The sequence below is a fragment of the Suncus etruscus genome, chromosome X (genome assembly GCF_024139225.1).
Source record: "Suncus etruscus isolate mSunEtr1 chromosome X, mSunEtr1.pri.cur, whole genome shotgun sequence".
Lineage (NCBI taxonomy): Eukaryota > Metazoa > Chordata > Mammalia > Eulipotyphla > Soricidae > Suncus > Suncus etruscus.
The window spans coordinates 70,341,983-70,486,161 of record NC_064868.1 but is presented as its reverse complement, the minus strand read 5'-3'; the positions used below and the strand labels follow the sequence as shown (position 1 = coordinate 70,486,161).

Sequence of the window (144,179 nt, the reverse complement as noted above, 5' to 3'; positions counted from 1 at the left end):
CGGACCATATGGGATGCTGAGGATCAAACCCTGGTTGGCCATTTACAAGTCAAATGCCCTAACCTCTGTGCAATTGCTCCAGTCCCTGATATTGTTCTCCTCTGTGATTTGAGATACAGTGTGTATATCTTTGGGGAAAGGTGTTGGCAGAGGGTGTTTGAGCCCCACCCCTGGTAGTATTTAGAGGCTATTCCTGATTCTGCCCTCAGAGTGACTCCTGACAAGTTTCAGGGGACAATATGTGGTGCCAGGATGGAACTGAGGTCAGCTTCATGCAAGGCAAGGCCTTTATGCTATAGCCCCTAAAATTTCCCATTTAACTCAAATATCTTAAGTATAAATTTGACCATTATTTCATATGTTTATTATAGTAATTTGCATTTCTCCTCAAAGAAATACATGTTAATATTCTTAGTCTATTTTTCTATTCATCTGTATTTTCCTCACTGATTTGTAGTTCTTTTTGTATATCTATGTATCCTATTATCATGTTGCTTATTTATATATATATATATATATATATATATATATATATATATATATATATATTCTCTCAGTCAGTGACATCTTAATTTCATGATATTTTGTTGGTATTAAGAATGTTAACTTTGGGGGGAGGGAGAGAGCCATTCTTAGTGCTTAAGAATTATTCACGGCTCTGCACTCAGAGGTCAATCTTAACAGTGTTCAGTGCATGTTTGCGGTACTGGAGATTGAACCCCAATTATAGCATACAAGGCGAGTGCCTTATCTGTAGTACTATCTCTCCAGACCTATGTTTCTATATTTATGTAGCAAAATTCATGAACACTTTCTTTTGTGGCTTCTGAATATTGAGTATAATTTCTGGGTTAATATGCATATACTGGGGGCAGGGCGATGGCGCAGTGGTAGGGCGTTTGTCTTGCATGCAACTGACCCAGGAAGAACCGCTGTTCAATCCCTGGTGTCCCATATTGTTTTCCAAGCCAGGAGCAATTTCTGAGCACATAACCAGGAGTAGCCCCTGAGTGTCACTGGGTGTGGCCCAAAAATTAAAAAATATATGCATGTGCATGTATTTATACAAGGATATACGTAATGTGCATATATATACATATATAAGTCCAAATTCTATCACCATTCATTATAACAATCCATTATTTACCAACTAATTTTAAAAGCTGATTTACAGGATTTGAAAGATAGTTTCAAATGATGGACTCATGTTTTGCATGCAGTAGACTCAGATTTGATCTCCAACAACACATTGTCTCCTAAGCATTGCCAGTAATGTTCCCTGAACACAGAACCAGGAGTAGTCTTCCAAACGTTGCTAGGTGCAGCATCCAAACAAAACAAAAGCTGACTTACATATGCTAAATTCTCTTTTACACTCAGATGTCTCATGGATAGTCTTTGAAGCAAGTTGTCATCTCTGGAAGGAGGGCATATCATTTATGTTAAACTATTTTATTTAGCTATTAATTTATCTCATCCATAGTTTCTGTAGGATTGATTGTGGATGAACACAGGCATGCTTTGGTACTCATTTCTTGTAGTTATGTGCTTACCAGACATCACACAGCAGATTGTGGTACTCGCAACTCTCAGTCAGTGCACTTGCCAATTTTTACTCTCCTAATTGTGGTGCCTGCATATGTGCTCACTGTAGGTTGCATTCCTTGGTTATAGTGCTTGCCAGGGCTACATTTTCTGGCTGTGAAGCGCATACATTTTTTTATTGGGAGACACATAATTCAAATTGTGTTACACATACACATTGCCAGCAGTGCCAGGAATCAGACAGGCACACTTAATAGAGCTTCCAGGATCACAGCACTGGGGTCTTAACTTGAGATCTCAGGCATTCTAAGCACAGTGTTTAAACTATTTTTAGAGATGCTGGGATACTTCAAATAAAATTCAAGGTGTATTTTGTAAGAATCCTGTTGGACTTATTTTTAAAATTGTGCTAAAATTATAGGTTATTCTGCAATCCTAAATTACCACTAATCTGTTTTCTGATTATATACATTTGCTTATTATAGATTCCTTTCATATAAGTGTAATCATATAATCAATATCTTTTATGACAATCTTTTTCTTTTTTTTGTTTTTCTGTTTCTTTGTTGTTCTTGTTTTGTTGTTGTTGTTGTTTTGAGGCCACACCCGTTGACACTCCGGGGTACTCCTGGCTATGCGTTCAGAAATCGCTCCTGGCTTGGGGGACCACATGGGACACCGGGGGATTGAACCATGGTCTGTCCTAGGCCAGAGCTTGCAAGGCAGATGCCTTACCTCTAGCGCAACCACTCCGGCCTCACCTTTTTTATGTAAGCACCATAGTTACAAGGTTGTTCATACTACAGATCTTTTTTTACAGATAAAGTTGTTCATGATGAAGTTACAGTCATACAATGTATAACAACCTTCACCAGTGCACATTTCCCACCATCAATGTCAACAGTTTTCCTTTCACACTCTGTGGTTCACTCTTCTTCCCTACCACCTGACCTGCTTCGGGCACAGACATTTTACTTCACTGTCTCTCTTTTCTTTTTTGATATTGGGTTTGTACTACTGCTAATGAAGGGGTGCCATGAATGTTACTTTTATAATAGATAGTTCTCTATTCTTACTGCACTCTCCTCTTCCAACCATGGACTAGCCCTCATAATTCTAATCTCTATTGTCTTTGGATATGATTCTCATGTTGTCTTTTTATTTTCATTACATCCCACAGATAAGTGAGATTATTCTGTGTTTATCCTTCTCCCTCATTCTCACCAGTGAAAATTCCTTTTACTCCATATCCAAGTCAGCACTGGTTGTTCTTGTTCTTTGTAATGTGTGCCATTCTACATGGTGTGAGATGATACCTGATTGTTTTAATTTGCAACTCCCTGATGACTAGTGATGTGAAGCATTTTATATGCCTTTGGGCCATCTATATTTCTTCTTTGAGGAAATGTCAGACCTCTCTTTAACACCATGCACAAAGGTCAAATCAAAATGAATTAAAGATCTTGATAGCAGACCTGAAACCAGAAGGTACATAGAAGAAAACATAGGCAAAACACTTCATGACATTGAGAGTAAAGGCATCTTCAAGGAGGAAACACCACTGTTTAAACAAGAAGCATCAAATAAACGGGCCTACATTAAACTGAGAAGTTTCTGCACTTCAAATGAAAAAGTAAATAGGATACAAAGGCAACCCATGGAATGGGAAAAACTATTCACCCAATACCCATCTGATAAAGGGTTAATATATAATAAATTTGTAAATGAATTTGAAAAATAATTTGAGACAGTAATAAATTATTATTTTATATATGACATTTAATATTATCAAATGTATACATATATATCTTCTTTTCTGCCTTTTGGTAAAAAGCCATTTTTCTTCATATATCTTCATGCAAACTTTCTCCTGGCTGTTTATCCAGATGTGCCACAGTTTTTGTTAACATTGTAATTGAGAATGACTTAATGCATACTATTCCTTTTTATATTTTGGGGGATGTGGGGACCACAACCAGCAATGCTCAGGGCTTCTTCTTATCTCTGTGATTAGGGATTTTTGGCTTTGTTAGCAGAACCATACATGATGGCAAGTTTCAAACTGGGTTTTACTGTGTCTGAGTTAAGTACCTTCACCCTTGCACTGTTTGTGTCTGACTCTCATTTTTTATTTTATAAAAATCACACATGCTCCAGAAGTCTTCCATACACCACAAAAGCACCGAGGGGAGAGTAAATGATCATGCAAGGAGTCTATAGTTAATCCCATGACAGTATACTTCAGGGATAGAGAAACCCTGTATCTCCTCGGCCAAGGGAATTCCCTCTATAATATCCCCAATAGTTACTGTGCCTATGCAGGGGGAAAAAGAAAAAAAAAGGAAAAAAAGCACAAAATAATCATTTTTCCACATATATATTGATTGATTGATTGATTGATTTTTTGACGTCCTTATTTTGGTGTAGATATTGAAGTTGATGTCTCCTTTTTATTTTATATTATTTTATCTTATCTTTCTCTTTCTTTTTGCACTCCAGCATGATTTGATTTCAGAACCGAGACTATTGTGTGGTGCTTCTCTTTATTGCTGTAGGTCTCACTGGATATTTAATTTGACATTTATTTTTGTATTGTTATGGTATTTCAATTACCTTTTTCATATCATCTCTCAAACTGAGGTTGATAGCCACTAGAAGGACTCCGCCCATTTTCAGCATATTTTAATTTTTTTAACTTTTTTTTCTTATTCTTTACCCCATTCTATTGCTTTTCTTTCTCTCAAATATAGGGAGAAACAAGGGAGGGCACCAAACAGATGTAGGATCACTGACAGTAAGCTAGACAAAGAGGGGACCACCTACTCTAGCAGCCCGGGGGTGATGATGGGCGATATGGGCTGCAGAAAGGGAACGGGGAAAGGCGGAGGACAAATTTGGTGGTGTGTATTCCCCTGATTCAATGTTAATGTGTACCTAAAATACTAATGTGAAAGATATGTAAGCCACTATGTTCAAAATAAAAAAATAAAAAAAAGGTTTGATGTTGGGACTGGAGAAATAGGATGGAGGTAATGTGTATGCCTTGCATGCAGAAAGTCGGTGATTCGAATCCCGGCATCCCATATGGTCCCCCGAGCCTGCCAGGAGCGATTTCTGAGCATAGAGCCAGGAGTAACCCCTGAGCACTGCCGGGTGTGACCCCCCCCCAAAAAAAAGCAAAACAAAACAAAAAAGTTTGGTGTTAAATATTATGCAGTTGTCAGGAGGGATGAAGTCATGAAAATTTCCTATACATGGATGTACATGGAATCTATTATGTGGAGTGAAATAAGTCAAAAGGAGAGAGATGGACTCAGAATAGTCTCACTCATCTATGGGTTTTAAGAAAAATGAAGACATTTTTATTTATTTTTTTAAAGATATTTTTGCAGTAATTCTCAGAGACAAAAGAGAGGAGGGCTGGAAGGTCCAGCTCATGACGTGAAGCTCACCACAAAAAGTGATGAGTTAGTTTAGTTAGAGAAATAACTACATTGAGAACTATCCTAACGAGGTGAATGAATGAGGGAAGTAGAAAGCCTGTTGAGAGTACAGGCGGGAGTGGAGTGGGGAGGAGGGAGATTTGGAACATTGGTGACAGAAATGTTATACTGGTGAAGGGGGGTGTTCTTTACATGACTGAAAACCAATGACTGAAACTACAATCATATTTGTAATCACGGTGTTTAAATAAAGATATTAAAAATAGCACACATGCTCACTACTAAAAAGCAGTTCAATGTAGTGAAGTAAAGAAAAAATGTTCTTTATATGACTGAAACCTTATCACAATCATTTATGTAATCAAGATATTCAAATAAAGAGAAAAAAAATTTTAAAAAGAAGAAAGAAAGAAAGAAAGAAAGAAAGAAAGAAAGAAAGAAAGAAAGAAAGAAAGAAAGAAAGAAGGAAGGAAGGAAGGAAGGGAAGGAAGGAAGGAAGGAAGGGAAGGAAGGAAGGAAGAAAGAAAGAAAGAAAGAAAGAAAGAAAGAAAGAAAGAAAGAAAGAAAGAAAGAAAGAAAGAAAGAAAGAAAGAAAGAAAGAAAGAAGGAAGGAAGGAAGGAAGGACGTGAGCAAAGAAGGAAGGAAGGAAGGAAAGAAGGAAGGACGGAAGGAATGAAGAAAGAAAGAAAGAAAGAAAGAAAGAAAGAAAGAAAGAAAGAAAGAAAGAAAGAAAGAAAGAAAGAAAGAAAGAAAGAAAGAAAGAAGGAAGGAAGGAAGGAAGGAAGGAAGGAAGGAAGGAAGGAAGGAAGGAAGGAAGGAAGGAAGGAAGGAAGGAAGGAAGAGGAAGAGGAAGGAAGGAAGGAAGAAGGAAGAAAGAAAGAAAGAAAGAAAGAAAGAAAGAAAGAAAGAAAGAAAGAAGAAAGAAAGAAAGAAAGAAAGAAAGAAAGAAAGAAAGAAAGAAAGAAAGAAGAAAGAAAGAAAAAGAAAGAGAGAGAAAAGTAAATCACAACATAATTCTATTCATAAACATAGAAGCAAATATCCTAAAGAAAAGAGGGTATTTTCTATTTCTTGGAATCTCATATGAAATCAAACATCGGGTTTTCTGAGATTACTCCAGTGATCTCTGAGTATTTTTTGGTGGCCCAGGAAGAAACCACATATAATATAAAGGGATACATGATCACCTCTTACTTGCCTTTTAAAAAATCAAACTAGATATTTTATAATAAAATTATAATAAAACATGCTTGCAAAAAAAAAAGAAAGACAAAACTATCATGGTGCTTAAATAAAGATATTATTTTTTTTAAATGTCAGAAATTGTAATTTCTAATACTATTGCTGGTATATTAGGAATTCATATCTCATATGACTCAGAAATTCTCACGTCTTTGTAATGCGCCTCAAAAACACTAGTTAGAAAAGACATTTGCACTCCTATGTTCATTTTGTGCTGTTCATAGTAGCCAAAATTTGGAAACAATGCAATACTACCGACTGTAGTCTTTTACTGTACTGCAAAATAAACTATAATTACTTTCCAGCAGCCCTAAAATAACTGTACAGCTTTCAACAATAATCAAGATTCCTGGAACTTAAAGGATCTTTAAATCTAAACATTTTATTCTTGCATCAGTAAATACACGTATATACATAGTGTTATTTTAATATACTATTTCCTTTCATTTCCCTTGTCTTTCTCAACTCCAACCAAAATGATTGTCTCAAGCTTTTCCTCTTTCTGGAACTCAACTCTTAGACACATGTGTCTATTTTAGCTGGTGGTTATGTATTACATTTAACAATGATACAATGCTTTGGAGACCTAATTGGTTCCTTAATCTTAGTTTTAGCTAATTCTTTTGTTTTTCTGAGTTCTTGTTCATTTAAGTCTATTATTGGCTTAAAATATACAATGGAAATTTCCTTCAGGGTTGTGGCTATGATTTTTTCTCATCCTAAGTTCTTTGTCTTTCACATCCTGTGTGTTATACAGCCTCCAAAGAATGCGGACAGGGTGAAGAACTTAGTACACAAGAAAAATAGGTCTGAAACCTTCTGTGTATCTAGTTGTGATGATTTTTAAATTTAACTGTATGTGCCCCTTTATTGTTTTGTTGTTGCTAATGATGCACAATACATCTCTGCTAGGGTGCATTCTATGAGACCTTAGAAGAGATTCTGTGTGTTGGAGTCTTTCCTTTCTTCTAACACAGAAGCTTCCTCTTTTCCTCTTATTTATTGTCTAGTTGTTCATTGGTGATGCAAGTAAGGCTACAATTTTTGTATGTTCCTCTTATTAACAAACAACCTACAAGTATTAAACTTCTAAATGTTTTCCAGTTGATTCTCTTTGATTTTCTAGAGAGGTTGTTCATCAATGAATATTTAATACTTTTCCTTTCTGATATTTTATGCTGTTTACTTTTCTTTTTGTCTTATGGTTGAAACAAAAACTTCAGGGTACTATTGAATAGAAAAGGAGATAACAGACCTTTTTCTGGTCAGAGTACAATTTCTGAATGTAATAGAAATAATTATCATCAACTACAATGTTTCTATACATGTCTGATACAAATCCTTTGGCATGTTAAGGAATTGCTTTTACTTTTAGAATGTTAAGTGTTGCCAGCAGTGGATATTCAATTCCTACAAATGATTTGTGGTACCTATTGGTATAATGATATTTTTATTTTATTACTTTTTAAATTCCCTTTACCTTTCTCTTTTTGTTATAATTATTATTGATGTTGTTACAGAGCATATTCAGTTGTGGTACTTGCTAGGATACACCCACTATAATCTAATGCACAGTTGTAGAACACCAGAAATAATGCAAAGAATTTATTGTGATACCAGGGATCAAAAAAAAAACAGTGTTGCCAGAGTTGAGTTGAGTATGTGAGTGGTACCAGGGATCAAATCCACAATCTCATGCTTGCAAGGTAGGCACTCTACAACTGAGGTATCCTTGAACCCTAAAATAACATATCTGAATCTTTTTAACTTAGTGAATTACACTAAAATTCTTTAAATATCAGGTTATATTTGAATTTTTTGTTTGTTTTGGGGTCACACCCTATGGCGCTCATGGGTTACTTCTGGCTCTGTGCTCAGAAATTGCTCCTGGCAGACACGAGGAAGCATCTGGGATGCTGGAACTCGAACCAGCAGCTGACTTGGATTGGCTGCGTGCAAGGCAAACATCCTACCGCTGTGCTATCTCTTTGACCCCTAGAATTTTATTAGTCTTATAAAATGAGTCAGGAATTTTTCTAGGTTCTAAAAATATGTTATATAACAAGAGCACTTTCTGCTCTTTGAAGATTGCAAAAACCTATTGGAAAAGAATCTACAGAAGATGATGATCTTTCCGCTTTTTGTTTTATAAGAAGTAAAACGTTATTGTTTGACATGTTTTATTGACAAAATAATCTACTGACATTCTTTAACAGGCTATTTCCTCATGTTTTCTATTTCTTGAGCCAATTTTAATGGCATTTTCTCAAATGTTTTTTTAATTTTTCTGAATGTTTAAGTTAGTGATAAAATGACATATTCTGTGTTTTCCATATACTTAAAATAATCCTTTAAGGCTATTTATTTTCTTCTCTTTTTCTTGATCTGATTTGCCAATTTATTTCCTCAAGAAGCAAGCTTAGATTTGACATTGTAGGGGCAGGGTACATCTGTTAATGCTCAAGAACTGCTCTGTCCTCTAGACTCTCTTTCACCTATGCTCAGGAGATAATGCAGTGCTGGGGATTAAACCGAGGAATCCACATGCACAACATGTGCTCCAGCACTTTAAGCCATCTTCCTAGCTCCACAATTTTAGACTTTAACTATTAATTGTGCTGCAGAACTTTATTTTTGCTATTGTTTTCATTAACATTTTTGTTTATTTTTTTATTATTTGGATTCAATTTACCATTTCTTTTTCATATTCTTAAGTTGAGTGCTTAGTTTATTTATCATAAATATTTCTTGTTTTAATATCTATTGGAGTCTCTGCATGCCTTTTTCATTTTCTCTCACCATATCCCAAAGGTTTCATGCCTGGAATTTTCATTTCATTAGTATCGACAAGATTTGAAGTAATCATTTTATTTTGTCTTTAACCCAAGTCATTAAAAAAAGTTATTTTTCATTTTGAATTTGCTGTTCATTTTTAGTATTAATGTGCATATTTATTTTACCACATTGTGTCACCTCTTCAAGAGCTTCTGTAATTTTAAATATAAAATATCCTTCCAGCTACTATCACACCATCCTGTTTAACTTTTATTACAGTAGTTATCTCTTTATTTGTTTATGTATTACTTAATTATAGAAAATAATGTAAGATTCTTGAACACAGGGACATTGCCTCTTATTCACCACCACATTTTTAGTCCTGAAACAGGCCTGGACAATGGAAGACTTTCCATAAATATTTGCTGAATAAATTATATTAACTAGATGTAAACTCTATAATTATTATATATTCTTTTGCTTTATAAATTGGTACAATTTAACTGTTGAATGAACAAATTGTAATACAAGGACACATTTTGTAAATCAAACACATACTTTTTTAAATTTGAAAAAAGTGTTATTTTCTGTAAAGTGAACATTTGTTTATATTAAAGAGGTTACTCAAAGCTCATTGACTGTAATTCAAACCCTCTATATACTTGCCTCTATGTAGATAATTAAAAAGACATAATAATATTTTATTATGACTATGAATGTAAAATTATTTCATTTTTTTGCATTTTATTACATTTGGGGGGGGTGTTTGTTTTGTTTTAGGCCTATACCCGGTGCTACTCAGCATCTACTCCTGTATCAAGTCACTCTCAACAATGCTCCAAGAATCATGTGGTACCAAGTATCAAACCCAGGCCTCCTACATTCAAAGCTTTTGTTCAGTCCATTGAAGTATCTCTGGATCTCTTGCAAATTTTGAAACTATCTTGTTAATTACAATAAAAAGATCATAACTTTTATGTTTCTTAAGTAATACAGACATGCTTATTATTTGAAATTTTATTCTGCCTTCTGTGGATAACCATAAATTCGATTTCTTTTTATTACATTTCACATATCTCTGGTACATATACACAATGGAACATTATGCAGCTGTCAGGAGAGATGAAGTCATGAAATTTTCCTCTATGTGGATGTACATGGAATCTATTATGCTGAGTGAAGTAAGTCACAGGGAGAGAGATAAATACAGAATAGTCTCACTCATCTAGGGGTTTTAAGAAAAATTAAAGACATTATTGTAATAATGCCCAGAGACAATAGAAATGAGGGCCGGAAGGACCAGCTCATAATATGAAGCTCACCATAAAGAATAGTGAGTGCAGTTAGGAAAATAACTACACTAACAACTATCATGAAAATGTTAACGAGTGAGAGAAGTAGAATGCCTGTCTCAAATACAGTCAGGCATTGGGATGGAGGGTGTGGGGACTACTGACAGAGGGTGTCTGTTTATGACTGAAACCTAAATACAATCATGCTTGTAATCATGGTGCTTAAATAAAAATTTTATTAAAAAAAGAAATCTCTCGGGGCCGGAGAGTTAGCATGGACGTAAGGCGTTTGCCTTTCATGCAGAAGGTCGGTGGTTCGAATCCTGGTATCCCATATGGTCCCATGAGCCTGCTAGGAGCGATTTCTGAGCATAGAGCCAGGAGTAACCCCTGAGCGCAGCCAGGTGTGACCCCCCAAAAAAACAAAAAAAAAAGAAATCTATATGGACTATATGGGACTCTGGGGATCAAACCCAGGTTCGTCCTGGGTCATCCTTGTGCAAGGCAAATGCCTGACCACTGTGCTATCTCTCTGGCCCCAAAAAGAGATTGCTAAAGTGCCAAACTTGGCCATGGAGAACAGGATGGTGCCTACACCAAACACCTAGTTTCAATCCAATAATCCTATATATACTAAACTGGAATTAGATGTAAGGAAAAATAGGATATAACACAGAATGCAATCACCTGCATTGAGACACCACATTAATCTCTCTCCTGAATAACATATGTTGAGGGCCATTTCGTGAGGTGCACTCCACCCACCCTAAACTAATGGCTGAGCTAAATAGGAACAGGGAGTTGCTTGCTCAAGCTTAGCTGTCAAATAAACCCGACCCAAGTTTATTATCCAGGCCCTACATCTGATTGCTAGCAAGTAATTACCATAATCAAAAAGAACACTTTGTTCTTCACAAAGAGTAGCACAGTAGCAAGGAAGCCTTCATTGCCTGTTCTGCTCCCATTAGTTCCATTCATCAGACAGAGACATCACACACAAAATATAACTATAGCCCATTATTCCTGATAAGCAAGCTTTCAACAAAATATTAAAAAGAATCAGACATCATGACTAAGTAGTATTTAAGCCAGAGATTCAAAGATGGCTAATATACTCACATCAAATAATGTAAGATGCCACATCTCAAAAGGAAAGATGAAAAATTAGTAATTGTACCAAGATATAAAGAAAATTTCTGACATAATTAAATATTCATTTCTGATTTTTAAAATGTATAACAAAATGGAGATGAAGTCATGTATGTTGATACATAATAAAGGCCACATTAAATAAAATCACAAGTAACCCATACTGCATGGTGAAAAGTGAAAGCTTTTCCTCTAAGATTAGGCTGAAAGCAAGGATGTCCACTGTCATTGCAACTATCCAACTTACTATAAGAAGTCTAAGTCACAGAAAGTAGGTAAGAAAAAGAAGTAAGAGACCCAAATTTGAAACTGTAAGATGATGCTCAAGTACCAACCCCAAACATAGGTGTTACTCCAATTTCCTCCTTTATTTTTTTTGGGGGGGGGTCCCACCCAGCAGCACTCAGGGGCTACTCCTGGCTCTATGCTCAGAAATCACCACCGGCAGGCTCAGGGGACTATATGGGATGTTGGGATTCGAACCACCGGCCTTCTGCATGCAAGACAAAAGCTCTACCTCCATGCTATCTCTCTGGCCCGAATTTCCTCCTTTCTTAAACCTCTTCCTTTGATATGTAAAAACCCACTAGATAGGTACTTTTGTCTCACTCTTGACCTTCACTCTCCTGGTGAATGAGTATTGGTATAAAAAAAAAGTCAGTTTTGGCTTGGTGCTCAGTGATACTACCAGGTAAAGACTGGCTCCATGGCTCTCTTTTAACTGGTTTGGTTTATTATTTCTTCTCCACTACTCTGCTTCTTCAGACCCATCCACCTTAGCCTTAGGTGCCAAGGGGTTAGAAACAGGGCATGTGGGGTGATCTCACAACTTGTGAATTTTATTTTAAAAGCAACAAGATGTAAAAGTATCATTGTTTGCATAAAACATGATAATATACATAGATAACCCTAAAGACTCTATCCAACAATTAAGTCATATCCTCTGACATCAGTATCAATTCTGTATCTATAAATCTATAAATTTGTATCTATAAATATAATCTATAAATCTGTGTATATACACCAAAAATCTGTATCTATAAATCTATAAGTATACTCAAAACATAGACAGAGCTCTTCTTTATGTTGACATCAGAGGAATCTTCAATGATACAACCTCATAGGCAAGGAAAGCAAAAATAGAAATAAACCAAATGAATTGCATACACTATAAAAATTGCACTATAAATATATACTATAAAAAATACACTATACTATACTATACTATACTATAAAAAATTGCACTATAAATATATACTATTAAAAATACACTATAAAATTGCATACACTATAAAAGCTTATGCTTTTGTGGAAAAAAGAAATAAAGACACCCTACTGTTTAGTAGAAAATACATTGGGGGCCGGAGAGATAGCATAGCAGTAAGGTATTTGCCTTGCATGTGGCCAACATGTGACAGACCTGGTTCGATTCCTGGCATCCCATATGGTTCCCAGAGCTTGCTAGGAGTGATTTCTGAGTGCAGAGCCAGGAGTAATCCCTGAGCATCATTGCCAGGTGTGGCCCCAAAACAAACAAACAAATAAGAAAATATTTTCACATTGTATGTCAAAGGACGAACATACAAGATATACAAGACACATTCATAACTTAAAAAATGTGAACTATCCCATCAAAAAATAGACAAATTAAACAGACACTTCCTTAAGGACGACGTACAAATATGATCAATAGGAAAATGAAAAGGGAAATGCAAAACCAAACAACAATGAACTCTTACCTCATAACAGTTGGAATGAACTATATTAAAAACGTATAAACAATATGTTCTGGCAGATATGTGGCAAAAATTCTTATTCATTGTTGGTGGATTATTTTCTGGGTCAGCCTTTTTTGGAAAATAGTCTGGTGACGTCTCAAAAATTAAGAATAGAGTTTTGCTTTTCAAGTTCAGGTCCTTCCTTGAACATGTATCTCACTTGTCTCTATGATTCTTTGCATGCTTATTTAAGCCAGAATATTGTTAAAGTCACTCTCCTCTTAAATCTTTATAAACAAGTTTCATTAAATAAAAATTACCTTACTTCACTGAAAATAATTAAAAATAAAGCTTCCAGGGGCCGGGCGGTGGCGCTAAAGGTAAGATGCCTGCCTTGCCTGCGCTAGCCTTGGACGGACCGCGGTTCGATCCCCCCGGTGTCCCTTATGGTCCCCCAAGCCAGGAGCAACTTCTGAGCACATAGCCAGGAGTAACCCCTGAGCATTACCGGGTGTGGCCCAAAAATCAAAATAAATAAATAAATAAAATAAAATATTTTCATTTATTTCATATTTAAAAAAAATAAAGCTTCCATATGAGACTACAATTACACTTCTGAGCATCTACTTAAATTAGAAAAACACTAGGGCTGGAGATATAGCATAGAGGTAGGGTGTTTGCCTTGCATGCAGAAGGAGGGTGGTTTGAATCTTGGCATCTCATATGGTCCCCCGAGCCTGCCAGGAGTAATTTATGAGCCAGGAATAATTCCTGAGCGCTGCCGGTGTGACCCCCACCCCCCAAATATGAAAGAAAAACACTAATCTTAAGTAACATATGCACACCCATATCCACCGAGGCACCAAGCTCTGGGAATAAGCCTGGTACCTAAAAAACAGATGAATAGATAAAGAAATTATGGTGTTGGGTGCCAAAGAGATAGTACAGTTTGTTAGACACTTTCCTATCTATGGTCTATCTCTGACACCCCATATGGCACCTGTATTAAACCCAATCAATGCTGTGAGTGACCCTTGAATGTAGAGTCAGTAGTAAGTCCTGAAACAGCAAGATGTGATCCAAAGAAAACAGTATTAGTATGCATACACAATGAAATACTATGTGGCTCTGAGAAAAAGTGGAATTTTGCCAGTTTGTTGAAATTTGGATGGAATTAAAAGATGGCCTCCTAAGTGAAGTGAGTCAGAAAGAAAAAGACAAATACCAGATGTTCTCTCTCATGTGAGCAGTATGAAAAAAGAAAAAAACAAAAGCAAGGTATTAGACAATCACCTCAAATATGGTCAAAAGAATTGTGATATGAGGGCACTAAGGGTGGAAAGGGGGTGGACAAGATATCTTTGAATAATTGTGGAGGAGTCCTGGCTAAGAGGCATGTTGTAGCAGCAGTACAAATATAAAGCAGTAATATCAATATTATTGTAGGTTATCATATACTTTAAAATTAATTAATTTATTTATTGGTTTGGGGCCACACCTGGCAGTACTCAATGGTTACTACTCCTGGCTCTGCTCTCAGGAATCAATCCTGGTCACGCTTGAGGAACTTTGGGCTGTCAGTTCAGCTCTGTGTCGGAAAAGTGCCCTGCACACTTTACTATGGCTCGGGCCCCCCTGTAGACTATCAAATAATAATAATAAATATGTGCGATTAAAAAGACAAATGTCAGAAGATGCCAGTCATACACTGTATTTAAAGAAATAAAGTAAGGGAATATACAATGTTTAACAAAAACAGACTGACCACAGGACCAAGAAGGGGATTGGGTGAAAGTGAGTTGAAAAGGTCTAATAAAGGGATATTGTCACTTTGGTGATGGGTGTGGTTAAAGTTACAGTGCAACTCCTAAAGCAAGCATTTTTAGTATGAAACCAATGTTACCTAAAAGAAAATAAACGTTGTTTTTGGTTTTTGTTTTTTGTTTTTTTGTTTTTGTTTTTTTGTCTTTGTGCAGAAAAAATATAGAGACGGAGTGCCACCTAGCGGTCAGAATCAGTAGATATTTTAAAAGTTGAGCCTGGTGGCTTAACTGAGGGTCTTTTTTTTTTTCTTTTTCTTTAAACATCTTGATTACAAATATGATTGTGATTAGGTTTCAGTCATGTAAAGAACGCCCCCTTCACCAATGCAACATTCCCACCACCAATGTCCCAAATCTCCCTCCATCCCACCCCACCCCCACCTGTACTCTAGACAGGCTTTCCAGTTCCCTCCTTCATTCACATGGTTATGGTAGTTCTCAGTGTAGTTATTTCTATAACTGCACTCACCACTCCTTGTGGTGAGCTTCATGAAGTGAGCTGGAAGTTCCAGCCCTCCTCTCATCGTCTCTGAGGATTGTTGCAAAAATGACTTTTATTTTTCTTAAAATCCATAGATGAGTGAGACTATTCTGCGTCTCTCTCTCTCTCCCTCTGACTTATTTCACTCAGCATGATAGACTCCATGTACATCCATGTATAGGAAAATTTCATGAGGGTCTTGTACTTGGCCTTAGGCAAATTTTTATAAAGTTTATCTTTACAGTACTTAAATTTTGATGGCACCTATATGTATGAATGAAAGACTTTCTGTTGTTTCTGTGCCCTAAAACTCGACACCCTAAAATTGGGTTTTCTGAACAATTGTGAATGTCTGATTATTTCAAGTAGTTTAAGACAGAAAGAAATATTTACACAGATATACATTATTTTAGTCTAATCTTTTCCGAGCCAGAATATTTTTAAAGTATGTGTAAATCATAATAAACATACACATAATTTTGTGAGTTGTGGCTGTCTTATCTTTCACCAGGCCAACTCTGCTGGGTTTTATCCCTGGCACTATACATATGATTCCCTTAAGCCCTGCCAAGAATGATTCTGGATCACAGAACCAAGAGCAATTTCTGAGCACAATTGGGTGTGGCCCAACAAACAAAATTAATTTCGTGAACTAGGGTATGTATTTTTTCCTTGAGACCTTTTTTCCAAAGAAAGTTACCTAATTACAAATTCTAAACAAGAGAACATATATGTATATGCTGAAATTGTATTATATATTCTATCTGCCTGACCACACTCCTTGACCCAAAATACATTCATTATAAATAGACATGTACTTGTTCTTGAATGTATTTCTGTATGTAATTCATCAAAGTATGATTACATAAAAATAAAAATATCATGTGGGCCCAGGACATTAACACCCTGGTGTCAAAAACACCTTCTTTGCAAGGATGAGGCAAAAGAACAATCTTCACTGCCAGCCAACTGAGATAACCATGGTTCCAGTGATTTTGCTGTCTAGAATCCCCAATGCTGCAATAGAGTGTAATCGATGGTCCACAGTTGTGTGTTAGCATCACAACTAAAATGTATGACCCTTGGAGAGCACTGATAATAAAGATGTGCAAGCTCAGAGGACAGGAGTATTTTCCCCAGCAAGCAATATAAGAACACCACAGTGACCCCCAGTAAACACCACAACTAGAATGTGAGTTAATATTCCAGTAAAAGGGGCCAGAGAGATAGCACAGTGGTGGGGCATTTGCATTGTATGCTGCTGATCCAGGACAGACTGTGAGTTCGATTCCCTGCATCCCATATGGTCCCCTGAGCCTGCCAGGAGTGATTTCTGAGTGCAGAGCCAGGAATAACCCCTGAGTGCTGCTAGGTGTGACCCAAACACCAGAAAAAAATATATCCCAGAAAAAAAAACAGAAAAAGACTTCAACCTTCAGCAATAATGTGTAAAAACACAATTTAGAAGCACATCACTCAAAAATAAAAGCAGAAACATCATGGTGAAGCCTGTGTGTAATTCCCTGGTCATTACAAAATCAAGGAAAGGCTTTTTTTTAAAAAAAAAAAATTGGGGCCATGTTTAACTGTGCTTGGGGTTCACTCATGGCTCTACTCAGGAATCACTCTTGGCAGTTCTATTGAGATTATATGTAGTGCAAAGTTGGCTATATGCAAGGCAAGCACCTTACAAACTGTCCTATCTCATCAAGAAGCAACCCCAAGAACCAACTTTTTAAATATTACATAAAATATAATAAAATACACATATTCCTTCAAAATCGTAATCATGTATGATGGTAATTTGCTTTTTATATACTATGGTATCTCCTATGATCACTACCATGTTATGAACTCATGTATATTGGGCATAAATATTGCTTATTATGTTACTACCCTGACAACATCCACCTATTTATCAGATAGTTGCCTCACATATCACAAATATAAATGTTCAACAGTATTCTTTTTATATTTTAATTTATATTTTACCTTTGTTTCCTGACCATCTGTTTATTTTTAATATTAAACATTTGTCATTTTATAAATATAAAATTATTACAAAATAAAGTTTATTTTTAAAAATAATTTGTTTAAGCACTGTGGTAACAATAATGTTTGTAGTTGGGTTTCAGTCATAAACTGTACACCATTGCCTGTGCAACTTTCTAGACACTAATTCCCTCATTTACCTCCTGCTCTAGCCCTTGAATGAGAGTCCCTTTCTCCTTGCATCCATGGCTGTTCTTGGTTTTTTGTGATGTGTGCCAGTCTTTGTGGTGTGACTTGATACATCATCATTGCTTTAATTTGCATATCCTTAATGATTAGTGATATGGAGCATTTTTATAAGTGCCTTTTGGCCATCTGTATTTGTTCTTCGAGGAAATGTTTTTCATTCTTCTCTCCATTTTTAATGGGGTTAGTTTTTTTTTTCTTGGTAAGTCCTGTCATTACTTTGTATGTCTTAGATATCAGCCATTTATGTGACGGGTGTTAGGTGAATAGTTTCTCCCATTACATGGGTGGCCTTCTTATGCTAGACAGTGCTTCCTTTGAGATGCAAAAGCTTCTCAGTCCCATTTGTTTATCTCTACTTCCACTTCTTTGGTCATCTCTCATGGAATGTTTTGCCTATGTTTTCTTCTTTATACCTTAAAATTTAAGATCTGATATCAAGGTCTTTAATCCATTTTGATTTGACCTTTGTGCATGGTGTTAGATAGAGGTCTGTGTTCACTTTTTTGCATGTGACTGACCAGTTGTCGCAACAACACTTATTGAAGAGGCTTTCCTTGTTCCATTTAATGTTTCTTGCCTCTTTATTAAAGATTAATTGATTGTATGTCTGGGAACATTCTCTGAATACTCAAGTCTATTCCATTGAACTAAGGGTTTGTCTTTATTCCAATATCATGCTGTATTAATGACTTTTGCTTTGTAATACAATTAAAATGGGGAAAGTGATGCCTACCATTTTCTTTTTTCTAAGAGTTTCTTTGGATATTTGTGGGCATTTAAGTTGCAAATGAATTTCAGGAGTGTTTGATCCACTACTTTGAAGAATGTCATTGACATCCGTAGAAGAATTGCATTAAATCTGTACAATGCTTTAGGGAGTATTACCATTTTAATTATATTAATCCTCTCAATCCATGAGCAGGTATCTGTCTTCATTTCCTTGAGTCCTCTTTTAATTCTTGAAGCAATGTTTTGTAGTTTTCTTTATATAGGTCCTTCACCTCATTAGTTAAGTTGACTCCAAAGTATTTGAGTTTGTGTGGCACTAATATGAATGGGACTGTCCCTTTAAGATTCTCTATTATTATTTGTGTATAAAAAGGCCATTGATTTTTTCATGTTAATTTTTGGCCTGCCACTTTGCTATATGAATCTTTTATATCTAGAAGATTTTTGGTAGAGGCTTTAGGGTTTTCTAAATATAGTAGCATGTCATCTACAAACAATGAGAGTTTGACTTCTTCCTTTCCTATCTGGATGCCCTTAATATCTCTTACTTGCCTAATTGCTATGGCAAGTACTTCCAGTACTATGTAAAATAGAAGTGGTGAGAGGGGGCAACCTTTTCTTGTACCAGATTTTAGAGAAAAGTCTTTTAATTTATCCACATTGAGAATAATATTTGCATTGGTTGTGGTAGATGACCTTGACTATATTGAGAAAACTTTCTTCCATTCCCATCTTGTTGAGAGTTTTTATCATGAATGGGTGTTAGACCTTATTGAATGCTTTCTCCACATCTATTGTTATGGTCATATGTTTGTATTTTCCCTTTTGTTGATATGGTGTATTATGTTGGTTGATTTACAAATGTAAAACCATCTTTGCATCCCTGGAATAAAACCTACTTGGTCATGGTGTATGACATTCTTGATGAGGTGTTGGATCCTATTTGCTAGGATTTTGTTGAGGATATTTGCATATATGTTCATCAGGGATGTTGGTCTATAGTTTTATTTTTTTGCAGCATCTCTGCCTGCTTTTGGAATCAGGGCGATATTAACTTCATAAAAACTATTTGTGATTGTTCCTGTTTCATCCATTTCCTGAAAGAGCCTGAAAAGATTGTTAGTAGTTCCTCTTGAAATGTTTGAAAGAATTAGTTAGTGAATTCATCTGGGCCTGGGCTTTTATTTTGGGGAAGATTTTTGATTACCATTTTATTTTCCTCAATAGTGATGGGTCTGGGGCTGAACTGATAGTGCAGTGATAGGGTGTTTGCCTTGCATGCAGCTGACCCAGGAAGGACCTGGGTTCAATCCCTGGCATCCCCTATGGTCCCCTGATCCAAGAGCGGTTTCTGAGCACATAGTTAAGAGTAACCCCTGAGTGTCACCCGGTGTGGCTTAAAACCAAAAATAGTGATGGGTCTGTTTAGATATGCTCCACATCATTAATTAAGGATATGCAAATCAAAACAATAATGAGGTACCAACTCACACCACAGAGACTGACACACATCACAAAGAATAAGAACCATCAGTACTGAAGAGGATGCGGGGAGAAAGGAACTCTTTCACTGTTGGTGGAAATGCCATTTAGTCCAGTCTTTACAGAAAACAATATGGAGATTCCTCAAAAAAAAAAAAACCTGGAAATTGAGCTCCCGTATGATTCAGCTATACCACTCCTAGAGGTAGACCCTAGGAACACAAAAACACAATACAAAATTGCCTTCTGCACACCTCTATTCATTGCAGAGCTATTCACAGTAGTCAGAATCTGGAAACAATCTAGAGGCACAACAACGGATGAGTGGCTAAAGAAACTGTGGTACAAATACACAATGGAATACTATGCAGCCATCAGAAAAAATGAAGTCATGAAATTTTCCTATACATGGATAGACATGGGAAATATTATGCTCAGTGAATTAAGTCAGAAGTAGAAAGATAGACACCAAATAGTCTCATTCATCTATGGGTTTTAAGAAAAATAAAAGATATAATTGTAATAATACCCAGAGACAATATGAAGCTTACCAGAAAGAGTGGTGAGGGTGGTTAGAGAAATAACTACACTGAGGACTATCATGATAATGGTAGTGAGTGAGAGAAATAGAATGCCTTTCTGGAATACAGGCAGAGGTTGGAGAAGGAGGGAGATGGTAGGCATTGGTGGTGGGAATGTTGCACTGGTAAAAGGGAGTATCTCTTTTTTATAACTGAAACCCAACTATGAACATGTTTTTGATCATGTTGCTTAAATAAAGATATTAATTAAAAATAAACAGATGCGGGCCCGGAGAGATAGCACAGCAGCGTTTGCCTTGCAAGCAGCTGATCCAGGACCAAAGGTGGTTGGTTCGAATCCCGCTGTCCCATATGGTCCCCTGTGCCTGCCAGGAGCTATTTCTGAGCAGACAGCCAGGAGTAACCCCTGAGCACTGCCGGGTGTGACCCAAAAACCCAAAAATAATTAAAATTAAAAAATAAACAGATGCACAAAAAAAGCATTTGATAAAGTCCAACTCCCATTCACATTAGAACCTCAACAAGATTGAAATGAAAGGAACTTTTCTCAATATAGTCAAGGCCATCTACCACATGGCAATGCTAAATAGTATACTCAATGGAGATATACTAAAAGCATTTCCTCTAAAATCTGGTAAAAAAAAAAAAAACAAGTCTGCCCCTCTCACCACTCCGATTTAACATAATACTGGAAGTAGTTGCCATAGCAATTAGGCAAGATAAAGATATCAAGGGCATTTAAAGAGTAAGGGAAGTGCTCAAGATCTCACTGTTTGGGCCCGGAGAGATAGCACAGAGGTGTTTGCCTTGAAAGCAGCCGATCCAGGACCAAAGGTGGTTGGTTTGAATCCCGGTGTCCCATATGGTCCCCCATGCCTGCCAGGAGCTATTTCTGAGCAGGAGTGACCCCTGAGCACTGCCGGGTGTGACCCAAAAACCAAAAAAAAAAAAAAAAAAAAAAGATCTCACTGTTTTAGATGACATGCTACTACATTTAGAAAACCCTAAAGCCTCTACCAAAAATCTTCTAGAAACAATATATTCATATATATTTTCTTTTTAGTTCTTCCCCTTTATAAGAATCAGTTTCTTGTACTGGAGAGATAGCACAGCAGATGAAGTGCCTACCTGACATGTGGCCAATCTGGATTTGATCCGTGGCACCATATTTCATCCCATAAGTACTACCAGGAGTGATCCTTATGCCATAAGTGATCACTTATGCCAGTGATCCAGAGACATTTAAGGCTTGAACACCACCAAGTATGACCTGAAAACAAATATAAATGAAAAGACAAAGACTGGTTTTTTTGTTGTTAGTTTTTTGGGTCACACCCAGCAGTGCTCCTGGGTTACTCCTGGCTCTACGCTCAGAAATAACCCCCAGTAGGCTCCTTCTGTATGCAAGGCAAACTCCTTACTGCTGTGCTATCTCTCGAGCCCCAAGACTGGTTCTTTTTTAAGATAAGGGTAATATCATTGCTCCCTCATGGGGTTGATCTAAGGATAAAATAACTTTATGTGTGTTCAAGACAAAAGTTCTGTGAAAAACACATGAAAGGGACATGGAAATGCAGGAGTGTCTTAAGGGAACAAGAAGCTATTGCATTTCACCAAGAAACGATGAAAAATATATTCGGGAATCACAGGTTAAGGAATATTGAATGCAAAGCTCAGGACTCTACATGTAATGCCTGAAAATACAGCCTACCTAATATAATGTTGGCTTAGACAAGGTGGAGATATTTTAGCATAAAATATCCAAAATAATATTATCTCATATAAAGAGCCAGAAACTTTGTGCTTAGTTCCTTCTCCTTATTTCTAGAACTCATTTTTTAAACCAATGTAAAACATGGTTTGTATTCTGGAATCTAAACCCTACATTTAATCTAAAATAAAGCTATGTACATATAGAGCATTCATAATTTACAACTCTCTGATGATAGTGTTATTTCAAAATCTTGGGGCATTAAAGAAGGTACAAAGCAAGCAATATGTTCTAAACAGTGGGGTGCTTCAAAGAATGTCTGGGTGATAAGAACCGGCTTCAGCTCCTAGGAAACTTATCTGGACAGCTCTGTGCTATTAAAAAGAAATTGTTAGGCCAGAAAGAGGAGGGGAGTATGTAAAGCATTTTCCTTGTGCTTAGTCAACCTGGGTTCATTCCCAGGCACCACACACGATCCTCTTAGCATCTCCAAATGCAGCCCCAGAGATTCTCAGCATCATCATTGTGGCCCATATAATCCCTGGCTCTCCAAGGCCGCAATAACCACTGCATCCCCCAATCTTCAACTAGAACTACTGGCTGAGAAAAGCATGAGGTTATCCTAGTCCTCCTGATAAACTTGGAATGCTTTTTAGAAGAACCTAACTAAAGTTTAGACTAGAATCATTCCTTCCAGAGCACAATAGTCTGGAGAAAGAACTACAGGTGAGAAGTATGGGAGGCCTTCATAAATAGGAAGTACTGTGGAGGTAAAGAGTTACATTTTCAGAGCAGAAAGACAGCACAACCGGTAAGGCATTTGCCTTGCATGGGGTGACCTGAGTTTGATCCCCAGCATTCCACATGGTCACCCAAGATTGCCAGGAGTGATTTCTGAGGGAAGAGCCAGGAGTAACCCCTGAGGAAAAAAGAGTTTTATTTTCTCTAATAGAACCTCTCTAGAAAATGGACTTGTACTTTGATGAAAGCAGGTCCTCTGGCAGTTTTCTCTCAAGTTATGTATCTACTTAGAGGGCAATTGGCAGTGTGGTATTTTGATCATGGCTCCCAAAGATGTGTTCATTTCGTAATTCCCTGCACCTATGAATTATAACTTCTTTGGAAATATCACCACAAATTGTATTAAATTAAGGACTTTTAAATCAGTGATAATCCTGGATTATCGTTATAGATCTTAAAATTTATTATAGCTGTACGTTAAGTTAAAAACAAAGGGAGATTTGACAAAGAGAAAAGGAAAATTTTGACCATGGAGACAGAAATAGAATGATAGTCACAAGTGTGCCACCAAAAGGTAAAAACGGAGCAAGGACCAGGTTCCCCTCTCCCCCCAAAAAACCTCCAGAGGGGTTACAGCCTACAAATACATTGATTTGGACTCATGAAACAAATAGAATGTATGGCTTAGAAGGCAGTGGTGGATATAGTGACAAAACTCACTGAAACAAATGCTTCGCCAAGAATACTGCACCCAGCAAAACCACTTTCAGGTTTGAAGGAAGTATACATGGTTTCACATATAAACAATAGCTCAAAAACTTTACAGATTCAAAACCAGCCTTAAAAGAAAAACTGAAAAATCTACTTTAAAGACAAGACAGACCAATAAACACACCAAACTTGTACACAAAGATGGCATTAAATCCCATGACAATTATCTTTCTCAATGTCAATGGACTAAATGCACCCATTAAGAGGCAAAGAGTGGTGAAATGGAACAAAAAACTGAACCCAAACTTCTGCTGCCTACAAGAAACACACCTGAATAGTCAGAATAAACATAGACTCAAAATCAAAGGCTGAGGAAAATCATCCAAGCAAACAACACCCTTAAAAAAGCCGGGGTGGCCATACTAATATCAGATGACACAAACTTTATACTCAGAAAAGTTGTAAGGGACAAAGATGGACATTATGTACTAATTAAGGGATTTGTACAGCAGGAAGAAATCACTTTCCTAAACATATACGCACCCAATGAGGGACCAGCTAAGTATTTAATACAGTTGTTGACAAATCTGAAAAAGAATATCAATAATAACACAATAATTGTGGGAGACTTCAACATGGGCCTGTCAACACTTGATAGGTCAACCAAATTGAAACCCAACAAAAATATACTAGACCTGAAAAGAGAAATGGAAGAAAGAGGCCTAGTAGATAGATATAGGACACTCCATCCTCAGAAACCTGGTTACACATTCTTTTCCAACATACATGGGTCATTTTCCAGGATAGACCACATGCTGGTACATAAAACATACCTCCATAAAATCAAGAAGATAGAAATTTTGCAGGCTACCTATGTTGACCACAAGGCTTTGAAGTAAGATGTGAATGACAAAGGGACACAGAAGAAAAAATCAACACCTGGAAATTAAACAGTATACTACTGAACAACCGATGGGTCCGAGATGAAATCAAAGAGGAAATAAAAAATTTCCTGGAAACAAACAACAATGAAAACACAAGCTAAAAGAACCTATGGGATACAGAAAAAGCAGTACTGAGAGGAAAATTTATAGCTTTGCAAGCACACATCAGGAAAGAAGAAGGAGCATACATGAATAGCTTATAGAATTAGAAAATGATCAAAAAAAGGAACCAAAAATAGGGAGACAGAAGGAAATAACAAAGCTGAGAGCAGAAATCAATGAAATGGAAACCCCCCCAAAAAAAAAACAATCCAAAAGATCAATGAAAGCAGAAGTTGGTTCTTTGAAAAAAATAAACAAGACGGATAGACCATTGACCAAACTCACAAAGAAAAAGAGGGAGAAAATTGATAACGCATATTAGAAATGAAAAGGGGGAGATCACTACAGATACTGCAGAGATTCAAAGGGTATTCAGAGGATACTTTGAGAAACTCTATGTCACTAAATATGAGAACATGGAAGAAATGGATAAATTTCTGAACTCATATAACCTTCCATGGTTGAATAAAGAAGATGTAGCATATCTAAACACCTCCATCACTATTGAGGAAATTAAAACCGTAATCAAAAATTTGCCCAAAAACAAAAGCCCAGGCCCTGGTGGTTTTACGAATGAATTCTTTCAAATTTTTCAAGAGGAACTACCACCAATCCTGGCCAGGATTTTTTATGAGATTGGAAAAACAGGAACACTTCCAAATAGCTTTTATGAAGCCAACATCACCTTAGGACCAAAACCAGATAGAGATGCTACCAAAAAAGAAAATTACAGACCAATATCCCTGATGAACACAGATGCAAAGATCCTCAACAAAATCCTGGCAAACACAATCTAATGCCTCATCAAGAAGATCATTCACTGTGATCAAGTAGGTTTCATTTCAGGAATACAAGGATGGTTTAACATCCATAAATCTATCAACATAATACACAACATCAACAACAAGAAAAATAAAAATCACATGGTCATATCAATAGATGCAGAAAAAGCATTTCAAAAGCATTGAAAAAGCATTTTCAAGACCCATTCTTGTTGAAAACTCTCAGCAAGATGGGAATAAAAGGAACCTTTCTCAATATAGTTAAGGCCATCTACCACAAGCCAATGGCAAATATCCTCAATGGAGAAAAACTAAAAGCCTTCCCTCTAAATCCTGATACAAGACAAGGCTGTCCTCTCTCACCACTCCTATTAAACATAGTACTGGAAGTCCTTGCTATAGCGATTAGGCAAGAAAAAGATATCAAGGGAATCCAGATTGGAAAGAAAGAAGTCAAGCTCTCACTGTTTGCAGATGACATGACACTCTACTTAGAAAACCCTAAAGACTCAACCAAAAAGCTTTTAGAATAATAGATTCATATAGCAAAGTGGCCGGCTACAAAATTAACACACAAAAATCAATGGCCTTTTTATACACCAATAATGACAGGGAAGAAATGGACATTAAGAGAACAATCCCATTCACAGTAGTGCCACACAAACTCAAATATCTTGGAGTCAACCTGACTAAAGATGTGAAGGATCTATACAAAGAAAACTATGAAACACAGCTCCAAGAAATAAGAGAGGACACGCGGAAATGGAAACACATACCCTGCTCATGGATCGGCAGGATCAACATCATTAAAATGGCAATACTTCTAAAAGCATTGTACAGATTTAATGTAATTCCTCTAAAGATACCCATGACATTCTTCAAAGAAGTGGATCAAACACTTCTAAAATTCATTTGGAACAATAAACATCCTCGAATAGCTTAAGCACTCCTTGGGAAAAGGAATGTGGGAGGCATTACTTTCCCCAATTTTAAGATGTATTACAAAGCAATAGTATCAAAACAGCATGGTATTGGAATAAAGACAGACCCTCAGATAAGTGGAATAATCTTGAGTACTCAGAGAATGTTCCCCAGACATATAACCACCTAGTTTTTGATAAAGGAGCAAGAAATCCTAAATGGAGCAAGGAAAGCCTATTCAACAAGTGGTGTTAGCACAATTGGTTAGCCACTTGCAAAAAAAGTGAACACAGACCCCCAGCTAACACCATGTATGAAGGTAAAATCCAAATGGATTAAAGACTTTGATATCAGACCTGATACCATAAGGTATATAGAACAACGTGTAGGGAAAACACTCCATGACATTGAGACTAAAGGCATCTTTAGGAGGAAACAGCACTCTCTAAACAAGTCAAAGCAGAGATAAACAAATGGGACTATATTATGCTGTGAAGCTTCTGCATCTCAAAGGAGATAGTGCCCAGAATACAAAAGCCACCCACTGAGTGGGAGAAACTATTCACCCAATACCCATCAGATAAGGGGCTAATCTCCAAGATATACAAGGTACTGACAGAAATTCACAAGAAAAAAAAAAACATCTAATCCCATCAAAAAGTGAGAAGAAATGAACAAACACTTTGTAAAAAAAGAAATGCAAATGGCCAAAAGGCACATGAAAAGATGCTCAACATCACTAGTCATCAGGAAATGCAAATCAAAACTACTATGAGGTACCACCTCACACCACTGAGACTGGACACATCACAAGAAGGAAAACAAGCAGTGCTGGCAGGATGTGGAGAGAAAGGAACACTTTTTCACTGTTGGTGGGAATGCCGTTGAGTCCAACCTTTATGGAAAGTGATATGGAGATTACTCAAAAACTGGAAATTGAGCTCCCATATGATCCAGCTATACCACTCCTAGGAATATACCCAAGGAACACAAAAATACAATATAAAAATCCCTTCCTCACACCTATTATTCATTGCAGTGCTATTTACAATAGCCAGACTCTGGAAACAACCAAGATGCCCTTCAACAGATGAGTGGCTAAAGAAACTGTGGTATATATACACAATGGAATACTATGCAGCCATCAGGAGAAATGAAGTCATGAAATTTTCCTATACATGGATAGACATGGAATCTATTATGCTGAGTGAAGTAAGTCAGAGAGAGAGAAAGGCGCAGAATGCTTTCACTCATCTATGGGTTTTAAGAAAAATGACAGACATTTTTAACAGTATGTCAGAGACAAGAGAGATTAGGGCTGGTAAGTGCAGCTCATGACATGAAGCTCACTACATAGATGATGAGTGCAGTTGAAGAAATAACTACACTGAGAACTATCATAACAATGTGAATTAAAGCGGGAAATGGAAAGCCTGCTTGAGTACAGGTGTGGGTGGGGTGAGGAGGAGGAAATCTAGGAAATTGGTGGTAGGAATCTTGCACTGATGAAGGGGGGTGTTCTTTACATGACTGTAATCATACAACTACAATCATATTTGTAATCACGATGTTTAAATAAAGGCAATTTTAAAAAAATAGTTAAAAAGAAAGAAATCACCATTTAATCTACCTAAGCCACTATTCACAAAAGGAAAGGAAAATTTTAGACCCTGTTATGACATTTCAGTTTTCTAATAGGTTATTTTGAAGCATTAGCATATGAAGGCATAATGCATTGTGAACACTTTATTCAGAAATAACATAGAAAATCTATATTATATTTAGTACACTTACATTTGAACAGTAAACCTCCCTCTCTTATTAGCACTCTCCCTCCAACAAAGCTGGCTGCAATCACCTTTGATTGTAGCTTCTTCTGCAAATCAGTATTAACCCCTCCCTCACTCCCTTCCTTCCTCCATTCCTCCCACCCTCCCTCCCCTTCCTCCCTTCCTTCCTTCCTCCCTTCCTTCCTTCCTCCCTCCTTCCCTGCCTGCCTGCCTTTCTTCCTTCTTCCCTCCCACCCTCCCTCTCTTCCTTCCTTCCTCCCTTCCTTCCTCCCTTCCTTCCTTTCGTCCTCCCTCCCTTCCTTCCCTCCCTTCCTCCCTTCCTTCCTCCTCCCTCCTTCCTCTGCCCACCCACCATTTGGCCATACACTGAAATTAAACTAGTATCCATAATAACTGAATTCTACTATCTTTATTTGACAATGATTAAAATATGTTAAACTGATTTATAGAAGTGTTTAAGACTGCTAAATATATTTTCTAATATTTTTAATTTCCTTCTATATATAAATTACTATAGGATAGTCAGAAATAAAGGGGAAGAGGAAATTAAAGATATCTACTTTTTTACATGCTTTATTATTATCTGAACAGAATAAGGTGCATTCTGGTATGATAAGAAATATTTACAAAAACATGAAAAAGATTTAGAAGATGATGAGATATTGAATAACTAGATGAAAGTTGAAAATGAAAGAAAAGAGGGGAATAATATTTACTAATCAACCACCATTGATTTTGCTAACAATTTTCTCCAAAGACATTTTTTTGTGGTTTTTTGGTCACACCCGGCAGTGCTCAGGGGTTACTTCTGGCTCCATGCTCAGAAATTGCTCCTGGCAGGCATGGGGGACCATATGGGATGCCAGGATTCGAACCGATGACCTTCTGCATGAAAGACAAACACCTTATCTCCATGCTATCTCTCTGGCCCCTCCAAAGACATTTTTACATAATCTTTTAAACCAATGGTATGAAATAGCAGTCATTCTTATTACTGTATGAGTCTAATTAAAACTTCATACAGGGGTAGGTGAGAACAAAGAGAAATAAAATTGTTGAATGAAGAAGGAATGAGATTCATAAAATGTAAGAAAAATGATGCGAAATTCTGAAGCAAATCTCACTTTTGAATTCACATTAATAATAGAAATACACACACTCAGGATCATCTCTGGGGATAAGTCGTCACTATTTTCAGTAGTAAACATCGTATTGGAAAGTTTTCCAAATCTCTAAACTCTAATTATGATGATCGCAAGAAAAATATCAGTAAGATAACTAAGAATTTGACTATAATTGCTTAAATACATAAAAACATGATGTGTTAAATTTCAATATACTCTGAAATAAAAAAAGTAACTTAAAAGAGAAGAATTAAGAAAATCAGAGAAGTATAGAAAAGGTTAGCAGAGTAGGAGGCTAAGAGGCATAGGAAACTACTCACGTGGCCTTCAAAATTCTCACACAGTTATTTACTTGCAGGACAAATAGAATAACAAGGAAGAGTGCCTAAAAAGGCAAATAGAACAAACTTATATAAGTATAAATAAATATACCCACCAAGTAAAAATAAAAACATTTCATTTTCCCATAGCTCTCTAACAAAAAAAATGGATTATAACAGAAAACATTTGAACATTCATATCTCAACATAAATAAAAATTGCACTCCATAGAAAAAATACTTAAAGAGATTTTTCTTAACTAGTTTATCCTCAATGTTTACAGGATATAGATTAGCAATTTAAAAATAGCTATATATGTTTATCTGGTGTGTGTCTTAAAATAAGCACTTATGAAGATTAAGCCCAAGAAAAGTAGTTAATATTGTAAGAAAATGACTAATTATTAGGGGTTTTTTTTTTTGCAATGAACCATAATTTTAATAGGAACCTGTTCTATTTTACATAGTTGGGCACTGAGGAACAGAGTTCTCCCTTATTTTATCCAACACCAGAGCTGGTGAGTGGAAGAGACAGAATTGAGAAGCAAATAATCCAGCTTTCCTGGATACATTCCTCTCATCATGCCCAACAGTTTGTTAAAGAGAGTGAAAAAATGCCTAGATCTATCTTGTTTGCTATAGAAGATTAAGAGTTCATCATAAAACGAATACAAATAGTGTATGTATTTGGAGAATCCATCGAAGCAGTTTTCAAAATCAAGTCATGTTGTATTATTTTTTGTTTTGTTTTTCGGACCACACCTGTTTGATGCTCAGGGATTACTCCTGGCTAAGCGCTCAGAAATAGCCCCTGGCTTGGGGGGACCATATGGGACGCCGGGGGATAGAACCGCAGTCCTTCCTTGGCTAGTGCTTGCAAGGCAAACACCTTACCTCTAGCGCCACCTCGCCGGCCCCAGTTGTATTATTTTTTTAAAACCAAATAGCAGAATAAATGAAAATGTGATCCAGAGATGAATTCCCTAACATTTAAATCTGTGTTTTTTAGGTGTTTAAGGATCTGGCTATGGGGTATCTTTACTCATTAATAATTGTCTGTTAAATGGAAATTAATCCCTAGGACTGAAAATTCTTCATTCCAAAGGACTTATGTGCATACTTTTCATTGCAGCAGTTATCACAAAAGCCTTAGCTAAAACAACACTGAAACTACAAAAACCAAACTCAAAAGTTTCCTGTCAAGATGGCAGGCTAAGAGAAAGTTTCTTAGAAGAACCTAGGAAAATTGGTAGAGAGAAGTTGACACTGGTGGTGGAATGGATACTGGAATACTGCATGTCTAAACTTAACTATAAATAACTTTGGAAATCACTGTATTTTAATTAAATAATAAATATAATTATCTTTCTCTTTCCTGTTATTTTGTCTAATGTTTAACTGGTAACCAAGTTTTTCCTTCCCTTTTGATTTTGAATCTAGAAACAATAAGGAAGACAATTTTTTTTTTTTTGGTTTTTGGGCCACACCCGGCGTTGCTCAGGGTTTACTCCTGGCTGTCTGCTCAGAAATAGCTCCTGGCAGGCACGGGGGACCATATGGGACACTGGGATTTGAACCAACCACCTTTGGTCCTGGCTTGGCTGCTTGCGAGGCAAACGCCGCTGTGCTATCTCTCTGGGCCCCCTTCTTGGTTTAAGTATTCCTAATTACTTCATTTTTTTGTTTTTTTGGGTCACACCCGGCAGTGCTCAGGGGTTATTCCTGGCTCCATGCTCAGAAATTGCTCCTGGCAGGCACGGGGGACCATATGGGACACCGGGATTCGAACCAACCCCCTTAGGTCCTGGATGGGCTGCTTGCAAGGCAAACGCCGCTGTGCTATCTCTCCGGGCCCAAGGAAGACAATTTTAAACATCTTCAATAAAAATCTGTTTTATGTTAAGAAAAAAAAAGAATGTCTGGCTTCCACAATAGTATGAAAATAAATTGTGTTTGTTCTAAATCACCTAGTTGGCAGCATTTTGTAACAGTAGCTAGCCATAGCAAACTAATAGAGTCAGAGTAATAGAATCTAACTGAGCCAGCATTGTCGATTTACCAGACACATTGGCCACTCCATATGTATTATAAACAATGGGCTTTTGTTGCTGGACTCAGTCTTTGTGTGAGTTTGCACATTCTCAGAGAAGGGCCTACCACGATGCAGTTCTGAGTGCTTCTGTCTCATGGTCACTGGATGCAATCTGATGCATAATCAGAAGTCAGTACATTCAGGAGTTCTTAACATTTCTCCCATATAAAATCAGGTTAGAACTCTGTACATAGTCCAACCTTCCTTCTTGGGCGTTGCATTGGGATCTCTCTAAATTGAAGCTTATTGAAAAAGAAATAGCATAACCTTATAGATAGAAAATTGAGATCTCACTGTTCTTTCATTGTGTGTGGAAAATTTAGCAGGTAAATCTTAGAATAATCTCCTTTTTGCTAAAAAAAAATCTGACCTCATATAAATTTTTTTTTTTTGGTTTTTGGGCCACACCCAACGGTGCTCAGAGTTACTCCTGGCTGTCTGCTCAGAAATAGCTCCTGGCAGGCACGGGGGACCATATGGGACACCGGGATTCCAACCAACCACCTTTGGTCCTGGATCGGCTGCTTGCAAGGCAAACGCTGCTGTGCTCTCTCTCCGGGCCCGACCTCATATAAATTAAATAAACATGCACTTTCTTTATTAGCAGTGGTACAGGCACTAACACATTGGGAGGATGATCTCCAGAATATTTCCTACTGCTTTTTATCCTTGACACTATGCTGAACTGCAGCTGTACATGGCTGGACATGATTTATACATTTGCACCAACTCTTTATCTTGAAAGAAAATGCTATGGAGCATGGATCAGCCTCCCCTTGGGGGCTGACCTATGAGTCTACCGCAAATGAGCTTATTTTAAAAGACTTGAACAAATACACTTATGGTGAGTTGGCATTCCCCCACTATTAATATATTATGAGGCCAAATAGGCAGCAGGGGTCTCAAATTCGCGGCCGTGGGCCACAAATGGCCCTCCATACAACATTTTGTGGCCCTGCCCTAGAGGAACCTTTTTGTTTTGTTTGTTTTAGTTGTTTGGGTCACATTCCCCAATGTTCAAGGCTTACTACTGACTTTGCACTCAAGGATTACCCCGACTTTGCCTCCTGCGGTCCCCAGGTAAATTGAGTTTGAGACCGCTGATAGTCTGTGTAGATAGATAGTCAGACACCCCTAGAGCACTACCTTCTATGGACTACTTGCAATAGAGGTTCAAGACATGATTAAGTTTATGCTTACCACTTTTGACAAAATATATCTGCATGATTAGTAGAAAGCCTAACACAGGAATATTTCAGATCATTCTAAGACAGTTGTTTTCTTTCCTTCCTTCCTTCCTTCCTTCCTTCCTTCCTTCCTTCCTTCCTTCCTTCCTTCCTTCCTTCCTTCCTTCCTTCCTTCCTCTTCCTTCCTTCCTTCCTTCCTTCCTTCCTTCCTTCCTCCTTTCTTTCTTTCTTTCTTTCTTGTGTGTTTTGGGCCACACCAGGTGGCACTCAGAGGTTACTCCTGGCTCTATGCTCAGAAGTCGCTCCTGGCAAGCTTGGGGAACCATATGGATGCCAGGAATCTAACCCAAGTCTGTCCTGGGTCGGCTGAGTGCCAGGCAAATAAATACCCAGGCAAACGTGCTATCTCTCTGGCCCCAAAGACAGTTTTTTTCTGATGGAGAACAGAATAAGGTACAGTGAGCTCAGGCAAGGAACAAAGTTTTATCTTTGGTAGATTATAATTATTTCAGTGGTAGCATGAAAATTAGAACTTTTATTTGCGCCTGTTCTTTTTTTTTTTTTTTTTTTTTTTGGTTTTTTGGGCCACACCCTGTGCCGCTCAGGGGTTACTCCTGGCTATGCGCTCAGAAGTTGCTCCTGGCTTCTTGGGGGACCATATGGGACACCGGGGGATCAACCGCGGTCCGTCCTAGGCTAGCGCAGGCAAGGCAGGCACCTTACCTCCAGCGCCACCGCCCGGCCCATTTGCGCCTGTTCTAATACTGTTTTTCTAATATAAGTTAAGTGATTCTGAAAGAATTAATGAATAATATATGCTGATTCTCAGCTGTCTCTCAGAACCCATACCTTCTTTCAGAAACTTAACATTCTCTTCCCATGGGATTAGTGAGTTGTAAATTTTGTGCTCTTGTCTATGCAGATCAACATTGAGGTCTTGGGGGAGCATTAAGGACAAGGGGAAGGGGAATATAGAGACATGCTCCACATAAAACTTAAGCCTGCACCTCCAAAATAAGGTCCTGCACCACATGTACCTGTTGACCTCAAGGACATGAACATGCTTCCCGTGCATTCCCAAGACTGAATTGCAGTCCTTGTTTGAGTAGCTTGTGAAATGACCCTCAAAACATTCCTGCGTTGGGGCCGGAGAGATGCCATGGAGGTAAGGCGTTTGCCTTGCATACAGAAGGTCGGTGTTCAAATCCCGGCATCCCATATGGTCCCCTGAGCCTGCTAGGAGCTATTTCTGAGCATAGAGCCAGGAGTAACCCCTGAGCACGGCCAGGTATGATCCAAAAACAAGAAACCAAAACACAAAAAAAAAAAAAAAAACATTCCTGGGTTGGGGACCGAGTGTGGTGCAAGCGGTAGGGCGTTTGCCTTGCACGCGCTAACCTACGACGGACCGCAATTTCGATTCCCCAGAGTCTCATAAGGTCCCCCAAGCCAAGAGCGATTTCTGAGCGCATAGCCAGGAGTAACCCCTGAGTGCCACCGGTGTGGCTAAAAACAAACAAACCAAACCAAACCAAAATAAAAAAATCAGCCAGAGGAACTTCACACTAACCAGCTACTTTCTGTTTTGCAATAGCTCTTGCAGCTCATCTTGATGAAATATTTGTTTGTGCTCACAGTCTAGGAATTCTCCCTGATGCAAGTCTAGGAATTCTCCCTGATGCAAGTCTTGGAATTCTCCCTCATTTAAAAATAAATTTCAATATCTTGAAAATGTTCCTATCTTGCATGTTTATATCATTCCTTGGATAAAGAGATGAGATACTGAATATATAATGCTTACCAGTGGAAAAAAAACATTTTTTTGTTTTTGGTCACATCCAGCAGCGCTCAGGGGTTACTCCTGGCTCTACATTCAGAAATTGCTACTGGCAGGTTCAGGGACCATATGAGATGCCGGATTCAAACCACCCTTCTTCTGAATGCAAGGCAAACACCCTACCTTTATGCTATCTCTGCTGCCCCAGTGAAAATTTTTATTGACCCCCATTTGCAGTTTGATGAAAAAGTAATTGAATAAAGAGGAATATTTGAATAATAAGAAAAAATAAATTGGTGATTAACAGGATCCATGTATTCGCAATAGGGCTGTGTGTCAGAGCACCATCAGGTCTTCAAACAAGTTTTAGGAGTCCAGCACATAAGTTTTGGATTTAGTTAGTCTGGAGTGGGCCCTGAGGTTTTGTATTCCTAAATCAGTGCCCAGCTCATGCTGATGATACTGGCTCAGGAACTATATACCCTGAGAACCATAGCATAAGCAGTCAGATTCTTGAGTCAGATTCTTAAGGCTGCAAACTTTTTGCCATGCAAACTGCTGGCGTATGCAGTTTAAAACCATGCTATCCCTTGATGGTTGGGTATATACATGAACTATCCACCTATATCCCAATATACTCTCTCATGTTTAGTGTACAAGATTTGGAAGAGTTAGAGATTTTATGATGTGTGTATATGTGTGTATACATTTCTTTACTGCTGTCTGACAGGTCCAGTCCGTTTCCACAAATCTATTGCTGACTTTCTCCAAAGTCTCTCTCTCCTCTCTCTCTCTGTCTCTCTCTCTCTCTGTCTCTCTCTCTCTCCTCTCTCTCCTCTCTCTCTCTCTCTCTCTCTCTCTCTCTGACACACTGGCCTTGCTCAGGACTTACTCCTGGCTCTGCCTCAGGCATATCTCCCGTGAGATTGAGGGCCTATATGGGGTGTAGAGATAAAAGCTATTTTAGCCTTGTGCAAGGCAAGATCCCTACTCATTATTATTGCTTTGGACTCTCTTTAGTCTTTCTTGAAATCAAAGGTTTTCCTAGGTGAGGAAAATGGGAGATTTTTCTGCCTCTCTATGACCTCCAACCAACCCACCATTACAATAATGAGAGAATCGTGGTTTTGTAACAAGGTGTTGGAGTGGTAGAGGTTTGTGTGCATGTCTGTGTGTATGTGCATCTGTGTGGATATGGCTGGGTGGGTAGGGTGTTACTTGCAGGCTCTGCCACTTAGCAGTTATGTGCTCTTCTAATATTTTGTAATTATTTGAGGATCAACTCCATTTGAGCTGAAGATAGGGTTATGACTTTTGCCTCATAAATAGTTGAAAGTATTAAATGAGAAACCCTGGGGAGCAGTTGAGAGAATTTTACACATAACAGGAATTCCTAAAATATTAGTTTTTCTTCAACCCTCTACTCTACTGGGCTTTTGGATGTGTTCTATGGAGAACATTCTAAGACAAAATCCTTTTGTTCTAAAGGGTCTCAGATCTAGCATGGTCTCTGTAGATTATTTTAAGCAAAACCAGGTTTTATGTAGAAATTCTGAGGAAGAGAAGGAAGAGGGAGAGATAAAAAGAGTGATGCCTTCAAGTGACAGTGCAAATTTCTCCATAAGTGAAGAGAGCCCTAGTACACATACCAGTGTTAAAGTATGTAAGTACACATCTCATGAGAGAAGCAGATGACATGTGTGTAGGCATCATGTACATGGACTATCGACACATATGTGCACCTGGTATCTGCAGATTTTAAAGAATAATTTTTCTGTTATCAAGATTAATCACCATTTTGGGGCTGGAGAGATAGCATGGAGGTAAGGCGTTTGCCTTTCATGCAGAAGTTGGTGGTTCGAATCCTGCCATCCCAATATGGTCCCCTGAGCCTGCCAGGAGCTATTTCTGAGTATAGAACCAGGAGTAACCCCTGAGCGCTGCCAGGTGTGACCCAAAATACCAAAAAAAAAAGATTAATCACCATTTTTATATTCTGTCCTAATTTTTAAACTCAATATATGCTTCTCCAAGTCAGATCATTATCAGACAGCAGTAGTAATAACTGACATTTATGGAGAATATTTTTATGCCACATACTATGATTGGTTTCTAAAAACATTTCCAATTCAATCACTACAATGATCCAATAAAGTGAGATTCTTATGATCCATGTAACATATGAAGAGATTAAGATTTAGAGAAATTAAATAACTTTTTCCTAAAAGTAGTTATTAAAACTCTTCTATTCCATTAAAACTCTGCCACTAATGCTACACAAAAATATAAGTGCATGTATACACATGCTCAGTAACAACTTGTTTGAACATGAGCAATAACTCCTAGTCCCAGTGCCCTCAGCCCCTCTGTGGTCCCCAGGTCCTCAGCACCACCGACTCCCTAGTCCCAGAACATACCTGCCCCTCAATAAATAAATTAATAAACAATGTGACAAAAATAAATACACTGTTTTCCAAAGAATGCATACAGATTACCAACAAATATTTGAAAGGAGTATTTGATATCACTAATTTTCAGGGAAATAAAATTAAAATCACAATGCGAATGAGAATAGACAAAAAGATAAGACATGCCAGAGAGACAGTAAGGATATAACACATTTGCCTTGCTGATGGCCAACCCTGTTTAATCCCTGGCACCACCCTGAGCCAAGGCAAAGTTCACTCTAGAGCTCAGAGCCAGGAATAGTCCCTGCAACCCACCACGAATGGCCCAAACTCTGCCCCAAAGACAGATTTAGAGTTAGCAGTAGAGATAACAAGGCATCAGAGGTGGCTCTGAGGACCATGGGAGTAGCCCTGGTAATGTTTAGCACCCTGTATTGTTTAGGTCCAAGAAAAGCCACATTTTTACACCCTAATTTTGAACTCTCTTCCCTAGTGGCCTACAATCACTCGAGTATGCTTGTGAGGCCCCCACAATAATAAAAAGGAAAGAAGACTAGAGATAAAGTGTTTTGGAAAGTATGTGAGAAAGAAATATCTAGTGCTTTACTGATGGGAATACGAAATGGTCAAACCACTCTGCAAAACAGCATGGCATTCTTAAAAATATAAGAATAGAAAAAAGGGGGCCAGAGCGGTGGCGCTAGAGGTAAGGTGTCTGCCTTGCAAGCGCTAGCCTAGGACGGACCGCGGTTCGATCCCCCGGCCTCCCATATGGTCCTCCAAGCCAGGAGCGACTTCTGAGCGCATAGCCAGGAGTAAACCCCTGAGCGTCACTGGGTGTGCCGCCCCCAAAAAAAGGAATAGAAAAAAGAAAACTATGATATAGCATTTTCACTTATGTTTTTATATACAAAGAAATTAAAGTCAGGACCTTGTAGAGGTATTTGCATGCCCATTTAATGCAGAATTTCTCACAATAATTAAAGAAAGGAAAATATTTGTGATATTACTTATATGTGAAATCTAAAAAAGACAAAATTAGTGCCAAAGAGATGTTTCCACAGGCTGAATGTATGCTTCACAATTAGTAGTTTCAAGTTTAATTTCCAGAACCACCTGGCCTCTGAGCATAGAGCTGAAAGTAACCCGTGAGCATCAGCAGATGTGGCCCCCAAACCCAAACAATATAACATATATGTGCATATATATTATATAGAACAAACTCAGAAACCAAGAGTAATGTGGTGAATACAAGGTAGGGTGATGGGGAAATGGGGAAATACCGTTCAAAGACTACAAACCCCTAGTTATAAGATGGACAAGTTTAGATATTTAATGTACAGTACAGTATGGTGATTTTAAACATACTATGCTGTTTAAAATATACTCTGTTGTATGTATGTTTAAAACATACTATATTGTACTATGAGCAGGTAGGGTACTCATCTTGCATGTGACTGACGTGGTTTTGATCACTCTGGCTCTGCACTCAGAAATCGCCCCTGACAGGTTGGGAGACCATATTGGATGCCAGGAATTGAACCGGGTCCCTCCCAGGTCGGCTGAATGCAAGGCAAACACCCTACTGCTGTAGTAAATCTCAGGCCCCTCCAGGAGCGATTTCTGAATGCAGAGCCAGGAGTAATCCCTGAGTGCTGCCAGATGTGACCCAAATACCCAAAAAGAAAATTGGGGAACCAGAGCAATAGTACAGTGGGTAGGGCATTTGCCTTGCACTCTGGCAACTTGAGTTCAATGCTTGGCCTCCCATATGGTTCATGAGCCCACCACGAGTGATCTTGAGTGCAAATCTAGGAGTAATCCCCTGAGCACTGCTAGGTGTGGCCCAAATAAAAAAGAAATAGTAAGTTTGTGATACTATTAATATAGCAGCTAATCATATGGTGGTAATCATTTTGTAATTTATAAATATATCAAATCTGGGGCTGGAGCGGTGGTGCGGGGCAGTAAGGTGTCTGCCTTGCCAGCGCTAGCTTAGTTCGGACCTCAGTTCGATCCCCTGGCGTCCCACATGGTCCCCCAAGCCAGAGGGATTTCTGAGTGCATAGCCAGGAGTAACCCTGAGCACACGGGTGTGGTCCAATAAATAAATGTATCAAATCAACACAATGTAAAACTTAAACTTACACAATATTGTTTGGGGGTTGGGTCACACCTGGCAGTCCTCAGGGGTTACTCCTGACTCTGTGCTCAGAAATCGCTTCTGGCAGGCTCAGAGGTCCATATAGGATGCTGGGAATCGAACCCATGCCCAATTAATATTTTAATAAAGTATTAAAATGTATGCTATAATTACATTATTTTTACAGAGAACATTGCTAAATAATCAGCAAATGTAAACTATTAGCAAAACTAGGGACAAAGGATGTAACCAGTACATTGCCTTGAAAGAATGGAATTTGGTCCATAAACTTTTATAGGACTCCATATGGAGCAATTCCTTAACTTATCTGTGGTGTAAGAAATATTGTGAACTACTGGGATAGATATACAAATCTCAAATATGAGCACAGAAAACACATAGTAAGGAACACCTTTGTGCAAGTAATCCAAACCTTGGTCAAATTCATAGATTTCTACACTAATCTTTCTCATGGAGAGGAAATACAAACAATACTTTCTCCTAGAATCTCTATATATTCTGACCCATCTGAAATGGCAAGAATTTTAGTTTCATGTCTGACTATTGCAAGCAAATAATATATTCATAAATCATAGAATGCAATAGCATATAAATAAAATTAGGATTTGGATGCAGATACAACATTGGCAATCTGAGACCCAGGAGTAGGATAGGAAAGAGAGGGTGCTGAAAGGGTCTATGACCTTTTAGAGCCCCACCTCTGGGGAGTTCCCTAAAATGCTATTGGACACGCAGGTATATGATGTAGTGTGGCAGAACACATTCTTCAATGTGTATGGCTCTTGGTTTGATCCAAAGAACCACAAAGGGGGCTGGAGAGAGAATAGCATGGAGGTAAAGTGTTTGCCTAGCATGCAGAAGGTTGTTGGTTCAAATCCTGGCATCCCAAATGGTCCCCTGAGCCTGCCAGGAGCAATTTCTCACCACAGAGCCAGGAGTAACTCCTGAGTGCTGCTGCTGGGTGTGACCCAAAAACCAAAAACAAAACAAACAAAAAGGACCACAAAGAAAAAAAATGCTCCTTCATGCAAATCTCTGGAACTTGGATGTAATTGGAATTGAGTGCTACCATTTAACATGTTAGGTGAAGTAAGTCCAAAAAAGGATAAACAAGGGATGATATCACTTATCATGATGTATAGAACAACAGAACAAGGGAATAAAATGTATCAAAGGGAGGAATACCTATATTAACCTGGCCCTAGGTTATTCAACCAATAAGATAGTAAAAGAAAAATAATTGAGTGAGAAGTAAAAAGAAGGGAAAATGGGCAGGGCCTTCAAGACATTATGGTGCAGAGGTGAAATATATGTGTATATCTAAACCATAAAGCCAGCGACACTGTGATTAATAAATTAAATCACTTAAAATGTGCTTGGTAGGGCCGGAATGATAGTATAGTGTCTTGTAAGTGGTCAACATGGTTCTACCCCAGCACCATATATGGTCCCCCAAACGCCAGAAGTGCTGCCTAACGACAGTCAGGGGTAAGCGCTGGGCACCAAGAGATGTGTTAAAAAAATAAAAGTGCCTGCTGAGGATGTAGGCAAAAGAGTGGGAAGGAATTTGGGGATATTGGTGTCAGCAAGTTAGCACTGGTGATGGGATTGATATTGGAACACTGCATGCCTGAAAATAAATTATGCATTACATTGTAAAATAACTGTGCTTATTAAACATTAAAAAAATTATATAAATAATGGGGCCAGAGAGATAGCATGGAGGTAAAGTGTTTGCCTTTCATGCAGAAGGATGATGATTCGAATCCCGGCATCCCATATGGTCCCTGTGCCTGCCAGGGGGAGATTTCTGAGCATAGAGCTAGGAGTAACCCCTGAGCGCTGCCAGGTGTGACCCAAAAAAACAACAACAAAAAATTATATAAATAAAATGTTGCTCTCTAAAGTGGAGAATCAAGAATCCTCTTGTGGGTTGAGTTTCCAAAAATCTCAAAGATCTGACAAATCCATGCTCAGAAAATAGTCGCTCTTTATTTTGAAACTTTTTTTTTTCGGGGTTTTTTTTTTTTGAGCCACCCAGTGATGCTCAGGAGTTACTCCAGGCTATGAGTTCAGAAATCGCCCCTAGCTTGGGGGACGCCAGGGATCAAGCCGCGTTCTGTCCTAGGTTAGTGCGTGCAAGGCAGATGCCCTACCACTTGTGCCACGCTCAGGCCCTATTTTGAAATTTTAATCCCAATTCTTTTTTTATTATTTTTTTTCTTTTGGTTTTTGGGTCACACCCCGCAGCGCTCAGGAATTACTCCTGGCTTTACACTCAGAAATCACTCCTGGCAGGCTGGGGGGACCATATGAGATGCCAGGATTTGAACCACCATCTTTCTGCATGCAAGGCAAATGCCTTACCTCCATGCTATCTCTCTGGCCCTTTAATCCCAATTCTTTTTTTTTTTTATTTTTTTTTTTTTTTATTTTTTTTTTGGGTTTTTGGGTCACACCTGGCAGCGCTCAGGGGTTACTCCTGGCTTCATGCTCAGAAATCGCTCCTGGCAAGCTCGGGGGACCATATAGGATGCCGGGATTCGAACCGATGACCTTCTGCATGAAAGGCAAACGCCTTACCTCCATGCTATCTCTCCCCCTAATCCCAATTCTTACCCTAACTTTGCTCCTCCTAAGATGAGTTTTCTGAGAGCTATGTTTAATTTCTGGAAGATAAACTGTTTCATTCTGAGGCTAACTATTATAGTTCACATGAGTTAGCACATGATGAGTAATCAATAAATATTTGTTGAACCAATGAAGAAATGTACAAATGAAAAGGCCACTATTTTTTGGGGGGTGGGGGGCTATGCCCGGCAGTGCTCAGGGATTACTTCTGGCTCTGTGCTCAGAAATAACTGCTGGCAGGCTTGGGGGACCATATGGGATTTCGGGGATCGAACCCAGGTCTGTCCCAGGTCAGAGCGTGCAAGGCAAATGCCCTACCACTGTGCTATTGCTCCAGCCCCTGTAAGCACATTTTTTTGGTTTGGTGCCACACTTGGCAGTGTTCAGAACTTATGCTTGGCTCTGTGCTCAGGGATCACTCTTGGCTATGCTCAGGAGACCATATGAAGTGCCAGAGATGGAACCAGGGTCAGCCACCTGCCAGACAAATGCCTTGGTTGCTACTAAACTATTTCTAGGATCTTCTAAGCACTTCTTTGTTTTAATTTCTTTTTTCTTTTGATATTTTATTTTTATAACTAAATTGTTTAATTGAATCACCATGAGATACACAGTCACAAAGTTTTTCATGATTGAGTTTCAGTCATATGACTTCACCAGTGCACACACAGTGCCTTCCCCAGTGCACATTTCCTCTCTCATTCTTTCTTTTCTTTTTTCTTTCTTTCTTTCTTTCTTTCTTTCTTTCTTTCTTTTTCTTTCTTTCTTTCTTTCTTTCTTTCTTTCTTTTTCTTTCTTTCTTTTTCTTTCTTTCTTTTCTTTCTTTTTCTTTCTTTCTTTCTTTCTTTCTTTCTTTCTTTCTTTCTTTCTTTCTTTCTTTCTTTCTTTTCTTTCTCTCTTTCTCTCTTTCTCTCTCTCTTTCTTTCTTTCTTTCTTTCTTTCATTCTTTCTTTCTTTTTCTTTCTCTTTCTTTCCTTCTTCCTTCCTTCCTTCCTTCCTTTCTCTTTCTTTTTTCTTTCTTTTTCTTCTTTCTCTTTCTTTTTCTTTCTTTCTTTATCTTTCTCTTTATCTTTCTCTCTCTTTCTTTCTTTTTCTCTTTCTTTCTTTCTTTCTTTATCTCTCTCTCTCTTTGCTTTAGGCACTGTGGTTTGCAATATTGTTACTGAAGGGGTATCATACATATAACTTAATCCTTTCAGCACCAGTCTTATAAGAACTTCTTTTAGGTCTAGTTTATATGTATAAAATGTAGTCAATTAGGGGCTGGCGAGGTGGCGCTAGAGGTAAGGTGTCTGCCTTGCAAATGCTAGCCAAGGAAGGACCGCGGTTCCATCCCCAGGCATCCCAATGGTCCCCCAAGCCAGGAGCAATTTCTGAGCACTTAGCCAGGAGTAACTCCTGAGCATCAAACGGGTGTGGCCCAAAATAAATAGATAAAATAAAATGTAGTCAATTTAAGTGTCCACATTCAATGGCTTTTACTAAGTTTACTATGTTACAAACCATTACCAAAATCTAAATCTTTTCTCTAAAATCGCCATTTGCAGTCACTTTCTCTAGCTTCATCCACAAGCATTTTTAAGGCATTCATATTTTCCTGACAAAATGTAAAAGTAGAGAGTTAAAATGAATTTAGAAATAAAAAGAACCAAAAATAGTTGAATGCATCATGCATGACACCATTTATTTTATTTTTGTGGGTTTTAGATAACATTCCGCAGTTCTCGGGGCTACCCTGACTCTGCACTGAAAGATCATTTCTGGTGGTGCTCAGGAAACCATATGGTTTGCCCAAGATCGAACTTGTACTATCTCTCTGGGCCTATGTTTCTTTCTTTTTCTTTTCTGCCCTGGATTTTTGGGCCACACTTGGCCAGGCTTACTCCTGGTTCAGCTGAGGAGGAGATATTCGGTGTCAGGGATGGAACTCAAAGCTTACTTCTGACTCTGTGCTCAGAAGTGACTCCAGGAAGGGCTGGGGTCCATATAGGGTACTAAGGAGGCTCCAAACCATGCGGCCATTTTCCATACAATGACCTTGCTTGGCTGTACTATTTCTCTAATCCCGTTTGTACAATTTTTTTCAGTCGACAACTGAAATTTCAGAGACAGGAAGAGAGAGTTAATCACAAGTCCTAAAGATTATGTCAACATTCAGCTGAAAATAGATATATTGAGTGTTTCCTGCGTAACAAACACAGAGAGAAAAGTGACTTCTGCAGCCACACAGAGGTTCCTCTCAGGGGGCTCTTCAAGAGATTTGTTTGCACCCTCCTGGCCCCCCTCCGAAGCTGACTTCCTGGGCACGGGAGGCAGGGATCTGGCTGTGACGCGTTTGAGATAACCTGGGCGGAGGCAGGGGTGAGGAGTGTTCTCCCTGCGCCCATAGTCATTTCCTGCCTATTACCGGGTTTGGCTTTCGGCCTGCAGATCCCATCGTTCAGCAGAAGCCTGTGAAAGCTGAAGGGGCCTGGGAAGGCAGGCAAGGCCCCCCTCGCCATTTAGAGGCTCCGAACTCTGCAACGCTAGGCCACTCCCTCCAGTCCCAGCTCCACCGCCTCTGGTCCAGCAGACCTCTGCAGCCTGCAGTTGCAAGTCCCAGTTCCTCCCGGCCCCTTTCTCTGAAAAGAAGTACAAAAGACCCCAAGGGAGAGACCTGGGGTGTGTTTAAAGGCCTGGAAAGCTAAAGAAAAGGAAACAATTATTACTGAATTTTTCTCCTCTCCTCCTCCTCCCCCCCACCCCCCCGCCCTAGGACTTTACCTCTGCTTCCCGGAGGGTTCCAAGGAGCTAAAGGGGGTTGAAGGTTGGAGCTATGCAGCGCCAGATCCATTTTCTGGATCACAGGTCCCAGGGCATCATCCTTGGATGCTATGAGCTGTGTTCTTTTTTCCTGGCCAGACATTATTTCCTTCTCCAGCACCGAGCTTTCCCCCCACTTCAAAAAGGCTTATCCCGCCCTCCCCGAGACTCAGTTTCCTGGCTATAAAGTGAGGAGGGCTTTGACATGTAAAGGCATCACCTATGAGAAGCAAGAACTGTGCAAAAGAGAAAAGCGGTCTTATTTGCTTTACAATGTCATTTTCTCCCCGCCCCCCTTTTCCCTCTTGGAGAAGCAAAATAGTTTTATAGAAAGAAAATTTAGGGGCCCGGAGAGATAGCATGGAGGTAAGGCGTTTGCCTTGCATGCAGAAGGACGGTGGTTTTGAATCCCGGCATCCCATATGGTCCCCCGAGCTGCCAGGAGCGATTTCTGAGCATAGAGCCAGGAGGAACCTGAGCGCTGCCGGGTGTGACCCAAACAAAAAACAAAGAAAGAAAGAAAGAAAGAAAGAAGAAAGAAAGAAAGATAAGAAAGAGAAAGAAAGAAAGAAAGATAGAAAGAGAAAGAAAGAAAGAAAGAAAGAAAGAAAGAAAGAAAGAAAGAAAGAAAGAAAGGAAGGAAGGAAGGAAGGAAGGAAGGAAGGAAGGAAGGAAGGAAGGAAGGAAGGAAGGAAGGAAGGAAGGAAGGAAGGAAGAAGAAATTTAGATAAATGTGAGGAGGAAGGCAAGAGAGAAAGAAATCAGAAGAAAAACATGAATGGAGGTTAGTGGTGGAGGAATAAAGGACCTAGAAAGAGTCCTTGGGAGATGCTGGTGGAGAAATAATTACTAAATAAATTTCATGGACTCTCAGTAGTCTTTCAGTGTGACCATGAAAGATCAATTGAGGCAAAGTGAAAGGTCAAGAAAAATTTATTAGCATTAGGTCAGCAGGACAAGAAAGTATTTTATAAGAAAAGAGCAGAGCAAAAAGAGGGCTCCAGAGCGAACAATAAAATGTCCTTAAGGGAGGGGTCTGAGGCTCACTCTTACTGCAAACCCAAACAAAGGAAGCAAAAAGAAGCTTTAGGCTTTGGAGTTGAGAAACTAGAAAGAAAATAAATAGTTTGGGGCCAATTTCATCAGTACCCAACTCTTTTTTTTAGAAACCTAACATTCTTTTCTCATGGGGTTAGTGGACTGTGAGTTCTTTTCATCTGTCTATGAAGATCAATATTGTGGTCTTCAGGGGAGAAAGGGCAAACAGAAGAGAGTATCTAGAAACATTTTCCAAATATAACCTAAGCCCTCCAAAATGGGGTCTTGCACCATGTTAACCTGGTGACCTTAAATGCATGAACATGCTTGCTATGCATTCCCAAGACTGAATTGCAGCCCTGTGGGAACAGCTTGTGAAATGACCCTTGCAACATTCCCTGCGTGCTATCACTTAAAAGGGGAATTTCATTCCAAGCAACTCTCTGTTTTGTAATCGCTCTTGAAGGCTCATCTTGGAGAAATCTTTGTTTTTGCTGATAGTCTAGGAATTCTCCCTGATGCTATAGGACCTTAATTTGTAAGTGAATGTACCTTTATTTTTCATAGCTTTTTCCCTGGGTAAAGGGGTAAAGAGGTGAGATACTGAGTATGTGTCATACTTATCAGTGAGGTTCTTTTTATTGACCTCCTTTGTAGCTGGATAAATCAGTAATGAATAAAGAGGAATAACTGAATGACAAGGAAAAAATGAATGGGCGAATAACAGGATCTATGCATCAGCTAGTGACCTGTGTGCCAGAATCACTTTCAGGCCTCAAACAAGTTTAGGGGATCCAGCACAAGAGTTTTGAATTCAGTTAGTTTGGAGTGAGTCCTGAAGTTTTGCATTCTTAAATAAGTGCCAGTTCATGCTGATGCTGCTGGCCCTATAACTATATCCTGAGAACCAGACATAAGGAAACAGTGAAGACCTCCTTTAAGTCAGATTCTTGTGGCTGCTGCAAACTTTCTACCATATGCCTGGAAAATTGCCGGCATATTCAGTTTAAAACTTGTGCCCTCACTTGATTGTTGGGTGTATACAAGAGCTATCTCCTTATCCTCCAGCATATCCTCCTTGGAGAATTAGTAGTGATGGTAGTGTGTGCGCGCACATCCGTGCTGCCATCCAGACCAGTCGTTTCCCAACTCTGCTGTTGACTTTCTTCAAGATCTCTTTTTGTCTTTCTTGAACTCAAGGATTTTCCCAGGTGAAGGAAACGATAGGTTGCTGCCTGTCTCCCTGAACCCTTCAACAGTCCAGTGCTTCTCAATTCTTTTCTGTCATGCCCCCCTAGGAAGAAACCATTTTTTGCGCCCCCCCCCCGTGACTGTAAATAGTATCTTTATTTTAAAAAACTTTAACCTGCAAAACAAAAATATATAAAATAATTTGAGCTGATTTTTTTTTTTTGGTTTTTGGGCCACACCCGGTAACGCTCAGGGGTTACTCCTGGCTATGTGCTCAGAAGTTGCTCCTGGCTTGGGGGACCATATGGGACACTGGGGGGATCGAACCGCGGTCCGTCCAAGGCTAACGCAGGAAAGGCAGGCACCTTACCTTTAGCGCCACCGCCCGGCCCCTTGAGCTGATTTTTTAATCAAAGGTGATGTCTGGATGAATGGCTACAATGAGCACGCTTTGTCATTCATAGCTTTTCCAAGCGGGGTTTTGAAGCAGGACACAGCAACTCTCAGCTCCAGAGACATGCAAGAACATAAACATGGGGCTTAGCTCGTTTGACAGTGTTTGTCGACGTCAAAGGCGCCCCCCCTTTACGTAATCTCACACAGGGAGGGGGCCGTGCCCCACTATTTGAGAACCACTGAACCAGTCCAACATTCAGGAGAATGAGATTCATGGGCTTGAATCTGTTAGGGTCTGGAGTCAAAGGATGAGAACACACAACTGAAATAAAGCAAAGCAAGATTTTTCCGTGAGCTACAAGCCCCAACTGACTAGCCAGGTCCATCTCTCAAAGAAGATGGTCACAAGCTAGTTTATATAGGGAGAGGATAAAAAGGGTCTAGCTTCTCATGATCTTGAAGATGACTGGCTGTTGTCTAGGGTACCTTCCTACCGTTCCCTCATGTCCTTTCCAGATAGGCTACCTGGTATTGCCAGGAATCTAGAAACTTAAGCTTCAGAAAGAGAAGCCCAAGATGTCTACAACAAATGGCCCTTTACAAAATGGTGTCCCTCCTCGTTCAGAACCTATGGCCCAACAGAACATGCATGATTGGTGTGTGGGGGTGCATGGGTGGCAATGGGTATTTACAAACACATTCTGCCACTTAGCAGGTATTAGCCCTTCTCATATTTGGGACGTATGTGAAGGTCAGCTTCATTGAGCTCATGTTAGGGTTATGACTTGACTTACAAAAATGTTGAAAGCATTATTAAAGAGAAACCTGGGAAAACCATCTAACACTTAACAGGTATTCAAAACACTCTACTATCCTCATTTGGATATTTCCCTTTTTCCTTTTTTTTTTTTTTTTTTTTTTTTTTTGGTGCTCAACACTTACTCCAGGCTCTGTGCTCAGGGATCAATGGAAGTGTTTAGAGGGATATGTGGTGCTGGGGATCAAATCAGGGTCAACCACATGCCAGACAAGCACCTTACCTATTATACTATCTCTCTAGCCCACCATTTGGATGTTTCCTAAAAGGAGTATTCTAAGGTGAAACATGACCTAATCTCAGACCCAGCATAGTCTCAATGTACTTTACAACCATCACATTACCTAAGACCTTCCACAGATGAACTTACATTTACTTCTAGTCTGCCTCTTCCTCCGCCCATATTCCCTCTCAACACCAATTGGTAACCTGTTTTGTAATCCAAGGCCATTTGTTTTGTTTTGTTTTGGGCCACACCTGGTGATACTCAGGATTACTCCTGGCTAGTGCTCAAAATCGCCCTGGCTTGGGGGGCCATATGGGACGTTGGGGGATTGAACCGTGGACCATCCTAGGTTAGCACACGCAAGGCAGATGCCCTACCGGTTGTGCCACCCCTCTGGCCCCCCAAGGCCAATATTTTGTCTATTACCTTATTTTGCTTCTCTGCTAGAGATAAATGAGAATGTCCAATATTTTCTTCTCTTTATGATTCCTCTTGAATCTAGTTGTAGAGAAATGCAAGATTTCAGTTTTCTTATAGCTGCATAGTGTTCCAATGTGTATATATGCCTCAGCTTCTTGTTGTTTTTGATATTTTGGGCCACACACAGCAGAGCTCAGGACTTCCTCATGGATCTGTATAGTAATCACTGTTGCTGGTGCTCAGGGGACCATATGGGATGTTGAGGATGGAACCTGGATTGGCTGCATGCAAGGCACTGTACCTACTCTACTATTGTCTACAACTTTTTTTTTTGTTTTTGGGTCACACCTGGCAATGCTCAGGGACTACTCCTGGCTCTACGCTCAGGAATTGCCCCTGGCAGGCTCAGGGGACCATATAGGACGCCGGGATTCGAACCACGGTCCTTCTGCATACAAGTCAAATGCCTACCACCATGCTATCTCTCGGCCCCACCACCACAGCTTCTTTATCCATTTATCTGTCATTGGAAAATCGGATTGTTTCCACATTCTAGTTAATAAGCATTTCTATAAACATAGGTGTGCCCATTTATTTTAAAATTGATATTTTTGTGTTTTAGAGACTGATGTGGAAAAGTGGGATCAATGGGTCACGTGGGAGTTTTATTTGTACTTTAAGGGATCTTATACTGTTTTCTGTAAAATCTGAACCACATCAGCCATAATGGAAGGTACTTTTACACCACATCCCTGTCAAAGCTGGTTGCTTCTAGTCATTTCTATATATACATTCTTTTGTAGGGGGCAGTGGCCTAACGCCAGGTGGTGCTCAGGGCCTGCTCCAGCTCTGTGCTCAGGGATCATCCTGAATTTTCAGGGGACTATATGGAGTATAGAATCAAACCCTGGTCAGTCGAATGTAAGCCAAATGTCCTACTTGCTGTATTCTTCTGGCTCATGGCCAGCTGTTCTTTTGTTAGAAGTGTGTGTTCACCTCCTTGTCCCGTTTTTGAAGTTGGTTGTGGTTGCTTTGTGAGTGCTCTATGTAAATTGGATATTAGCCCTTTATATGATGTGTAATTATATTCATCCTTATAGGAAGATGTCTATTTTTTAATTTTTTTGGGGCCACATCCGGTGGCACTAAGGGGTTACTCCTGGATATGCACTCAGAAATCGCTCCTGGCTTGGAGCACCATGATGGATGCTGGGGGAATTTAACTGCAGTCTGTCCTGGGGTCAAGCCTTGTGCAACGCAAATCCCTACCACTGCACCATTGCTCCGGCCCCAGTATGTTTATTTTTTTAATTTTTAATTACTTTAAAACACCATGGTTACAAGACTGTTCATAATAGTTGTTTATTTCACAATTACAAAGTTGTTCATGATTGAGTTTCAGTCATACAATGGACAACATCCTTCATAGGGGCACATTTCCAGCCCATTCTCCATTCTTCCTGGCCTCTGGGGCAGCCTTTTTTCTTCTTCTTCTCTCTCTCCCTCCCTCCCTCTCCTCTCTCTCTCTCTTCACTCTCCCCTTTCCTTCCTCTCTCCTTTTAGACCTGTGTTTTGCAGTAGTATTGTTGCTGAAGGACTATCGTGCCTATCACTTTTTTTCATTTCAGCATCCAATTCTTGGTCCAGAGTGATCTATCCAACTTACTCCTAGCCACAGTGGTCTATTCTCTGTTCTAATTGCACTCCCCAGCTATTTGTAGTTATTTCTACATGGACTAGTATTCCTGGGTCCTTGTCTCTATTGTCTCTGACATTAGGTACTATACTATCTTTTTTTATATTCCTAAAATGAAGGTTCAAACTATTCTATGTCTATCTCCCTCCTGATTCAATTTGCACAGCAATTCTTCTCCATATATCTACTTTGAATTTTGCATCCAGCAAAGATCTATGATGTCAGCTCTTTCTTACTCATTTCTGGGACCTTGGTGACATCTAGTGTCTGTATATTGCTTATACTTAGAGAATCTTAGGAAAATGAATTGAACAGCCTGGTAAACACCTTTCCTGTACTCTCTGAGAAAGGCCTTCCTGCCAGGGCTAAAGAGGCAAAGATAACAATGAGACCCTGTCTGAAATGTCAAGTGGGATTTCTTGGTAGTAGTAACAGAAATTAGACTTCATCAATTAATCTAAAAACATTTCCCACTATTAGTGCAATGATTTTCCAGAAATGGTGCTTAATTAAAAGTGCCCCTTCCCTCAAGAAGACACAGATGGCCTTTGTGCAATTAAATATAAGGGATAAGGAAGTGGTGGTGTGTATAACAGCATATATAGTTATAAAGGAAGCTGAAGTCTTAACAGTTTGAGGTAACATGGAATAGAATCATGTGAATGGTATCATGTAAAGCAAATTGAGTAGAGGAAGGAAAATGTTGATTGAACTCTCATCTCTCGTATATACAGACAAAACAAAGAATAGAGGGTTAGAGCACAGTGGCTCGGGTATTTGCCTTGTACCCTACCAATCCAATTTCGATCCCTAGAATCCCATATGGTCCCTGAGCCTGCTAAGAGTGATTCTTGAAGGGCCGGAAAGATAGCATGGAGGTAGGGCATTTGCCTTGCATGCAGGATGGTGGTTCCAACCCCAGCATCCCATATGGTCCCCCCGTCGCGTGCCAGGAGCAATTTCTGAGCGTAGAGCCAGGTGTGACCTCCCTCCCCCAAAAAAGAAGACTGATTCATGAGTGCATAGTCAGAAGTACTCTGAGCACCTTATGGGATATGGCCCCAAGATAAAACAAAAATAAAAAATGAGGAATAGATAACAGTGACAGACCCTGTGCCTTGGATTACAAGGTCCAGACAAAATACAGAGCAATGGAGAAAAAAGGCTGGAGGTCAGTAGGGAGATGAAGAGGTAAACTAGAAAGTAACTTAAGAACAGTAGTGGAAAGCTTTGGAAACTTTGGTGGGTGAAAGGGTGCTATTAGGAAACAGAGATACTTATGATCCCTAGTCAGCCATAAAAGTGTTACTGTCCCTTTAAGGTGAGACAGAATGTCAGTCCCCAGAAGCCCTCCCCTTATAAACTGCTGCAAGATGAAAGTTAGCCCTGGGGATATAAAGAGCCCCAGGCTGAAGACTGGGGGGGTGGGGTGGAGCTAGGAGACTGTGACCCTTGCTGAATGGCTCCTGCAGGATCTGATCTGCCAGACTTATGCTTTACTGCTGGAGAAACATTTTACAGGGACTCTCAACTCCTGCTGCTTTTTTGCTGAACCTCTCCTACTGCACCAGGCCTAACCAATAATGAATGCAGTAATTTGTACATCAATGCCACCAATGTTACTCCTGTAACCATGTTGCCTAAAGTATAATAATTTAAAAAACGAATTAATGTGCCTTGGATAAAATAAAGTCAAACAATATGAATTTGGTATTTGCTTTCCATTTCAAATTCCTTTCTCTGAGCTCCAGCCATAAAGAAACCAAAAGTAATTATTCCAGAGCTGGGTCAGGTGCATAGAAAACTATAGAAGTTCAAGCGTTGCTGGGTACTCAGTGAGGGGGTTCCAGGCCTAAAATGAAAAAGTAGTTGTTTTGGGCCCGGAGAGATAGCACAGCGGCGTTTGCCTTGCATGCAGCCAATCCAGGACCAAAGGTGGTTGGTTCGAATCCCGGCGTCTCCCATATGGTCCCCTGTGCCTGCCAGGAGCTATTTCTGAGCAGACAGCCAGGAGTAACCCTTGAGCAACGCCGGGTGTGGCCCAAAAACCAAAAAAAAAAAAAGAAAAGTAGTTGTTTTTGTTGCTGTTGTTTTTAATTATAGATCAACTCATGAATTTGCCACATTATCACTGTGCAGGGGGCATGGCTAAAAATCTTGTATATATTATTCTACTTTTAATATGTGTTGCCCAGCATCAAGGGGGTGTAACTGGCTAATAGCTACTGTACACTGGATGTTACAGGTCAGTCTTCATGTAAGGTAAACAGTATTATAAATGTGATTTATACTTAAACAAATACTTGTTCAAGTTATATGTGTAAAGTGACATAAAGAGGCAATCAGAGGAAACAGGAAGTAGCTGCTAATTTTGTAATTAAGGGACTACATTCCAAAGTGTTTAGGGGCTACACTTGGCTCTAAGCTTGGCGCTTGCTCCAGCAGTCCTCAGGGGATCATGTGGTGCTAGGTATAGAATCCAGGGGCCTTTGCATGGAATGCATGTATTTTAGCCTTTTGTATTTAGGCTATTTTCCTTGCCCCATAAAACTGCTATTTAATGCTGTTCTTTTAGGGTTTAGAGTAGACCTTAAGTCACTGAAAACTGTTATATAGTGGTAAACATAGTTAAAACAATAAATTCTAGAATACTGTGGCCCCGTTGGTAAATTTCAGGAATGCCTAAAGCGTAGACTCAATAATAAATGGCCATTTTTGGAGGTCACAGTGCAGTGCTCAGGGATCCTCTGACAGTGTTCAGAGAGAGACCATATGGTACCAGATTGAACTTCAGTTGGCTGTGTGCCAGAAAAGCACCCTGCCTGCAATACACATCTCCATCCCTCAGTAATGAATGTTTAGCAAGCCCTGCAGGTGATTCTGGCACACACTGAGATTTGAGACTATCTGGTCTAAAATAAACTTTAAATGTCCTGAATAGAAGGCTCTTGCCTTGTACACAGTGGACCTCTGCTTAATCCCTAGTACTTAATACCTGAACATGGCCAGGAGTGACCCTTGAGCAACACTGGGTGTAGACCCAGACCCAGGAAAAAAAATATTCCTGGAAAATCTGAAAGCAAAAAGCATTTAAAGACACTTACCAATGAAGGAGACTAAACTATCCAGTAACATAGACTAACCATTTTAAAAGATGCCTTATATCTTCTAGTTTATACTTAAAGGAAAAGAATTGTCTTACTGGGCCCGGAGAGATAGCACAACGGCATTTGCCTTGCAAGCAGCTGTTTCCAGGACCAAAGGTGGTTGGTTCAAATCCCAGTGTCCCATATGGTCCCCCGTGCCTGCCAGGAGCTATTTCTGAGTAGACAGCCAGGCGTATCCCCTGAGCACCACTGGGTGTGGCCCAAAATCCAAAAAAAAAAAAAAAAAGAATTGTCTTACTTCTTTGAATTCTAAAAAATTATGTCCCCAGACACTGGCAGAATTGGCCCCCAAGTACAAAACTGGGAGCCGTCCGGGGGCCACATGATATGCTCCACAAGTATAGAATGATGCTTTGAAAAAAAGTACATAAGACTCCTATAGACATCTGGACAAGGTGATGTTATGTTTACAAAGAGAAACATAACACCCTAACATTAATTAAAATATGAATTAAAATAGCAATAGATACCATTTTTCCAACAAATAGGCTACAATTAATAAGAGTATATGGAAAATCTGAGCAACAGATAGGGTAGGGCACTTTTCTTGCATGCAGTCAACTCAGGTTTGATCAGTGGGCACCACAGATCACAAAGAGTGAGCCTGGAACACCACTGAGTGTGCCCAAAACCAAAACAAAAAACAAAAGTGTTCACATTTTGAGGAGGCCATGGTGAGAAAAATTTTAAAAAATGAACACTTGGTGAAAAAACAGTTATTCTGATAAAAAGTTATTTTAACCTAAACCAAGTCTTTAAAATGCCTTTGAATTGTTATACACCTAGAAATATCTCACAAATGATATATGCATTTAGAATTTAAAATGTAAAAGAGTTAAAATTTCAATAGCACAGAATTGTATAAAAGAAACTACACTGTGCTAATATGCTAGAACATAATAAAACCAAGCTGCACAAGATTATTTTATAGTTTGTAAAAGGAAGATTTATTTAACAAGTTTCACTCAGTACAATACATCTAATGAAAATCACAATACAAGTAAAGATTTAAATCAAAATCTCAGAATTCCATATAAACAATACAGCCAAATTCCTAGGTGTCGGTATTGAACCGGTTCATCCAACAGGTATTACATCTCAAAATTATCCAGATCTTAAAAAAAAGTGTACACTCACGTGCCTTATAGGATATTAAACCAAAAATCTATAATTAACAAACATGCCAAATGTTTTCACTTTGAATCGTAGACACAGCTCCTATATTTGTGTTACAGAAAAAGCATGTTTCTCAACATGCATCCAAAGTTTTTAATGTACTGTGGTATAAGAGCAACATTTAACATAAGTGAAACTGCTTTAACCTAAATACGCTTACTGCTTAGATACACTCCTGCAACATAACTAGAGTAAAGCTGAAAGCTGTTTTAACAGTTATGATCAATACTGAACTTTGTTATTACATCCTAGATGAATGTTTCATTGTTCAAAATTAGTGAGCTTGAAGTTTTAAAACAATCTCGACTTCCACTTTACAGTAAGCATGAATACAAGCCTGAATGCAAAACTTAATATTTTTTAAAGAAAGAAAAAGACTGACCAAGAGTGATCAGAATCAATTAAATTTCCCATTTACCAATCATACTTTATATACTAGACATCTCTTCCATTCTATTTAACTCCTATAAATGCACAACTTCTATTTCTATAGTAGTTGCTCAGTGTCCCTATCTATCTAAGCAAGGTTGGACTGATAGTCACTGGAGTTTTCCTGCAGAACTTGGTCATATCCACTCATACTGCTTTGTCCACCATAACCACCTCCATAACCACCACTCAGCTGCTGGCTAGCAGGGCCACCATAACTAGATTGGTTGGACAAGCCCATCCCTCCCATCATTTGGCTTCCATAAGCTCCACCGCTTGCCCCTGCTGTAGAATTCAAAAACAGTTCTACATAGCTGTGATCATAAGCCCCTCCGCTAGTACCTGCAGTAGAATTCAGGAAGAGCTCCACATATCTGTGCTGCATATTAGCTTTGTCTTTTGCCATAGCTGCCACAGCATCCTCATGAGTAGCAAATTCAACATCTGCCTCACCAGTAACTCTGCCATCAGGACCAATTTCAATGTGTACTCTCATAGGATTAAGAGGGGAGAAAAAATTGTAAATATCATTCTCAGTGGCTCTGTAAGGTAATCCCTCATGTGTACACAGTGCCCAGTGGTGCTCTGGAAACTGGACCCACCATCTCCATATCTATGATCAGACATTCCTGAAAAGCAGTAGTTGAGGTCTCTTCCAAATCTATCAGATCCAAAGCCATAGCCATCATTATAGCCACCATAGTCATCATAGCCACCATACCCTCCGCCATATGCACCCCGCCTCATTCTTTCAAACCCTGCCCCTCTGCCAATGCTATTATATCCTCGACCAGCTCCTGGCCTATCATAGGGGCCTGGTCGCTGCATAGCCATGAGCTTTCGAGGGGGATCATAATGGGTGCGAACTTCAGCTCTGCTACTCTTGAAAATTTCAATGTACCTGTGCCCTATTCTTTCCTTGTGTTTCTTTAAGGCCTTTTCTGCTATTTCCTGGGAAGCAAACTGCACAAAGGCCTCCCCTGTGCTCCGCCCCTGAAAGTCCACTGGCAATGTCATCCCATTTGGCACAATTTCCAACCCTGAAAAGAACTGAACAATCTCTTCCTTGCTACAGCCAAATGGGAGTCCTCTAAGGCGAACGAAGCCATCATTAGCAGTATCAGGACTATTCGGACCCGTATGCTTCAACACCCAATCCATTTCAACACTGTTGGACTTGAATACTTCAACATATCTGTGTCCCATGGTTTCTCTGTCCTTCTTCAAAGCCAGCTTCACTTCATCTTCAGATTCAAGTTCAACAAATGCTTCACCACTAGGTCTGCCTTCCCTGGTGTAGATGAATCGAATACCTGAGGTACCATTTTGGATCTTGCAATCAGAGAAGAAGCGCATAACTTCATCAGCTGAGCAGGACCAGGGTAGGCCCCTGACCTTCACCACGAACCCCTCCCGGCCTTCTGTGCTCAGCATCATATTGACTGTTGGGCTCTCAAGTGGAAAGCTGGGCTGAATGCAATTTCAGGATAGCTGAAAATAAATAAATGATGGATGTCATGGAAAATGTTCATAATAAAGAAAAAAATTATAAAACTCAATTATGCTAATGATGTTTTTCTTTAAGAGATAGTCATATAATAAGAATACACCAGGGCTGGGAATATAGCTCAGTAGTAGAACACAGGTACCACATGTGACGCCCTGAATTCTATCCCCAGCATCACACGTTGTTGGTTCTCAATTTACAACTTAGTTTCACCCAAAATAAAGATCATTCCTGATTCTTTTGTATCTGTGTGATTACAACTTGGTTTCACCCAAAATAGATTTTTCTACTTATCATCTTGTTTTACAAGTCTCAAGCATACCTGGGCGGTCTGGCTCAGGATAGGCCTTCTGTCTTTAGTTCTGGCAGAGCGCAGTTCTGGCAGACAACTCTAGCTCTGGCTCGACGAGGCAGAAAGCTACCCACCATGTGTGATCGACTTCTCGACCTGATTTGGATTATTTCCTGCAGGAACCCCTGCTCCAGACCCACTTTCTTGAGATGGGAACACAGTGTGTGGAGCCTTTACAACACACTAAAAATATACTGTTCCCAATTTTTTATTAGTTTTTAGGCTATATCTGGTAATGCCCAGGAGTTATTCCTGGCTCTGCATTCACTAATTATAATCCTGGAAGTGCTCAGAGGACCATATGGGATTCTGGGTATCAAACCAAGGCAAATATCTAACCTGCTATACTATCTCTCCTGCCATACTGCACCCAATTTTTAATGTACTCATCTATTTTATACCTATTCTGTTGGATAATATCAATGGTGGTTACTTTTGGTTGGAAAGATTATGAAAAAAATATCAGCTTTTTTTCTTTTCTGTTAGTTGTCTTCTGTACCAACATCATATTCTGAAAATAAAAAGTATAAAAAGTTAAAGTTAAGGAAAATAAATTGAAGACATTAATAAAAGATGGTAGGTTGCCTGCCCTGCACACAGCCAAACCCAGATTCAATTCCCAGCACCTGAGTCTTGCCAGGAGTGATCTCTGAGCACAAAGCCAGGAATAAGTCTTGAGCACAGCCAGGAATGGCCCCCAAACAAAACAAAAGATGGCTTATATGGTTATGTAAAATTAAAAAACTTTATTACATCAAATTGATTAAACCAGAATTTAAAAAAATAGAAACTACACATGAAAATCTGTAATAAATGAATCTTATACAAAGAATTCTTACAAATCAACAAAATCAAAGTAATATTAAAGCCTAATAGATACAAGGGAAACATTTATGGGAAATTCACCCATTCATTTTACAATTTTTGATCGAAAGGTTCAGTATTCAGCACTAGTATACAAAGTCCAATAAGCCCAGAAAGAGCTTAAGGTCCTATAAGGACACTTTACATATTTTCTAAAGACATAGGTAAATAAACATTATCCCTTCTATGACCTAATTCTATGCAAGAAGTGTGTCCTAAAACAGGGATTAGTTTGTTAATTCTATCAGCAGTAAATCAATGAAATAAACTAACTCCGTTCAGAGAGCCAGATTTTTTAAATGATGGAAAGTAAAATAAAAGGAAATGTAAAAGGTGACAGGCTTCACAAGTCTACCTTCAGATCGAAAAGGTATCATTTGATAGGTAAACTCAAAGGGCTTTTTAAAGTCTTTAAGAAGGGGAAAAGGAAAGGAATGATGTCATAGAAGCCTTTCAGACAGATCACTCAGGCAACAGTGCAGAACTGATGGAACTCGAGTCTCTTAGAATATGCTTAGGGATTTACCTAAGCTATCAGAAGTTTTTAAAAGAGAAGATGTTATATTTCCAACACATTCAAAGCAGGGTTATCTGTGGGATTTGAAAACAGACTGCAACATAGAAGAAAAAGAGTCTAGAAAATTTTAATATGTTATAGAATGTTATCTATCATTAAAAGTTAAAATTAAAACCAGAATTAATCACCAATTTCACCCATGGAGACAGTGAAGATTAAAAAGATCAGTAGATTGGGGCCGGGTAGGTGGCGCTGGAGGTAAGGTGTCTGCCTTGCAAGCGCTAGCCAAGGAAGGACCGCGGTTCGATCCCCCGGCGTCCCATATGGTCCCCCCAAGCCAGGGGCGATTTCTGAGCACATAGCCAGGAGTAACCCCTGAGCGTCAAACGGGTGTGGCCCAAAAACCAAAAAAAAAAAAAATAAAATAAAAAGATCAGTAGAGATTGTCAGAGTTGGCAAGCTAATACTCCCTAGAGGAGCAAAAGTCCTTACAATATTTCTGGAAAGCAATTTTGACCAGGTATCATAGTTTTTTAAAATTATTTTGCTTTTTTTGCTTTTGGGGTCATACCCAGGAGTGTTGAAGGGGTTACTCCTGGCTCAACTCAGGACCGACTCCTGAAAGTCTCAGGGGACCTGGGGATCAAACCCAGTTCAGCCATGTGCTATCTCTCCAACACCATGTATCACATTTTTGGGAAAAAATCGACTTCAGGTATATGTTTGAAGAATGTGATCTAGATTTCAAGATCTAGAAAGCTATATATTCTTTGAAAGGCATATTAATATAGAATGTCAGGCAAATAAAGTAAAAAATAAATGACAAATTATATATTTTGTAATTTTAAGTAACTGAACAGCTACATAATGTCAACTATGCGGTATGTCAACAGTGGCACCCTTCCTTTGACCGTGCCAGAATTCCTTGCAGGGTCTTTATCAACAAATATACAATAGGTTATTATAGTACTTTCAGTAATGCTAGAAAGTTAATTACCTATTAATGGGGGGATGGCGGAATGAATTATACTCTATCTTTAAAATGGGATAGGAAGCCCTACCATTAAGAGTTTTGTAAACTACAGTGGCGTATATTTTTTAAAAAATGTAATGCCCTGCCGTTGCTAAGATCTAGCCATCTGATCTAGGCAAATCTCCAAAACATTCGAAATGAAATAAAAAAAATCATGGGAGCTGGAGTGATAACAGAGTGGGCAGGGCATGTGCCTTGCACATGGCCAACCTGGGTAGATGCATCCCAAAGGTCCCCAGAGCCTTCCAGGAGGGATTTCTAAGTGCAGAGTCAGGAGTAACCACTGAGAGCCACCAGGTGTGGCCCCCACCCAAAATGAAAGGAAATTAGCATCCTCTACTTTCTCTGCAACTCATTATTGTTATTGTTTAAAGTATAGAGTAGCCTAATACCAACAAGGATTTTATTAAAAAGTGAAAACAAGCCTAAAATTTTAAGGTCCCATTTGTTCTAAAATATAAGGAAGCGGGAAGAGGGGCCAGAGGATAGTGCAGCGGTAGGGCATTTGCTTTGCACGTGGCTGACCCAGGAAGAACCTTGGTTTGATCCCTCGCATCTCATATGGTCCTCCAAGCCAGAAGCAGTTTCTGAGCGCATAGCCAGGAGTAACCCCTGAGCATCACCGGGTGTGGCCCAAAAAACCAAAAAAAAAAAAAAAAAAAAAACTAAAATATAAGAAAGTATGCATATATGCATGGAAATGTGCATTAGAAAATATGAAAGTACTGAAAAGTGGAGTTTCACTTTATACTTTATACACTTTATAGATTTAACTGCCTACATGTTAATTTTAGCACATGTATATTTTTATTTACATATTTTTCATTTTAGGCACCACGGTTTCTAATACTGTTAATAACAGGGCTTTATACTTAATATTTTTAAATCACCAAAACTGGGATCTGTAGTGTTAGGAAAAAAAAATCGTGTTAAGATTTGTCAAGGCCCGGGCAATCCTTTTTTTTTTTAACTTTTGGTGCATTGTCCATTTTGTACACACAATGTTATTACTTTAAGGTCAAAGACAGCTTTAGATACTTGCTTTGGGGCATGTAACTGGGCAAAATCTGCAGAGCATTCTAATTCTGGAGTGAAGGGCTTATCTGACATGATCAGATCACGGGGTCCTCTTGGAGAGCACGTACAGTGTATTAACGGTCATAAAAGTTCACTTAAGTCAATTGATCAATTGCTAATAGGGGCCTGCAACGCTGCATCTGCAACGATAACAGTCTTCCTAAACCATCTGGAGGCCAACTGACAGATTTACGGGCATTTTGCACGCTCGATCTCTTCTACGACCTGTCCCATCTCCAGCTCCAGGGCCTTTCCCCACCCTCTCTGGCGCTTCTTACTGCATCTTCAGTCCCGGGCAAAAGCCGCCAGAGTTGCTACCTGAAGTCGGGACTCGGAAGTACCATGGCATTGGTGAGTGAAGAATCGATGTATTTATTAATCAGACTTCTTACACCTCGGGGCCGGCTACTGAGTGGATGGCGAAGCCGCCAGCGCTCAAGGGTGAATCATGCCTCTTACCAAATAATCCGCATATTTTTAAATGTTTGAAATCGAACACGTAGGTGGTGGCAACTTCCTCTCTGCCCCCCCCTAGCCCAAAAGAAAAAAAAAATAAAATAAAGCCCCAAAACTTCCGTCCATTATTGAACGGCGACTAAAAAAAAAAAAAAGAGAGAGAGATTCAACTTAGTACACATTTTTTTTCGGGGGGGGGGGGCCCTCTTTGTCAGCCATAGATCATCCGCCTCGAGAAGATTCTCCAGAATCGGAGTTGACTCGGAGCCCGAGAGCGCCTGGCGAGAAGGCTCGTTACTTAAGCCCCCCAGTGGGGAGATCGGTTATTCTTCGTGCGGGGCTGCAGTTTTTCCAACGTTCCCCCCCCCCCGATGAGCCGGGGAAGGCCGCCGGCCCGCCCAGATGCCCAGATCGCGCAAACACATTCACGGTCACGGCCGTCCACCATTTCCCCACCAGGCGCAGCAACGGCGCTTCCCGGCACTTAGGGGGAGGGGGGACGGGGGAGGGGGAAGCAGGCGCCGGGAAAGGCGGAGGCGGCCCCCGCAGCCCGTTTTCGTCTCCCCGCCATCACCCCCCAGGTTCCCCCCAGGCCCCCGGGAACGCACCAACCTTTCAAGAGCAGCGGGGCCTGTTTCCTCCTTCCCTCCAACGGCTCGAGCGAGGCGGGAGACGACGACCAGAACTACTCCTGCTCACGTAAGCTCTGGGTCACGTGAGCGTCTACGTCATGTGAGATCCGAATCACGTGAGCGACCCTCGGCTTTTTTTTTTTTTTTTTTGAAAAATTCCAGATCACAAAGGTGCCGCACTTCCTTCTGGTAAAGCACTTCGGGGCGGGGCGTCTCCAGGAAGAAGGGATGTGATTGGTTGCGCGGAAGCCAACCGGCCTCTCATGGGTCCGTCGCTGGAAAAACACCTCCCAGTTACCTGAGAAACCATCACGTCATCGTTTAATCAGTTCCCGACCCGATTGAGTCCGCCTTTACATTTCAAAATAAAAGGGCCAGCTCTCTCTTTTTCCTGCGCCCGTCTCTCCTGTCACTTGAACCTCACGATGAGGCCAGAGCGTGGAGGGGCGAAGCGGCTCTGTGTTCCCGCGCTGCGCCTGGCCGCTCTGGTCCTCTGGGGCGTCTTGAGCGCCGGGGCCCTGAACAATGGCTTGGCGAAGACCCCGACCATGGGCTGGCTGCACTGGGAGCGGTTCATGTGCAACGTAAACTGTCGAGAACAGCCCGATGCCTGTATCAGGTACCAGAGTTGTTAGGAACCCTCTTCTCTTGCGGGCGGGCTGGAGATCCGAGGGTCGGGAGGGTGGGTGGGTGGTGCATTGGCATCTGAGCAGCAGCTCCCCTACTGTTGTTGTTTTTTTTTTTTTGTTTTTAAATCTCCCGGTTGGGATTCACCCCAGTCTTCTCCTGAACCCTTTCCTGGGATGGAAGGAAGATCCACCAGCGAGCTCTCTTTTCCATCTCTCGCTAATGGGCTAAGGATTTTTTTGTTCATTTTTACCTGTCAGTACCTGTCAGACCTATCTTCTAAACTGTTGGCTTGCTTCTGCCAAGTATTAGTAGTACTTGTAGTCGTACTAGTCACAGCTGCTGTGAGACGGCGAAAGGCAGGACTAAAATAAGTGCCATTTCGTCTCCTTTGGGGATCACGAGTTCCTTGGTTGGAAATCGGGGAAGTCTAAAGATCTTGCATTCTCGGGGATCATCCTCCACTTTGTCGCCCTTGAGCACGGCCTTTGGCTAGAAGGTTGTTGGAGTTTGAAGAACTTTTAAGAGATAAGGGTCAAGTCGAGATTAAAAGCCGGTGAACCGGTCAGATCCACAGATTTCTTCTCTGTGAATTGGGGATAACAACTCTTCAAAAGATTTTTAGTTTTCAGTTAGAAAACCCATTTGGCTGTGCAGTGCCTGACTGTTCAAGTAAGTCTGTGACTCAAATGATCTTGGGATCCGAGGTGGGAAAATAAAATCAACGCGAAGTCTATGTTTTTCTGGAGAAGAATCTTTGTTCAGTTGTTCAAAGGAGTATTTCTCAGAAAAGATTTAGATCTGTTAGCATGAAACCAGGGATAAGGCCTACAGACTTTATAAATAAAACCCCAGGCTTCTTTTTAAAATGAGATCAGAGCTCAGGGATTACTCCTGGCTCTATGCTCAGAAATCACTCCTGGCAGGCTCGGGGGACCATATGGGATGCCGGGATTCGAACCACTGTCCTTCTGCATGCAAGGCAAATGCCTTGCCTCCATGCTATCTTACTTCCATTCCATAGACTATTTTATAATTATATATATTTTATTGACGTTTTAGGTTTTTACTTATAAATAAGAACATATAAAATAAACTTGAACTTTCTTTTAAAAATGAACATCGTTTAAGAATTTTAAATTGTGGAGCCGGAGAGATAGCACAGCGGTGTTTGCCCTGCAAGCAGCCGATGCAGGACCTAAGGTGGTTGGTTCGAATCCCGGTGTCCCATATGGTCCCCCGTGCCTGCCAGGAGTTATTTCTGAGCAGATAGCCAGGAGCAACCCCTGAGCACAGCCGGGCGTGGCCCAAAAACCAAAAAAAAAAAAAAGAATTTTAAATTGTGGGCCCAGAGAGATAGCACAGCAGCGTTTGCCTTGCAAGCAGCCGATCCAGGACCAAAGGTGGTTGGTTCGAATCCCGGTGTCCCATATGGTCCCCCGTGCCTGCCAGGAGCTATTTCTGAGCAGACAGCCAGGAGTAACCCCTGAGCACCGCAGGGTGTGGCCCAAAAAAACGAAAAAAAAATTTTTTTTAAATTGTAAAATGATTGTAATAGTGATAACATATTTTAACTCGCAATTTTCCAACATTGCTAACATTTTATCTCAGTGTTAACATTTTTAAGTCTTTATTTAGGTAAGATGACTACAACTTTTAACATGCAAAATTACTGAACCTCTACAACTTCTGCAGTCCCCGACACTCTCCACCACTCTCCTTATGCCACCTCTACTTGACATTGTATTGTATTTTTTATTTATTTTATACTAATAAAGTTGAATATTTTTCCTATCTTAAATTGGTTATATTTAGTGGAAACCTTAGTGGATTGCCTATTTCTGCTCCCTGATTTTCTGTTGGCATGTTTCAATTTTTTATTGCCATACATATGTTATTCCTATTCTGTTGGTTTTAATATTTATATATCAGGCATATAATTTTTTCTTTATGATTTTAGCTCTGGTGTCATATTGTAAAAGTTCTTTTCCACCTGAAGATTTTGATCACTCGAATTTTCTGCTAATATTCTTATATTTAAATGTTCAGCGTATGGGGCCGGGCGGTGGCGCTAGAGGTAAGGTGCCTGCCTTGCCTGCGCTAGCCTTGGATGGACCGCGGTTCGATCCCCCGGCGTCCCATATGGTCCCCCAAGCCAGGAGCGACTTCTGAGCGCATAGCCAGGAGTAACCCCTGAGCGTCACGGGTGTGGCCAAAAAAAAAATGTTCAGTGTATCTGGACCTTACTCTCCTAGAAGGAATGCTACATTTATTTATTTATTTACTTACTTACCTACTTACTTACTTACTTATTGGTTTTTGGGTCACACCCGGGAGCACTCAGGGGTTACTCCTGGCTCCATGCTCAGAAATCACTCCTGGCAGGCTCGGGGTCCATATGGGACGCCGGGATTCGAATCACTGACCTTCTGCATGAAAGGCAAACGCCTTACCTTCATGCTATCTCTCCGGCCCCTACATCTATTTTTAAGCTTTTTTTTTCTTTTTTTTTCTTTTGTTTTTTGGCCACACCCGGCGGTGCTCAGGGGTTACTCCTGGCTGTCTGCTCAGAAATAGCTCCTGGCAGGCACGGGGGACCATATGGGACACCGGGATTCGAACCAACCACCTTAGGTCCTGGATCATCGGCTGATTGCAAGGCAAAGGCCGCTGTGCTATCTCTCCGGGCCCTATTTTTAAGCTTTTAAAAAAGTGTACCTGTGGCCGGAGTGATAGCACTGTGGGTAGGGAGTTTGCCTTAAATACAACTGACCCAGGTTCAATACCATGCATCCCATATAGTCCCCCAAGCCTGCCAGGAGTAATTTCTGAGATCAGAGCCCGGAGTAACCCTGAACACAAGGTAGATATGGCCCACCCCCCACAAAAAGGTTACTTCATCTGAGAGAGAGAGAAATAGTATAAGGGTAAAAGGCTAAGGTGCTTGCCTTGCATGTAGATAACACTGATTCAATTCCCAGCTTGTTTATAGTCCCCCCAGGTTTCACTAGGAGTAACCCCTGAGTAACATTGAGTGTGGCTCGACCGCCCCTTTCACCCGTCTAGAATAAAAGAATATTAGATTTTTTTCTGTCAGGTTTTTAGTTTCTCTTGTAAATGTTTGTGTATCCGTTTGGGGGCCACATCCAGGTATGTTTCAAGACTACTCTGGAATCATTCTCTGTAGTGCTTCAGTGGCCATGTGGTCACGGATCAAATCCAGGCCTCTTGCATGCAAAACATATGGTCAGTTGAGCCATCTCTCTGGTTTCTCTGATACCTGTGAAAGGTATCTTTTCCTCCAAATACGTTATTATTGATATCTAATAAGGTTATTATTGATACCTTGTTGATTTTTTATCTTTCTTTGCTAGTTTTCTTGTTAGTAATAACCTTTTTAAAATTCGAAGTACTATGACTTCCAATACTGTTTGCTTGTTTGTTTTAGGATCACTCCCATGCTTAGATCTTACTCTTGACACTTTACTCAGGGGTCATACCTGACACACTCAGGGTGCTGGGGATTGAATCCTGGTTGGCCACATGCATGGCAAGAAAACACCTTACCCCTGTAAGAGCCTGTCTGGTCCCTGCAATATTGTTAATGGTAGAGTGTTGAAGATACAGTATTTTAGCACCAGAGTGACTGTTTTCCTTCGTTGTCTCAGGGTTCCCTCTCAACCTCATCCCACTATTGGTAATTCCAGCTATATAAACCAGTTCTCAGGTTATCATAGCCTTTTATATTTCATGTATTTCTCATTTGTTTTAATTGTTTGGGTGTTCTAAGGGTAAAAGTATTAATAGAGGAATGAGAGAAAAATAAAATGGCCTGATCCATTTTACCTTATGTAAGTTGTACTTACTACTAAATACTAAACTTTTTTAAAATATGTTTGTCAGAGGTAAGAAACTACAAGAGTAATAAAGGTATAAACACAAGCAATAGGGGCTGGCGAGGTGGCGCTAGAGGTAAGGTGTTGCCTTGCAAGCGCTAGCCAAGGAAGGACCGAGGTTCGATCCCCCGGCATCCCATATGGTCCCCCCAAGCCAGGGGCAATTTCTGAGTGCTTAGTCAGGAGTAACCCCTGAGCATCAAACGGGTGTGGCCCAAAAAACAAAACAAAACAAAACAAAAAAACACAAGCAATAAAAGTTTATGTACAGGCCGGAGAGATAGCTTGGAGGTAAGGCGTTTGCCTTGCGTGCAGAATGACTGTAGTTCAAATCCTGGCATCCCATATGGTCCTCCAAGCCTACCAGGGGCGATTTATGAGCATAGAGCCAGGAGTAGCCCCTGAGCGCTGCCGGATGTGACCCCCCCAAAAAAACAACAACAACAACAAAAGGTATGTACAGTACAATAGGTTTTATTTATTTACTTATTTATTTTTTGGTTTTGGGGCCACACACAGTGACACTCAGGGGTTACTCTTGGCTGTGCATTCAGAAATTGCTCCTGGCTTGGGGGACCATATGGGACACCATGGGATTGAACTGTGGTCCTTCCTGTCAGCTGCGTGCAAGGCAAACGCCCTACCACTGTGCAATCACTCTGGCCCCAGTAGGTTTTATTTTTGTATCTCCTGTGAAAGTTAACATTGAATACAAGGTACTAGTAGAAATGTTGAATAGATAAGTATAATAGTTCATTGATTTTTTATCTGTATTTTTTACCAAAATAAAAACTTGAAAGTGAAGATTTTCTTTATCTTTGCAGTTGCACTAAAACTCAAACAAAAAGTGAACACATTTTTTGATATTTTTTGAAGAGAAGTTAGGAGGAGGATTTTTTATGGGCAAAACATCTCCTCAGTACAACAAAGTCCCTATTTTTGTCCTAGGAGAAAATTACCAGTCAAGAGCATAAATATTCACATATGTTCTTCAGTACTCACTAGAACTACTTTTTCTCTGTTTTCTGATCATTGCCAACATTTTTGTTTGTTTTTTGTGTCATATCCTATGGCGCTCAAGAGTTGTTACTCCTGGCTCTGTGCTCAGAAATTGTTCCTGGCAGGCTTGAGGGACCATGTGGGATACTGGAAATCGAACCACCGTTTGTCCTGGGTTCGCTGCATGCAAGGCAAACACCCTACCACTGTGCAATCTCGCTGGCCCCCATTGCCAGCATTACTCTTTTTGACATACTTCCTGCTTTCTTTTTTTTTTTTTTTTTTTTGGATTTTAGGCCACAGCTGGCAGCACTCAGGGGTTACTCCTGGCTCCGTGCTCAGAAATTGCTCCTGGCAGGCTCTGGGGACCATATGGGATGCCAGGATTTGAACCACTGTCCTTCTGCATGCAAGGCAAACCATATCCATGCCCTCTCTCCAGCCCCCATTTCCTGATTTTATTTCTTTTAGTATTTGGATTTAACCTTTTTTTTTTTTGACCTTTTAGGCCACACCCTGTGACATTCAGGGGTTACTCCTGACTATGCGCTAAGAAATCGCTCCTGGCTCAGGGGTCCATATGAGATGCTGGGGGATTGAACCAAGGTCCAGTCTAGATGTAGATCGGCCGTGTTTAAGGCAAACGCCCTAGCACTGTGATATCACTCAGGCCCCGAATTAAATTTTTTTATTTAATCACCGTGTTTACAAAAAATTTTATACTGGGGTTTCAGTCATAGAATGTTCACCACCAGTGCGATCTTTCCACCACCAGTGTTCCCCATTTCCCTCCTTTCTCCCAATCCCTGCCTGTCTCTTAGACAGACATTCTGCCTTTCTCCTTCACTGTCATTGTCATGATAGCTGTCATTATGGTTAGTGCTCTAGCTGCAATGACCACTCTTTGTGGCAATTCATATCATGAGCATGTGGTCTCTTGGTGTACATGTACATTGGAGAAGAAAGTGTATCCAGTTTTCTGGGGATAAAAAACCCTAAATATTTATTAAGCCATTATCTTCTGTGGGGTCCCGTTTACTCCTTTATTTGTTATTTGTGTATCCTCAAAGAGCTCCCAGAATGAGAAATTGATTCCTATCCCCTTCTTCCCTTTTGGGGGGAGATCTTGGTAATATTTATCTGCAGCAAATAATCCACACAGACAGGAGGGTTAAGGGGTAAAAGGTTGGACGCAGAGAGTACTTTGTCAGCCTACTGCCAGCTCCAAAAAACACCTGGAGCCACCCAGCAAACTCTGCCAAAAGACCCCCGAACACCTCGCTCCCAAACTATTTATTCCGCTCTCAACAGCGCCCCCACCTGGAAGGTCAAGGTGGGACAACAGGCAAAGAATAATCTTCCCCCGCCCGCCGCCGCCCCCCCCCCCCGCAAAGAATAATCTTAAGGAAAAGATCTCATATACAACAATCTTCCACTTCTTTATTCAGAGCTAGTATATTTTGTTAGATTTTAGCCTGGTTGACCTTTCAAGGCCTGAAAGGGCACTGTTGAAGTCTCCTACTGTTATTGTGTTGCTTTTGATGTCTTCATCTGTCAGCAATTGTTTTAAATATTTTTCTGGCTCCTCTTTGGATACATGTGTGTTTGTGAGTGTGATTTCTTCCTGGTGCACAAATCCCTTGGTCATCAAGAGGTGTCCATCTGTCCTTTTTTGCCTTTTTAACCCTATATTCTGTTTCATCTGATATAAGTATGGCCATTCCAGCCTTTTTAAGAGACTTGTTTGCTTGATTGATTTTCTCCATTTTTTACTTCTAGTCTATGTTTGCTCTGACTATTCAAATGTGTTTCTTGGAGGCAGCAAAATGTTGGATTCAACATTTTGATTCATTTTGTCACTCTGTGTCTATTAACTGGTGCATCTAGTCCATTGGCATTGAGAGAGATTAATGTTATGGGATTTAGAAAATACTAAACTCTTAATGGACTGAAAAATATATTAAGTTCCAAGGTGCTTAATAAATAGGGGTACTTGAGAAATTTTTTTAGTGACGTTTAATAATTGGAATCTTCTTCAGTGAGGAACTCTTCATGAAGATGGCAGATGTCATGGTCTCAGATGGCTGGAAGGATGCTGGTTATGAGTACCTCTGCATTGATGACTGTTGGATGGCGCCTAGAAGAGATTCAAATGGCAGACTTCAGGCAGACCCTGTCCGCTTTCCTGGTGGGATTCCCCGCCTGGCTGATTATGTGAGTTTATAGACAACTCTCATTTAGCAAACTAAGCATTTCTCTACAGAAGCTTATTTAGAAACAGAATTGCTGCTGTTATCTGACCACTCAATGTCTTGTAAGGTTTATCAGGTAGAGTTTTGTCCCATCAGAAGAATAATTTTTGAGACCCATCTTAGAGAGGATATTTTACTGAAACTACTGAATTATGTAGGAAGAAAAGAAACTTTGTTCTTGACATATGTGTATTAATTTACATATAAGCTGTGAGCAGATAATGCAATTATAAGCTTCTTTGTTGTTTGTTTTGGTCACACCAGGTGCTCAGAGGTTACTCCTGGCTCTGCTCTCGGAAATCACTCCTGACAGGTCCAGGGGACCATATGGGATGCCAGGAATTGAATACAGGTCCATCCCAGATCCGCTGCATGCAAGTCATGCAAGCCCTAATGCTGTGCTATCGCTCCGGCCCCAATATAAACTATTTTTCATAGCTATATGCCATGGGTAATTTAATATAGCTTTATTTTATAATCAAGGGCTATAAATACAAATTGTAAAAGATGATTTACTATACTCTGAATATGTTTATTAGAAGAATCATAAAACCAGTAAAAGATGGCATATTTTATTTGGTATTATCAATTGGGAAAGAGCCAAGCTCAGATATGACCAAGAAAAGTGGGATTTATGGCCACATTACAAAGAAAGGGGGGTCAGTGAGTGAAAATTATTTAAAGAATAGGGCCAGAGAGATATTACAGAGGGTAAGGTTTTTGTCTTCCACAAAACTGACCCAGTTTGATTCCTGTATTGCATATGGTCCTGTATGCACCACCAAGAGAGATCCTTCAGCAGAGAATCAGAAGTAAGCCCTGAGCACTGCTTGGTGTGGCTGATTTTTCTGAAAGGAAATATCAAGAGGAGGAATAATATCAAAGATGGAGGATAGCTTAGCAAGATTCTTGATAAACTACACAGAAGGTTTGATTGGGGTATGGACTGATAGTACAGGGGGTACAGTGTTGCCTTACATATAGCTGATCCACATTTGATCCCTAGCATCCTGTATTAACCCTGAATCCTTCAAGGGTGATCCCTGAGTGCAGAGCTATAAATATGCCTGGAGTATCACTGGATGTGGCCCCAAAACCAAGAAACAAAAGTCAGAAGGCCATGATTGAAGCTTCATTGAGATGAGGCCTCAGAAGAGCCTAACTCATGTTTGTTCTAGGAAAGAATGTGTACATTGGGTAAGGGAATGCAGGTTTGCATGGGTTTACATATGGCCAGCTCAGGTTTGATCCATGTCAGCCCATATGGTCCCTGGAGCACCACCAGGAGAGATACCTGAGTGCAGAGCCAGGAGTAATTCCTGGGTTACTGGGTGTGACCCAAAACCCATCCCATAATCATTATCCTAGTAAAGTGGCTTTGAAGATCACATCAGAGGAAGATTGGAGTAACTGTTAGCTCCGTTCTAGAGTGTAGATGTATAATGTGAAACAGGTCAGAAAAACTTGAAAATTTGTTCTTTGACTTCTACCAAACTCTCAATAATCTTCGGGATGGGTGGCATGGGCTTGAAACCAGGTGAAGTATATTTGACCACAACCTGGAGGGTGCAGTTTTCTTTATGCTTCATAATTGTCCTTCTGTTATGGTGAATTTTTCCTCTCATTTCAGGTCCATAGCAAAGGACTGAAGCTAGGGATTTATGCCGATGTTGGAAATAAGACCTGTGCAGGCTACCCTGGGAGCTTTGGATTCTATGACATTGATGCCCAGACCTTTGCTAACTGGGGAGTAGATCTGCTCAAATTTGATGGTTGTTACTGTGACAGTGTGGATCATTTAATAGATGGTATGTTTCATTTGAGATTTAGCCATAAACAAAGGGAACTTTGAGGCAAAAGTAACTGAACATGTAATTTTTTTTCATATTTTATAATATCCAATTGGGGGAGGTCACACCCAGCAATACATGGAGACTACTCAAACAAAGCTCAGGTACCAATCCTGGCATTCTATATATTAAATGTAGGCCTCCTACTTGTAAACCATATACTCAACTGGTTGAGCTATCTCTTTGGCCTCTAGAAAGAATTTTTATTTTAATGTTTTCAATTATTTTACTATTGAGTATCATGGTTCATGCTATAGATCTACAAAGTTACTACACTCCACCACCACCAAAATGCTCAAGACCCTCTTCCACTTATGTCCTTATGTCACTTCTTGTCGTTTCCATTGCCCTGCCAAATCACACCACCACGGCTTGGTATTTTGAGTTTTGATAATTTAAGGTAAGGGGTTTTCATTTTTATAACGTCTATAAATATTTATAATGTTCCAGATCTCCTATGTTTTCTTACAGTTTGTCTATGAGAAAGGAATACCTTCATAACTGTCTTTCCTCAGTCAATCCATTTTGCCTCCTTAAAATAGACCTTGCCATCTAGGAGGAACTAGACACAGATAACACTATGGCCAGAGAAATAGTGCAGTGAGTCAGGTGTTTGCCTTGCATGCAGTGATTCAGATTTGTTCCTTAGCATCCCAAGTGGTCCCCTAAGCCAGCAAGGAGTGATTCTAGAGTGCAGAGCTAGGAGTAATGTTTGAACATCGCTGGGTGTGGCCCCCAAACAAATAAAAACAAACAAACCAAAACATAAAGCAACTGCTTGTTTATATATATATATTTAAAAACCTTGATTACATACATGATTGTGTTTGGGTTTTAGTCATGTAAAGAACACCACCCATCACCAGTGCAACATTCCCATCACCAATGTCCCAAATCTCCCTCCTCCCCACCCACAACTGCTTGTTTATATTACCAGCTTAAAATGTGGTGATGGCTCTTTCAGATAGCCTCTTTTTAAACTACATAGCCTCAACCAAAAATTCTCTTGTGCTTAATTTGCCCATTGTTTTCTCATTTTAGGTTATAAGTACATGTCCCTGGCCCTAAACAAAACTGGCAGAAGTATCGTGTACTCCTGCGAATGGCCCCTTTATGTGTGGCCCTTTCGTAAGGTGAGTAAGTAAGCCTAAAATCCAGTAGAGATTTATTCTTTTGTTCTCTTTTCTTTTCGACTTTTGGGGAACACCCTATGGTGCTTAGGACTTACTCCTTATTCTGCTCAGGGATCACTCCTGATGGGGCTTGAGGGACCATCTGAGGTGCGGGTGATCAAACCCAGGTAGGCTGCTCACAACGCAAGTGCCCTACCTTCAATACTATGGCTCTGGCCTGTTGATAGATTTCCAGAATTTGAAAGCAGGAAAAAATACCTCCTCCAAGTCCAGCCTTACTTAACAATTTCATCCCACAGTGTTCCCAAATTCCAAACACTAACATATCAACTACTGGGCCAGAGTGGTAGCACAGTGGTAGGGCATTTGCCTTGCACACTGTTGACCCAGGACAGACGCAGGTTCCATCCCCTGCATACTACATGGTCTCCTGAGCTAGGAGCGATTTCTGAAAGCAGAGCCAAAAGTAACCTTGGAGTGCCGCCGGGTGTAGCCCCCCCCCCCCCGAAACAAAACAAAACAAATCAAACATATCAACTACTGTGATTGGAGTCTAACCCAGTTTTTTTCAACCTTTTTCTGACCATAGCTCTCTTCTAACATTATTTCCTTCCTATGGCCTAGTCTGTGTCATGTCCCCCTTTTATGTAGTTTTCACCTATAGCCCCCTTGCAATATCTTGAGGGTCTTCAAAACACATATATGGTCCCCACTTGAGAAATGGTGATATAAACAAATGGTTTTCAACACTTATTTTCACTAAATATCACTCTTCTAAGCCCTAGCTTCTTAAACTGTGGATCATTTCTTCATATGGGGTAACTGAATGTGGAGGTCAAATATATTTCACAGCAGTCAAAAATTTCTGAATGTGCAGCCAAATATTCATACTAAATTATACACATTGATGAATATAAGAATTTCTGGCACCACTTACCATGTTGCATTTCTCAGGCAAGAAATGGAAAGAAATTGATGGAAAGAAACAGGTGGAAGATAGAAAGAAATTAAGAAACCCTTGGGAGCCAGAGAGATAGCATGGAGGTAAGGCATTTGCCTGGCATGCAGAAGGACGGTGGTTTGAATCCCGGCATCCCATATGGTCCCCCGAGCCTGCCAGGGGCGATTTCTAAGTGTAGAGCCAGGAGTGGCCCCTGAAGTGCTGCCGGGTGTGACCCAAAAACCAAAAAAAGAAAAAAGAAAAAAAAAGAAATTAAGAAACCCTAGTCTAAGAAAATCTTATCTGGGAAATCATCTCTTTTTTTGGTTTTTGGGCCAGACTTGCCAGCACTCAGGGGTTACTCCTGGCTCTGCACTCAGAAATCACTCCTGGCAGGCTTGGGGGAACCATATGGGATGCCAGAGATCGAACCTGGTTGTCCATATGCAAGCAAATGCCCTACCCATTGTGCTGTTACTCTGGCCTCCTTGGGAAATCAATTTTTATTCTTCTCTCTACCTTACCACTAACACTTCATTCACCAAGGGCCAGGGTTCTGACTCAGTGGTAGAGTATATGCTGCACATGTATGAGGTTTTAGATTCAATCCTTGGCACCACAGACAGTAAAAAATCTTATCTGTATCATCTCCAAACTTCAACTCGTCCACTTCTTTCCTTCTCTATTGCAACCTCTTTAAATCAGTTTGTCTTTTACCATGTCTGCTATAATAGCCTATTATGTATACTGTTCTAATACTTCTATTTTCACCCTATCCTCATCATTTTTACAAATAGAATACTGTCATTCCCATCTTAAATTCTAGCAGGATTCCCATTGCACTTGGAATAAAGATAAGCATTCATCTCACTGTGGTTGATTTTCTGTTTAAGCTTGTTATTGACCAAGGGCATGCACTTGATCATAATTATCCTGACCTCTCCTTATCCCTGATGTTTTTGGGTTTTGTTTGTTTTTATTTTTGATTTTTGGGACACACCCAGTGACGCTCAGGGATTACTCCACACTGCGAGCTCAGAAATTGCTCCTGGCTTGGGGGACCATATGGGATGCCGGAAGATCGAACCATGGTCCATCCTAGGTTAGCGTGTGCAAGGTAGACACCCTACAGCTTGCGCCACCACTCCGGCCCCTGATTTTTGTTAATAGCTTCCTCCTTTGCAACATTAGTAATTTAGGTCCCACATAATTATACAGGTCTGGTCTGTTTTAACTCTAAAAATAGACTGATATCCATTTATCCTCTATCATACTAATTTATTTAGCTTCCATCGAAGACCTCAGCACTCTCTAGAATTACTTGTTAATTTACTATCTTTCTTTCCCCCTAGAATATAAGCTTCAGGAGCTCTTTTGTTTTCCTTTTTGATTCTGGGCCATATCTGGCAGTGCTCAGAGCTTACTCCTGGCTCTGCACTCAGGAGTTACTCCTGGCAGTGCTCGATGAGGGGACTACATGTGATGAGGGGAATTGAATAAATGTCAGCTATATGCAAGGTGCCTTACCCCTCTTTACTGTATCTCCAGTTCTTCAGGTGATCTTTTGCTTTTTTTCATTCCTTGTACCCTAAGAATATGTTAAAAGTTGAATAATTATTTAATCTCTTTATTATTTAATTTCCCTCTCTCAACATGTTAATCTCAGATATCCCACCTGCCTGTCCCCAAACTTTTATTTGTTCCGGTAGCAAATTACATGCACAGGATTCAGATTGCCTTATTTTATTTATGCTTGATGACTCCTGTGTAATTTTGGGGGGGGTGGTTGGGTCACACCTAGTGATGCTCAGGGGTTATTCCTAGTTCTGTTCTCAAAAATCGCTCCTGGTAGGCACAGGGGTCCATATGGGATGCCGGGCTTCAAACCACCATCTGTCCTGAATTGGCTGCATGGAAGGCAAATACCCTACCACTGTGCTATCTCTATGGCCCTCCTGTATACTTTTAATGTATTAGTTTTAATTTATTCAGATCATTTTTGATATTTCAGTTAATAAAACTACATTTTCAAAAGCCTGGGGGTGTAATTCAGCGGTAGTTCTCCAGCTTTGTATGTGTAAGGCCCAGAGCATATGTGACCACACATGCCTCAACCAAGTACTTGATCACTGGTGCCACTATCAGATATACAAGCCTCACAGTAACATGGGGCCGGAGAGATAGCATGGAGGTGTAAGGCGTTTGCCTTTCATGCAGAAGGACAGTGGTTCAAATCCTGGCATCCCATATGGTTCCCTGTGTTTGCCAGGGGCCATTTCTGAGCATAGAGTCAGGAGGAACCCCTGAGTGCTGCCGGTGTGACTCAAAAACCAAACCAAACCAAAACAAAACACAGTAACATGTGGTCAAAATAAAAATCTTCTATAAATCTAGGGGCCGGAGCAGTGAAGTGTCTGCCATGCTAGTGCTAGCCTAGGACGGACCGTGGTTCAATCTTCCGGTGTTCCATTTGGTCCCCTAAGCCAGGACCGATTTTTTGAATGCATAGCCAGGAGTAACCCCTGGGCATCAATGGGTGTGCTCCCCCCCAAAAACAAACAAACAAACAAAAATCCTCTATAAATCTAATACCTTTTGTAAATTTCCATCCTAGTGTTGAAAACTAACTCTTAGATACTCAGCATCTGAAGCAAATCAATGAAATCACGTATGGTGATGATAGCTCTTCTCATGAAGACCTGTAATCTCTAAAGAGAAAGTTACAAATACCTTCTTTAAGCATGACTATTTTTCATTTTACAAAAATTTTAACCAAAACATGTTCTCTGTCTTACAGCCTAATTACAAAGAAATTCAACAGTATTGCAATCACTGGAGAAATTTTGCTGACGTTTATGATTCTTGGCAAAGTATAAAGAAAATCTTGGACTGGACATCTTCTAACCAGGAGGAGATCATTGGTGTTGCAGGGCCAGGGGCTTGGAATGATCCAGATATGGTAAAAACTTGAGCCTTCTTTGAGCTCCTGTAGTGGGCGTATTTCATCGGTGATTTCAAAGTCAATCAGAGGGGAAATTTCCCAGGCTACAAAAGTCGTTCAATGGGCTGAGGATGTGGGAATCAATCCTAGATTCAATCCTGAGAGCCACTAGTTCTTGAGTACCACCCACTGGGTATGGCCTATTTAAAGGGGGGTGCTCCTAGGAGTAGCCTCTGAGTATAATTAGAGCAAGCTACAATGGAAAGTGGCCTTAGTTTCCATAAATCTTTTTATTTGGTTTTAGTCAGGGAGGGGCAAGTCACAATGGTTCGGGAGACTCATGTGGTTGCTGGGATCAAATCTGGGGCTCCTGCATGCACAACTTTCACTCCTTCTCCATAAGCTGTCTCTGTCTGGATCATATCCAGGTAACTTTTAAGAATGTTTTGTGAGAACAGATAGAGCACAGAGGGTAAGACTCTTGTTTTGCATGCAGCCAGTTCCAGTGGTACATTATGAGGTATAGCCCACTTCCCCCCCAAAACACAGAAATAAATATATTATTTCTTATTTGAACTTTTCTCTTTGTTCTAGTTAGTGATTGGCAACTTTGGACTTAGCTGGGACCAGCAGATAACTCAGATGGCTTTGTGGGCTATCATGGCAGCTCCGTTACTCATGTCCAATGACCTTCGAAACATCAGCCCTCAAGCCAGAGCCCTCCTTCAGAATAAGGATGTAATAGCCATCAACCAAGACCCATTGGGGAAGCAGGGATACCAGCTAAGAAAGGTATAGTAACAAATATTATGGTAAAAGGGAATAGAAATTGACTGTGAATGTGCCAAACATGTTCTGCAAAAAAAGTGGTGCAGCCATGATGTGAGGCTTTTTTTGGGGGGGTGGGAAGCACACCCAGTGACGCTCAGGGGTTACTCCTGGCTATGGGCTCAGAAATCGATCCTGGCTTGGGGGACCATATAGGATGCAGGGGATCAAACCGAGGCTGGTCCTGGGTCAGTTGCATGCAAGGCAAATGCCCTGCTGCTGCACTATACTCCTGCTTTTAACTATTCTGATATTCCTCAAAGACATGGGGCACTAACTATGTGGTAATCTATCTCCTAGTTATAAGTTATCCAAATCTTTATTTTGGGAATATAGTTTTAAGAGTTTTGTGGGGCTGGAGTGAAAGCACAGTAGGTAGGGTACTTGCCTTGCATGTAGGTGATCTGGGTTCAATCCCAGCATTCCATATGGTCCCAAGACTGCCAGGAGTAATTTCTGAGCACAGAGACAGAAGTAACCCCTGAGTACAGCCAAGATCTCAAACCAAATCAAAACAAAACAAAACAAAAAGCCCAGAAAAACAAAAACCAAAGACAGCTTTGTACCCAAGTCCCAGGCTTCTCTTGTTCCTAAATCACTGATAATCTTGAAGGTGTATTTTATAATTATTGTTTATTTTACTGAAATCATTGTGATTTACAGTCCTTCATAGTTGGATTTCAGACATAGAATCAGGGCAATCCCCACCAGTGTCAACCTCCCTCCACCCATGTTTCTAGAATGCATCCTATACTAATCACCCTTTGGCCCCCATCCTGCCAGAATAACAAGCCTATATTTTAAGTTTAGATTGTTATAGTTGGGGTCTCTTGATGCTGTTGTTGTTTTGTCTTGGATATTTAGTGTATTATTTATCTAATTTTGGCTATTTGTTGTTTTGGCTTGGATATTTAATTATGTCCTTTTTTTTGTTTGTTTTTTTGAGTCACACCCGGCAGCACTCAGGGTTACTCCTGGCTCTGCTCAGAAATTGCTCCTGGCAGGCTCGGGGGACCATATGGGATGCCAGGATTCAAACCACTGTCCTTCTGCATGCAAGTCAAATGCCCTACCACCATGCTATCTCTCAGACCCCTCTGTCCTTTTTTTTTTATCTCCACCAATGCACTTGGTCCCTACCCCCATCCTTTTCCTCCCATCTTTGTTTTATAGAAAAATGCAGAAATATTAGGTGAGACCAAGTAATTCATGTCTCAAGGTTTTATGAAAAAGAGGGTGTATTTTGTTTTGGGGCCACACTCGGTGACCCATTTATGCGCTCAGAAATCGTTCCTGGCTTGGGGGACCACATGGGATGCTGGGGATCAAACCCAGGTCCATCCTGGGTCAGCCGTGTGCAAGGCAAACACCCTACTTCTGTGCTACTGCTCTGACCCCGGGAGTTTATTTTATAATTGTGACATCAGAATTAAGGCTTTTTAGTAGATTCATCACTTTATTCTTAGAAGAGGATCATTTATATCAATTCTATAAGTGTTCAAAAATACAACATGGCATCACATTCATGATCTTGGTTTACTTTTTAGGAAAACAACATTCAGGTCTGGGAACGTCCTCTCTCAAACTTAGCCTGGGCTCTGGCTATGGTAAACCAACAGGAAATGGGTGGACCTCAACTTTATGGAATCTCTGTTGATTCCCTCGGCAAAGGAGTGGCCTGTAATCCTAGCTGCTCCATCACACAAATCCTCCCTGTGAAGAGAAAGCTTGGAATCTTTGCATGGACTTCATCGTTAAAAGCTGAAATAAATCCCACAGGCACTGTTTTGTTCTTGCTAGAAATCACACAGAAAACTTAATTTAAAATTTAATTTAAATTTAAAATTCTGTGCTACCTCACTTGTCATCTTTCCCTCTATCCGCACTTTAGCTGTTTTCCTTTTTCCCAATTGAATGCTCAGCTACTTATATATGCTGTATGCTATTTATTAATAGACTAAAGGGACTTAAGCTTTGTGAAATTAGAAAAATGCCATTTTCATTCATATGGACTGAATAAATTTGGTCTGTTTCTAAATGATGGTATTGTGCTTCTTCTACAAGTGATCTTAATGTATAGACTAAGCCTGAAACCTATATAACTACCAATAAATCAATTAGAATTTCTTCCAGGGCCGGGCGGTGGCGCTGGAGGTAAGGTGCCTGCCTTGCCTGCGCTAGCCTAGGACGGACCGCGGTTCGATCCCCCGGCGTCCCATATGGTCCCCCAAGAAGCCAGGAGCAACTTCTGAGCGCATAGCCAGGAGTAACCCCTGAGTGTCACAGGGTGCGGCCCAAAAACCAAAAAAAAAAAAAAAAAGAATTTCTTCCAGTTGAGCTTTTAACTGAGATTTACAAAACTCAACACATCTTCCACACTTCAAGATACATTTCCATACTATATGCAGCATCAAATACAGTCTCCATCAGGCAGGGCATAGGATTCCCCTCCAACCATACTATCCCTTTTAAGTTTAAAGGTCTGTTTTCTTTCAATTTTGTTTTGGACACCTGGCAGTACTTGGTTCCCAACTGCTAATGTCAAAGTATGTTTTAGGGTTTTTAAATAATAATTGGGTCCTGTGCACAAAACTGTTCTAGGTGTCCCTTATCCTCACCAAAACACTTATTTTAGCAAATGTAACCAGGATTAACTTTACACTGCTGCCTTTTGTTTGGATAGTAGCCTCAGCTCCCTAATTTACTCCCAAGTCTACTCTTGCAATTTAGAATAACTGCAGAAACCTAATAAATGGAGGATGTATGCAGGTATACAATCTAGAACTAGAGGCCATCCACATTACTGTTTACGTTAGAGATGCCTTTTACCTTTTTTGGGGTGACAAGGTATGCTCGAGACCCCACCTTCACGACTAAGCCTTCCAGTTCCACACATCACACTGTAAGTGCTTTTTGGGATCTTGTAGCAAACGTGGATAACTTTCATGCAATGCAAGAAAGAAAACACCCTTAAGAGCCAGCAAAATGTAGCATACTATGGAAACCCTAGCATCTTTTGGAGGTACTTTCTGAAAATTTTAGTCTGTCCTGTGGCAAAAGGTTATTTTAAGAAACTTCTCAATTCTGTATTATGCTTCATTTGCCAAAGGACCAACCTAGCCTGTATCTCCAGTTCCCCAATGTGGTTACAATTATAAACCTCATGGAATGTTTGATTCCACAAGGGTGCATTCAGAATACAATTGCCTGTCATATCTACCCATTACCTCACAAAATCAAAGATTGCCAACTGATCAAAACCACCATAGCCAGTTTGATCATGGTAGATAGTGAGATACTTATGGTATTGGTGGAATGATCCTTGCTAGGCGTGGCCCCAACTTAAGGGGTAAGAGGGAAAAAAGTAGGCCAAGTTGGCAGCAATGTAACTCATCAAATGACAACCAGGTTAAAACCAAAGCAACCAGGATGAAAATGAGCACAAGAATCAAGCAAATATTCACTCAATTAAACTTTATTCATGATACATTGCCCTCAAATACCAACTCTTGATTTGTCTTCATAAAAGATGTTTAAAACTGGATCACTTGTCCCTGTAAAAGAATAGAAAAGTAATTATTTACTGTGCAGAGTAGTTCTGTTCTACTCCATCAATAAAGGAAATCTCCATTCTTTTCCCCATGGCAAAACCAGCTCCAGAAAACTTTTTAATTGGGCATGGAGGCAAGGTGTTTGCCTTTTATGCAGAAGATTGATGGTTCGAATCCCAGCATCCCATATGGTCCCCCCCCCCGAGCCTGCCAGAAGCCACTTCTGAGCATAGAGCCAGGAGTAACCCCTGAGCGCTGCTGGGTGTGACCCCAAAACCAAAAAATAAAAAAATAACTTTTTAATGTAGAGATGCTCTCCTCTCCAAATAGAAATGATCATACCTCCCACCCATAAGCATACCTTTCTCTTTTTATCTCCCCCCAGTTCAAAATGCTTGCATCTCTTAATGGCCAGCATTCTCTTAGATCTGCAGTTGGGCTCAACACACTCAAGCCTCAACACAATCTTCTTTGTAGTTTTTGCCTGGAAAAAGTCACAAATCACAAGATTCCTTAAGTATGACACTTGCATATGTACTCCTCAAGTTAAGTTTCATTAATAGCTATTTACATATTGTCTCTAGCCAGGAGAAAACAAACGTAAGCTGGGCTTCGATATTTTGCACTTCATGTTATAGGACTAATTATGTCATCTCAAGATACATTGCTCATGATTAGGTAGTTAGAATTCTGCTGCTAGTTTCTGATCCTCAAACTTACTCCGAACTGTTCCACTGTTGGTCACAGTGGTAGTCAATACAGAGAACCTTTCTAAAGTAATTCCTGCTAATATATATTTCTGAAGCAATAAAAGCCAGCTAAAAACCTGAACTAAACTAAGTTACCTGAACGTGAAGAGGCAATTAATTTTCATTTGCCCTTCAGATTGCCCCTAAATGAACACTAGTCATTACTTTGTAAGCAGTTTAGCTGCCTGAAAAATCACCTAAGGCAGAAAACAGCCTACAAAGAACAATAGATCTCAAGTCATTGGAATGTCTTAATAGCTATAAACAAGAGCTTAGGGGCTTCATAACAGGTAGCTGATGTTCAGCCTTCTAAGCTGTATGAGAAAAACTGTAACCAAGAGCTACTAACGTATTCACATGTTTGTTCTCCAAACAAAAGCAGGCAAGGGCCAAAAAAATACAGTAAGGCGGGCGTTTGCCTTGTATGCAACCCACCCAGATTCCACCCCTGGCATCCCATATGGCCCAGAGTGCAGATGCAGGAGTAACACCCACAGGATGTGGCTCCCAAAACAAAACCAGAGACCAAGGGCTGAGAGATAAAATACAGACACGTAATTTATATGCTGCAGGTGTAGGTTCAAACCACATAACTATGATGGGCCCCAAGTCCACTGTGTATTTATCTCCAGAACAGTATAAAAGTCCCAAGAACACTGCCAGAATTGAGCCCTGAGCCTAAATATGCTAACAACCCCTTCTCTCCCAGATAGAAAAAGGCAGTTTAGAATTGTAGACTAAAACTCATCTCTGAGCCAGTGTAATAACTTAGCAGTGATGCATTTGCCCTTGCACGTGGGTGACCCGGGTTCGATACACTTCCCCAAGCCTGCCCTGAAGGCCATCGGGTATAGCCCCCTAAAATAGCCAGCCCTACACAAATTCACTCGGGGCCCATCACAAGTTAGAGCACAGCAGCTGAATACTGGGCGGCCCTAACCTCAATTCACCTGGGCAAGACTTCTATTTTAAGACACGAAGTAACAAAAGCGGCCTTTACAGAGTAATTGAGTCAGACTAAATACCACTCACCTTTTTCCGGAAAATTGGCTTAGTCTGCCCTCCATAGCCACTCTGTTTCCGATCATAACGCCGCTTTCCTGAAGAACAAAAAGTGACGTCTCAAGTTACGTTCTGCACCACAAAGCCACGCAGAAAGTCTTGTGGGTTTTCATCGTTTTAGCTCGGGCTTTCTAGCAGAAACAAGGCGCAACCTTCAACCGAAAAAGGAAGCTAGATCCGCAAGTGTGCAAATGCCACATCAGAAAGAAATATGGCCGTCTTACCCTGGGCATACAGAGAATCCTTGCCTTTCTTGTACTGTGTGACTTTGTGGGGCTGATGCTTCCCACATTTCTTACAAAATGTCCGGCGGGTTTTCGGGACGTTCACCTAGGAAATAAAAGCATGCCGAATATGCAATTGTTACCAATCACAAAATCGCACAACGCCCTTGCTGATTCAGTTGAAGCTAAAGCAATCCACTCTTAAGCTAACAAACGGGGTTCAGAAGAATCCCAGGCCCTTCAAGCCGACTCCCCTCTCTCTGGAGCCCGAAAGTAAAGATCGTAGTTATCCCGCCCCCGCTAAATCGACCTCTCCGATCCCATCTCGTCCATTTCTACTCCCTGCGGCTCAAACGCCCCAATATTGGCGTGTTGGGCGCAATAAGTCAAAGCAGTTGCCCGGATCTTTCTCACGATTACACCAAGCGAGGCAGTGAGGAAGATTAAAGTGGATACTGTCGGCCGCCCTCCCCAAGCTCCTACCATGCTTGCGAGCGCAGAAGCCGCGAGGAAAGGAAGGCCCAAGCCGGAAGCGGAAGTATATAGGCGGTTCTTGCTCGCGGTTCCTCATGGGAGTTGGTGGGAGCGATCATAGAGTGTCAGGCTCTCCATGCTAGAGTGTCAGGCTCGCTATGCTAGAGTGTCAGGCTCTCTATGCTGCGCCCCCAGGCGGCCCAGAGGACTCGATGGAGCACCAAGGTCCTAGCGTAAACGTCTCAGCAGGGTCAAGCCAACAGATTTCATTTTCTCCGTTCCTCTTCCACCTCAAGGACAATGAGAACCATTGTCAGTGAACTGCTCAAGTCTTAGACGGGACAATGAATTTGCACATAGTTCATCCTTCTACTCATACTTATTTGTAATGCCTTCTGTGTAGGTGTCCCTTAGTGAGGGACACAAATAACCATACCATAAACTACACTGCAGTAAAAGGAACACTAAGGAACAATGGCGTGCATTAAAGCAGCACCCTTTTGTACCCATCCGCTTTGTCTTCTTATTGTGACAACGAGCAGGGCTCTTATACGTATGCTTATAGATCGGACACTTCGTTTTGGCACAGGTGCACACAACTCTGTTCTGGATTATATATCATAGCACTCCTAATTTGCAAGGCAAGTTCTTTACCACTGAGTTTCCCTGAACTCTAAGTCCCTTTTTATTGAGGGGGCCTGCTTGAGGCTCTGAAAGTTCACTATAAAATTGTTCATCTTGGGCAGTAGGACGTTAGCTTTGCACGCAGCAATGCAGGACCGACGTGGGTTCGAATCCCAGCATCCCGTATGGTCCCCCGAGCCTGCCAGGAGTGATTTCTGAGTGCAGAGCCAGGAGTAACCCCTGAGTGCCGCCGACTGTGACCCCCCCAAAAAAAAACCCAAACAAACAAAAAACCACCAAAAATAAAATTGTTCATCTTATGAAATGGCAGTGATCAGCTACGAGACAAAATATCCAGCAGCTTTTCTCTTCCCATCACACCTGACTGAAAGCATGTGGTAAATTTCAAGAAAGTCTACCAAAGAAAGACTACACTACAGGATACTCAGAGTATTTAAAATGAGTTTTCTAATAAAATCTTGGCAGTAATCCCAAGGAATAGCTAATATTTTACCACTTTAATAATGAAATCGAGCAGAATAGTAAACAATGTGTCCAAAGTGGACACTATTTATAGGGTTAGAAATGCTTCAGAGTCTGAATTATTCTTTTGTGTTTTGGGGGTGGCACATTCAGCAATGCTCAGGGCTTACTTATGGAGTTGCACTCAGGAATCACTCCTGGAGGTGCTTCGGGGGGGGGGCATACGGGTTGCAGTGGATTGAATCTGAGTGGGATACATATAAGGCACATACTTTACCCACTGTCCTATCTCTCTAGCCCTAGAGTCTGAATTATTCTTATAGTCTAATAATTAAAATAGTTAGCAATTATTGTGCCTTTATGCCACTATCCCAGTATGCCAAACTCTTTTAGGGGTTGTGGGGACAGTTCAGGCCATGAGCACTGGTAGTCAGACCTTACTTCTGACTCTGCACTCAGGGATCACTCCGAATAGGGCTTGGAAGACCATATATGGTGCTAGGGATTTAGCCCAGGTCAGCTACAAGCAAAGCAAGTGACCTCTCCACTGTATTATCATTCTAACTCCTTCCAGGTATTTTTCTAACCACTTTATATAATACCTCTTTTAACTGTAGCAACAGCTACAATTTTTAGTATTTAACAGGCTAAAAATCTAAGGTACAAGAGTCTTCAAATGTGCTTACCCAAGTCCTATTTTATGGGGCTGTAATTTGATACCAATCTAAAACCACAGCTTTGCCCTTAACTACTATATCTCAGGGGAAATACAGAAGTATCTGCAGCACAGAAGATAGTGAAACTGGATAAGGACAGGATTAGGGGCTTGGGAACGTAATAGCCTGACGCTTCTGTCTTTATAACCATCCAGTGGCAAACATGGGTTCTGAACTGATTCTTATTATCCTCTTTTGTTGGCATATAATATTTCCACACCAGCATCAAATCCCATTTCCAGTGCTCTCATACTCTGTTATTCCCTACACTCTCCAACCAACCTTCTCCACCTCCCACCTGAAGCTTTGGCGGTCACATTAAAGTTTGGTGGTTTCAGCTTAAATCTCATGTTTTCAGTGTTGTTGAGTCAGTGCTTTGGATATAGAGCTATACTAGTCTTTCCAGCTTCCCAGTTATAAGCGATGCCCAGACCTCTGTTCCCCCATTACTTCCCCTAACTTCTTCCATCCCATCTTGATCTTTTTTCTTCCCTATCATTTTCCTCCCTAGCCTCTTGGTTTAAGAATGATCTAGATATCCACCCTTATTACATTACATCTCATAATACAGCTATTTTATATATCACAGAGAAGTGAGATCATCCTGTGTTTGTTTTACTTCTGGCTTAGTTCACTCAACATGATATCTTCCAGTTCCAACCGGAGTTGCAGCAAATTACATAATTTTATAGTCCCTTGCAGCTGCTTAGTATTCCATTGTGATCATCCTCTTTTTTTCAATAGTCTCTGTGAATGAAAATTTAAAAATAGCATACCCATTACCTGCTACATTTTCTAATAGTTTCTTTGCCAAAAGCCAGTCTTTTATGCCACTGTTAGTATTTTACAGGCTAAAAAACTGAGGCTAACCCAAGCCCTACAGGTGGATATTTTATGGGGCTGTAATTTGATACCAGACAATCTAATATTACAGCTTTGCCCTTAACTACTACCTATTACAGAGAATGCAGTAATATCTGCAGCACTGAATATAGTAAAAAGAATAATTTAGATAAGGGCATAGTCATTTCACAAAATATTTTCCTTCTCTCCAAGTTTTAGACACTCTTCCAAGAACCTGCATTTGACGGCTACACCTGGTTATTTTAGTAAGGGCTTAGGAGTTGCTACTGGTGGTGCTGGGGATAACTGTGGAACAAGGTATAAAACTAGGATCAGTTTCTTGTAAGGTTAGTGATTTAACCCCTTTGTTGTCTTTCTGCTCCCTCTGGAGGTTGTGATGTAACATGAACATATGAAGCAATGAACATGATCCTTCTTAGTTTAATTTACTGTGGTTCTATCATTCCTCATGTGGAATAGCTTTGATTTTCATCTTTTTTTTTTGTGGTTTTTGGGTCACACCCGGCAGTGCTCAGGGGTTACTCCTGGCTATCTGCTCAGAAATAGCTCCTGGCAGGCACGGGGAACCATATGGGACGCTGGGATTCGAACCGATGACCTCTTGCATGAAAGGCAAACGCCTTACATCCATGCTATCTCTCCAGCCCCTTGATTTTCATCTTATTCACCAATGATGGGTTCTATTTTGGACATGCACCTATTTATTAATTTCTCCTAATATAAGTCATTCAGAACTGGGTGTCTGACTCTTAATATGGTCTGGTGCAGAGTAGTTCGCCTGTTCACTTTCCTTTGTCACAGATTACCTTGACCATTTTATATCTACGTTTTCCTCAAAAGTCATTAATAAAAATGTTGAACAGGATAGTATGAAAAATAACATAGGTGATATTGGTGAGGTGGCACCAGACCATTATTAGGGTGTTGATCTATTATTAGGGTATATTTCTGTTATTAATATCAAAATGTTAAGAGTATGATCATGAGCAAAAGGTAGAAAGCACCAAGGTGATTTGTCTTCCTTCTATTGTCTTCCTAGCCCTTGTTAATAAAATAGGGTAGGACAAAACTTATCCACTTGTGCAGATATGAGGATTATTATAGACTATCCTAAAATGCTTTTTAAAATAAGTTATGCTGTCTTCAAATTTTTGTTGAACTTCTAACAATATCTGTGTTCTTTACTTACTTTAAGTTGCTGCATCTGGGGGAAGTGTCTGTGCCTGATATATCTCTAGATAACCATGTCAGCCATGGTGGGTTCTACTACTATTCTGTACTTTTCTGAGAAAATCCTCCAGGAGAAAACTACTGCTGTAATAGATTCTAAGAGGTGACTGATGAAAATCAGGACTTCAGCATCATACCTAGTCTGATTTATGGATATACAGATATCAAATGAAAGTTATGTATTAATAGTTAATCCCTGAGACCAAATCTTAACTGAAGAAAATCAGCATTCACAGAAAATGGGGAAGACACAAGTCTTTGTGTGGGTTTACATTTAGACATTTTTATCTGTAGAAAGAAAAAGTCCTTCTTAGAAAATGACTCAGCAGGAGGAAGTCTTGTCATTACCTCTGTCAGGTTCTGAATTTTGGGGTCCCTTAGCACTCTCTATACTTCGCTATAAAGTTTATGCAGTCTCGAATTTCCTCTGCCTTAGAGGACAGGAGATTTCTTTAATAATACTCTTCCTGGACTGGAGGGATGGGAAAAAAGCTGTAGTGTACACTTTGCATACCAAAGCCCTAGATAAAGACCCCTGGCACAGCTTGGTCCCCTGAGCACCAGGCCAGAATTAGTTCTCAAACACCACTCACTTTGGCTCCAAACTTAAATAAAGACATGTTTCCCTAACTGCCCCATTATTCTGTTTCTGTCAGTTTAAAATTTCTTCTCTTTGCTCCAAGTATCCATTCCTTGTGCTGACTGAATCCCTGGCTCTGCAGGTATGTTCAATGATGTCCTGGGACTGCTCTATCTAATGGCAGATCATTGAGGCGTAGTGGTCCCAGTGACACTAGAAAGGATTCTTTCAGGGTGGACTTAAGATGTCAGAAGTTCCCAAGCAAATGGGGGGACAACTTGAGGGTGGGGGTTGAATAGGGACAGCAGCAGGGAACCAGATACCATGCACCATGCTGCTGAGAAAAAGAAAAAATATCATTGGGTTAAGTCAGGAAACAAAAAAGGGAACCGGGTGGCTGTACAAGGGTGGGGTTTTCTCAGACAGTCCTTCCTCTCTGGACTGTAAGAATATGTCTCCAAGCCCAGTGTCTTCTGAGATCGAGTCCAACGTGGAAAGTCCTGGCATCTCAATGCATCTGGGAAGCTTCCTGCATTAAGTCAGGACTGAGGTGGGTCTGGGGCTTGGTAGGGCTGGGCAGCCACAGGAAGGACTTTGCATGGGACCCCTGAAGGTCAGAGAGAAAGCATGGCTGGGACCATTTAGTCTGCTGGCAAAGGAGGTTGGCAGAGAGTCGGAATGTCTTAAGCACAAGGTTCTAGTAGTACCTTCTGATCATGAGAAGGGCTGTAAGGGTCCTTTTCTGAGTAGGGCTGTAGGTGGGGTGGGGGTGGGGGGTAGGGAACAAGAACAGAAAGTGACACGCAAAGGAACAATCTGAATAGATTACAAATGTTGGAAAGAAACATTTGTCTGCAAAATTTGACCTAAAATAAATATTACCAGTGGTAGTACAGTAATAATAAGCCATTGGGTAAGACAGTGCTTGAACATCCAAGATGTACACTTGTGAGCTTTACATCTCAGATGTTCAAGCCCTGTCTTACCCAATGGCTTATTATGTTACCATTGCTAAAAATGTGCATGCCTATCTTCTCTTGCCACCATCCTTTCTGCTCCTTTACTCCTCTTTTTTAATTAATTGCTTTATTTAAGCACTGTGGTTACAAAACTGTTCATTGTTGGGTTTCAGTTATAGAATGTACACCACCCTTCACCAGTGCACCCCTCCCGCCAGTGATGTCTCCCTTTTCCCTCCCACCCTCTCCTGTCTTTAGGGCAGGCAATTTGCTTCTCTCTCTCACTCTCTCTCTCTTTCCTTTTTGACACTGTGGTTTGCACTATTGTTAATGGAGGGGTGCCTTGCATGTCACTTTCTTCCTTTTCAGCATCGAGTCTTGTTCATAGTGATCAGTTCCAACTATCAGTGTCATAGTAGAACTTCTCTCCATCCTCCTTTTCTTTACAGTTTCCTTTATTTTGCTCACCGTCATATATCTTGGAATAAAGTGCGATTTTAATAACTGTTGAATTACGGTACATAAACTTTAATTGCCCCTTTCTTCCCTTTCATTTTCCCCTTACTTACTATCTTGCCAAAGGATTGTAGTGAGCAGTATATTAAATCAATATACGGCTTTTTAAAACAAGGCCAGGCAATAAGAAGAGCTGTAGCTTAGTGTCTTCTGATTTTTATTTAATCAGAGACCTGGCAGGGTACTCAGAGTGCTTGCCTAGAACAAAATAGTGTGGAATTTAAAGTTAAATGGGGAAAATTATTAACATTATTATAAAAATTAAATAACATAAAAGGGAAGTGTCAAAGAAATAGCACATCAGATAAGACAGTTGCCTGGCATGCAGCTGACCCAGGTTTGATCCCCAGCTCAACATATGGTCTCCCAAGCACCACCAGAAGTTATCTCTGAGTACAGAGCTAGGAGGAAACTCTGAAGCAGTATGTGGTACAACATTCCCCTCCTAGATAAAAATAAAATAAAAATAAAGTGATTGTAGACCTTGAATCTATCCTTGAATGGGTTTATGGACCTCCAGATGGAATACCAGTCCAGTTTCTCTGCCTCCCAGACATTTCTAGAAGTAGGGAAAGCAACAAAACCCAGAGACTGGGAGTCTGTCCAGCTCAGTACTGTCGTCTGTGCCATTTAGTTGTGTTCTAGTTCTGCTCCCTCTATCATTTTGCATGCCAATATCCTGTACCAAGTGTACTGTAACCACACTACAGGTTCCATAAAACAATGTCATATATTTGAAAAAACAATGTCACCCTCTATTTAAGCCACCAAAAGCAAATAATTATGAACACATCCTACCAGAAAAAGATCCCTGAGGGACAGTGTTTTTCCTTTTATTCGGAATCCTTTAACTAATGGCTTGTGTTTAAATTCAAATTTCTGTTGTTTATACCTATTGATGGGTTTGCTTAGAATCCTTTGTAAAAGGATTCAGTGAGAAATAATGCAATAATTCATCCAATTCTAATGTCTTAATGAATTTTTGGAGCCACTCCTAGTGATGTTCAGGGTTTACTACTGGCTCATCGCTCAGGAATAACTCCTGAAGGTACTTGGAGGACTATATGGAATATGAGGGATCGAACCCAGGTCGACTACATTCAAGGCAAACACCTAACCAGTTGTACTATTGCTCTGACCCATTTATGCAATTTTAAATTATCCTCACTATAATTTACTATTTCCATTTCAGTAAATTTGCTATTGCAAGTTTCCTTTCGGTGGACTAGACCAATACCAGGAAGTGATTTAGATATAAGAGAAATAAATGGCATTAGAAAAGCAATGCGATATTCTCCAAAGAGCCATCACATATCTGTTCCTGTTGCCAAGTAATGACAGAGTTCTTTTTTACAAACTCCAGGAAATAAGGGAGAATTAGATATTTAGTAGGTCAGGGTTCAGTACAAAACTAGATAACTTGACCTAATTTCTCCCAAGCTACTTGGCTATTTAAATGGAGCCATCGGAGTATGGTTGAGCAACAAGTCCTCTGAGGACACTGAAATAAATGGTACAAGTGCAACTTTTAATTTTGTTGGAGATTCCTGGGTACAGAATGATAGTGTTCAGAGAGCACTGAAAACACAGAAGCCACAGTACCACGCTTTAATTCCTCTCTGAGAGCCTTACAGTTTTTTTTTTTTTTTTTGGTTTTTGGGCCACACCCGGTGGTGCTCAAGGGTTACTCCTGGCTGTCTGCTCAGAAATAGCTCCTGGCAGGCTCGGGGGACCATATGGGACACCAAGATTCGAACCAACCACCTTTGGTCCTGAATCGGCTGCTTGCAAGGCCAACGCCGCTGTGCTATCTCTTCGGGCCCAAGCCTTACTGTTAATGTTGCTTTTTTGAACCTAAAAGAGAAGCTCATATCACCATGTTACCTCTCCTAAATGAAAATAAACTATATAGTCTATAAGCTCACCTTCAGAAGAAGGAAATACTTGAGTCAAGAGAAGTTAAACCGCGTGCCAATTGGAGGTTAGAATAGACCAGAGTTTAAGATCATTGACTCAGTTGAATATAATAGTTAAAATAAAAACAATACACAATGGGGATAGTGTGTAGTAAAAGCAGCATATCCTAAAGAAACAAAATAAAAGAGGAGTAGTGAAAGAAAATTCCCCCAAATTGTTCTTTTGTGGTAGAAATTAGTACAGTGTTTCTGGAAACTATTTTGCCAATATGTAGCGAAGTGCCAAATGCACACATGTTTTGATGTGGTAGCTGGTGCGTATATAAAGATGCTAATATCATGGGGGAATAATCAATAATAATGCTAAATAAAAACTTTAAATATTTTGGGAGAAAGATGTTTGGATGAGTGGCTAATGTTATAAGAAATAGGCAAATTATAAGTAGAATGTGTGATAATGATCTAATTATGATCCCAAACCAATTTTCTTGGACTTTTTAATTAAACCCTTTCATTTATTTTGATTAATAAATTTTATCCTCTCTCCATCCATTTTCCCTGGTCATCACATGCCTAACTATGGTGCTCACGGTCACATATCATACTTGTACATACATTCTTTGAGGATTGCACTCTTAGCTGGGTTACGAAAGATTTGGTTTTGGAGTTTTCCAGGGATCGCTGCTGTGTTCATACATATATTCACAAGTGGTTACACTTCCAGGCTTGAGTGGGGAGAAAAACCCCTCCTAGCCGTATTTAGGGCTTTCTCCTTACTCTGTACTAAGAGATCCCTCCTGGTAGGGCTCAGTGGACCAGATGGGGTGCCTAGCATAAGACAAACACCTTACCCATTGTACTATCTCTCCAGCCTAGAATACAATTTTATTTTACTTTTATTTAGTTTTGTTTTAGGGCCACACCTGCAAGTGCTCAGGGCTTACTCTTGTCTCTATGCTCAAGGTTGTCTTCTAGTGGTGCTTAGTACGCTATGTGGTGGTGCTGTGTGGTGGCAGGTATCAAGCCAGGGTATAAAGCAAGTGCCTTACTATTGTACTATCGATCTAGATTTCACTCATTATTTTAATAGTCTACTTGCCAGGAGTTACCATATTTTGTGTCATTGATACACATCTGTTTGCAGTGCAGCTGAAAGTTGTTTAAAGCACCATAATCACTGATAGGTGAGTTGCCAGGTTCAAACAGTAGAGTATCCGGATCATGCTTAGCACATGTTGAACTCGAGGGTTTTGAACTCATAACCATATGTATTTGCAAGGTAGGTGCTCTAATAATATACCTCTGGGCTTTTAAGGTATTTGTTTGTTTTGTTTTGGGGTCACATTTGGTGGCACTCAGGGGTTACTCCTGGCTCTGTGCTCAGAAATGGCTCCTGGCAGGTTCAGGGGACCATATTGGATTCTGAGGATCGAACCCCGGTTGGCCACGTGCAAGGTAAATGTTCTACCTGATGTGTTATCACTCTGGCCTCCTCTTAAGTTTTTAAACAAAATAAGAATTTAGGGGCTAGAGAAGTGGTGCAAGCGGTAGGGCATCTGCCTTGCACACGCTAACCTAGAACGGACTGCGGTTCTATCCCCTGATCCACCGGGTGTGGCCCCCAAACAAAACAAAACAAAAACCAAAAAGAAAAAAGAAAAAGAATTTAAATGTGGTCAGCAAAGTATATAGAAAGAAATGTGCCCTGATACTAATATCTCTAGATAATGAGCATATAATTTTTTCTTTCTAATATCCCTATACTTAAACATTTTCTATAGAGTGTATATGTTATTTCAATACCAAGAGGGGGTTTAAAAAATTGAACCAAGGAAAACAAAAATTAAGCTGAATAGAAAATAATAGGGACAGAAGACTTATTCTGAAATATAGCCACACTAACAAACTGAGGGCAGAGGGGCAATGTTGAAACCATCTATTCCGTTTGTGAGTGTAGCTTTCATGGGATAGTGAGCTGCCTTCTCGTGTTGAGCACAACATTTATAAACTGGATGTCTAGATCTTATTGTCTTGTTTTTTATTGTTGTCACACATGGAAGTCCTCAGGGCACATGCTCTGAACTCAAGATTTATTCTTTTATTTATTTTATTTTGGGGGGGGCACTCCCGGTGACGCTCAGGAGTTACTCCTGGCTATGTGCTCAGAAATCGCTCCTGGCTTGGGGGACCATATGGGACGCCGGGGGATCGAACTGCGATCTGTTCTGGGTCAACCATGTGCAAGGCAAAAGCCCCACTGCTTGCACCACCGCTTGGACCCCTCACGGTTTACTCTTGATAGGGTTTGATGGGGGTGGTGCTGGGAATCCAATCCCGGTGGGCTGGCTGCATTTGGCTAGTGTCCTATTCACTGTACTATCGTTCCAATCCCTGAGTGTCTAGATCTTTTTTGTTTTTTCGTTTCAATTTAGAGTCATGCCCTGTTCTGCTCAGGAGCTATTTCAAGCACCTTTCTCAGAGGTTTCTCCCTGCAGTGCCTGAGTACCATGTATTGTAGTACATGCATTTCAATCTTTTGTGATTTCTCTCGGAGCATAAACTGTTAACATTTGGAGGGAAGGGGGCACACAGCAGTGCTCAAGGCTTACTCTTGGCTCTGAGCTAAGTAATCTATTCAGAGCAAAGCTCAGAAACCACACAGGGTGCTGGGGATCAAACCTGGTTTGGTCACGTGCAAAGCAAGTGTACTAAATCTCCGACCACTCCTTTATTTTTTTCTTCTTTTGTTTTTGTAATGCAAGGAATCTAATCTATTTTCATTGCTACTTGGGCATATTTGTTTTTAGGGTTATTTTTTGGGGAGTGGTGATGGTGTGGTTCTCAGAGCTTACTCCTGACTGTGTTCAGAAATGGGGATTGAGATAGAGTTGGTGCATGCCAGAAAGCACCCAAACCACAGTATTATTATTCTCTTCCATTTGACCAAAATGTATTGCCTTTAGTGAAGGACAGCTGACCATAAATCATAGCGATTGGGAGGAGTATAGACCCAAAGAAGAAAAATATGAAATATTAGCATCATGAATGCTGAGAAAGCATAAAAACCCCAAGACTTTGTGGAAATGATTATAGCCAATTCAGACAGTATCTTCTACCAAAAGTAGGCAAGAATTTTCCTGGTCACCATGCATCCAGAAAATTAATTTTAGATGGAAATATTCAACACAAATTGGTCACGGTTGGCTTGAATCTTAAGTTTACCGTCAGATAATTAGGTCTCATTGGAGCCTACAGAGCTTCTAGGAGACTCAATGAGATTAGGTTTCTTTGTTTCCAGGGTTATACTTTAAATATGACTTCTGATTCTTTTGTTTGTTTCTTTTGGGGTCACATTTTGGTGGCTCTCAGGGGTTACTCCTGGCTCTGAGCTCAAAAGTCGCTCCTGGCAGGCTCGGGAGACCATATGGGATGCTGAAAATTGAACTGGGATCCGTCCAGGGTTGGCCATGTGCAAGGCAAATGCCCTTTCGCTGCGCTAATCCTCCGGTCCCAAGACTTCTGATTCTAATGGCATGATCTTATCAATCAATACATAGTCAGAACCTGAAAGATACTTCTTGGAACTGAGAGGACATTTCTAGTGAACCAAAGTTAGTCAATGCTCTAATTATAAAGCTGATAATTAATTCTACCAAATTTCGTAGTAAAGCATCAGGACGATAATACTACAAAACAATACATTTCAGGAGCAAGAGAGCTAATACAGTAGGTAAGGAACTTGCCTTGCATGTAGCCAAGCTAGGTTTTATCTTTAGCATTCTGAGCCAGTCAGGCCCTCCTGACACTTGAGTGAAGAGCCAGGAATAAACCCTGAGTAACACTACCCCCCCCAAAATGGGGGAAGATTTCAATTTTTAAAATTTACATTATTATTATTATTTATCATTATAGTTGATGTAACATAGTTACAATAGTGTTTAACTTTATATTATCCATAGTTACTGCCTCTTTAATATCACCAAAGTGCCTGATATCCTCCACCACTATCTCTGTGATTTCTAGTTTACTTCTTCTGCCCTCTCCAATTCTGTCTTTGCTTGGTAACCCCAAGTCCAAGGGTTGTCAAAGTTTTATTAGTTTGTTTTGATTTTGGGGTGACACACATTGCTACTTGGTTGCTTTTTGCAAAGGATAAACTTCCGCTCCTGCTCAGAGGACTGTGAAATGCTGGGGACTGATTCAGGCCCTCCCATATGCAAAACATGCTTTGCATACACTCAGTCCATTGTGCTAGGTTTTTGGTCTCAAATTAATTATTTTAAAAAGGGAAAAATGGATTGCACAACGTGAACAGAGAAGACGAATCTAGATTTGCCACCTTATATTGAGCATTCATTCTGAGAACAGAACATCATTATCATGTACGTGTAGAGGAATGTTTATTGCTTATGGTCTTTTTTAGATTTTTAAAATTTACTTTATTGAAACATTGTAGTTTACATGGTTCTTCATAATACAGTTACTTTTTTTCACAACTATGAAGTTGTTCTTGATTGAGTTTCCATCATAAACGTGCAACATCTTTCACCAGTACACACTTCCTGCCATCAATATAACACAGTTTGTAACTGAAAACAAACCTAAATATACATTAATAGGAGAAAATACAGGGCTTGGGAGGGTTGCTTTTCACACAATAGATCCCAGTTTATTCTTTGACACTGCATATGGTCCCCTGGAGCACTGCCAAGAGTGACCCCTGAGCCAGGAGTAGTCCTGAACAGAGCTGGAGTGTGGCCTCCGTCCCACTCACCCTGACCCCCAACATGTATGCTATATCTGGCTACAAAAAGCACAACTGTGATAGGATATTTTGCTGTTCATAAATTCTGCATGTAGAGAAGCACAAAATAATGGGTGTGCTTTATTTAGCTACAACTTTATTTAGCTACATGTGGCTTCTAAGGATGTCTTTGTACAATTTACAGGACACCTATTCTTTTCTGTTATGTTTTATTCTGTGTTCTGCAGTTTGATTCTTGACTAATGAGTACATAAATGAATAGTTTTAATATTAGCATAGCTCTTCAGAGTTTGAGCAGAATCTGTTTTTTTTTGGGGGGGGGCCTCAGGGGTTACTCCTGGCTATGCGCTCAGAAATCGCTCCTGGCTTGGGGGTCTATATGAGACACCAGGGGATCGAACTGCGGTCCATCCTAGGCTAGCGCAGGCAAGGCAGGCACCTCTTTCTAGCGCCACCACGCTGGTCCCTTGAGCAGAATCTGAATAATAGAAAGGAGTCTAGATTATTTCAGTTCTTTATTAGTAACTCACTCCTGTGGGACTTAAACTTGGGATTCAAGGAAGATTGCATTGTTACAGATTGTGGTGCTAGCTTTGCTCCTTTTCTCAGTTTTTCTCAAAAGATTTCTTTGCAGGGATGGAGTGATAGATAGTACAGCAGGGAGGTACCTGTCTTGCAAGCAGCCAACCCGGGTTCTATTCCCCAGCATTCCATATCGTCCCCAAGAGTTGCCAGATGTGATTCCTGAGCTCAGTGCCGGAAGTAATTCCTGAGCACTGCTAGGTGTGACTGAAATACAAACAAGCAAAAGAGATTCCTTTATTTGCCACTGGAAGACAGTGGCATCCACATGGTGAGAAAGTGGCATTCTGGACATCCTGAGTGTTCCTTTGATCTATTTTTGTGTCTTCAGTATAATAAGAATAACACAGATCAGTATGACATAGAATCTGCTCAACCACAGGGAAGTTTAAAATAGCATGTGTATTCCCACGGGCTTTGATAAAGCCACTTCCATTATTTTCTGGTATGAACAATAATATGTGCTTTAAAGTAAAGAAAATTAAATTACGGACTTTATTATGCTTCCCTGGTGCCATGAAAAATCACAAGGAGTGTTCACCTCTAACAAAACCTGAGAGCTGTAGTAGCAATTTTTCTGGTTTAATTTGTGTTCCATTTTGAAAGTATGTTTTCATTATAGCTTTGTATTTAAAGTTTGAGCAGTAATTTATAATCATGCATAAAATATGTAAATATCAAGATGAAGTGCTGTTATTTTGTGTGAATAATAAAAACAGAGGGACTTGCCTTTCTGTAAATCAGACAGCAGCAAAATAGGCAAAATCAGGTGAGAGGTAGTTTATATCTATGACTGTAGGTACAGCCTTTGTATCTGTAACCCCTTGGTTAAAGACCAGTAAGACAATGTTTGAAAAATCAAATTCACTATCTAGAAAATTGGCAACTAAAAGTCCAATATTTACCTTACTACAGTTCTGACCCTTGCATTTTCTCTTCTGGGGATATCAGGGTCAGTGCTTGCATGGAGGCTTTTGCTGTTCACAATTTCTGCAAGTATCACAAAATGGTGGTTATTGTAAAACTGCCTCTCATGAATTACAAAGCACACGGGGAACAGATCACCTGACATTCAGAATCTTATATAGCCTTACACGGTAAACTAATTTACTAGTTCTACCAGTGTAGAAGCAATCCTTCAGATTAATGTCCATCCATTAAACCAGTGCCTCTCAATTATTTTCTGTCATGCCCCCTTAGGAAGAAGAAAACAATTTTCGTGCCCCTCCCTGTGTGACTGTAAATAGTATCTTTATTAAAAAACTTTAACCTGCAAAACAAAAATATATAAAATAATTTAAGCTGATTTTTTAATCGGAAATGATGTCTGGATTAATGGCTACAATGAGCACGTTTTGCCATGCATAGCTTTTCGAAGTGGGGTTTGAAGCAGGACACAGCAACTCTCAGTTCCAGAGACATACAGATATAAACACAGGGCTTAGCTTATTATGACAGTGTTTGCCCAGGTCAAACGTGCCCCCCTTTACGAAACCTCGCACCCCCCCAGGGGGTGCGCCCCACTATTTGAGAAGCACTGCATTAAACTGACAGAGATGGATGCTTGAAGAAGGTAGACATCAAGGTAGGCAGAAAACTTTGTACATTTTACACGTTTCTGATACTATGTGGCTAGGCTTAGGTTGAGAGTGAAATAATATGGATTAATGTACTGAGTTCTCAAGAACTTTATCAATAGAGCACAGAGATCTCCAGAAAGAAGAAGTTATGGCTGCAGTGATACTGGAGAGCATCTTTTTGAAGAGATCCCAGCAAAAAAAGAAAACATCACCTTTAAACTTCAAGAAGCGTCTCTTTCTCTTGACTGTCCAGAAACTTTCCTACTATGAATATGACTTCGAACGTGGGGTAAGTTTTTCTGCTGTAAAACCGAAGTATCAAGAACTTGGCCTTTCCTTATCCAGAGGAAAAATAGATCTTTTTTTTTTTTTGGTTTGAGGAAGGGGTGAAAAGAACCCTAGTATGTTTCAAATTTAACAAAATGTTTCTGGTGTAGAAGTAGCTACATTCAAGCTAGGGCAAAAATTGAAAGGTTTTCAAAAACCTTAATGGAAACTTTATCATAGAATTTTACAATTAGATAGGGCTCATTAAATAATTATTCAGAGTTAAGCATTGTTTCTGATTTTCTTTTTACAAATGCATGTACAATCACACAATATTCTATAGTATTTTCTCTCTGGCAGTTAGAAGAGGTTAGATGAGAAGATATGGAACTTTTTTTTTCTGAAATGACAGGTTCTGATATAGAGAATGAATGTCATTTCTCTTTATTTAAATATTAGGTAATAAAAATTAATTTTATGTTTTAATCCTTGTGTTCTGATTAAGTCATTTGTTCTACCCTGGGACACTTTCCTAGATCCAAAGGGGTCAACTGTATGATTTTGTTTATTTTTTGGCCATATCTGGTGACACTCAGGGATTACTCCTGGCTATGCATTCAGGAATTGCCCCTGGTTTGGGGGACCATATGGGACACTGGGGGATCGAACCGCAGTCAGTTCTAGGATAGCGCATGCAAGGCAGATGCCCTACCACTTGCGCCACTGATCCGGCCCCAACTGTATGACTTTTATGAATGTAATGTTATTAATCAAAACTTGGGGCATAACATATGCAAGGGAAGCAAATGGCTTGCCAGAACCCTCATATTACCCTTTCAAATCTCACTTTTAATATTTCTCTATTTTTCCCTTATTCTACTCAGAGAAGAGGCAGTAAAAAGGGTTCTATAGATGTTGAAAAGATCACCTGCGTTGAAACAGTGGTTCCCGAAAAAAATCCTCCTCCTGAAAGACAAATTCCGGTAAGAAGATACCATTGTCATAGAGGAGCAGGGAATGGAATAACTTGGGATACTTCAATTCTCTGTAAAAAATATAGATAACACTGCAATGTGCAACACAGTAGAGTTTCCATATAAAATCATTCATTTTGTCATTTAAATTTTACTTGAGTCTGAGTATCCACACCCAGATACAAAACAACTCAATCAACCAAGTTATAGGCATTATACCCCTCAATAACAATAATGAAAACCACAGTGTCTAAAAGGGGGCAGGGAGAAAGGAAGTAAGAGAGAAAGAGTGGAAAACTGTCTGCCCCCTAGGCAGGCAAAGGGACAGGTGGGAGAAAAAGTGGGGACACTGATGGTGGATAATGTGCACTGGTGTTGTACACTGCATGATTGAAAATTAATTATGAATAGTTTTGTATATGTGAAAACAAAAATATCATATAAATACTCAATCTTGAAAATGTGTTAATAAATTTTTAGATAAGGTCAAAACATGCTATTTTAATTGAGCAGAAATAATTGGTTTTACTCCCTCAGTTACCTGATTCAGACTTACAGACTTTAGTTAGACTGAAAGCCAGAATTTTAAGTAATATTCATCCTTCATTTGAAAGTAATTTTTCTGGAAAGAAATTTACTTAAAGAACTATGAAAGGAGAGGATGGTAAAGATAAGTGTTCGGGAGAAAAATGAGAGATTCTTCAGAGTGAAAAATGTTTTAAAATGTTTTCCTTATAAGAAAATAATTCCTTATTTTCCTTTAGTTTCCCAGAGCCCCTCGAGGAATACTCACTTCTAAATTGATTAAAAACTGTATCATTTGCTTATTTGATTATAAGAATTATGATTTTTATCTTTCTTTGTAAGCTACATTTTCAATTTGACAATACTTGAAAACTTTCCCCTAGGACAACCAGTAGTTTTTAATAATATCATCTTAATGACTTTATTGCCTCCCATTTTCTGAATATATTGTTAATTATCCAATTTATTAGCACAAATTTAAATTGTGACTTGATATTATTACCATGCCAAGATAAACACGTGCATTTCATTTATTTTATCATTCTTTTTTTCTTATAATTTTATAGAAGTAAATTTTTATTCTCTCTCTTTTGGTTTTTGAGCCATACCCAGCAGTGCTCAGGGGTTACTCCTGGCTCTTTGCTCAGAAATCACTCCTGGTAGGCTCCAGGGACCATATGGGATACCAGGAATCAAATTCAGGTCTGTTCTGGGTAGGCCGCATACAAGGCAAACTCCCTACCGCTGTGCTGTCTCTCTGGCCCCAAATTTTATTCTCTTTATGAAATTTGTGCACTGTTATTTTTGTCTTTTTGTTCCATTTTATTGTCTAGGAGTGAAACTTGAATTTTATACAAACCTAGAAGCTATATATGAGGTTATCAATCTCTGTACAGTCTTTCCAATACCAGATATTTATAATATTTGTTAATTTGACAGCCATAAAAATAATATTATTTTATTGCTGGCCTATTTACCACATCTTACTATTCAAAAGGTTGAATAATTATATGCATAAAGCATATATATATATATATATATATATATATATATATATATATATATATATATATATATATATATATATATATATATATATGAGTCACATCTGGTGACGCTCAGGAGTTACACCTAGCTCTGCACTCAGAAATTGCTCCTGGCTGTCTCGGGGGACAATATGGGATGCTGGAATTCAAATTACCATCTGTCCTGGGTTAGCTGCATCCAAGGCAAATGCCTTAACGCTGTGCAATCTCTGGCCCCCACATATATGTTTTTTGATTTATGAGTCGGCTATTATTTTTACCCATTTTTATTGCAATGTTTATATTATTCTTAGCACTTTTCAAAAGATCTTAATATGTAAGATTTACTCTTTAGTGGAATACAAGTTATAAAATAGGGCCTAATACTAGATTGTAGAAATGAGAATGATGGGGAAGGAAAGAATTCAAGGGGTATCAGAAGAGGTGGATGGAAAGTGACAGGGCCAGGGGGCAGGATCTCTATTAAATTGGTGTAGAATTTATGTATATTTACAAACGCCAACAGGAGACCCAAATTACACTAACTAAACTTTGAAAAAGTGCCTGGTAAGAAGGCAGGCTGGGGAGGAGGTATTGGAAAGGAACCTAGGGACATTGATGAAAAGAAGTTAACACTGTCAGAGGATGTTGGAACAGTTTATGCCTGCAAATATATTGTAAAAAATTGTAAATCAAGTGAATTAATTTTTAAAAGAATAATTAAAATAATTTGAAAAGAATAATAAGACATTAAAATAATTAAAAAATAAAAACTACCCTGGTTAATCCATTATGTTGAAATGTTTCCTAGTTTTTCATTTATCTTTAGATTTTCATGATGTTGCTTTCCTTTTAAACATCTGAGTTATTTTAAATCTGTGGCATCAGAGTAGCTCAATGTTTTTCTTTCTTTTTTTTTTTTTTTTTGATTTTTGGATTGGACCACATCCATTTGACGCGCAGGGGTTACTCCTGGCTATGCGCTCAGAAATCGACCCTGGCTTGGGGGGACCATATGGGACATCGGGGAATCGAACCGCGGTCCGTCCTATGCTAGCGCTTGCAAGGCAGCGACCTTACCTCTAGCACCACCTTCCCGGCCCCTAAATGTTTTCCTTAATGGTTCTGTTAGCATTATGGTAGACCTTTTTTTCCCCACAAACTGATATAATCACTAATATTTTTCCTCAGTCACTCTTGGTTTAATTTTCTTTTTAGTGTTAAGTGCTTAAACCACCTCTATTTTACTGTAGTGTGATTTGTTTGTCCCAGCACCATTTACTGAGTAAGCTCCCTTAGTTATTTGAAATAGTAAAAGTTTTGTTTTGGTTTTGTTTATGTTTCTGAGTCAGTATGTACTGGATCCTCTGGATAGGTGCTCCCTGTTGGACTATAGGAGTAAATCACTAAGTATTAACACTGTGCAGAAGAGTGTTCTCAAATCATTGTTAAAGATGTCCCAGTCAGTACCAAAGGAAATTTAGAAAAGAATGATGCTTTAGTAAATAACCATGCTCTCTTTCCTTACAGAGAAGGGGCGAGGAATCCGGTGAAATGGAGCAGATTTCAATTATCGAAAGGTTTCCTTACCCCTTTCAGGTGAGATATTTTCTCTTTCCTACTTTCAGGACTGTATTGCAATAATTAAGGAAAAGAATATGGGACAAAGGAGATGATTTGAAGTTCCAGTGAATAGAAGCTGAGGTGAACAAGGACTCTGAAGTGAGAAATGAGACTGGGATGAGCTGAGGGTGTTTGGTTTCCTATTTTCACAATCTAAACTAGTCTCTTCTAGTTTCAACATCTCAAAGAAAATCCATAATGGCAAAAATTCAATTATGTATGCCTGGTCAATGGTAATTGTATTGAGAAAATGCTCTATTTGTTGAGTGTGCATTTCACTTCCTTCTAGTTCTGCCTAGCTGTCTAATGGCGGTCATATGGGTTGAAATAAAAGGGGGGGGGAGAAAAAGTAGTATTAGGAAGTTCAGAATGTATAAAGTTCATTAGACTGACACATAAAGCCATTCTAGTCTAGAGCAACTGAAGAGCCACATACATGTCTGCTTGGTAGATACAGTGTAAGCCATAAAGGAGATAAGAAACTTTGGAAGCTATCTTCAACTTAGCATGCTTACTTCCTGATAACATTTGGTCACATGACATGAATATAACAGTCTCTTTAACAGCAAAAGTCAGAAAAGGAAGTGGAAAGTGTCAGTTGAGGGGGCTTTCTGTCATGGACTTATAAATACAGCAAGCAAAAAGAAAATTGCAAAAGGATCTCATGTTCTAGACTATCAAAATTTATAAAACCTGTGAAGGAGTGTGTTAAACATAGTTTTTACAGGGGCTAGAGAGATAAATAGTAATGGGGTTAAGTCTAGAACTGCATGATTCCCTGAACACCACCAGAGCAATCCTCCCCCAAGCAAAGGGCCAGGTGTAGTCTGGGTGTGACCCAATCCCCTTGCCCATAGAAAAGAGCTTTTACTACCACTTATATTGTTTGACTGGGCAAGTAGCTAATGACAAACAACAGTTAATTCAAAACTACTTTTCATTTGATTTCATAATCAGTCCTGAGCTATTTATTAATTCTTTGATGGTTGCAAACTTTTTTTAATGTACCTCCACAGTACTTGGCACAATGCCTTAGTACATGTGAGATAGTAAAAAATATTGACTTGATTTCATAATAATGCATAATTTGCACTTTTTTATATCAGAGAATTTTGTTGGGGGTCACCAGGTGAGATAAAAAGCCAACATCCTAGGCAGGTCAGGATTTCCACAGTCGTACAGCTGCAGAAAGAAGAACACTAAATTTTTGTTTTGTTTTCGGGTCACACGCCTAGCAGTGCTTGAGATTACTTCGAACTACTCCAAACAGAGTGCTTGGGGCTTGGTTCCAGTAGTGCTCAGGAGACATGTAGGGTTAGTGATCAATACCAGAGATTTTGATTGTAAAGGATGACCTTTAACTCACCTCCCTAATACTATATTTTACTCATTTTGAAGTAGATTTGAGGTTCTAAGTTAATTTTCATTAGTATTGGTGAATGGGAGGCCATTAGGCAGTATAGACAGGGTGGAATGAATTATTTATAAGTTAAAAATGTTCTTTAAATTACCAAGTAAATAACCTATTTGTACTAATAAAGACTTAGGTAATATAAAACATTTCTTCATTTCTCTTCTATACAAGGTCAAGGTTTAATAATGATATCATAGAATCAGACAGTAGAGGATGTTAAAGCACTTACCTTGAAAGCATCCAACCCTGCTCAGATTCCAAGATCACATGGTCCCTAAGCTGAGGATGGAGAGATTCTCAGCACAGGACTGGAAATAGTCCCTGAGAACTGCCAGGTGTGACCCAAACCCTAAAAAAGGGAATTAATTGAGTGGTCTGCTAACAACAACAACAACAACAATATTATAAAGAAGGCACTTAATTGCATGAACAAAAATACTTTCTTTCCAATGTCTGATATAAACATTATGTACTAAATTTATACACAAAATGAAGCATGAGTCAAGGAAACATGGGGTGAGCAGGAGCGATAGCACAGTGGTAAGGCATTTGCCTTGCACACAGCAGATCCAGGACAGATGGTAGTTTGAATCCTGGTAACCCATATGGTCCCTTGTTCCTGCCAGGACCAATTTCTGAGTGCAGAGCCAGGAGTAACCCCTGAGTGCTGCTGCGTGTGACCCAAAAACAAAAACAACAACAAAAAAGAAGAAGACATGGGGTATTTAAAAAAACTAATGAGGTTCTAAGTCCTACATCCTGATGAATTGTTCAGGAACTCTTCCAATAATTCACACAATTCCAACTCTCTGCTGATTAAAGATGCTGTCTTTGTTTTCTACTATGAATATACAGAGTTGTAGCTTAAGATTAGTTCAATCAACATTTCCTCTTTTTTCCCCCTGAGTTATAATTGTTGAAGTCTTTGCCTCAGGTTGTATATGACGAAGGACCTCTCTATGTCTTCTCCCCAACTGAAGAACTAAGGAAACGTTGGATTCATCAACTCAAAAATGGTAAGATTTATATGGATAATAAAGTAGTTTTCTATAAAAAAAGAAAGGGAATCTATGAAGGAAAGACAGCAATTAGAATGAGAGAGAGAGAGAAGAAATGTAAGCAGAGGGAGGGAAATGCTGAGAGAAAGTATGAGGGAGGAAGAAAGGAGAAAAGAAAATAAAATGGATAGAAGAAGGAGGTTAGAGAAATAAATACAAAGAGACTGGAGTGATATTACAGCAGGTACAAGCTCTTGCCTTGCATGCAGACCACTCAGGTTTAATCCTTTATGATCCACAAGCCCTGCCAGGAGTAATTCCTGAGTGCAGAGCCAGGAGCAACTCCTTAGTGTCGCTGGGAGGGCCTAAAATCAAACAAAAAAATAAAAAGAGAAGGAGGGATCAGATAGTAGAGGGGTTTAGGTGCTTATCTTTCTTGCATGCAGCAGACTGTGCTTTGGTCTCCAGAGCACTGTCCTCCAGGCATAAATTAAAAATAACCTCTTGGGGCCCAGAGAGATAGCACAGCGGTGTTTGCCTTGCAAGCAGCCGATCCAGGACCAAAGGTGGTTGGTTCGAATCCCGGTGTCCCATATGGTCCCCCGTGCCTGCCAGGAGCTATTTCTGAGCAGACAGCCAGGAGTAACCCCTGAGCACCGCCGGGTGTGACCCAAAAAACAAAACAAAACAAAAAAATAACCTCTAAGCCTAGCCAGGTATGGGCAAAAATCCTCTATGAAGAAAGAAGAGAAAAGAAAAAAAGAAAGGAAAATGAAAGAAAAAAAGAAAGAAAAGAAAAGAAAGAAAGAAAGAAAGAAAGAAAGAAAGAAAGAAAGAAAGAAAGAAAGAAAGAGAGAAAGAAAGAGAGATAAAAGAAAAATAAAGGAAGAAAGGAAAGATTATCTTGAGCATAAATGAGACAATAATATGAAAGCTCACGGACAAATGTGAAGCACTGTGCAAAAAAGCACTATATATATTTTCACTGTGGATAAATATTTTCCAATGAATTACATCATGGTTCTTATTTTTTAGGGTCTAAATTTGAACATAGTTTCAGCCTTTCACACAGACCATACAGTGTTCAGATAAACTTGACTGTAACTGCTCGTACAGGATGCCTGCACACATATTTGTGTTTATATATAGCTACTCATCAAGTGACTGAGAGATTAACTGGTTGAGTTGACAGTAGGAAAGGCAACCTAGAGAAACAGGAAGGATGGCCAACTGATAACAGGATGGTTGGGTTATTGCATGACAGCCCTTAGCCTGAAAAACATTTACATTCTGATAGTCAGTGGATGACTAAATCAGCTTTGTTCTACTCCCTTGAATGCAAGCCTTGGTGAAATACAATTTAGCCAATTTTTCAAACTGAAAAGAAAGTGAATAAAGAAAGAATGGCCATTGAATACAAATCTCGCTATGGACCAGACACTGAGTTAGACGCCTTACATTTATTATCTCATCTAATTTCTTAGCAACATTAGCTAAAAAACAATAATAATTAATGCTTAGCAAGCCATTAATATGTAATAGGATCTGTGCCAAAACCTTCAATTTTTAATTTAATCTTTAATTTAATCCACAGTGAGATCATAAACTAGTGTAGATGAGGGTGTTAAGACTCAAAGAGTTTAAGTAATTTCAAAGGCATACAACTACTGAGAGGTGGATTCTGGATTTTACTTTTACCAGATTTGGGTCTGTGATACCTTCCAAACCCAAACTTTTTTGTTTGTTTGCTTGCTTTTGGGCCACACCCGTTGATGCTCAGAAATAGCTCCTGGCTTGGGGGGACCATATGGGACACAGGGGGATCTAACCGAGGCCCGTCCTAGGCTACCGCTTGCAAGGCAGACGCCTTACCTCTAGCGCCACAGCTCCGACCCCCCAAACCCAAACTTTTTACATAGTTAAATGTGCCATAGGCTTTGGCACTGAACCTGGTACATAGTAATGGCTTGTTAAGCATTCATACTTTTTTAGTTTTCCAGACCGGAAATATCTTTATTTAAGCACCTTGATTACATGATTGTAGTTGGATATCAGTCATATAAAGAGCACCCCCCTTCAATAGTGCAACATTCCCACCACCAATGTCCCCCATTTCCCTCCTCCCCCCAGCCTGTATTCGAGACAGGATTACTACTTCTCTCACTCATTGGCATTGTTATGATAGTTGTCAGTCTAGTTATTTCTCTAACTGCACTCACCACTATTTGTGGTGAGCTTCATATTGTGAACCGATCCTTCCAGCCCTCATCTCTATTGTCTCTGGGCATTATTACATACTTTCTTTTATTTTTCTTAAAACCCATAGATGAGTGAGACTATTTAGTGTCTGTCTCCTTCTGACTTATTTCACTCAGCATAATAGATTCCATGTACACCCATATAAAGAAAAATTTCATGACTTCCCTCCTGACAGCTGCACAATATTACATTATGTATATGTACCACAGTTTCTTTAGCCACTCATCTGTTGAAGGGCATCTTGGTTGTTTCCAGAGTCTGGTTATTGTGAATAGTGCTGCAATGAATATAGTGCGAGAAAGGCATTTTTGTATGTTTTTTTGTTTGTTTGTTTCTAGGGTATATCCCTAGGAGTGGTATAGCTAGATCATATGGGAGTTCAATTTCCAGTTTTTTGGGGAATCTCCATATTGTTTTCCATAAAGGCTGAACTAGATGGAATTCTCACCAGCAGTAAATGAGAGTTCCTTTCTTTACATTCTTTATTGTTGTTTTTCATCCAAGGTTTTTATGAGCATTAGATGAGATAATAAATATAATTAATGTGCTGCTTAATTTTCAGTCCTAGAGACTATAAAATATTCTAGAGTAAAACCTTGTCAAGATTACAATTAAGTGACATATTGCACCACATAATACAGTTTTTTATTTATTTATTTTTTTTTTTTTGGTTTTTGGGCCACACCCGTTTGACGCTCAGGGGTTACTCCTGGCTATGTGCTCAGAAATCGCCCCTGGCTTGGGTGGACCATATGGGACGCCGGGGGATCGAACTGCGGTCCTTCCTTGGCTAGCGCTTGCAAGGCAGACACCTTACCTCCAGCGCCACCTACCCGGCCCCAGTTTTTTATATTTTGAGATAAGAGAGATACCTGTGTTAGCCCTAGGGGTGGAAAAAAAACACTTCAGTAATGTTTATTGTGATCCAGGATCCTTTCTAAGTTCTTTACATATGCTAAATCGCTTCTTCTTCATATTAAGCATGGAAACAAATATTCTCATCATCTTCATTTTACAAATGATGAAACAAATAACTTGTGCAATAGCATGTAATTAGTAAGTAGTAATCTCAGACTTAGAATTTGAACTCTAAATTCCCTGTTCTGAAGGAATATTTTCTTTTTCAAGCCAGAGAAGTATTTTCAAAGACCGCAATAACAGCTCCAGAGGGCATATATATTTGGTTTTGGCTTCAACAGTGTCTTGAACACAGAAAGGGAATAATTTGTAGCTGTGCTAATTTGTTTTTGTCTGTGGTATCAAACAATAACCACCAACCTGTGCTTTAAATTGATGGACAGCAAGAATTTGGTTTGGAAATGAGAGAAGGCGGGACATATTAGGCAAGAGAGAGAAATAAAGAAAAAACATGCACGTACAAGTTAGTAGTACCTTTACTTCAAATACTGCTTTTAAAAACAATTGTAATTTAATGAATATTTACTGAGTACCCACTCAAGGTATGAGTAATGATCAATGATAAGAATACCTAGTTTTTGGGGCCCGGAGAGATAGCACAGCGGTGTTTTCCTTGCAAGCAGCCTATCCAGGACCTAAGGTAGTTGGTTTGAATCCCGGTGTCCCATATGGTCCCCCGTGCCTGCCAGGAGCTATTTCTGAGCAGACAACCAGGAGTAACCCCTGAGCACTGCTGGGTGTGGCCCAAAAACCAAAAAACAAACAAACAAACAAACAAAACACCTAGTTTTTATCTATTTTTTGTGGAGCAAATGGTTTTATATTTTTTTTTAGCAAAATAGTTTTATTGAAAGAACTTTTTTAGGAAGATGTAATAATGAGGTGGAGACACAGAACAGTAGATAAGCAATTGCACGTAGCCAACCTGGATTCACTCCCTGGCTTTCCATATGGTCTCTCTTGAGCACACCAGGAATGATTCCTGAGTGCAGAACCAGGAGTAACTCTTGAGAACTACCAAGTGTAGCCTCAAAACAAACAAACAAAAAAAGGTGTGATGGGAGAGAATGATAGGAATATGTGTTTTAGAGAGAACATGGGCTTCTCCACAATGGAAAAAAGCAAAGGAGAAAAAGAGAGAACACAATCTTGTAAAAGCAACCAAGTCAAGAATATCCAGCTTTTAAAGATGATTCATTTATTCATGCTGCATACACATTGCTATTTAGTTTCTTAGGTAAGCAAAATGACTGTAGTAAAAATAAACCAAAACAAATGAACAGATAACACTGACATTCCAGTTGTGGGGGTAGTGTAACTTGTAAGTATACCTTTATGTTTTTTATGTCTTACTTTTATAGCTTACTGGAGGAATTTTTCCTCAGTTGTTCCAGATGTAGGTGTATCCTGTTGAGCCTGCTTGAGTCAAACAGGAGTCAAACATTATACACTCTACACGTTATGACAAACAACATAGTTGCTGAGATAAACAACTATGAAATTAGCATAATTGCTTTGGTGCAAGGTCTAACTATTCTAGGCCAGCCCAAGTTCCTGGCAATGCCAATAGTGAGATACTAGAAGTCTGGAGAACTAGGACACGGATGAAAGCATAAGTTAACTTGCTTTAGAGTAAAATTCTTTTTGCTAGCTATATTCCTGAGACTGCACACATCTAAGAACACCCCAGTTTACAATATATTGATTCATATACTTTATATCCAGCTGTCACCATTTTTAGTGGCACTTTGCATGCAAAGGTTCTGTCTTGGAGAAATAGGACATGGGATCTCCCTGAACATGGCACGGACATTGTTTAGAACCACATTCAATATCATAGAACTATAGATATTCGTCTCCATACACTACTCCATAAATTCAATCTCAATAGGACCTCTCCTAATAGCAACTTCAGAAATAAGCAAGTGGAATGAAGATGGCACTAATGAATTTACAGCAACAAATATAGAATGAATAACTTTGTTCATTACTGAATTAAAAATTTTGAAGTCATTCTTATAAATATGGATATGTGAGACTAGCCTATTAACTACCTAGTGAATGTGCACCATTAGTGTTTTCCAGGCAGGGCCCTGAGAAAATTAGCAGTTTTGCTTAGCCCTCACTTCTGAATTTGACTTAGCTTGTCTGCATAACAAAATACCAGAGGCCACGGGACTTAAACATGCATTCTTTAACATTTTATACCTATGGGAACCAGCGCATCTCTGTATACTACAATATGGAACAGCATTTGAGACCATTTTGTTTTGGAGCCACACCTGGCAATGCCCAAGGCTTACTCTTGACTGTGTATTCAGGGATAACTGCTGGTGATCCTCAGGGGGCCACATGGGGATGCTGGAGGATGCAATCACATGCAAGCAAAGTACCTTACTTGCAGTACTATCTCTCCAGCCCCTTTAACATTTTTTGGGGGCCACACCCGGCGTTGTTCAGGGGTTACTCCTGGCTGTCTGCTCAGAAATAGCTCCTGGCAGGCACGGGGGACCATATGGGACACCGGGATTCGAACCAACCACCTTTGGTCCTGGATCAGCTGCTTGCTGGGCAAACATCACTGTGCTATCTCTCCGGGCCCCCCTTTAACATTTCTACAGCTGTGTACCAGTACTGATCTGCAGACCATCAGTTGAAGACCACTAGCTTAAAACAATAACTATTTATTTCTCACAATTCTAGAGGCATCTAATATCAAAAGCTTACTGAAACATTCCTGGTTTTCAGACTAATTTTGTCATTTTTCTCAAGAGGCAGAGAGGAAAATAATCTTGGGTATCTTAGCCAGGGCAACAATCCCATTATGAAGGTTTGACTCACAACATATTTACCTCTCAGATGTCCATCTCCTAATGCAATTACATGAAGAGCTTTCATAAGTGATTTGTAGACAACACAAGAAACATTCAATTCTGTTTTTGCAACACTATTTTTGCAAATTTCTAAGTAGCTGGATATACTCTCTTTGCATTTTTCGAGGGATGTTATCTCAAGGGACCTATCAAAGGCTATAGAGAGTTCAGCAGGCTAAGTCCATGCTTTTCATGCAGGAGGCCCAGGGTTCAGTCGTTGGCACCACATGGTCCTCTGAGGACCTTGCTGGATATGGCCCAAAGGAAAAAGAGGCCTAAGAGGCAGAAATTATTTGAGGTGGTAAAGTGGGTATTTTTTGGTTGTATTTATTTAGTTTTTGGTTTGAGAGCGAGGGATAGAACCCAGGGCCTCATGTATATACATACATATGAGGCATGTTCTCTCTGGTGGGTTCTTTCTATTTTCCTCTCCTCTCCACTCATCTCTGCTCTCCTCTACCTCTCCCCTGATTTATCACTTTGTTGTAGATGGGAGAAGTGAGACCTACTTAAAGAAGTAAGTCTCCTGGTTGGCTCATGAATTATGTTGCAGTTCTTTTTTTCTTTTTCTTTATTGATTGATTAATTGGTTTTTGGGCCACACCCAGCAGTGCTCAGGAGCCACTACTGGCTCTGCACTCAGAAATTACCTCTGGCAGGCTGGGGGACCATATGGAATGCCGGGAATTGAACTGAGTCCCTCCCAGGTCAGCCATATGCAAGGCAAATGCCCTACCACTGTGCTATCTCTTCGGCCCCTATGTTGCAGTTCTTTCATTGGGTTCACAAATTGGAAAATTATGTTGCAGGTCTCTTGGTACTGGCTACATTACCTACCAAGTAATGTAGGTGATTTGGGTGAAGTGGGAGCAAGGAAGGTAGCATTGAGAGTAGAGTGCCTGCCTGCTATACCACTTGAACTTGGTCACCCTGGTAAATGCACTGGATGATTAGGTAATGAGAAAAGTGTAATGAGAAAATACTCTTGCAGGACAAAGAAAATAGATCCTACATTCTGCCCAGGTTGTCCAGGGTCATCGCCTTTCTTTACAGAAAACAATTTCAGGAGGAGACAGATGGTGAAGTTAAATAGTAGTTTTTAGAAAAATATAAGAAAGATATGTTTTTCAAGAGAGAACGCATGGAGTTCACCAAAAGGGAAAAGCTGAGAACACATCTCACATTGAGATGTGGGCAAACCTCAAGATGAAGAATGTGTCATAAAGTAAATGAAAGGAAAAGAAAGTAAAAATGGAATTACACATCTCAGATTGAGATGTAGGCAAATCTCAATATGGAGAATGTACAGTCACTTGTCTTTCTAAAGGTAGTTTTATAGTTTTCCCAAAATTGTCCTACCTAGGGCTTTGTTGCTCTGGTGTGGTTAAGTGAAAGAGCCTTGTACTTTAGATGGTCTTTTCCATAATCTTTAGTGGCCCTTTTTAGTTCTTGAACCTTCTCCTTTCTGAGAGGATACCCTTTTCTGGATATTTCCTCAGATGCTCCACCTGAATGTCCACAAGAAACCATATCAGTGGGATACTTTAAGGCTAGTGACCTGGGGGGAAAATCACATGTTAATATGACTTAAAAAACTCATTACCAGAGTCCTTTCCTGGTTCATCTACCTGAAACTTCTAAATTACATTACAGTAGAATTTCAAAGGTATATGGTATACTACTATAAGTGCGAAAGATTTACTATACTCACCAACAAAGTTCTAGTTCTACCTCATTACCAAGAAGAGCCCATTTACAACATTTATTTTTTGTGTGGCTTTTGGGTCACACCCGTCAGTGCTCAGGGGCCACTCCTGGCTCCATGCTCAGAAATTGCTCCTGGCAGGCACGGGGGAAACATATGGGATGTGGGGATTCGAACCGATGACCTTCTGCATGAAAGGCAAACACCTTACCTCCATGCTATCTTTCCAGTCCCCATTTACAACATTTCTAACCCCTATTTTCTGTCTATTGTTTCATAAGGTTGTTCTTTTGTTTTCCTTTGGCGCCACATTCAGCAGTGCTCGGGGGTTATTTCCAGTACATTGTTCAGTCATTTTTTGCAGTGCTTGAGGTCTTGGGGATTGAACCTCTGTTTGACCCTGACCCTCATAAACTAAATTACTAATTAATTTGCTGAATGTGGGGGGGGTTAGAGACCTTATGAAACCTAATTAGCATATTAATGTAATTTTTCAAAATAGCTAGTTGTTAATTAAAATTTTCTAGGCTCTACCATTTCTTGACATCTGTCAAACTCCAAACACAGACATTCATTTGAAAGGCTATATCACAACTATGTTCATCACTTCACTTAATACAATAGCCAAGATATGAAAACAACCCAACTGCTCAATTATATATAAAAAAGAAGTTGGAATACGATGCAGCTCTAAGAAAGAACAAAATCATGCAATTTGTAGCAACATGGATAGAATTAGAGGGTACCATGCTGAGTAAAGTCAGTCGTTAGAAGAAAAGGAATATATGAAGAATTATTATCTCTGATATGTGGGACTTAAAGATATGAAGCAAGGCAGCAACAAAGATCCAAGGGAACATAATGTGAGAACTAACATAATTGAGTTGGGGTATGGGTGAGATGGACGATAGGTGAGAAGAGAGGGATACGTGTACACTGGTGATGGGTGTAGTGTCAAAATTATGTTCATGAGAAACCATTAATAATAGTATTGTAAGTCAAAAATAAATAACATTTAAAAATAAAAGTCAGAGGCTGGAGAGATAGCACAGCTGTGGAGCATTTGCCTTACTCGAGGCCAACCCAAGACGAAGGTGATTTGATTCCTGGCATCCCATGTGGTCCCCTGAGCTTGCCAGCCATGATTTCTGAGCATAGAGTTGGGAGTAACCCCTGAGCACCACAGGTTGTGACCCAAAAACAAACAAACAAACAAAAATTAAAGATCATAAGACTAAAGAAATTCTTGGGCTGGGGGTGTAGCTTATTAGCAAAGCACTTGTCTCATAAATGTGAGGCCCTGTGTTGAATTGTTAGCAGCACACACACACAAACGCATGAAAAACAGATAAAGAATTCTTGACTCAAGGGTGGGGCTATGACTCAAGTGGTATAATACATCTCTAGCATGTAAAAGGCCTCAAGTTTAATCCATGGTTCTTCATGCCCCTTCCTCCACAAACTGCAGAGTCCCAGTAGCCTCAGGAACTTTTGGAAGTTGCCTCTATTTAAAATTCTTGGCTTGTTAGCCTGTGAATTTGGTTCAAATAGTAGTGCATATGCATGTATGAGTGAGTCTCTGGATTTAAACCCAGCATATGGTCTTCCAAGCACTCCCAGGACTGCATAAGTAACAAGAGAAGAATTCTTGGCATGTCCATTGGTGCCAAGGATTGCACCTGAGAATCTTCAAACCCCTAGGTGTCAGGACATGGGAGAAAAGATATTGGGTGGAGTTGGAGGGTCCTGTGTAATTATTCATAATTGCCAATACATGGTAATAATCAGTCTAACCAACTTTGGATTGGTTTGAATTTTGTTCTAAAGCTCTCTGAGACCCATATAAACCCTTATATCCTGCATTCTACCTAAATAGATCTCACAGCTTTGCCCTTGGAATATTGGTGGGGAGTAAGTATGGTAAATAAAATGAGATATGAGGGTGGGCATAGGATACTGGTCAGAAGCCTTTAAATCCATGTTTATGAAAGTATTTAGATAGCACTTTTTATATAAACAGCTCTTTATGGGCAAGAGAGATAGTACAGTGGGTAGGGCAATTGTTTTGCACATAGATCATATGAATTTGATCCCATCATCCCATAGAACTGTCAGTCCCCTCAGCATTGCCAGGAATGATACTTCTGTATAGAGCTAGGAGTAAACCTGAGCTCAGTCTGGTGCAGTCCCCAAAGAAACAAAAATATAATTCTTTTTTTTACTATGGTCATATATTGTTTTATTGTTATATCATCAAATAAGAGCTTCATAAAATTTTACAGTAAACACAAACCCTTATTCCATAATTAATATCTTCCAATATTTACCTTATGAAATATCTATTAATCTGTCTATCTCTCTCAATTGATGTCTATCCATCCATCAATTTATCTTATATATAAGTAATTTTTAGTTTCTATTTGCATGCCATTTAATATATGTATCTATGAAACTCAAAGCTCACTTGGACACCAAAAGATTCTAGGCATCTTCCAAAGTCTTAAGTAAATAGAAAGTGACTAGTAAGGTTGGGCTAGTCTCTAGAGAGGAAGGTTTTGGAATTGGTTAAAAATCATGCAGAGGGGCTGGAGAGATAGCATGGAGATAGGGTGTTTGCCTTGCATGCAGAAGGATGGTGGTTTGAATCCTGATATCACATATGGTCCCCTGAGCCTGCCAGGAGCAATTTCTGAGCGTAGAACCGCTGAATGCTGCCAAAAAAAATCTTACAGAGCATTAAGCAGCAAATGCTGAAATGGTGTATGCCTTCAAATATGCCTTAAGTATGTTTATTAGTTTGTTGTTTTCAAAAATTAACCAAGGACTTTGCTTCATGGTTGCCTAGCTACTGCCAATTATTTAGGTTGTCTTTGCTTCTCTGGTGCCTGGATGACTTGTGTAATAGATTTATTATTAAGAATCTTAAAATGTCGCCATATTAAAATGACAATGCTATTTTCTTCTATTGGCAAACCACTCTATTCTTTTCACTGCATGTTGGCTTCTGTGAGATATTCAAACTTTACAACCTTGTGGGGTAAGTAGAGTTACTGTGTTTATCACCCATAGTAAGCCCAACCCACTTTACTGGCCCTGGAAAGTTAGAACAATGATGATTATAGACGCAGAATCACCTTTATTTGCCCCTAAGCTCTGCAGCTATTATATTACTATAGAAACCCTGATGTAGATTTCTAACTGAATCAAATATATCCAAAAAAAACTTCAGCCAGGGATCCAGGACATTGGTGTAAATATCTAGAACATGGTGCTTTGAGAATACTAGAAACACACTGGGCAGCTCATTGGGTCCAGTAGTTCCAGGATTGGAATGTCATACTCAGGACCTAGCATGTGCTAAGCACATGCTCCACAACTTTGAGCTATTTTTACTTCTGGTGCTCACATCTCTTTTTTTTTAACTTTTTTTTAAATTTTTTTTATTTTGAATTATGAGAACAAAAGATGAAAAGAAAGGGGACAGGGTAAAGTTACAGTGGAAGGACAATCACCCATAACATAATTCTCAGAAGTCCCCTTGCTGATATCTTAACTTTGAACTTTCAGCCAAAGAACACTAAGATAAATAAAACAGAATCCATGTACAATTACTTTGTCCCTCAAGTCCCCAGATTGTAACACATTATAATATTTCTTAACAGCACACAAGGCAATCTAAAGCCATAAAACTTACGTAACTCCTTAAACATTAGAGGCATAGTATTTTTTACATTTCCAAGGTGCTCACATCTCTTAACAGCCAATTTCTATTTAGACAAATTTGGCTCGTAGAGCTTCTAAGCCTCACAAAATCTTGATAGTTTTTGACATCTCATCCAATATTTTCTTAGTCTGTCCACAATAGTCACTATTTCCTGTCATAGCTGCACTTTCCTAGGGCATGCAGAGAATCCTTGCCATTCTTTTGTCATGGTGTATTGGGTAGTAGTTGGCATACTTCTTTTTTTGTTGGGAAGTACATTGGTGTCACACATGGTGGTGTTCAGAGGTTACTCATGGTTCTTTGCTCTGTGGTCATTCCTGGTGGGACTCAGAGCACCATATGTAAAGTTGGGGATTGACCAGCTTGGCTATGCAATACCTTATTCTATTCCTCTGGTCACTTGCCACACTGCTTTAAGAAAATATGACTTGTTTCTGTAATTGTTCATTGTCAACTAACTTTGGAATAGCTAGAGTTAAAGTATGGGTTTAGATTAGGCACATGGTTTCCTTTAGGTGGAAAGGAGAAGGAACTTCTGGTCTCATGCTTTCAAGGCAAGTGTTCTTAGTCACTGAACCATCCACGTATCACCCTATTATTTTTGTTCTTCAGTCTACAGACATTAGATATTCTTTGTTTTTGGACCATATTTAGGGAATCTCAGGGACAATTCTAGGTCCTGTGCTGGGAGTCTCCCCAGCAGTACAGTTGAGTCAGTACTCAATCCTGGACACCCTACAATGCAAAGCATGCACTTAGCCTGTTGAGCTATCTCCGTGGCCCAACATCAGATAGTATTATCATATTGATTGGGGGATAGATATGACAGGCCCATAAAGAGAATGCCACAGGAATTTTCCTGGGGTCGGTTTTGTGAGTCAGCTCGTCTTTTTTTTATTTTTGGATTTTGGGTCACACCCAGCATTGCTCAGAGGTTACTCCTGGCTCTGTGCTTAAAATCACTTCTGGCAGGCTTCAGGGACCATATGGGATGCCGGGATTCGAACTACCATCCATCCTGGGTTAGCTGTGTGCAAGGCAAACTCCTACCGCTGTGCTATCTCTTTGGCCCCAGCTGGTCTTCTTGTCTGCTTTCATTCAGCATGGCTAAAGAAGGGGCAATTTATTGAAGTTTATACTAAGTGAAAAGAAGAAATCATGCAAATAATGAAACCTCTAACATGCCTGCTGTAATTGTTTACTTCTGTCCTGTTACAGTCATCCGGTACAATAGTGATCTGGTGCAGAAATATCATCCTTGTTTCTGGATCGACGGGCAGTATCTCTGCTGCTCTCAGACAGCCAAAAATGCAATGGGCTGTCAAATTTTGGAGAACAGGAATGGAAGTAAGAGAACTGATTGATATGATTTGATTATTCTTCCTCTATCTACTGTCTCAAAGGGTCTTAGTCACTGAAACATGGGAACTAGGAGAAGAGCTTTGTGGGGGTGAAATTCAGCAGATGCTCAACTTTCTAAGCTATGTGATCTGGTATGAGGCTATATTCATCCAGAATTTTCCTAACTTGCCTAAAGGCACTGTGAGCAAAATCTCTGACCAAATGTGACCCTAGCCCTTTCATAAGATCTATTTTCTGTCATTACTGATTTCTTATTTTTCAGGCTTAAAACCTGGGAGTTCTACCCGAAAGACAAAAAAGCCTCTTCCCCCCACACCTGAGGAGGACCAGGTATGCAGGATATTGGGTGCTGATACTACTTACTTAGGTGGATAATCTAGTAACATTCAGAAAACACACCTAGAGGCCCAAGAGATAGACTATCCAGATTCAGTTCCAGCAATGCATATGGTTACAGTTAGGAACATTATAAATACTTAATTGTTTTAACAGCAAAACATAAAGCTGAAAACTGTATGCCTAATGGCTGGGTTCTTTCACTAATATGCTGCTTTAAATCTTGATTTTTTTAAATTATTTTTTGAGGTTTAGAAAGCTCTTTCTTAGACATAAGTAAGCAAGGTTAGAATTATTACACTAACTTGACAAACTAACTAGTGCTAAGAATGTATCCTGCCAATGTTGTATGCTGCTGCTGCTGCTGCTGTGTGTGTACAGCTTTAAAAATAGTGATACCAGAGGCTCGAGAGATAGTAAGGAGGTAAAGCATTTGTCTTGCATGTGTGAGGGCATGGGCTGGATCCCCAGCACTAAAAAAAAATACTGAAACCCGTGTCTCATCTCCAGATATTTGGCATTACTGGTCTGGGAAACTATTCTGGTGTTAGAAATTTCAATCACTCCTAAGTGATGCTGCTATGCTGTCTTGGCTGACAACTTTTATATAAAGGTTTTAAACATAGAGTTCCATGCCAATGAAGATAGCACAGAAATTTGGGTGCATGCAAAATATTAACCCAATGCCAGGTTTAATTCCCAACAACATTGGATCCATCAGCATTTTCAGATACACTCCAGTGGCCCCTGCACACTGCTGGGATGGCTCCACTGCTGTGTATCACCACAACCAGAGGGGCTCTTCAGGCTTTACCGCTGAACTAGGTTGGCTGTTGCTAGGACAGGCCTTTTGGCACCTCCAAAATAGTTTAAATGTTGTTGAATGAATGCTGAATAAATCTGGAATGATGTCTGATTTGAATTAAGATAGTATTTCTAGTAAGTTAGGGGAGTAGAGTACATCATGTCTTACTAACATCCTCTGCCACTTCTTTTTTTCCCCAACTATTCAGATCTTAAAAAAGCCACTACCCCCTGAGCCACTAGCAGCACAAATCTCAAGTGAATGGAAAAAAGTTGTAGCCCTTTATGATTATGTGCCAATGAATGCCAATGATCTGCTGCTGCGGAAGGGTGATGAATATTATATCCTGGAGGAAAGCAACTTACCCTGGTGGCGAGCTCGAGATAAAAATGGGTTAGTTCAGGGGAAACCAGAGTACAATGGGTTGGGCACTTACCTTGCCAAAAGCCAGCCCAGGTTCAGTCCTGGTATCCCATATGGTCTCTTGAGTACTGCTATGAATGATCCCTGACCATAGAGCCAAGAATAAGCCATGAGACCACTGGGGTGACACAAAAACAAAAAGGATCAATTCCTTTCATTCTGGACATTCATTCCTGATCTGTGTGCCTTGCCCATTGAGTGCATGAAAATTCCTGTACAAATTCTCTACTCAGTTTCCTGATCATAAATAATGGGAAGTGCCTCACGGAATTTGCTCTTCCATCATGTACATTCCTGAGTGCAGATCTATCCATAGCCATCTTACTGAAATCAGAGGCTTTGACCCACATGTTATGGTGCACATAAACTCAAGTTTGCAGGTCCTGAAGAGACATTTCAATGACATCACCATCTTTAAGGGAGGCATGTTTTCTTTTTTTTTATTTAAACACCTTGATTACATACATGATTGTATTTGGGTTTCAGTCATGTAAAGAACACCCCCCATCACCAGTGCAACATTCCCAAAAGAAAGAGACCTTTCAATGACATCACCATCTTTAAGGGAGGCATGTTTTCTATACTTTAATTTGAGATGGGTCTAAGTTTAGGGACAAGGGAGTATCCCTCTATCTCTTCCCCAGAAAGGGGACTACTATCTGATCAATTACTTTATTCTTCCATAGGAAGGAAGGCTATATCCCCAGTAACTATGTCACTGAAGCAGAAGACTCCATAGAAATGTATGAGTGAGTATGCTTTGGTTCCCAGGACACAGAGGGAAGCATTAAGAGAAACCAATTAGGGTATATACATTTTTAGCATTTAAGCATTTTTGGGTATTTTGGGGGATTTGCCATACCCAGCGACTCTCAGGGCCTACTCCTGACTCTATGCTCAGAAATCACTCCTGGCAGGCTCAGAGGAACATATGGAATGCCGGGATGGAACATGGGTCTGTCCCAGATTGGCCGCTTGCAAGGCAAATGCCCTATCACTGTGCCATCGCTCTGGCTCCACATTTAAGCATTTTTGATTTAAATGCCAACGGGATTGAATGATTCCATTACCTCAAGTTAAAGACCATATATATGAACTTTATACCAGTAATTAAAATATGTATATGAACTCTCCCCACCAAAAACCCACTGCTTATAAGGGCCGCTGAGGTCACTATGTGCCCCAAAAGTCCAGAAGAACCACACTAACCACATTCAAATACAGGAGTTGAAAACCTGATAGGGAGCATAAAGAACGGTAGAAATGTCATCTTGTCATCTCTCCCGAATCAAAGAAATGGATTGTTATTTAGTGTCCTTCCCCTGACCCCCCCCAACCTACACATAGATCCATTGCCACTTTCTGCTACCTATTTTTCCTTTCAATTTCCATTTCCACAGCTATTCAGGGCCACTCAGGCTTTGGGGTGAGGCTGCATTGTGTTCTGCACATTCAGTAAATAGGTTTTGGATGAAATGACTGAATCAATAGCATAATCAATTCTTGGAAGGGGTTCTGAGCCACATAAGCCATGCTTCAAAACTACTCTAGTACTGTCTCTTCACAGGTGGTATTCCAAACATATGACTCGGAGTCAAGCTGAGCAATTACTAAAGCAAGAGGTAAGTGTTCAACTGCAAGCAAACAGCATTCTTCTGCACAAAACTCAAGATTATGAATGGAGGTCTTGAGGCTGTCCACCCCCTCCAAGCAAAGTTATTATAGGGTCCCAATTATATTGTGTCCCAAGCAAAGTGGTCCCATCATTTTTTGGGGCCACACCCATTTGATGCTCAGGGGTTATTCCTGGCTAAGAGCTCAGAAATTGCCCCTGGCTTGGGGGGACCATATGGGACGCCGGGGGATCGATCCTTGGCTAGCGCTTGCAAGGCACACACCTTATTCTAGCGTCACCTCTCCGGCCCCATTTTTATAGGGCCCCATTTATACTGTTCTCTACCAATGCAATGAGATCGCAGCTCAAATGTGGACCTTCATAATAGAACCAGGGATGTCCTATTTTAACTCTGACTTGGGCAAATGATAGGCAGCTGGAAATACCTCTTCCTTCTTACAGTCAGTTTTATCTTTATTTTTTCAGGGAAAAGAAGGAGGTTTCATTGTCAGAGATTCCAGCAAGGCTGGAAAATACACTGTTTCTGTGTTTGCTAAATCAACAGGGTAAGACTACTGTTGCTCACAAGTGGCGAGGATAAAGGACAGGGGTGGGACGGTGGGATCCCTCCCAATATCTTCTTAATGGTATACTTCTACTTTATCTTTCCTTTAAATTCAAAAGTCATCTCACTTCTTGAGTCCCGACTCTGGTTACTAAGTTGCTGACCGAGTGCGCTCTTTTTCAGAGACCCTCAAGGGATGATACGCCATTATGTTGTGTGTTCCACGCCTCAGAGCCAATATTACCTGGCAGAGAAACACCTATTTAGCACCATCCCTGAGCTTATTAACTACCACCAGCATAATTCTGCAGGTGAGTAGCAGGGGCAGAAGAGAAGAAGGGTATATAACAAGCATCAAGAGAAGCAATGCTGGTCTAGGTGAGAGGGGAAAAATAAGCCTGGCGGTCATGCAAATTAGATGTAACCAGTCCTCTATGATGCTGGGCAAAGGCTAAGTAAAGAGGCAGTCAAAGGTAGTCCTTTTGCTTCTTCAATGATTAATACTCAATGCTAAGCAAATGCATTAGAAGAGACTGGGGCAATTATTTAGCAAATATCCATTGAGTTCCAAGTAATTTTACTCTGCAATTTCTTCTGACTTAGAGGGAAGTGCAGAAAAATAATTAATGGAGGTTCTTTCTCTAAAAGAACATACAGAGTAGAAAGCATCTGAAGACAGTTTCTAAAGAGTGTGGGCTTTCTGACGACTGAGAAAATGATGAGGGTATGAATAGATGAACAAACATTCACTGAAAATGCAGGATGTGACCTCACTCTGGGATGGGAGGTGAGGATATATTTAGTTGGGAATGTACTTCAGTTGTATTTTCTCTTTTCTCTTTTTTTATCCCCCACAACTCTCTTGTGAGAGGACAAACCACTAGAAAGTGTGGGTTTCTGAAGATCTTCCTGGATACAAAAAGCTCCATGGCATGATTCTCTCTGTTGTTTCAGGACTCATATCTAGGCTCAAATATCCAGTGTCTCAACAAAACAAGAATGCACCTTCCACTGCAGGCCTGGGTTATGGTAACTGCTCATTTGGCTAGGGTTGGGTGGATTGGCCAGGTGCAAAGACTACTTTTGACATACTAAACCACATCCTGACAGTGTGTTGTTCTGCACCAGCTGCCTCAAGGAAGGTTAAGACAGCTGAACAAAAGTTATTTCTCTTTGGGTTCCGATACTCGGACTGTAGAAAAATATTTTAAGAAAGGAATTTAATTACTAGTAAATATAAACATATCCTTAACACTATATTTTCATCTTTGGGTATATTGTTCTCTTTTTAAAGTTACAGTAACATTGATTTATATAACTATATTGACTTTAGGTATATAGAATGATCCCTAACCTCAGTCAGAGTCAGGAGTAAGCCCTGAGCACTGCCAGGTGTTGCCCCCAAAACAAAAAAATATGGTTTCTCATGAACATAATTCCAACACCACACTCATTTCCACTGTGCAAACCTTTCCCCCCAAGAGCCCCAATGTTGCCCACTTTAAAATCCAAAAGTATTGAAAATGAATTTCTAGTTTATCTTCCTGACAAGCTAATGTGAAAAATCCCCAAATTACTCCAACTAGTAACTCCTTGTTCCTTTTACTACTTGCCCATTTCCACTGCATTAGGGATTTTTGTCTACTATAAGAATTATACATATGTAACTCCCAAAGAATCACATCAAGACCTTACTATTACAGGATCATGGGAAATCGATCCAAAGGACCTGACCTTCTTAAAGGAGCTGGGAACTGGACAATTTGGGGTAGTGAAGTATGGAAAATGGAGAGGCCAATATGATGTGGCGATCAAGATGATCAAAGAAGGCTCTATGTCTGAGGATGAGTTCATTGAAGAAGCTAAAGTCATGATGTGAGTTACAGTCTATACTCAGCTCTCAATTCAGATGCTAGAGTCTAGGAATTCAGTACGAGGTAATTGGGAACAGGACCTGCAGTTAACCTTTGATGGGTAGAAGCCTAACTACAATGGAAGTTAATCTGCTTTAGATTTTGTTTTTTAATAATATTGATCATGAGTATGTACTAACTCAGTAGCATTTAGGGGTAGATGGAAAGAGCAATTCTAACTTTAATATCCATTCATCCCAGGCCTCTATTTGTTTCTTTTCCTGTTGATGGGCTCCAATTCTCTTATCCTCATGTATCAGGCTTTTGGGGGGGGTGGTTAGCAGGAAAAAGAAAAAGCCAATTTGCTGTTAGAGTCTCTTCGTTCTACTCCAAATCAACTCCTTATTTCCCAAACCACTTTATGGCTCATAGGAAGAACCAGAAGGAGAATTAATTCTTTGTTCTCTCTCTAGGAATCTTTCCCATGAGAAGCTGGTACAGTTGTATGGAGTCTGCACCAAACAGCGTCCCATCTTCATCATCACTGAGTACATGGCTAATGGCTGCCTCCTGAACTACTTGAAGGAGATACGTCACCACTTTCAGCCTCAGCAGCTGTTGGAGATGTGCAAGGATGTCTGTGAAGCTATGGAATATCTGGAGTCAAAGCAGTTCCTACACAGAGACCTGGTCAGAAGGATTGGCTTAAAATAAAGGGCTGTGGTTGAAAGGGGAAAGGGAGTATGACAGAAAAGAACCTCTCATACACAGATGAGAAGGGTTGCTGGTTTCTAGATAACTTTGATATAAAAACATTAAAAATAGGGGCCGGAGAGATAGCATGGAGGTAAGGCGTTTGCCTTTCATGCAAAAGGTCAGTGGTTCAAATCCCGGCATCCCATATGGTCCTCCGAGCCTGTCAGGAGCGATTTCTGAGCATAGAGCCAGGAGTAACCCCTGAGCACTGCCGGGTGTGACCCAAAAACAAAACAAAACAAATATTAAAAATAATATGTGCCTTTGTTCAACTAGATAGTCCATTCAAGGACCTCCAATCTCAACTAAATTTTGCCATGGTAGAGTCTAGATCAGTCACTCCCAGCTCCCTGCCACCTCAAGGAAGTGATGGATACTTTAGCAACAAAAGGACCATTCTATTTCCCAATGCAACTGCTGCTGACATCATTTGGTTATGTCAGTTTAAAATGGGAGCCAGTGAGTGCATTTAAATAAATTATATGTTGGTTAGCAGACAATAAAATGAAACGTTTTGTTGGCCAGGTATATAGTTCAGAGGTAGAGTGCAAGCTTTATATATGTAGGGCTCTGGATTTGACACTCTGCCTCTAACACCAAATAAAGAACATTGTTTAGAAACCAAATTTCTACCTTCTTTAGAAAATCTAGATCATCTTGTAATGATCTAGATTTTTTCCTTTTTCCTTTTTTTTTTTTTTTTGTTTTTGTTTTTTGAGCCACACCTGGCAGTGCTCAGGGGTTACTCCTGGCTGTCTGCTCAGAAAGAGCTCCTGGCAGGCACGGGGGACCATATGGGACACCGGGATTTGAACCAACCACCTTTGGTCTTGGATCGGCTGTTTGCAAGGCAAATGCCGCTGTGCTATCTCTCTGGGCCCAATGATCTAGATTTTTATAAGTCATGCTGCCAGTAAGTTGGAGGTCAGAAGTAAGCTGTCTGATTTTGGGTGAGAGAGGGCAGTGATTTGGGACATACTCAGAAGTGCTGGTTGTGCTACTCTTGGCTCTATGATTGTAAATTGCTTAATTTATTGGCAAGTTCCCTAACACTTTTACTATCTCTTTAGCTCCAACCTACCTATTTAGATCAGCCCCATGCTCTCTACTATGTCTCTACTCCTCCTCAAATCACTACCCATTTCACTTCACCATGCTTGCCTGGTCCCTGGAGGAAGAAGTATTTGTGCTCATTTATTTCAGCCAAGTCGAGCAGCAACTTTTGTCCAGCTGGCAAAAGAATAGGAAAATAAGGGCCAAGGAGGTATGGTGCTTTCCTTGCATGTAGCTGACCCATTCAGGGTTGATCCTTGGCACCACACATTCACCCTGTGTATGAGTCCTATGAGCCTCGCCAGGAGTGAATCCTGAGTGCAGAGCCAGGAGTAAGCCCTGAAAACTGCCAAGTTGCTCCCACTGATCAAAAACAAAAAAATAAAATAAAATTACCTTGTCTAAGCATTGTACAGTAGTGTAGTGTCATGCAATTGCCAATGTGAATGAGTCTGCAATGTGGCTTATTTAACACAAAGTTGAAAGGCATCACTATTTCTCAGTGCCAGAGATAGGGAAGAGATTCAGTAGTAAAGTACATGCCTTGCATGCTGTGACCTAAATTTGATTCTTGGCACATATTAAAAATTTTGGCCAGGTAGATAACACAAAGAGCTGACTACATTGTGTGCAGGTTGCCATTGTCTAACCCCCAGCAATAGTATGTGGTCTTCTGTATACCTGCAGAAGTGAGCCTTCATATCATCCAATTTTTAAACCTTCAGTGTCCTTAGCTGACCTTTGTTAGGTGGGAAGATGTTTTACTTAACATTATGTTTCCTTGTCTTTTTGTTCTATGCTTTGTGTCTTTAACCTGTGCATGAGGGAAGAGTCTCACTGATATCTATTGTACTACAGGCTGCCCGAAATTGTTTGGTAAATGACCAAGGAGTGGTTAAAGTATCTGACTTTGGTCTATCCAGGTGAGTATGACTCTTTCATCTTTCTCTCATAAAAATTATATACTACAGGGGCCAGAGCGATAGTGCAGTGGTAGGGTCTTTGCCTTGCACGCAGCTGAATCAGGACAAACCTCGGTTTGATCCCCGGCGTCCCATAGGGTACCCCAAGCCAGGAGCAATTTCTGAGCGCATAGCCAGGAGTAACCTCTGAGCATCACCAGGTGTGACCCAAAAACAAACAAAATATTACATAATACAGGGCTAGAGCAATAGCACAGCAGGTAGGATGTTTACCTTTTACGCAACTAACCCGGGTTCAATCACTGGCATCCCGTATGCTCTTCTGAATACCACCAGGAATTTCCCTAAGCACAGAACCAAAAATAACCCTTGAACACTTCTGAGCACTTTTGGCCTATAAACCAAAAAGAATCACAGAGTATATATACATGAAATCACTATAGTTTTTAATGCTCTTCATTTCTTTTTCTTGTCTCCATTTATGTATTCCTTTCATTTGTTTTTGAATTATTTGTTGCTTCTTCCTTTTTTTTTTTGGTCATACCTGGCAGCACTCAGGGGTTACTCCTGGCTCTATGCTCAGAAATTGCTCTTGGCAGGCTCGGAGTACCATATGGGATGCTGGGATTTGAACCACCGTCCTTCTCCATGCAAGGCAAATGCTTTACCTCCATGCTATCTCTCTGGCCCCATTTGTTGCTTCTTTTATCCTCTCATTTTGTCATATTCCTCTTCTCTCTTCCATCCTCCCTTGTAATCTATTTTTAGCTATTTCTCTGAAATCTTAAGTAGATCTGCTAATCCTTTTCACTTTACTCCATCTTTCCTAATCGGCCTAGTTGCCACAGGCAACTACAGAATACAGGAAGGAAAAGACAAGAAATGAAAAAGAAAAGGATTATAGAAAGGGGTGTGTTTATCTTTTGTGGGATCTAAGAAAAATAAAAGGTGGTATGGTAATAATATACAGAGACCATAAAAATGAGGGCTAGGAGGACCAGTCCATAGTAGGAAGTTTGCCACAAAGAGCAGTGGAATTCAGGGGCCGGAGAGATAGCATGGAGGTAAGGCGGTTGCCTTTCATGCAGAAGGTCATCAGTTCAAATCCTGGTGTCCCATATGGTTCCCTGTGCCTGCCAGGAGCAATTTCTGAGCCTGGAGCCAGGAATAACCCCTGAGCACTGCTGGGTGTGACCCAAAAACCACACACACACAAAAAAAAGAGCAGTGGAATTCAGTTAGGGTAGTAAAGGATCCACTATGACAATGATAGAACTGATCAGTCTGGAGAAGAACTGGGTGCTGAAAGGGGATAAAGTGATATGCATGGTTTCCCTTTATTAAAAATAGCACAAACCACAGTGTCAAAAGGAAAAGAGAGAGAGAAGTACAATGCTTGCTTCAGAGGCAGGTGGGAAGGAAACTGGGAACTTCGGTGGCAGGAAAGATACACTGGTGAAGGTTGTGTGCATTCTGTGACTGAAATGCAATCATGAACAAATCTGTAACCATAGTGCCTAAATTAGGTAATTACTAAAAAAAGAAAAGTGTTTATTAGATGTTATTCCACTTCACCCTATTGTACGGAATGCTGTCAATTAGGAGCCTATATCAAATATGTAAACAAAAAAAGTTTTTATTTTTATTTTTGGGGGGGCCGCACCCGGTGACACTCAGGGGTTACTCCTGGCTATGTGCTCAGAAATCACTCCTGGCTGGGGGGGCCATATGGGATGCCGGGGATCGAACCTGTGTCCAACCTGGGTCAAGCTGCATGCAAGGCAAATGCCTGCTGCGCCATCGCTCTGGCCCCAACAAAAAAAATTTTTTTTAATTATATTTGTAAAAGATCCTGGTAAGTCAACAGATGCTGTTGAGAAACTCTGTAGGCATATACAACTCTTGTGACTGTGCCAAAAAAACTTAAGGAAACAGTGTCTCCATAATATAACAGTAACAAACCCACAACCTTTTGCAGGTATGTCCTGGATGATGAATACACAAGCTCAATAGGCTCCAAATTTCCAGTCCGTTGGTCTCCACCAGAAGTCCTTATGTATAGCAAGTTCAGCAGCAAATCTGACATTTGGGCTTTTGGTGAGTGGATAAGATTATGTAGATAATATAGCTCCAAATATGAGGAACTCAAAAGGATAAGTTCATTTCTGTTTACTGTATAAAGAGAATACTCTTTGTTTTTCCTTTTTTTATTTATTTTTGCTTTGGGGCCATACTTTGCACAGTGGTTAGTGTTTGCTCTTAAAGTGGTACTCAGGAGACTATGCAGTTGTAGGGATTGAAACAGGGCCTCCTGTATGAAAAGCATGCACACTCGCCCATTGAACTATTCTCTCTGACTTTTGTTCTTTCCTTCATTCATCTAGTCCAATGTTGCTCAAAGAGGGCAATACCTTCCCCTACGGATGATAAAATATTATGCAGCTCCCCCACCTGGGCAATCTTTTTTTCTGAAAAGAGTGTGGTAGGCCAATTATGTTTGAGAATCTTTGATCTAATCCACAGAGTATTACTGTGTCAGATACCTTAGGGACTTCTGGGGATAAACAAAGTCACTAAACATAACTGCTGCCTTTTTAGAATTTATATTGTGGGAAATAATTCAATATTCAAAACCTTTTCAATACTATGTACCAGGGATTCTGCCAGATCCTACTACTTTATTTTTTTTTAAATTTATTAACTGGGGCCGAGTGATAGCACAGTGGTAGGGCTTTTGCCTTGCACACAATTGACCCAAGACCGATGGTGGTTCGAATCCCAGCATCCCAAATGGACCCCTGAGCCTGCCAGCATGATTTCTGAGTACAGAGCCAGGAGTATTCCCTAAGTGCTGTTGGGTGTGGCCCCAAAACTAAAAAAATTAACTTTATTTAATGAGTATGTATCATAGTTAAATGTAATACAATTGTTTCCAGGTAAGTGGGGGTGAAATTCTTAAGAAAAGAAAAAAGAAAGAGAAAAATGTACAGCATCAAACAAAATTGTGAAAATTATTTTATCTCTAATGAGGTCATTAAGTCATTGTCAGAAGGTCTAGTAAGCTCTTGTTATATTGGCCACTCTGCAACTTCATTTATTACATTAAGTGGCTTTAGATACATCTAAATTGGTGTGTTCCTACAGGGATGCCAGTATGAAAACAAAATCAAGTGTCTCATAGCCTTCAATGCAGTCAAATATCCAGAAATTCCAAGCACTATTGCTGATACTAGGGCTTTTGTGGGGCATGGTTTTGGCTGCTAGAACTTTTGGAAGTATAAGAAGAGGGGAAATGGTGCCCACACCACTCCAAAGAAGTCCTGGTGATATCAGCCTCAATACTGGCATATCTGTAATTTTGGTGTCTATTCAGAGAGCCATAGAGGAGTGGTGAAGCAGGGCCTTTTTCAAAGTGGTGATTGTGGGTGATGAGTTCACCCTCATAGCTTTGGCAGGGTGGGGACTTGGCCCACCCTCTCCTCCTGAGATTACCAGCTTTATTTATGGCCATGAACCCATAGCTGATTTAGACACAGTGACTGCATTTGTCCAGATCCTATTACATTTAAGACAAATTAGAGGCTCTTTTGCTCTCTCTCACAAACTCTCTCTCAGCTAACAGTTTGGTGCAACACAGATAGTCCTTTATTATGGTCAGAATTATAGCAAGAGTTTGGATAAAATGCAAAATGTACTGGGACTGGAGAGATATACAGTGAGTAGGGCACTTATCTTATGTGCAATTTACCCTGGCTTGATCCCTAGTACCCTATAAGATCCCTTGCACACAACCAGAAGTGATCCTTGAGCACAGAGCAAGGAGTAACCTCTGAGTACTGCTAGGCATAGCCCAAAAGAGAAAATAATTTTTAAATTGAAGAATCACTGAAAGGGGAACAAGTTGAATACAATCTTTGGGGGTTTTCTAAGATAACTATGAACCCCTGTCCTTGAAAAGATTGGAAATTTATAAATTAATAAAATTAATAATTTTTTCTATCTTCTAGGAGTGTTGATGTGGGAAATATACTCTCTTGGAAAGATGCCATATGAAAGATTTACTAACAGTGAAACAGCTGAGCACATTGCCCAAGGCCTGCGTCTCTACAGGCCTCATCTAGCTTCTGAGAGGGTATATACCATCATGTATAGCTGCTGGCATGAGGTAAGTGCTTTATTAGACTGTATTTTTTCCTTCTCCTGGGTTGAATCCTCAATATCCCATAAGGCACTCCGAGTACTTTTAGGAGTAATTCCTGATCACAGACCCAGGAAAAATACCTGAGGACCACTAAATGTGGCCTAAGAACCAAAAAAATTCCAACCCAACAAAAATCCAATTTAAAGTCATTAAAATTTAGGATTTGGAGAAATAGTACAGCAGATAGGGCACTTGCCTTGCATGTAGCTGACCAGGGTTCAATTCCTGGCATCCCATATGGGTTTCCTTAGTCTCAACAGGAAATATTCATGAGTGCAGAGTCAGGAGTAAGTCCTGAGAATCATTGAGTGTAACGAAAACCCCAAAATATTAAATTTAAAAGTTTTATATAAAATGTGTCCATTCTTTTAGGAATCATTGTCCCTTTCTTTTTTTATAATATCTTTATTTAAGCACCATGATTACAAACATGTTTGTAGTTGGATTTCAGTTATAAAAAACCCCTTCCGGGCCGGGTGGTGGCGCTGGAGGTAAGGTGCCTGCCTTGCCTGCGCTAGCCTAGGACGGACCGCGGTTCGATCCCCCGGCGTCCCATATGGTCCCCCAAGAAGCCAGGAGCAACTTCTGAGCGCATAGCCAGGAGTAACCCCTGAGCGTCACAGGGTGTGGCCCAAAAACCAAAAAAAAAAAAAAAAAAAAACTCTTCCTACCTCATATGCCCCCATATCTTCCTCCCTTTCATCTTCGTGACTCTCCTAAATGAGTTTTGTTCTTCCTGTGCCAGACATTAAATCCAGGGCTTCATACTTGTGAGGCATGTACTCTATCATTGGAGTATATATATATATATATATCATTGGATATATATATCATTGGAGTATATATATATCTACATATATATATTATACTAATATTCATATTGGAGCACAGAAATATACTCTATCATATCTCTAGCTCCGAAGTGATACTTTGTCTTTTCTTCTGTCTAGATTCTTTTTGTTTTTGTGCCACACTCAGTGATGCTCAGGGGTTACTTCTGGATATGCACTCAGAAATAGCTCCTGGCTCAGAGACATGGAACAATAGGGATCAAATCCAGGTCCGTCCTGGGTCAGCCAAGGCAAATGCCCTACAGCTGTGCTATCGCTCTAGCCCCTCTCTGTTTAGTGTTTGAGCTAAATCTCTGAGATATACTCAGAATCTATCCCACTGTTACTTAAATACTCTGTTCATCTCACCTGTGTTCTTCCTAGCATTTTTAAGTAGGTCTTATAGCAACTTCTTTGACCTCTAGTAGGAAATACATACTTAGTTATACCTCATTATACACAGCGAAAGACAGGATCCAAGAAGCTCATGTATGAATTTGGAGCTCTATTGGTAAGGTGAAAAGTGCTTATCTGGACCGTGACATGGCTACTTTTCCTTTAACAAATGACTGAGATCACAAAGGCACCATTTCCTTTCTCCTGTGGCAAGCAGGATTGGTTAATGGTAATCTGCTATCTTCCAACCAGGACATCTCATTATGCTAGATAGCTATTTCAGACATTCACTTTCTCCACTGCCTGTATAAATGAATAGTCACTGAACTAGATTCACATCAGAATTCCTGAAGAACTTTATTTTTGAGTGGGATGAAATGTTCTTTGGGCACACCTAGTAGTTCTCAAGGGCTGCTCCCAGGTCCATGCTCTCATTCCTGTGGTGCTCAAGGGACCAGATAGTTCCAAAGTTAAATGCTCTGCCTGTTGAGCTATAGCTCTGGCCCTAGAGGAACTGTTAAAACTACAGATAAACGGGCTAGGAAAGTGCCTCTAGTAGATCATATGCCTTGCATGCTCCATTATTGGCTACACATGGCTCTGTAAGCACCATTGGGTATGCTTCCCTGTCCTTCAACAAAAAAATCTATAGATGTAAGAAGCTAATGTTTAAATACTATAGAATTACGTTTTTTGCCTAGGCCCCACACTCTGTGGTACTCAGAGATTTTCAGGTTCAATGTTCAGGTGTTGCTTTCAGTGATTGGGGTTCCAGATATGAAGTTCAGGACTCCTGTATGTGAACCATGTGCTGCAACCCTTTGAGCTACCTTCCAGGGCTATAATTAATTTTGTTGTATTACGGTTTTGTTTGGGGCCACAACCCAGTGATGCTCAGTGGTTACTCTTGGCTCTGCACTCAGGAATAACTCCTGTGGTACTCAGGGGATCATATAGGATGCTGGGATCAAATCCAGGTAGGCTGCATGTAAGGCAAGTGCCTTACCCAATGTACTATTTCTTTGGCTCCAAGAATTACATTTTAAGTAAGACATTTATATTTACAATGATATTGAAATTAAGTTACCAGTATCATTACTCATTTTTCATTCAGATACTCAACGCAGGATAAAGTCTAATATAAATGAATTGTATATAAAACTAACTTACCCATGGCCAGAAAAATAACTCAAAGGGCTAGTGTGGATGCACAAATTAGATCCCTAGAGCTGCATGGTTTCCTGAACATGGCGATGAGAGTAGCCCCTGAGTACCACCAGGTCTAGTATCCAGCAATATAAAGTCCCAAACTAATTTATCTTCATAAAGCATTGAACCAATGTCGGAGAAAATTTTAAAATAGATTATATTTAGCATTATAAGAAAACTACAGGTGACTGGATATCATATTCACTGATCCTCATGATGTGGAGTCATTTTAAACTTTTTAAACGTGTGTGTGTGTGTGTGTGTGTTTGGTTTTTGGTTTTTGGGCCACACCTAGCGGTGCTCAGGGGTTACTCCTGGCTGTCTGCTCAGAAATAGCTCCTGGCAGGCATGGGGGACCATATGGGACACCGGGATTCGAACCAACCACCTTTGGTCCTGGATCAGCTGCTTGCAAGGCAAACACCGCTGTGCTATCTCTCCGGGCCCTCGTGTGTGTGTTTTTTTAATAAATAAGATCTTTATTTAAGTACCATGATTCCAAACATGCTTGCAGTTGGGTTTCAGTTATAAAAAAAAGAACACCTCTTTATCAGTGCAACCTTCCTACCACCAATGACCACCCAACTGACCCTCCCCCACCCCTGCCTGTATTTGAATCAGGCATTTTATTTCTCTTACTACCATTGTCATAATAGTTATCAGTATAGTTATTTCTTTAACTGAACTCACCACTCTTTGTGGTAAGCTTCATATCGTGGGCCAGTTCTTCCAGCTCTCATCTCTATTTTTAAACTTTTGAAGTCTTTTAAACTTCCTGGAAATTATGATACTCAGTAGTGTTAGAAAATCACTAAATCAAAGGAACAAGAAATTAATGATGCTATTATGTTGATAGATTGAGGCTATCTGGCAAGAAGATGGCCTGCATCACAAAAAAGCACAATAGCTTAAACATCACATTCATTCCCAAAGTTGACAGAGATACCACCAAGAAAGAAAACTACAGGCAAATCTCATTGATGCAAAAATCCTTAATAAAATCTTAGCAAACTGAATCCAACAACACATCAGAAAGATACATCATGACCAAGTGGGTTTCATCCTAGGGATGCAAGGATGATTCAATATACACAAGTCAATCAACATGACACACACATCAGTAAAAGGAAGGCTAAAAATGACACGATCATTTTAATTGATGCAGATAAAGCATTTGACAAAATCTAATACCCAGTCATAATTAAAACTCTCAGCAAAATAGTTGTGGAAGGAACATTCCTCAAGATAATAACAGCTATCTATAAAAAGCCCACAACCAACATAATTCTTAATGGCAAAAAACTGAAAGTACCTCAAGTACCTCAGGTACTAGGCAAGGTTGTCTACTGTCTCCATTCTTATTCAACATAGTATTTATTAGAATTCCTAGCAATAGCAATCAGACAAGAGAAGGAAATCAAAGGAACCCAAATTGAAAAAGACCCTAAAAAAGTCTACAAAAAGGGGCCAAAGTGGTGGTGCAACATGCGCTAGCCTAGGATGGACCACAATTCGATTCCCCAGTATCCCATAAGGTCTACCAAGCCAGGAGAGATTTCTGAGCGCAGAGCCAGGAGTAACCCCTGAGAGTCACAGAGTGTGGCCCCAAAAAGCAAAAATAAATAAATAAATAAATAAGGAAATAAAGTCCAAAAAAAGCTCCTTGAGGGGCCGGGCGGTGGCGCAAGAGGTTAAGGTGCCTGCCTTGCCTGCGCTAGCCTTGGACGGACCGTGGTTCGATCCCCCGGTGTCCCATATGGTCCCCCAAGCCAGGAGCAACTTCTGAGCGCATAGCCAGGAGTAACCCCTGAGCGTCAACGGGTGTGGCCCAAAAACCAAAAAAAAAAAAAAAAAGCTCCTTGAAACAATAAATTAATAAAGCAAAGTGGCAGGCTACAAAGTCCATACACAAAAGACAGTTTCATTCCTTTATACCAGGGGTCTCAAACTCGCGGTCCGTGGGCCGTTTGCTGCCCTCCGTACATTTTGTGGCCCGCGTTGTGGCCCGTGGCCAGCCTTCAAATATCACAATATTCGCGATTATTTGCGTACCGAATAATCGCAATAAAAATTGCAGTAGTAAGGAAAAAATCGCATTAACATTCGCATACCCCGAGCAGTTCTGTTCGGGGTATGCAAATGTTTAATGCGATTTTTTTCTTACTAATGTGATTTTTATTGCGAATACTTGGTAAGTGAAATCCCTTATGCGGCCCTGCCTCACCCCAACTTTGCCTCCTGCGGGCCCTAAGTAAACTGAGTTTGAGACCCCTGCTTTATACAAATGACTCAGAGGAGAAAGAGATCAAAGTGACCAAAATTATCAAGTACCTAGGAATCAATTTAACAACAGAGGTGAGAGCTATACCACAAAAACTTCAAAACACTGAAGAAGACCTAAGTGGAAGAATGTATCAGCCTTTGCTCCTGTCCTTTGCTGGGAGAGAATTCCGGCCAGCCGCTTTCTCTTAACCGGAACAGAAGGCAAAAGCAGCTACAAATAATTCGCGAGTGTTAAGCTCTTTTGTGAACACCTAGAAAATTAATCCGTAGAAGTTAATAATAAAAGCTCAAGCTGAATTCCTGTCAAGAGGTTTATTGAGAGAATAAGCAAAGCTTTTATAGCCTGTTTCAGTGGGAGGAGCAAAAACACAGGATTGAAACTTAAACCAATCAGATTTGTACAGGTACAACGATTTTTAACCAATGGGAGCAGACACATTTTGATGGCGGGAAGGATAAGGAGAAACCTGGCAGGATGGGGGGAGGGGAAGCAAATCCTTAATAGATTCTAACAGTTTAAACCTTACAAAAATCTATTTATGACTATGCTTGAGAGCAGTTACAAAAACAGATTCCATGGAAAGATTAAGGAACCTAGTTAAGCCAGGTTCTCTGTGGTGAGCTAAGTTTATTTGCAGGGTTCTTTTGGCTCAGGGCTATGCAAACTTTTGGCTTGAATCAGGCAGCGGTGAAAAATCCATACAAAGTTCCTTTAAACATGTGGGTACTCGGTCGCCCACATCTCCCCCTGTTTAGTATACAATATGGAAGGGACAGATGTGCCTCGGTGGACTGGCCACACTGGGTGAAGAGGTGTGGGGCTTCCAGTCACCGCATCTGCTACCCTTGAGTCAGTCGTTTCCAAAGCTTGGCAAGGCGCGAGCGCACAGATTGAGGTCTATGCGCCAGCTCCTCGATTACTTCAAACTTAAGTGGTGGAGAGTTGGCAGGAGGGGAGATGTCAGGCGTCAGCTGGTCTTCTGAGGTGCATAGCTGTTGGTATAAAACTTTTGAGTCCTTTCTGGTTGCTTCACCCACTTGATTTTTCACGAAGGTGGTGAGTTTGCGAAAAGCCCAAGGACCAAAAGAAACTAGCAACATGAAGCCAATGAAGGGTCCCAAAAAAGCTGGGAGCACTGTAGTTATTCATGGAGTGGTAGAAAACCAATTTTTGTACCAGCTCTCACTCTGCTCTAAATCTTTTTGTTTATTTACTAAATCATCCTCTATACGTTGAATGCTGTCTCTAAGTAAACCTGTTTCATCCTTAAAAACACAACATTCTTTTTTAGGAGCTACACAGATTCCCCCTTTCTTCAAAAAAAAGGAAACCAAATTAAACCATGGTGGTTTTGCTGCACTATTTTTGCTAGGGATTTAACAATGTGCTTTAAGTGTTGTAAACTTAGTTTAAGTTTGGAAACATTATTAACAACAGTTATACTTAAGGCATTGACAGATTTTAGAGTATGAATTAATGAATAAATTATTGTGCCAGCACCAATAATACCCAGGCCCATTAATAAGGCAAGGGTAAGAGCAGTAGCTGGCTGTTTCCTGCGGAGGGAGAGAGACAGAGTTATTTTTAAGGGGTAATAAATTAGTTTTAGGTGTAACAGTTAATTTAGGCATTAAAACAACTAAAACACAGTAGTTTTAGGACTGAAAAAACAAATGTGAAACAATGTGGGGAGATAAACCAGTAGAACAGGCAAGAAACGTTAAATTGGGGGCAATCATGAACTGAAAGGAGGAATTAATGACAAGAATTTGATTACAATTTTCAATATTGGGTACCAAAAGGCAAAGTCCAAGTTTTACCACCTGTTACAAGGTGATGCTGAAGTGAGGCTTGGGGCTGGATCGCAGAGCGAAGGGGTTAGAGACAGGCAGGGGGTTACCAAAGCAGAAGGGCGGTTGAGATGAATAGCAGATAGGCTGGGTCAGTGATGGTGGAGGCGTTGACCATTTGTAGGATGAGGTTCGAGGTGAATAGCAGGTACCGAAGGCGTCTGCGTTTGGACGGAGGGCGGAAGCGTTGATTATGACAAGGATGAGCTGAGAAGAGGAGGGGGTCCCGAGGACAGCATGGGCTGGAAGGGTGGGGAAGCCGGCAGAGTTTTGAAGAGCCGAGGGTATGGGAGAGGTTGAGCTGACATTGCCAAGGGAGTTGGCTATGTTTTCGGCACCATTGTAGAAGGAGAAGGGAAGGAACTAGAGGTGTTGTCATTGTCTTGCAAGGAAGAGTGAAGTGAAGCAAACAAATTAATGAAGCCTTGGTTTGAAGGGGGTGGTTGGTGGCAGCCAGGCAGAGTACCATTCAGCATTGTGAAAGGTGGAGTCAGTCAGCAACAGGTTTGCAGGGATGGTAGCCAGCAGGAGAGGTGGCAGGCTGTTTTGAAGTGAATGAAGAGAGGACTGCAGGAGGCTAAGGAAACTGCTTGGCAGGAGGCAAAAATGGTTATTTTTGAATGCCACTGGAATGCCTTATGACTACTGTTGGACTTTAGCACACAAAAAAAATTTTATAATTAATGATAGCCAATTGTTTAAAAACCTTTAAACTGAACTTAAATGATTTCTTTTAAACTTTTTAGTTATTATTTTAAAGCTAGATGCTTCTTTTTGTAGCCACATTTGGCCTTATTGTATTGGCCTTAACTATACATAGCAGAAAAACTGGGGATTGCAAAGTTCAAAAATTCTCCAGGAAAAAGTTATTCCTGATGGCCATTTGAGAAATTTTTGAGGTTTACCATCCCCTATCTTTTTTGCCATGCTGATAGAACAAAGCTAGCTTAGCACAGGATTTTTAGCATGATTTCACAGTTTATAGATGACTAGACTAAGCTAGGTAAAAAATTAATTGAAATTTTAAAAATGGATAAGACTATAAAAATTGTATTTATAGAAATGCAAAAACAACAAATAGACAGACAGAACAAACAAGAAACACAACATTGTGGCCACTTTCACTGATAACACGCACACCTGAACAAAAGGATTGAATGAAAACTTGCATTAGAAAAATGGACAAGCGCTTTTAAAGTATTTAGCCGGCATATTTGTGAGAGAAAAGAAGAAGGAAAAAAAATTATTTTAATGTAGCTGGAATGGAACTGCTGAAAATAAATTTTAAGGTTGGCTTTAACACAAAACATTTTTTAAAACAATTTAAATTTGAAGTTTAAAACATGAAGTAAAATGTTAGCAGTTAAAAAAAATTTTTTTTTTTTTTTTTTTTTTTTTTTTGTTAAGTGACATGGTTAGGGGAGCGCTGAAGAAGGAGTTTCCACGCTGAAGTATATTATTTGCTGAAAATGATCACATAGGATTCAAAACACACACGTGGGGCGCCATTTTGTATCAGCCTTTGCTCCTGTCCTTTGCTGGGAGAGAATTCCGGCCAGCCGCTTTCTCTTAACCGGAACAGAAGGCAAAAGCAGCTACAAATAATTCGCGAGTGTTAAGCTCTTTTGTGAACACCTAGAAAATTAATCCGTAGAAGTTAATAATAAAAGCTCAAGCTGAATTCCTGTCAAGAGGTTTATTGAGAGAATAAGCAAAGCTTTTATAGCCTGTTTCAGTGGGAGGAGCAAAAACACAGGATTGAAACTTAAACCAATCAGATTTGTACAGGTACAACGATTTTTAACCAATGGGAGCAGACACATTTTGATGGCGGGAAGGATAAGGAGAAACCTGGCAGGATGGGGGGAGGGGAAGCAAATCCTTAATAGATTCTAACAGTTTAAACCTTACAAAAATCTATTTATGACTATGCTTGAGAGCAGTTACAAAAACAGATTCCATGGAAAGATTAAGGAACCTAGTTAAGCCAGGTTCTCTGTGGTGAGCTAAGTTTATTTGCAGGGTTCTTTTGGCTCAGGGCTATGCAAACTTTTGGCTTGAATCAGGCAGCGGTGAAAAATCCATACAAAGTTCCTTTAAACATGTGGGTACTCGGTCGCCCACAGAAGAACATTCCGTGTTGGAAGAAGCAATGTTATCAAAATAACCATCTCACATAAACTACTATATAGATTCGATGCAATCCCTATTCAAATTCAGACAATATTATTTAAGAACTTAAAACAATCAATTACAAAACTTGTCTAGAGCCATAAAGACCTAATATAGCCAAATATATATTGAAAAACAAGAAACTGGGAGGCATCTTATCACCTAATTTGAAGCTCTACTACAAAGCCATAGTGATCAAAACAACATGGTATTGGAACAAAGACAGACTTTCAGGCTAATGGGTCAGAAAAGAATATTCAGTGACAAATTCCCAAGTATATGAGCAACTAATCTTTGACAAAGAAAACAAGAACTTGAAATACAGTCTCTTCAACAAATGCTTTTGGAATAATCAGATAACTATGTATAAGAATGTATATTGGTGCATATCTCACAACTTACATAAAAGTCAATTCAAAGTGGATTAAAGACCTTGAGATTAGGGGTCAGAGAGATAGCATGGAGGTAAAAAAATTATACCTTGCATGCAGATGGTCATTAGTTGGAATCCTGGCATAACATATGGTCCCCCGAGCCTGCCAGGAGCGATTTCTGAGCGTGGAGCCAGGAGTAACCCCTGAGCACTGCCGGGTGTGACCCAAGAACAAACAAACAAAAAAAAGACCTTGAGATTAGGCTTGAGTCCATAAAATTCATTGAGAAAAACATATGCAGAACATTCCCAGACTTAGGGCTCAAAGTCTTCGATGATAGGATGCCAATGGCTAGGGATATAGCATCAAATCTAAATACGTGGAACTATACCAAACTAAAAAGTTTCTCTATGGCAAAAGAAACATGAGCTAAAATAGAATATAGTTTACCAAATGGGAGAAAATTTTTGCTCTCAACACATCAGATAAAGATTTGATATCTGGGATATACAAAGTACTTACAAATGTTAACTCCACAAAACTCATCAAAAAATGGGGAGAGGAAATGAACAGACACTTTTCTGAGGAAAACCATCTGATGGCCAACAGGTACATAAAAATGTTTATTATTACTTATTGTTAGGGAAATCCAAATTAAGATATCAATGGATGAGAACAAGCAGTGTTGGCGGGGATGTGGAGAGAAAGGAACTCTTATCCACTGCTGGTGGGAATGCCGTCTACTTCAACCTTTATGGAAAGTAATATGGAGATTCCTCCAAAAACTGGAAATCAAGCTTCCATACGACCCAGCTATACCACTCCTAGGAATATACCCTAGGAACACAAAAATACAATACAAAAATCCCTTCCTTACACCTATATTCATTGCAGCACTATTTACCATAGCAAGACTCTGGAAACAACCAAGATACCCTTCAACAGATGAATGGCTAAAGAAACTGTGGTACATATACACAATGGAATATTATGCAGCTGTCAGGAGAAATGAAGTCATGAAAATTTTCCTATACATGGATGTACATGGAATCTATTACACTGAGTGAAATAAGTCAGAGAGAGAAAGAAAGATGCAGAATGGTCTCACTCATCTATGGGTTTTAAGAAAAATAAAAGACATTCTTTCAATAATAATTTTCAGACACAAAAGAGAAAAGAGGTGGAAGTTACAGCTCACCTCATGAAGCTCAATGCAAACAGAGATGAGTTTAGTTAGAGAAATAACTACGTTTTGAACTATCCTAATAATGAGAATGTACGAGGGAAATAGAAAGCCTGTCTAGAGTATGGGCGGGGGTTGGGTGGGGAGGAGGGAGATTTGGGACATTGGTGGTGATGGATGGTGTTCTCTACATGACTGAAACCCAAACACAATCATGTATGTAATAAAGTTGGTTAAAAAAGATATCAATGAGATATCATCTTACACCAATGAGGATGGCACATATCAAAAATAATGGGAACAGTCTCTGTTGGCTGAGATGTGGTATGAAAGAAACTCCTATCCACTACTGGTGAGAATGCTGCCTGGTCCAACCCCTATGGAAGAACAGTATGAAGGCTTCTCAGTAAACTCAAAATTGAGCTACCATATGGCCCAGAAATCACCTTTTTGGGGTATCTATCCCCAGGACAGCAAAACATTCATCCAGAAGAATGAATAGCACACTGCTATTCACTGCAGGACTCAATACAATAGGTAAGACTTGGAATCAGCCTAGATGTCCAACAACAGGAAAATAGATCATAAAGTATATATGGTACATATGTACAATGGAATACTACATAGCTGTAAGAATGGTGAAATCATGCAATTTGCAGCAACATGGACGGAACTGGAAATATGTTAAGTAACCCAGAAGAATAATAAATACAGAATATCACTTATATATGGTATTGAAAATAACTGCATGAAGAAACACAATGTTCTAAGTGAAAGTTTTCTCATACATCCTTGGCCCAGGGTATAGTGAGGAGAAGGAAAGAAACTGAGTGGATGACAAGAACCACAAATACAAATTAATGGGGGCCACAGCCAAGCAGTCTTAGGTGCATTGGTAGTGTTAAAAAAAAAAGGACAGAACTAAGTATCCAAACTAAAGGCAACAACAATAGAACCAAAAGATCCAATCTTTAATACTCTCAACTAAAATGGGCCTGTTATACTGGCAGACTGGGGGGCAGAGGGGTGGTATGGGATGCACTTGGGGAACATTGGTGGAGGGAATTGGAAACAGGTGTCAGGATTAGCCCTGATTCATCACATGTCTGAAACTCAACTATGAAGGACTTTGTAAATCACAATGTTTTCAATAAAATAATAATAATAATAATAATAATATATGCTAAAAAGTAGTTTAACAACCATAACTATTAAAAAGTATTAGCCTAAGGCCGGAGTGATGGTGCAGTGGTAAGACATTTGCCTTGTACACGGCTGACATAGGATGGACCTTGGTTCGATCTCCCAGCATCCCATATGGTCCCCTAAACTGGGAGCAATTTCTGAGTGCAGAGCCAGGAGTAATCCCTGAGTATCACAGGGTGTGGCCCAAAAAGTAAAGCAAAAGAAAAGAAAAGAAAACAACAACAAAACTATTGGTCTAAAAAATTAAAACTGTTAGTCTAAGGACCAGACAGTAGTAATAAAGGGTTCCAGGCTCATGATCCCATTTCAAGGATTCAGCTTTTGTAATGTAAAACTCTTCGTTCTCTTTAGTTATAAGATGACATAAGTGTTTTATTGTCAATACTAATGAAAATTTCGTTTTTCAATAGATTGTATGTGTGTGTGTGGGGGAGGCTTGGGCCATGCCCAGCAGTGCTCAGAGGACCTCTGGAACACTCCAGGCTCCATGCTCTAGAAGTCATGCTCTGTGGTGTTCAGAGGATCATGTGGAGCCTTGATTAAACCCACCCAGACCTCCTGCTTGCAAAGAATGTACACTAGTTCTTTGAATCCTCCTCCTAGCCTTTAGGGGGTTTTTTTGTTTGTTTTTTTGGGCCACACCCGATGACGCTCAGAGGTTACTCCTGTCTATGTGCTCAGAAGTCACTCCTGGCTTGGGGGACCATATGGGACTCCAGGGGATAGAACCACGGTCCCTCCTAGGCTAGCGCAGGCAAGGCAGGCACCTTACCTCTAGCACCACCATGCTGGCCCCAGCCTTTAGCTTTTGTTTTAAATTTTTTTTGTGGGGCTGGAGAGATAGCATGGAGGGAAGGCATATACCTTGCATGCAGAAGGACGGTGGTTTGAATCCTGGCATCCCATATGGTCCCCCGAGCCTGCCAGGGTAATTTCTGAGCAGAGCCAGGAGTAACCCCTGAGCACGGCTGGGTGTGACCCAAAAACTAATATATATAGTTTTGCATCTTCTACCCCAAATTCAACCAAATAAGCCACAGACAGAAAATATTAATTGAAATTGAGAGTGCAAAATTCTATCATATTTCATGAACATATGAAGTCATTTGAACTTACATGCTCAGTTATTATAAGAACTGTTTGAACAAGGGTCTGGAGTGATAGCACAGCAAGTAGGGCATTTGCTTCACATGTGGCCAACCTGGGTTCACTCTTCAGCATCTCATGTAGTCCTCTGAGCCTGCTAGTAGTAATTTCTGAATGCAGAACAGGAATATCCTATGAGCACTGCTGGATGTGGTTTAACCACTCCGAAAAATTCCTCTGAAGAATAGTTTGACAGAAAATCATAAAAAATTATCACAGTATATAAGATTTCAGTTCTATCGATCATTTAAACATTGGTAACTATTTTTGAATTGAGGATCCCAAATAAAAGAATGTTTTGGTGTACAATCATATAAAAATTTTTCTGGTTTTAATGATGGTTTTAATGATGGCTTTAATTTGCAAATTGTTCTCACCATATTAATGACATGAGTTACTGAAGATGAAAGTACATAAGGACTTTATTGAGCAATTTCTATTTCTGGTCCGTTTTGGTAATTGGAAGGGCTTTTTACTGGATCTAATTAATGGAAGTACTTAATCTGGATTGTAGCCCATGGTAACACTGTCTTTTATCTTTGGTTTTAGAAAGCAGATGAACGTCCCACTTTCAAAATGCTACTGAGCAACATTTTAGACGTCATGGATGAAGAATCCTGAAATGATCAATAAGCTTCTTTGTTCGACTCCTCTTCCCCAACAAGCCCCAATTTCACGTTCTCTAGGGAAATCTCAGGTTTTCGATGCTGGGGGACTATGTACTATCACTGAACACACAGAGCCTAAATCTAGGAATGCCTTTCTTCTTTGCCTCCCTGGGGGTAGTACGCCTTTTTGAGCAAAGTAAAATAATTATTGGGCCTGGTTATTATTCCCCCCAGAGTGGAAACTTCCCCAGAATATTATTTGAGGTGGAATTATGTTAGAAAGGGGCGATGTAAATAGTCTAACATGGGGTGAGGGTGGGGTGGGGGGCACAGCAGCTCTTTGGGCACGCATTAGAGCTTGGAGAAAAAAAAACAATCAGGGAAAACTGTCAAAAACTGTGGAGTGTGTTTTGGTAAAATAAAATGAGTGGAAAACACGAAGGTTTCTGGCAATCTCAACTAATCCCTACAGCTTTGCTGAAGCCCTCTTTCGGTGACATTAGTCTGGCATCATTTGACACCGAGATCCTCGGCATTTAACTCCTCTAGCATTTGAACTGTGCATCTTAAGCAGACAGGAATTCATGGGGCCCACAGCACGGTGAATGGCGCAAGAAGACATTGAAGTTTCCCAAAATGATTCTAAAAGGGGGGGGGATTCTGTTCGCTGGAGCTAACAGAGCCAACAGAGCCTCCTTCAATTTGGAGGGGAAAACACCC

General features: G+C 40.1%; 4 protein-coding genes across 4 annotated transcripts; 2 read left to right on the top strand and 2 right to left on the bottom strand.

Moving 5' to 3' along the window:
• Positions 1-54,540: 54,540 nt before the first annotated feature.
• On the bottom strand, positions 54,541-61,791 carry HNRNPH2 (heterogeneous nuclear ribonucleoprotein H2). The gene is given in 3 exon segments (XM_049766613.1): positions 54,541-55,783; positions 55,786-56,716; positions 61,644-61,791. Coding segments are annotated over 2 exon segments (1,347 nt in total). The 5' UTR covers positions 56,663-56,716; positions 61,644-61,791; the 3' UTR covers positions 54,541-55,313.
• A 223-nt stretch (positions 61,792-62,014) lies between these two features.
• On the top strand, positions 62,015-78,949 carry GLA (galactosidase alpha). The gene is made up of 7 exons (XM_049766928.1): positions 62,015-62,282; positions 69,225-69,399; positions 71,068-71,245; positions 72,329-72,420; positions 76,158-76,319; positions 76,896-77,093; positions 78,677-78,949. The coding sequence occupies exons 1-7, from the start codon at positions 62,089-62,091 to the stop codon at positions 78,947-78,949; spliced, it is 1,272 nt and encodes a 423-aa protein (XP_049622885.1). The 5' UTR covers positions 62,015-62,088.
• A 1,505-nt stretch (positions 78,950-80,454) lies between these two features.
• On the bottom strand, positions 80,455-83,308 carry RPL36A (ribosomal protein L36a). Its single transcript, XM_049766927.1, is given in 6 exon segments — positions 80,455-80,470; positions 80,977-81,164; positions 82,462-82,529; positions 82,716-82,821; positions 83,199-83,239; positions 83,242-83,308. Coding segments are annotated over 6 exon segments (486 nt in total).
• A 4,884-nt stretch (positions 83,309-88,192) lies between these two features.
• Positions 88,193-143,611, top strand: BTK (Bruton tyrosine kinase). The gene is made up of 19 exons (XM_049766608.1): positions 88,193-88,236; positions 98,124-98,293; positions 99,156-99,254; positions 102,326-102,394; positions 104,767-104,848; positions 117,528-117,656; positions 117,934-118,001; positions 119,021-119,205; positions 119,922-119,984; positions 120,803-120,857; positions 121,337-121,416; positions 121,599-121,726; positions 122,370-122,444; positions 123,119-123,290; positions 123,742-123,958; positions 125,936-126,000; positions 127,979-128,097; positions 130,008-130,165; positions 143,401-143,611. Exons 2-19 carry the CDS (start codon positions 98,153-98,155, stop codon positions 143,470-143,472), a joined length of 1,977 nt encoding a protein of 658 aa, XP_049622565.1. The 5' UTR covers positions 88,193-88,236; positions 98,124-98,152; the 3' UTR covers positions 143,473-143,611.
• Positions 143,612-144,179: the final 568 nt, after the last annotated feature.

What these genes read in the sequence shown, in the direction of transcription:
- GLA (XM_049766928.1), top strand. Translation starts at nt 62,089, where the DNA reads ATGAGGCCAGAGCGTGGAGGGGCGAAGCGGCTCTGTGTTCCCGCGCTG. An exon ending in CAGCCCGATGCCTGTATCAG is followed by an intron (nt 62,283 to 69,224) that starts GTACCAGAGTTG and finishes AATCTTCTTCAG; the next exon opens with TGAGGAACTCTTCATGAAGA. An exon ending in TGTGGATCATTTAATAGATG is followed by an intron (nt 71,246 to 72,328) that starts GTATGTTTCATT and finishes TTCTCATTTTAG; the next exon opens with GTTATAAGTACATGTCCCTG.
- BTK (XM_049766608.1), top strand. Translation starts at nt 98,153, where the DNA reads ATGGCTGCAGTGATACTGGAGAGCATCTTTTTGAAGAGATCCCAGCAA. An exon ending in CTCCTGAAAGACAAATTCCG is followed by an intron (nt 99,255 to 102,325) that starts GTAAGAAGATAC and finishes CTTTCCTTACAG; the next exon opens with AGAAGGGGCGAGGAATCCGG. An exon ending in GGTTTCCTTACCCCTTTCAG is followed by an intron (nt 102,395 to 104,766) that starts GTGAGATATTTT and finishes TCTTTGCCTCAG; the next exon opens with GTTGTATATGACGAAGGACC.